Source organism: Erythrolamprus reginae, chromosome 2 (assembly GCF_031021105.1).
Source record: "Erythrolamprus reginae isolate rEryReg1 chromosome 2, rEryReg1.hap1, whole genome shotgun sequence".
Lineage (NCBI taxonomy): Eukaryota > Metazoa > Chordata > Lepidosauria > Squamata > Dipsadidae > Erythrolamprus > Erythrolamprus reginae.
Window position 1 is genome coordinate 165885635 of NC_091951.1, and position 122615 is coordinate 166008249.

Consider the following 122615-nt stretch of genomic DNA (forward strand, 5'->3'; position numbering starts at 1 on the left):
GCCCTTTTTTAGTTCCTAAGAAAACAAAATTAGAAGATGAACCAAACCAGAATGCCAGAATATGACCTTGGTGACATCAAAGTGGCTGAAGCTAGCTCTGGCCAAGACAGTTTAATTTATCTGTTCAGCACAACTGTAACTAATTGTCTGAGCTTATCATAGTTATTCATGTCATCAATTACATTTTAGTGTATGTGTTTTTCATGCTTTGATGGATTAGTGACAAATGTAACAAGATAGATATAGTAAGGTTCATAGGTGTGTTATCATGTGTAACAATTTAGCAAATTCCCGAGGCTGAAGTGAGATTTTTGGCTCTTTCAATAAAGAAGTACAGTGATCCCTTGATTAGTGCGGGGGTTACGTTCCAAGACCTCCCGCACTAATCGATTTTCCGCGGTATAGTGGTGCGGAAGTAAAAACACCATCTGCGCATGCGCGCCCTTTTTCCATGGCCACGCATGCGCAGATGGTGGAGCCGGGGAGCGATGAAAATGCGGAGGCTGGCAATGGTTGTTTTTAATGTCGGCCACCCACCCAGCGCCTCCAGCCTCCTCGCCGCTACCCCCCGTCCGCCCGATTCGCCCCTCTCACCGGCTTTCTTGGGGCACGAGTCCTCTTGCAGCAGCGCTGGCGGCAACAGCTTCTCGGTGTTTAGAATGCCCACCTCCTTCCCTCCTTCCCTCCCTCCTTCCTTCCCTCCTTCCTTCCGTCTCTCCTTCCCTCCCTCCTTTCCTCCCTCCTTCCTTCCCTCCCTCCTTCCCTCCCTCCCTCCTTCCCTCCCTCCTTCCTTCCCTCCCTCCCTCCCTCCTTCCCTCCCTCCCTCCTTCCCTCCCTCCCTCCCTCCCTCCCTCCCTCCTTCCTTTCTTAAAAAGCACTTAAACAATGACAGAATAAAAACCCCCAGCCCTCACCTGTGTTTGAATTTCATTCACTCAGTCATTCATTCATTCTTCTGTATGCCACTCAGTCCCAACACTTTTAACCCACAAATTACCATTTCCCATCCCCTTAATTACTGTACTGTACTGTACCTCTACCTGTACCTGTACTGTACACATTGAATAAGACACTTAGTCATCCTGATAGTTAGAAATGACAACAATATTTATTTACATTTTTACATTTTTTTGGGGGGGGTTTAGCATAACTAGGATAACTCGGGATCTTCTTCTATCACCATTTCTACAATGGACGCTGCAGGTGATGGTGTGACAGACCTCTTGGTTTTCGTGACAAACATAGTTATGGGCAGTTGTTGGCGCAGTTTCTTTTTCTGGGCTAACATGGCTCTGTATGGTGCAAAGGTGTTGTCAAGGGAGGCCTTAAACTGTATAGAGCGAGTCATGTTGGGATCCCAAAGTTCCACCATGCGTTGTACATGTGCAGCAGCTCTGTTCAGTTCTGCAAGCCGCTCAAGCGTTAGGCCAACATCTTCTTCTTCCTCAGCTTGTTCAGCTTCCGCTTCCTCTTCCTCTTCTTCACTCGCTGACCTGGTCAGCTCCTCCAGATCTTTGTCTGTCAGCAGTAGGCCATGCTCATCAAGCAAACCATTGATTTCCTCTGGTGTCATGTCAACGAAGCCTTCTCCACCCAGTGCCTGTGCCAGCTTCACAGAGTTCTGGACTGCAGCATCTTGAATTTCTTCGGGAGCAAATCCCTTGTAATCATGCACCACTTCTGGCCACAATTTCTTCCAGCAGGCATTCATTGTCTGTGACTTTATATCCATCAAGGCATTCTGAATGTTCTTCAGACAAGATGCAATCGTGTACTGACGCCAGTAGGCCCTTAAATGTGAAGTTTTCATCAGCATCCATTGATTCCACGATGCTTCCAAGAGAATTGCGCGTGTACAGTGCCTTAAATGCGCAGATAACACCTTGATCCATCGGCTGGATAAGCGATGTGGTGTTTGGTGGCAAGAATTCGACTTGCACCCCAGCATGTTCATGTGCCAGGTCTCCAGCATTGTCCATTAGGAGAAGCACTTTGAAATTGAGTCCTTTGGCAGCCAAATAATCCTTCACCTGTGGGATGAAGCACTGATGAAACCAGTCCCGCGTGAGGGGTTTTGTAATCCATGCTTTAGGATTATGCATCCAGTACACTGGCAATGCATTCTTATTTCTGTTCTTGAGTGCTCTTGGATTTCGTGACTTATAAATTAGCCCTGACTTCATCAAAAAGCCTGCTGCATTCCCACACATGATCAAAGTAACTCGATCTTTCATGGCCTTAAAGCCAGGGGCTTTGGCTTCATCTTGCATCAAGAAAGTCCGTGAAGGCATCCTCTTCCAGAACAGTCCTGTTTCGTCCATGTTGAACACCTGTTCTGGAAGGTAGCCCCCTTCTGCAATTAGGTCTTTAAACGTGCCCTGGACGTAGTTTTCGGCTGCACCTGTATCTGCTGAGGCAGCTTCTCCATGCAATGACACACTCTTCAGGCCATAGCGCTGTTGAAATTTCTCAAACCACCCTTTGCTTGCTGTGAATGTGGCTGGGGCTGAAGAAGCAGAAGATGTTGATGGCTGGGGGTCTTCAGAGTCACCAGCACCTTCATCTACAGAGAATGACAGGAAAGGGAGAGAGAAGTGACTTGAATGAAAGCATACAGTACTGTATGGTAAATGCCCGCCTCCTTCCCTCCCTCCTTCCTTCCCTCCCTCCTTCCCTCCCTCCTTCCCTCCCTCCTTCCCTCCCTCCTTCCCTCCCTCCCTCCTTCCTTCCCCCCTTCCCTCCCTCCTTCCTTCCTTCCCCCCTTCCTTCCTTCCCTCCCTCCTTCCTTTCTTAAAAAGCACTTAAATAATGACAGAATAAAAAACCCCAGCCCTCACCTGCGTTTCCCTCATCTGCATCGCCTCCTTCTGTGTTTGCAAGACGGTTGTACAGTTGCTGTGCCTTTGTCCTTATGGTGTTGGTATCCAAAGCAATGCTCTTTTTGCGGCAGTCTTGTACCCACACGGACAAAGCAGCTTCCATCTTCATAAGGCGTTTGTTTCTAGGCATCACCATTCTTTTTGCAGCCTTGTTGAATGTCATCAGAGAAGTTTGCCTTATCTTCTTTTCGTCTTTCCGAATGGATCGCACACTCGATTCGTTGATCCCATAATGCCGACCAACATCTGCATAAGAGCGTCCCTCTTTCAGCATGTCCAAAACTTCAATTTTCTCCTTAATTGTGAGTATCCTCCTGCTCTTTTTAGCGTTGCCGCCTCCGCTCCGCGTGCAACGTTTAGGAGCCATCTTCCAACAAGTCTTAACAAGTTCCAACAGTTCCAAAGCTTTTTTTTGCAATTGCAAAGCTGATTGGCTGAGATTTCGGCCAATCAGCAATGGCCGACGTCAGTTTGGTGATGACGTATGATGTCATTGGGCAGGAAAAAACGTGGTGTAGAAAAAAAACCGCGGACTATTTTAAAAATGTATTATTTTTTGAAAAACCGTGGTATAGCGTTTCGCACTAATCGAGACCGCACTAATCGAGGGATCACTGTAAGGTAAAAGAAGTACAGGATGATTGTATAGGCATCTGATTGGGGAAAAAGAGGGAAGAAAACATTTAGCTCTGTAACAAAAATACTAGAAATATGGGGATTATGAAAATGCAAACTTGTCATTTATTTGAGACCGATTATGAGCTTTCATGAGCAAAGTTGCACTGATATAGTTTACTAAATTCTGTTAACTTTTAGCCTGTTAATAACTGAAATATGGACCATATTAAGAAATCCTTCAAACAATTAAAAATCAGATAGGTATTTAATGATACATGTGTTAGCTGCAGCTAGAATTGTATATGCTCTCCATTGGAAAAATGGAGAGTTACCTGAAGAAGAAAAGGTGATAAGTAAAATATTAGATTGTGCAGAAATTAATAGACTAACATTAGCAATTAGAGATAAAAAATACACAGAATATTATGCGGGTTGGGATATGTTTTTACAAGTGGATAGAAAAAAGAAAGGAGTGTAGAACTGATGAAAGTAAGTGAATAAGAAATGTAATATATCAAGATAAAATGTGTAATATATTAAAAAAAGAATAAAAGGAAATGTAACAAGAGAAAATTGTAAAAGAATATAAGAAAAAGGTGTATAACTAGATGACACACTGCTGATGGGAAAAATGTTTTTATATGTGTTAGATAGGGTGAATAGAAGAGGCAGACAGAAGTGGCTTCAAAACAACAGCTATTTATTTGGGAACAATTTACAACCCAGCAAAAGCACTGACAGCCAGCCCTTTTATAGGGAGCGGCCAGACAATCTAGCCAATCAGCAGTCAGTATTTTCCCTCCAGAATGGAGGACCTGACTGAAGCCTATGTGCTTGAGTCTGAGAATGTAACATCATGTGTATAATGAAAAAAAAACTTTACAAAAAAAGGAAGAAATCCTTCACACTAACCGAAAAGCATAAATAGCACCTCAATCAAATTATACAGGGGGGATTTAAATTTTAATTCTTAAAAAAAAGAAAAGGAACAGTAGAATTAAATCAATTATGGAAGAATTCTATAAGCATTTTGTAATAATTTTAATAATATTTTTAATAATTATTTGAGAAGATGGTAGTGATCTCTTGCTAGATCTCTTGCTAAATCACATTCCACAGCTTGCCATGACTGACAACATTGAAAAGCTTTCAATAATCAACAAAACAGATACTGATTTTTTATTTTATTTGCTGTGCAAGTTTTTTCTAGCATGTGGCAATAATATCTCTTGTTCCTCTGCCTTTTAAAAAATCAGCTCAAACATTTGGCAACTCCCTTCCTGTGGAGTCCTTGGTGCTCTGTAGATTTGATTGCTTCTTTACAGATGCTTCATTACCCAGGTACTTAACATTATCAGTACTAATGGATGTGATTTATATTTATACCACAGTATTTATACAGAGTAGCTTGCCTTACCAGTGTTGGTGGGAGTATAATTTTCCCCTTGGCAGTTCCCTGATGAGGACATTGTTTAGCTGGTGTCAATTCCTGCTCACATGGATGCAACCCAGCAGCCCACTTGGCAAGAAGCTCTTTCATCCAGCCCCCAAGAGGCAAGAGGGAATCCTTGGCAGGCAGTAGCAGCTTGAAACCTTCACTGCCAGCTCTTCCCCCCACTCCCAATTGACTTTTTGTGGAAGCTGGTAGAGAAAATTGTAAAAAGCATTCACATGATTATGGGGCCTTGGTAACCAGGCATAAGTGTGAACAGGTTACCAAGCACCTAAAATATTGGCTATGTAATTCTAGGGTTGGTGCAATGTTTTACAATAGCTCTGGAAGTGATTTATGGGAAGTACCGTATTTTCCGGCGTATAAGACGACTGGGCGTATAAGATGACCCCCTAACTTTTCCAGTTAAAATATAGAATTTGAGATATACTCGCCGTATAAGACTACCCCTCTTCTGTACATCATAGACCTGACTGAGTCTAGGTCTATGATGTACTTGCATTGAGAAAAAAATCATTTCTGAACATGATAACACAATATTTTAATTACTAATGATGAAGATCTTATTGTTAAAATTATGAATGAATTATTTAGAGAGAGAGAGCCAAGTGGGAACACTCTTCTGTCTATTTCTCCATATGTCTCTGTCTATCTGTCTTGTCTGCCTCTCATATTTCTCCTCACCACAATTAAGTTTATTATTATAACTCATCATAATTTGTCAACACAAAAAGGTGAACCTGGCTATTTTTCTTTCTCCTACCATCTATTCTGCAGGTATCTTTCAGTCTAACATGCAGCATGCTGACACCTATGTGAGAATCTATTATGGAATGAGAATCTGTATGTGATATCATGATATGGCAATCCAAACAGCCCATCCATTTTTTCCTCTTTCCGCACTTTCTGTCTTTATCCTCTTGCAATGTCACTTAAACAGATTTTAACTTGTCGGGTTTAATTAGTGACCCTGCCAATTTTCAGTACTGTGCAGTGTGCTATGATACAGAGCAGGGTGAATAATATGACCTCAGCTTTTAAAGTTATTTTAAAATGTTGCCTAAGAAATATGGAAAGATGATTCTTTTTGGAGGAAAAGTACATTTTCAATGGTTAAACATAAGAACAAATACAAACAGGCAGAAATAAATGCATCCAGTTTAACATTCAATTTTGCAACCACTAATAATGTTGGTCAAGTAGGTACAAAAATACCTGGGGAAATTATCAAAGTCTGGGAAATGGGTCCCTTGTCAGTTAAAAGGAGTGCTGATTTACCACCTGCTAGAGCAGTGATTTTCAACCTTTTTTGAGCCGCAGCACATTTTTTACATTTACAAAATCCTGGGGCACATCACCAACCAAAATTACACAAATCTAATAAATAAATACATACATACATACATACATACATACATACATACACACACACACACACACACACACACACACACACACACACACACATAAATAACCCCCTCATATATACAATCCCATGTAACATCCCCTTATAAATACAGTCAATCATCAATCATCCCTCCTCAAATTTATACCACTGTCTCATTTCTGGGTTCTTCTCCTGTCTTTCCCTTTTCTCTCTCATGTTTCTCATTTCTCTCTCTTCCTCCCTTTTTCCCTCATTCCTTCTCCCTCTCACTTCTCCTCTTTTTCCATCCCTGTCTCTCCCCCCCCTTACGTGTGTGTGTGTGTGTGTGTGTGTGTGTGTATACACACTCGAACCATTTCCAAAACCAGTTGAGGGCTGGGGTTTTTTTCTCTTTTATTCTTTTCAAACATAGGTGTGGGCTGGGGGGGTGTTTCTTATTATTTGGGTGCTTTTTACCATATGCTTCAAGAATCACCTCTCTCCCTCTCTTGTTCTCTCTTATTTTCTTTCTGAGGCTCCTCCCACAATGGTGGCTACAGCGGTGCTGGCGATCCGGCCGCTAGCCGCTCCGAGCGCTGTGGGAACGCCCACCCCTCTCACAGTCCGGTCCCGAGCTGACAGTAAAGGGGCTGCTTCCCATCCTCCTTCTCAGAAGGTTTCCTTCTGAGCAAGCTGGCAGGAGGATGGGAAGCAGCCCCCACACCGCTCGGAGCGGCTAGCGGCCGCATCGCCAGTGCCGTTGCAGCCACCGCTAATGTAAAGGGGCTGCTTCCCGGCGGCAGGAACGCCTCGCCTCCGCTACTCCCGCCGCCGCCTTTGCTCTCCCCGCCGGGCAAGAGGCAAAGGCGGCGGCGGGAGTAGCGGAGGCAAGGCGGAGAAGAAAGAAGCGGCGGATAGCTGCAGCAAGGGCTCGTTATGCCGGCTACCCCCCGCAGTTCCTGCCGCCGGGAGTGGCGCTCCACCCCAGCAAAGCCGGCGAGGGAGCTCCGGAATCGGTTGGTGCTCGCCCGACGCCTTGTTTTTTTATTTCCCCCTTTGGCAAGGGAGCGCTCGAGGAGACAGCGTCTTGTGGCATCGCCTCCCGTCGGGTTTACGACGAAGGGACGCTCAGCAACTTCTTTTTCCTTTCGGCGCCATAGCCACCCGCAGTCCCCGGAGCCGGCGGGTTGAGGCAAAGGGCTGCGTTTCCCTTCCCTCCCTCCCTCCTGCCCCCGTCCTGAATGGAAGCCTCGCTCCGGGATCTCCGCCGCTTGCAAACCGGGCGGGCGGAGCGGACCCGCGCTCACTTTCGGCTCCGGGGACTGCGGATGGCTATGGCGCCGAAAGGAAAAAGAAGTTGCTGAGCGATGCCGCAAGACGCTGTCTCCTCGAGCGCTCCCTTGCCTCCCGAACTCCCGCCTGTGAAGAGAAACCAAAGGGGGAAATAAAAAAACAAGGCGTCGGGCGAGCACCAACCGATTCCGGAGCTCCCTCGCCGGCTTCATCAACGCGCTGCTGTTGCTGCTGTTGCTGCTGTCGCTGCCGCCTGAGGTGGCGGCACTCGAATCTGGCGTGGTGGAAAATCTTTGCCTGCCTCCAGATTTTCCATCACGCCAGATTCGAGTGCCGCCGCCTCAGGCGGCAGCGACAGCAGCAACAGCAGCGCTTTTTCCTTTCGGCGCCATAGCCACCCGCAGTCCCCGGAGCCGAAAGTGAGCGCGGGTCCGCTCCCCCCCCAATCCCGCTCCCGGCCTCCTCCCGCCCGCGGCTGTGGAATGGGCGCAGTATCCGGCCTATAAGACGACCCCCCACTTTGGAAAAGATTTTCAGGGGTTAAAAAGTCATCTTATACGCCGGAAAATACGGTACTTCAAATGGTTGTTAAACAACCATTATATGTCAGGATTGACCTCATGTTGCCTGTCTGGTATACTGGTACTACAGCACATCCTTCATCTTACCTGCTCCTCTGTTGCAGAAAGTCTCCAGTGATATTAGCATGCTCATAGGGGAGGTTATTATTGCCATTAGCTGGTGCCATATGTAATTCATCTTGTCTTTCTAGGGCAGTGGTCCCAAAACTATGGCCCGTGGGCCACATGCGGCCCACTGAGGCCATTTATCCGGCCCTCCAGTGAGTGACAAGAACACAGGAAAAAGAGAGAGAGAAAGAAAGAAAAGGGAAAGAGAGGGAGGGAAGGAGAAGTGGAGAGGAATGAAGGAGGGAAGCAAGGAAGGAGAAATGGAGGGAACAAGGAAGAAAGGAAGGAAGAATGAAATGAATGGAGGGACAGAGGAAGGAAGGACTGTTTTTTTGGGGGGTAATACCATCTCAACATACCATCTCTCAACATACCATAGTGTACCATCTAATTTTCCATGAATAAAATGCAGTATTTTGTTAGTAACTAATATCAATCATCAAAAAAGTTGCAAAAGTTTTTTTTTCTAATTTTGTCATTCAGTTACATTCATTTTTTTTAATTACATTTCCTCCTTAATGTTCCTTCAAAAAGTACACCAATTATGTTTCTAACTTATTAACCATTATGCCAAAGTGCTTCCTTCTTTCTTTATACATTTTCATAAGCCAAGAAAACCTTCTATAGCCAATCAGATGTCAACAAAAAAAATTAAAAACAAAACATAAACATATACGAATTTCAGACCTTCTCTCCCCACTAAATAGTATGTTCCCATTTTGTTTTTTACTTTAAAACAAGGTATGTGCAGTGTGCATAGGAATTTGTTATAGTCCGGCCCTCCAACAGTCCGAGGGACAGTGAACTGGCCCTCTGTGTAAAAAGTTTGGGGACCCCTGTTCTAGGGCATGGAAGACAAGCTGCCTTCATCACGTTGCCATCACGTGAGGTTTTTCCCATTTGCGTTTGCGGAGCTGGGTTGGATGTGGCCTGCGCTTCTAGTCCATGGCCACACCCTGTTCAAGGACATCATTTGGAAAAAGAAAGGCAAATTGTTTATTTGAACTAAATTGTGAAGATTTGTGTCCATAAAAAGTCAGAATTATATTTAATTGATAAAAGGATAGTGTCTTTGGGATCTCATCAATTCCCCATTGTCCCTGATTGCCATTTTATATTAGGTATACTTATTGGTATATATTAGAGCCATGATAGCAAACCTTTTCTAGACATAGACACTCTAAAAAATGTCCAGAGATACTTTACTAGAAGAGCCTCCACTCCTCCACTCGCAACAGAATACCCTACACAACTAGACTTACAATCCTAGGTTTAGAAAGCTTAGAACTATGTCACCTTAAACATGACCTAAGCATAACCCATAAAATCATCTGCTACAACGTCCTTCCTGTCAACAACTATTTCAGCTTCAACCACAACAACACAAGAGCACACGACAGGTACAAACTTAAAGTAAACCACTCTAAACTCGACTGCAGGAAATACGACTTTAGTAACCAAGTAATTGATGCATGGAACTCACGACATGTATCATTACCTAACCCCCAAAATTTTACCCTTAGACTATCCACTGTTGACCTCTCCCAATTCCTAAGAGGTCAGTAAGGAGTGTGCACCAGAGTGCCTTCTGTCCCTAGTCCTAATGTTTCTCTTTCACCAGTATCATGTATAAAAAATGTTATATCTTTCTATACCAATATGTACTTGACAAACAAACAATAAATAAATATCTATGGCACACATTCCACAAGTGCCACACAGAACCATATAGGTGGGCATGCAAGCTCAGGTCTGGTGCACATGTGCTTGCCGCCCAGCTGATTCTCAGGACTTCTGGGCCCATTGGGAGTTGGAAAACAGCCTGTTTTCAGCCTCCAGAGGGGGTGAGGGAGGCCTGTTTTTTGTTCTCCACAAGCTCCAGAGCCTTTCTAGAAGCCTGGGGAGGGTGAAATTGGCCTTCCCCATCCCCCTGGAGGTCATCGGAAGGCTGGAAATGTTACATTTGCCAACTTCTGGTTGAACCAGAAGTTTTATTTTTTGCTCTCCCCAGGCTCCAGAACATTTCTAGGAGCCTCGGGAGAGCAAAAGCGGGCCTTCCGGTTCAACAGGAACTTCGCAAATGTGCCATTTTCTGCCTCCAGAGGGCCTACGAGGTGATGGAAGGCCGTTTTTGCCCTCCTCAGGCTCCTAGAAAGGTTCTGAAGCTTGGGGAGAACAAAAAACGGGCATGCCATTGTGTACTGGGAAGAGAGGATCGTGTAGATGCACAGGGGGCCACATGAAATTATGGGTGTGGGCACACATGTGCCCCCACTTTTGGCATGCAAACCAAAAAAGGTTCGCCATCACTGCACTAGAGCAATATGCTTTGCAGGCTTTTGGATCAGTGTCATTGTTTGTGCAAATCCTTCAATTATTTATTAAATTTAGAATTTTTGAATAACCTCTCCACTCATTTTCAACAAATTATTAAATTGCTGAAAACCCCACAATTTCTATTCATAGTGGCAAGCCAGTTAATATGAACAAAATCGATGGCATGAAGCTGGCAAAGAAAATAACTGGCACAAGGAAAAACAAACAGAGCCTCTAGAAGCCTATCTTCCCCCATTAATGTTATTGCAACAGACAGAACTAACTGATTATGTTGATATATGAGGAGAGAATCCTTTTTATTGTCTGGTCTTGAAGGACCAAATTATTTGCTAGTTTCAAACTGCTAATCAGTTGGTGGGATAATCAGCACAAAAATGGAGAGTAATTTGCTTTCTGGATCTCTAGTAACAATCAAACACTTTCTTCAAATCATTAAGTTTTAGGGAGATAATTGCTAATTGCTCAGACAACACTATCTTAGTCTGAGCAGTTAACAACATTTAGCCAAAAAAATCTGAAGGGAGCTATGTTCAGGAGATATCATTTAACTCATTAGCTAGAATCTCATTGGAGGTACAGAGCCAAATATTAGCTTCAAAATTTGCAGTGTGCTTGCTACAGGCAATATTTTCCTAGAAGTCATCGTTCAGGAATATGCAGGAATATGTCTCCCACATTGTGAAGGGAGATTGGTGTTTTGATGCAGTTTGAATATGCTTACAGAATTCCAAGAGCTTAAATCTACAGTTGGAATTTCTGAGGTAGGAAGATAATAAATTATTGTTTTGCTGGTTTTTAAAGTTTCAGGACTGGTTCTGTATTTCTATTTTTTCTTACTTATACTGCAGGAACTTTTAAATAAAGCTAATAAAATAAACAAAATATTAAGATAGATTATAATAAAATAAATAAGGGATAAAGAGAAGGAAACAATAACGAAAGTCAAATAATATTATTCTATTCTAGTTGTTAAGTAAATCCGGCTTCCCCATTAAAGTTTTAAAAAGTGATTACATGACCCTTGGACCCTGCAATGGTCATAAGTATGAACCAGTTGCCAAGCATCTGAATTTTGATCACAAAGATTTCTGAGGTAGGAAGATAATAAATTATTGTTTTGCTGGTTTTTAAAGTTTCAGGACTGGTTCTGTATTTCTATTTATAATAAATAAATAAATGTAATAAATGGTCATAAGTCACTTTTTTCAGCACTCTTGTAACTGAACGAACTGTTTCAGAGACAAGGAAGCCATCACTGTAGACACTTTTGCTTCAAGGTATTTTTGTCACTTATATTACACTTTATTGGGTCATATGAAGCACAAGTGGAAAACCTGTGGCTTGTCAGATGTGGCAGAAGTCAACATGCATCCAGGGCTGCCAGGAGTTCAGCAACATGCAGTAATCCACATACTGTAATCCGTTTACCAAGCCTCCCTCCTTATTTAAGAATAACCAATCCATTTACTTCCATGCGCACAGACAACCAGAAGGGACCGTGACATAAACACCCCTTTTAAGGCTGCCATTTATCTTCTCGTTCACCGGGTTACAGTGAAGCCGACAGGCGGGTCTTTATTTTCGCTAGACATATCTAGGGCATCCGCACCGAGTGATAAATCCCGTACCCACGTTCAATTCTCGATGCCTCGTCTCTTGCGAAGGAGAAACGGTTACCGGGACACCCTCTTTATTAATTTTGAATGTGTTTTCGCGGTGCATCGCAACGTTGCGGGAAGAAGGTGCTGTCGCGAACGTGACGGTGGATGCAAAAAACCACCTTGAAAAGAAAGCTGGGAATAAGGGCATAGTTGGCACTACTAGGTGCAGGGCAGGCGCCATTCCACAAATATGTTGACTGCCTTTTTGAGTCCCCCCCCCTTTTTTTTTTTTGGCTGGCCTTCAGCTAATTCCAGCGTTAGGAGGCGGAGGAGACGGGAGACACAGAAAGACAGAGACTGGCTCTGCGGGCGGAAACTTGGTCCCGCCATTGGCGGCGTTCCCTCCTCTCCTCCGTAGACCAAACAAAAGCGAGAGGAACAGGAGCGACGACTCCCCGGAGGGAAGGGGGAGTCCTCGGCTGCTGCAATTCCTGTTGCCAACAGCTACGCGGAGAGTAACGAAAGCGCCCTTTCCGGGGGGACGCTTAAAGCGGCTCGGCCTTTTATTTATTTCTTTATTTTTGCAGGCGCCGAAAGGGCCCGGGTTGACGAGGACCAGCCGCGGCGACGCGCCCGCGTATACATCCCCCCCCCCCCTCACACACACACTGCGTGCAGCTCAGCCGCGGCCAGGCCGGCTTGAGGTGAAGTTGGCTGCCTGGGTGGAGGCGAGGATGGGGTTGGTGAGGAGAAAGGCTGGGAGGGACTGCGGTTGCCTTTTTTGCCCCGGGCAGGGTCGCACCGCGGCGGGGTTGCGCGAGCCCCCATCCCCACCCCCGGTCGGGTGGGTGGGTGAGTGAGTGAGTGGGGGAAGAGGTCAGAGAAAGCGAGACGGGCAGGAGGAGAAAACAAAAGAGGCGGCGTGGGCGGGAGAGTCTAACGGCGTGGTATAAAGGCGGGAGAGATGCGGCACGGCGAGGGGGAAAGGAGGCGGCAAGGAGGGAGGAAGGGAGAATAGGCGAGGAACGGGGTAGGCTTCCCCGACGCCTTTTTTCCCCCTTTGGCTTCGGCTGTCCGGGTTCATCTTTGAATGGGTGGCCGGCTCCTCAGTTGTGGGGAAACGGCGCGGGGATGGCTGAGGGGCACCTAAGCCCGCTCAGGCTCTGAGACAGAATGCCAAAAGACAAGCCGCCTTGCTTTGCTTCGCTTCGCCGCAGGTGTTTTATTCAGCCGGGCGGCGTGGTCAATTATTGAGGAGCTAATCAGCGAGAGCTGCGGGTGTCAGATGTCGCTCGCCTGTTGACCCAAGACGCAGCGCGTGCTGTGGTGGTTGATGTGACGAGCGTGTCTTTTGGTCGAGGTGTAGATCTCCGGTTGCCTGAGACGGTGCCTCCCCAAGTGGGGGCTTCATATGGGTGAGACATGGGGTGCTTTTCTCATTCTCTTTTTCTTGACTCTTGTTTATTCATTTTAGAGCATCCATTAAGGCTGTTGTTTACATGCAAAAGCGATATTGCATTGCTAGCGGCTGTGTAATCTATACTGTACACAGGTGGCAAAGTCAAAATGAAAAGCTGAATATTTAGATCCAAATAATAAGAAACCTGAATAACAAATACAGCATCTTGTTAGAGTAGCATTGCTGATTATGAAATGACAAATAACACTTCTATTGGTATGTACAGAATGGGTTTATGATTTACAGTACTTCAAATAGATCCTAAGGCTATTCTGAACAAATCAGCAATTAAGATGCAATTGCAGCAATTGTCAAAGTCTGTACTTAATTAACAAGGCCATCTTGTTAATTTGAGGATCAGTTATTATTATGGTTAATTGTTAGAGTAGTTAAAACTGAAATATGCAAACATGGGAGTTGAAGAGTTCTATAATTAAGAAACTGGGAGAAAGTTAGTGGAAAAGGAAGGATATAGGAAAAGAATTGGCTATCTCCATTTCTTTCCCCCAAATTTTGAATTATGCTGCATTTTCTTGTACCCAAAACACTGCATAGTATTTTCTGGAAGAGCAGAAAACATTGTAATACAATGAATGTTCACAAACATTTTCTAATAAAATATTTAAAGTTCTTAACAGGAAATTACAGATTTATTTTTAACTTAACTGTCTATATGAAGAAAAAAGATGAAAAGCATAAAACAATAAGAACTTGATATGAATGAAGGACACCAATTAAAGAACTGGCAGTTGTATTGTGTATACTAATAATAGTAATAATCCTCAATTTACAACCATTCATTACTGACCAAAATTACAATGGCACTGAAAAACCAGTTGATGACCAGTTTTCACACTTAAAACTGTTGCAGCAACCTCATGGTCATGTTATCAAAGTTCAGGCACTCCACAACTGGCATATATTTTTGAATGGATGTTAAAAAGGATGTTAAGCTAAGTTGTCTCTCATTAGATTTCAATGCAAGTTAGATTTTAATAGCTGGGGCCTATAATCTTGACAAATTTAGAAACCTATAAAACATTCCATTTTAAATGTGATGGCTGTAATCCCATATATATCTTTGGCACCCCCCTCTCCTGAGATTCACATGGTGCCCACACTCCAAGTGTTCTTGCAAGACCCTTAAGACACTGGTGGCTTTGTGGTTAAGTCTGTGATGCTTCTTGATTGTTATGGTTCCTTGTCATGGTTTTTATCTGCTTTAATTGCATAATCTGATGTTGTAAAGCCACCCAGAAACATTTGGAATGGGTAATCATAATAAATCTAAATTATTTTTATGTAACCAGACTCAGCTCTCTTCAATGCAGTAAAAACATGTGTCATATCACTTGATATGATAAGCACTTCTACTCAGAGTTTGAATTGAAAACTATAAATTATTCCTATAAATTGTCGCACCTTTAAGAGGAGCTCGTATCCAGATCTAATTCTTTTCTCTGCTGCCATTGCCTGTTTACCTTTCTCTGTTATTGTGGAGGGAGGGAGAGAGGGAGAGAGATTATCCCTAGGCAGCTGAGATTCTGAAATGTAAATTTTCTGCCATGGTACACTACCATATTATGACAATAAATATTTCAGGATTTGACATTTAAGTATATAAATGCTTTCCTATATAAGCATTTTATCTGGAATTGGGAAGTGCTGTGAGGGAAAAGTGCTTGTAATATGCCATGTTGTTTATACTATCTCACTGCAATTAGGGCAGAGCCTTGTGTAAATTCAGCTCTCTATAGACTACTCAGCAGAAGGAACAAGAAGACTTGTTGCCAGTATAGAGGGTTTATTTATTGAAGTAAATATATTTTACAATCCAAGGCAATCTCTCCAACTTTCCTAAAAACAAATACTAAATTGAACATCAGAACTATTTTGTTTCTATCTATGGCTTTTTACATGTAGCATTACTTAGATTTTTTTTACTTTGACTGGATTATTATAGAAGTATGACCTTCTTGTTAGCTTGAACCTGATATGAAGGCTGGCTGCATTTTTATGCATACTTAAAAAGAATTTAATCCAATTGAAATCTAAGTAATCCTTGTTAGGAGCAGATAACTTACAACAGTTTATTCTTTGGACTAGGATATACAAGACACACAGATGCAATGCTGAACTGTATAAGCATTTCTTTAATTCACTAATTCAATCCTGTTGGTGGATTTTAGATCTACTCCTAGGTTATTGCACAAATTTTCATAAGATTGGTTTTAATAGCCTTTTTTCCAGACTTGAGAAGACTCTGTTTTATTTGCTTAAAATCTGTTGGAGAACTTGGAGCTTGATTTTGATTTTGATTAAGACCTGGGGAAAAATACAGGCATGTTAAACTTTGAACAATTTGTCTGTGTAATTGTTTTTCCTTTTTGGGAGAGGAACTATTTTCTATTGGTGAGATGCCTTTTTTTTTTTTTGGTTGCAATCATTAGATATTGTTTCTTTGGTCCTCTTTTCAACAAGTATTGCTTTGGCATGATGCTGTAAGAGCAAAAACAATGTCATTCTGCAGAAGCTCAGAGGGGGCCCTCTGAGTCATCATTCCTAGCTTCTCAGATAAACTTCAGTTGCTACTTTCTTAGCACTGGATCACTAAATGCTGAGGAGAGAAAATCTTCACCCATTGCTTTCACTAGTTATGTGGAGATATGAAATTCCCTGTTGGAAAAGAAATGTTTTTATTTATTTATTCAACCTCTATGCTGCCCAATCCCGAAGGACTCAGGTCAAGTTTCAGTGTTGATTTACATGTGTCTTAACATTCAGTTTATTTCTAACAGGCTTCATAGAATATGTTCTCTCATGCTTAGTGCCAGTGCTGTCTGTCTTTATTTAATAAAGATAAAATGATTGACTACTTTTATTTCAGTATAGTACAGTTAAGAAGCTATGATCATTTCTATCTCAAAAAGAGATACCCTTCAAAATGTTAGCATTTATTGTTTTCTACATTATTAAGAAAATAGCCATTACCACTCAGTATTTTCAGTAGGAAATCCTTTAATCCTGTCAAAATGAATTACGTGGAATTAGATTCTAACAGAAAAAGAAGGCCTGCTAGATTAGATGAAGGTATGTGCTTTTGCAAAATTATGTGCTCTTTAATAATCTTGAGAATAGATGTAGATCTACAGGAATGTCTATGAATCAATATCTAGGCTGTGAGGATTTGAATTTAGATACACATACTAATTATGGTTTTACATAATGAAGGTGAATATCATGAATATAAAGCTGACCAAATGCTGCATGTTTGAAGCATGTTCATATAGATATTACATAACACGGGTGATCAGTATTTGATAGATAGATAGATAGATAGATAGATAGATAGATAGATAGATAGATAGATAGCCAGTATCATCTTCTGATAGTAATTAAAGAGATAAGAACTGAACTATTAGAACCAGTTGATTCATGCACTCCAAAATGACACCATGGTAAGTCATATTAGGAGACACCCAGATCCAGCCCCCAACCCCCATTTCCTGGAGATTATCTCACAAGGTGATCAAAGTTCTGAAATCCAATCTGAAAAATATTGTAGCAATGTTTGAATCTGTAACAATTATAATATTTTTAAAGAGTATTTTTCCTTCAAACTATGAATGTTCATTTGGGCTGTAAATTCTCACTGTTCCACTCTATTTCAAAAAAGGCACTCATATTAAAGACTTGGAAATATGAACAGAATTTGAGCAGTGTTGCAGAAAAATAATGCAATAAAATGTATTTAATGTGTAAACTCTTATTTTTATTATACATAGAACTATTCTGATTTCAACATTTTGTATTTGAATATTCCCTTTTATGCTTAATGTTGCAATGTTATCAGTTGAAACTGGCTGGTTCACACACCCATGCTTAATTGCACAATGGCAAAAAAGGGGAAAATACCAGATTTTATTTTATCTAGCATTGCATATTTCAAATAACAAATATGAAATTGTGGTCATAAAATGCAGGCACATTTGAATAATAGTTTAAAAGTTAAAGAGAATTTTTTTTTCCATTAGAAACTTCTGGAAATTGTTTAGTACTATAATGAGTCATGTAATTTGGTTTTTTTAAAAAGAGCTAATTGGTCATATTAATCATAGTTTAAGATTTGGACAAATTCAATTTTAATAACAAATTGAAAATAAATAGCAAGTGCATATATCCCAGGCTTTATCTGAACATATTAAACTAATGCTTAATTTGTAATTAAAATGATACAAATAGTCTTCAACTACAATCGCAAGTGGGACTGAAAATTCCATCACTAAGTGAACTGGTCGTTAAGTAAGTCATGCCTGATTATAAATCCTTTTTTTACCACAGCTGTAAGTCATTAAGCAAATTAGGTTTTTTCCATTCACTTTGCTATTCAGAAACCCATGAGTAGGTCACATCATGTGATTCCAAGGATGCTGCAACTGTTGTAAATAAATGCCAGTTGCCAAGCACCTGGATTTTGATCATGTATCTGGGGGCATTGCAATCGGTGTAAGTGCAAGGATCAGTAATAAGACACTTTTTTCAGCACTGTTGTAACTTTGAAATGAGTGGTCATAACCAGAGGTGGGCTGCTAATGTGGAACGGTGATGTGTGCTCGCCCCCGTGGCTCTGAGTGCTGGCGGAGTCCAGCGCAATTTTGCTATTGCACCTGGGCAGGTAGCGAAATCATGCACGGACAAGCAAGCCCCCTCTGCATGTCCATGCGCCATTTCGCTACCTGCCCAGGTGCAGTAGCAGAATTGTGCTGGACTCCGCCAGCACTTAGAGCAACGGGGGCGAGCATATGTTACCGTTCTACCTAAGCAGCCCATCTCTGGTCATAACTCAACGATTGCTTGTCCTATATTTAGAGCAGCAGTATATCTGCAGGTCAGACTTCCTAAAATTTATCTCAGAAGCATTTGGATTATCATCCTGTACCTACTTGATATTATTTAAAGATAATTAATAGTTGTTTATATAGAATTTGTTTTTAGATGGTGAAACACATTTTACAGAAATGTATCCATTTACCATATTGATTAGTAATATAATTAAGTATAGTGAATGATACTATGGTTAAAACAAATTAATTGATCTTAAAAGGGGCATACATTTAAAAGATGCATCTAATTGTTTTGCCTTTCAGATGCAAAAATGTCTACAGATTCTTCAAGAGAAAAAGGAGTGTGGCGACAAACAAGAACTCTTTTTTATAAGAATTGCTTAGTTAAATGGAGAACCAAAAAGAGTAGTGTTCAGGTCAGTTCATCTGCAATTTTCTAAGGTTTGAAGAAGTTAAAAGATTAATCTCTTGAATGTTTTTAAATAATTGTTAATGATAATAGTTTTATATATTTATTTTAGTTTTAATTGCTGTCCAGAGTCACTTGTTTATGGGCAGTGATATAAATTATGGTAGCTAAATAAATAAATCATTTTATTCATTGATTTGAACTGTTTAAAATGGTTACATCAGAATTATTCTTAAGCTTCTGTGTCATTAGATGATTTTATTAAGGATAATGCTTTAGTTTTGCAATTTCAATATTTGTACAGATAATCTTCAACTTACGACTGTAGTTGGAACAGGAATCTTATGCATTGAATGAAGCACTTGTTAAGTGAGATACTTTGCTCAAATATTTTAATTCTAGTTCTTGTGGTCATTAATTGATCATGCAGCTCATTAAGTGATCATGTAGGGCAGTGGTCCCCAAACTATGGCCCGCGGGCCACATGCGGCCCACTGAGGCCATTTATCCGGCCCTCCAGTGAGTGACAAGAACACAGGAAAAAGAAAGAGAGAAAGAAAGAAAAGGGGAAGAGAGGGAGGGAAGGAGAAGTGGAGAGGAATGAAGGAGGGAAGGAAGGAAGAATGAAATGAATGGAGGGATAGAGGAAGGAAGGACTGTTTTTTGGGGGGGGAATACCATCTCAACATACCATCTCTCAACATACCATAGTGTACCATCTAATTTTCCATGAATAAAATGCAGTATTTTGTTAGTAACTAATATCAATCATCAAAAAAGTTGCAAAAGTTTTTTTTTCTAATTTTGTCATTCAGTTACATTCATTTTCTTTTAATTACATTTCCTCCTTAATGTTCCTTCAAAAAGTACAACACCAATTATATTTCTAACTTATTAACCATTATGCCAAAGTGCTTCCTTCTTTCTTTATACATTTTTCATAAGCCAAGAAAACCTTCTATAGCCAATCAGATGTCAACAAAAGAAAATTAAAAACAAAACATAAACATATACGAATTTCAGACCTTCTCTCCCCTCTAAATAGTATGTTCCCATTTTGTTTTTTACTTTAAAACAAGGTATGTGCAGTGTGCATAGGAATTTGTTATAGTCCGGCCCTCCCACAGTCCGAGGGACAGTGAACTGGCCCTCTGTGTAAAAAGTTTGGGGACCCCTGATGTAGGGATACCTTGGGTGGGAGAGGCTCTGGGAGGCCCTGCGCTATTGGCTTGGTGGAAACTCTCAAGGACCAGGAAGTCTCAGCTGGCGACAGGCTCATCAGTACATGAAAAGCTGAAGGAAATTGGGCTCTTTCGCTACCCCACTGTGGCTGGGAGCCCCCATCCGTCTCCCTGCACCACCGTATTTTTACCCTGTTTTTGAAACTGTTGAAAAAGCCTTTGTAGATTTCAAAATCATCACCTTTGCTATTCTGGCCATTCTAAACATGTTTAAATTAAACTGAGGACATTCTGTATGAATAATGATTCAAAGGTACAGTATTTAAGAGAATTGACATAATAAGCAGTAAATAATAAACAGGCGCCTGTTTTTACAAATTTACTCAGAAACCTCAGATCGAATTGAAGCTAGATACTGTATCACTTGTTCCAGTGAATGGATTAACCTGATAATTTACCAAACCTTTGAGTAATTTTGAGAAATTTAAATAAGGAACATTGAACTATCATCTAGACTCAAAATATCCTCAATATATAAGAATATTCAGCTCAGAACATTTGGATATTGTATATTGTATTGTAACTGTGTAATTAAACAAACCAGTGGCTCCTATATCAATTAAAATATATCTTGTAAATTTCCCAGAGTTGCTTCTAGGTGAAATGGGCCATGTATAAATTTATTAAATAAACAACGAGAAGCTTCAATATTACACTTACACATGCTTCACCAAAAAGCAAGTAGCATTGAAATATCATTCAAAAACATTTTTTAATATGCCACAGTGATAGAATAAAAATCTCAATATAGTGTATGTTATAGAATCCTACTGGATTAATCATGTGGATCAAGGGCTTTCCCTCTTTACATTTAGAATAAAAAATAAAAACAGATGGAGTGTAAATAATATCAGTTTGCTTTATTAGATTAAGCATATCCATTTTTATTGGGCACAAGGTATGGATTGTAACTCCAGTTTTATATTAGGTATGTTTGAAAATGAAAATTAAGCTCCTCTTTCAGCAATATTGCATTTACACACTGGGACATTTCCTGGGGTTAAATCAAGTATGTAATTGTGTCTGAATAATTCATGCTGAAATGTTTTATTCATATTAATTTTAGCCTTATGACCACACTGAAATACCTATATGTGTGAAGTTTTCATATGTGATTATTCTTGTGTAATTATTAATGATCTGTTCTATCAAATTCTCAATACAGTATTTGTCAGGGAAAATATGAATGCTAAGACTATAAGCAGGGCATCAAACTGCGGTTTGTACATCTTTTAAACATTAGATAACCTCATGTTCTTTTTTAATTTTATAAGTAGTATACTAATTTAGCAAACTGCCTTCTCTACTGGCCAATCAAAATTTGTTGTTGCCAGAGTGTTGATATTCATATTTTCCCAAAAATAAGAGAAGACTTTATATTTTTTTTAAACTTGAAATATGGCCTTGGCCTTGTTATCAGGGGGGGTGGGGCTTATAATGTTTGGGGTACAGTAGGTGGTAAGTGTCGGACTGTATGTCCCATCATGCCTAGAAAGCCTTGGACGCCGTATGTGCGGTGACAGGGACAGCGCCCGTGTGCTGCTGAAGTCCTGTGCTTGTGGGCTCGTTGTACCTGACCGGCCTCACCACTTCCTTGCAGGCAGGAGTGCATTTCCATACATTGCCGGAGGCAGCCCAGAGGAGCCGAGCCAGTCCCCAGGGTGTGTCAACTCCCACCTCTTGCCTGCTGTTGCTCTCGCTTTCTCAACTGGGGGCCGCTCTTTTTGTGGTGGGCACTCTTGGCCAGGAGAGAGGGAGGGAGGGAAGGAGTGAGAGAAGGGTATGCGTACACCTCCCGCAACTTTTTGAAGCACACTTCTGCCTGTGAGGAGGTGGCGAGGCAGGGATTGATCACCTCCTCTTCCTTGCAGGAGGAAAACTTTTCAAATTGCCATAGATAGTGGCCAGAGGAACTGAGCTCACCCGCTTCTTGCTTGCTCTCTTTCTCCTGGCCAAAAGAGTGGCCATTACAAAAAGAGTGGCATGTCCTCCCTTTCCCCAGAAAATAGCTGTTTGGGCCTTATTGGGGGGGGGGGGGGCTTATTTCAGAGCATGTGCTGAAAAGCCTGATTGGCCTTATTATGGGGACATGTATTATTTTCAGGGAAATATGGTAATGCCCAGTAAGTGCCAGTTAAATCAGATCCCATCCTGCAAGGGAGTGGAAATTAACCCTGTCTCATATTCAGCTCCAGATTTTGAAAAAGTCTAGATTTCTGTTATTCCGAGAAAGCTGCTCCCCAATCACATGGCGAATAGTAGTCAGGATTAGTGAAGGCTATACAAATATCCTGATATGTAATATTTAAATACTGAAATAACAGATTCTTAAGAAGACTGTTTCAGTGAGTATTATAAACAGCTGTAAATGGTTGTTTCTGAGTGTTACTCATTTAACATGTTGATTTTATTTGTGCAGGAAATATTGCTTCCACTTTTCTTTTTATTCTGGCTAATATTATTGAGCATGATGTATCCGAATAAGAAATATGATGAGGTGCCTGATTCTGATCTTTATTCTGTGGATCACTCTAGTATCTCTGAGTTTGTTGTTGGCTACACACCAGTGAACAATATGACGAGAAAAATCATGCACAAAATGTCTGCAGAATATTTTACAGAAGGTACTATAAATAAACTTTTCTGTTCTCCCAAATGTTTATATATTTTCTTGTATTTGCTAGGAAGATGCAATTAAACATGTTGTTTCCATATAATAGCATGCATGTTTTTATTTCATATGAACTATTTATAAATATTTTATATTAGCACCCATTTGTTTATTTTTGTTTTCTTTCTAAAGCTTATTCTAGCACTATGCCTTTTACTGGTGTCCCAAATGAATCAATCATCGTATACTCTTTGTGAGCCATTGAAGTTCTTGTGATTGAAATAGGATAACAAATGTGATAAATACATAAAATAAATAATAAAAGCCATATTCTGATGTATCTGATAATAGAAAAGAGGTTCAGAGACTGTAGATCCAAATTTAATTTAGGGTCCAGTAAGTTCCATGTGAAGAAAACAAATTGATTAATGCCCCCTAACAGCAAGGACCAAAACCACTGGATATATATCCAATGGAGCAGTGGTGGGTTGCTGCGAGTTGAGACTGGTTCTTTAGAACAGGTAGCGGAAATTAACAGCTGCATGCCAGACTGGTTGTGGTGACTGGCAGTCCACGCTCCTGAATGGTCCTCTGATTGCCGTGGCTTACAAAAAATCCTCTCTGCACATGCATAAAGGCTTCTGCGTATGCGCAGTAGGTCATTTCTGGGTGTTTTGCATGATGTAATGGAGCGCGAGCGGAGCGAGCTAAATGCACACTTCCATTGCAATGAAAACTGATAGGGATGGTAAGTGGAACCCACTCCTGCAATAGAGCTAAACCTCACCTGACTGGGTACTGGCCAGGAGAATGGTTCTTACATTTTTGTTCCTTATGATGAAAGAATCTTATTATAATACAGGTGGTCCTGAACTTATGACCATAATGTATGTTCATAACGTATGAACATATGAAGAATGGAACTGTATATGTCCAGTTTAATGAAAAGAAGGACCAGGGGAGACATGATAGCAGTGTTCCAATATTTCAGGGGTTGCCACAAAGAGGAGGGAATGAGGCTATTCTCCAAAGCACCTGAGGGTAGGACAAGAAGCAATGGGTGGAAACTAAACAAGGAGAGAAGTTACTTAGAACTAAGGAGAAATTTCCTCACAGTTAGAACAATTAACCAGTGGAACTGCTTGTGAAATGTGAGAAGTTGTGAACGCTCCAACACTAGAAGTTTTTAAGAATATGTTGGATAGTCATTTGTCTGAAGTAGTGTAGGGTTTCCTGCTTAAACGGAGTTGGACTAGATGACCCCCAAGGTTCCTTCCAACTCTGTTTAATAATAATAATAATAATAATAATAATAATAATAATAATAATAATAACAACAACAACAACAACAACAACAACAACAACAACAATAAAAACAGGCATGGGGGAATTGACATGTTCCTTCCCCCTAGGCTTATAAAATTTGTGTATGGTATGCTAGTGTGTATGATTGGTTTTTAACTTGTGGTGTTCTTAAAATTAATTTAATATTGGATTTGTCTTGTATTGCTGTTGCTGTGAGCCGCCCCGAGTCTGCGGAGAGGGGCGGCATACAAATCTGATTAAACTAAACTAAACTAAACAATAATAATAATAATTACTACTACTGCGCCTAAAGATTATGTTGCCAAGTGAGAAAGTGAATTTTGCCTCATTTTACAACTTTTCTGGCCACATTTGTTCACTAAATTACTGCAGTTAAGTTTAGTAACACCGTTGTTAAAATGAAACTGGTTTCTCCATTGACTTTTCTTGTCAGAAGCTTGCAAAATGCAATCACATGACTTCAGGACACTGCAATTGTTATAAAAAGGAGTCAGTTGCCAAGTGTTTGAATTTTGATCATTTGACCATGGGAATGCTGCAGTGGTCGTAAGTGTGAAAAAAAGTCATAAGTCACTTTTTTCAGTCCTGTTGTAATTTCAAACAGTCACTAAATAAACTATTGTAAGTCAAGGACTACCTACACACAGAATTCTATTCTATAGACTTAAACTGATCCTCTCAAAATAACTTCTGTATTTTGCAAATACAGTAATACCCCATCTTACGAACCTAATTGGTTCTGAAAGTAGGTTCGTAAGGCGAAAAGTTCGTAAGATGAAACATTGTTTCCCATAGGAAACAATGTAAAAGCGATTAATCCGTGCAAAAAGAAAAATTGCAAAATGGCGCTCCGCTGGGCGCCGCCGCCCAGCTGTCACCTTTTAAAACAGCCAGGGGGCTTCTCGGCGTTCACCCGAACCTGAACCCGGTCGGACGTCTTCGTGACCTCAAAGCTCCACCCATGGAATTCCCTATTGGGATTCCCCACCTCCTTTCTAGCCTCCAGATCGGCCAAAAACACCGCCGCCGATTGCAAAAACGGCGCTCTGCCGAGTGGCAGCTCCTAGCTGTAACCTTCTGAAACAGCCGGGTGCTTCTCGGCGGCCTCCGGAACCCAAACCTGAACCCGAACTTCCGGGTTCGGCGTTCGGGAGAATGGCGAGAAGCCCCCGGCTGTTTCAGAAGGTGACAGCCGGGCGGCGGCGCTTCTCGGCGGCCTCCCGAACCCGAAAAGTTCGGGGTCGGGTTCGGGAGAACGCCGAGAAGCCCCCCAGCTGTTTTAAAAAGTGACAGCCGGGCGCCGCCGCCCAGCGGAGCGCCATTTTGCGATCTGCGGTGGGTTCGTAAGCCGAAGAAAGTTCGTAAGAAGAGGCAAAAAATTTCCAAACCCCGGGTTCGTATCACGAGGGGTTCGTATCACGAGGGGTTCGTATCATGAGGTAATATTGTATATATTACTCTATTCATTTAAAAAAATCCCACACTCTTAACAGAGACTTAAACATTTAATTTGACATCAATAGCTTCAGATGTATTTTACGCTGATTGTTATAGGTGAACAAAAAATACTATATGGTTAATAAATGAGATAGTTACAGATAGGATTGTATTGTACAAATTGTACCAATTTGTATTAGTACAAACAATCAGAGATGAAAATAATTTTTCTTTTATAGGAATCACTACTGAAGAATTTCTAACTGAGCAAGAAATGCAAGAGACTACATTTCGTAGTCCTCGAAACTTTGTGGGTGTAATTTTTAAGGATTCTATGTCCTATCAACTCAGATTTCCCCCTACAAAGGTTCCTGTTTCTGCAATTCATGTGGAATCAAGAGGTATTTAAATGTAGATATAAATATTTGATTTTTCTCACACCATAGGAGTGATCTTTTGTGAAATTCTGTTTATAATTTATTACTCAATTGACAATTACTCAATTGACTCAATTACTTCTAGATACTTGCAAACATCCATAGATTTCATATACCGTATATACTCGAGTATAAGCCGACCCGAGTATAAGCCGAGGCACCAGTTTTTGCCACAAAACCTGGGAAAACTTATTGACCCGAGTATAAGCTAAGGTTAGAAAATACAGTGGCTACTGGTAACTTATAAAAATGGAAACCAATAAAATTACATTAATTGAGACATCAGTAGATTAAATGTTTTAGAATATTTATTTTAAAGAAAACCAAAATTAGCTCTGTAAATTTAAAAGAGGGTAAACGAAAGCAATCTGGTAATAACAATAAATTAAAAAGTAAAAAAAGTAGCTCAATCAGCAACCAAGCTAAAACCTATTTCTAACCCTAACCCAGGGCTCTTTAAACTTGACAGTTTTAAGACTAGTGGACTTCAACTCCCAGAATTCCTGCACCAGCCATGCTACTTCAGGAGTAGGAGTTGAAGTCCACAAGCCCTAATTTTTCCAGGTTTGAAGAGACTTGCATTTATAATCCTAACCCAGGGCTCTTTAAAGTTGAGTTTTTAGAAGCCTGGAGAGAGTTCATGCTGTTTCCCCCCCTCCCCCTCTTTAGCTTGATGGCTGGCTCGTTGGCTTGATCTCCCACCCCTGATCCTCCCTCCTCCTCGTCTCCCTTTATTGCCCCATGTGTTGTGCAGGGAAGCAGATTTGCTAAAGAGATCCACTTAGGATGGCAACAGGGAAATGAGGCGGAGGAGAGCCAGAATAGCCCACAGCCGCGGAGGAGGAAAGGAAAGAGCTGCCCTCCTCCTTCTCCTCCTTCCCTTGGTGCCCTACCAAGTCGATCTCTTTAACAAATCTGCTTCTCTCTCCGGCTGGAGGCTTCTAAAGCCTGGAGAGAGTTCATGCCGTCCCCGTCCTCCCTGTTTAGCTTGCTGGCGGGGCGCCCTCTTGTGGTGATTCGGCGCCCTTTTGTGGTGACTCGAGTATAAGCCAAGGTCAGGTTTTTCAGCCCATTTTTGGGGCTGAAAAACTCGGCTTATACTCGAGTATATACGGTATATTTAAAAAATATTCTAGCTATTTTGTTTCCATAAAAGCATACAGTCATTCAAATATACTGTAAATGGAGATTATACCGGCTGTATATTTAATTTGAAGTCCATTCGATCCACCAAATGGCTTGATTAGATGTGTCTGAATCAGTTTAGAAAATCAGCTAAAATTATCTGAAAATTGCTGAATTGAAATGATGATCCCAAACTGATTGAATGTTGGAATTAGAGTCACAAACCCTGAATATTTGTGTTTTTAGTTTTAATTGTGTAAACAGTATAAAATTTTAAATTTAACTTATCCCAAGAAGCATAAGAAGAATATGTTGAAGATTTGAGGAATATGTTACTTTACTATATAAAATAAGAACATTGTCTAACAGTGTAGTATCATATTTAATCCTTGCGTATGCTTTTCGTTGATGTTTAGATCTATATTTTTCATTAATAAAGATACCGAAGAATTCTTTACATTACAACTTCAACTATGGGAATGACTGTAAACCAGTAGTGAAATGCTACAGGTTCAGGCTGGTTCGCCTGACCCATTAGTAAGAAATAGTTCTGGTGTTCCAAACTGGTAGTAAAAATACTTTTAAAAAGTTAAAAAAATGTTTTCCATGATTGTGTGGCACTGATGATAGTCACAGCTGATGAACCTTTTTTTGCTTAAAAAGAATTATTTTTACTACCTATTCCTCAGAGCTGGTAGTAAGAAAATGCTTTAAAGGGTTACAAAAAAGTCCCAACTCTCAGCTGTTTGACAATCAGCTGAATCATTTTTTTTTTACTTTTTTAAAAGCACCTTTTAAAAACTACCTATTTGCTGGAACTGTGACTGTGAGTTGTTGCAGAGGATATTTTGTGTGAAGTCCAGCTGCTTCTGCATTGTGTATGAGTCAATTGTGTAGCTTTTGTCTTATTTTTGTGTAAAGTGTGAAAGTTGGTTTTTGAGCTCTTTTTGGCTCTGAGGTTTCTGCTTGTTGTTGCAAGGGCCATTTTGTGCGCTTTTGCATTGTGTGTGTCAGTTATGTAGCTTTTGTGTTCGTTTTTGAGCTCTCTGTGAGGTTCTTGCCTGTTGCAGGAGCCATTTTGTGTGAAGTTGTTTGTGTGTGAAGTGAGCTCACCTGGTCACATGACAATGATCACCAATCCAGGCCCACAGAACTGGTAGGGAAAATCTGTATATTTCACCACTGCTGTAAATTTTAAAGAATAATGTATGTTGCTGATATTTTTATCTTAATTTTATTATGGTTTTTTTGTGAATGCCTATTTGGAAGAAGGTTATGTTAAATATCAGTTTCTTTCCCCATATATTTTATATATATGAAATCTTATATCCTAGTAAGAAATTATAGATTAGTTTATTCATGCCAATATGATAATTACTTAATTGAGGATAAAGTAACTAACTTTTTCCATCTACTGTATACTGAAGCCTGTTTTTGATGTTGTAGAATAGTTAGCAAAAACAATAATTTTAATTTTTTTACAGCCAGTTGTCCAAATCCTTCCAAGATATGTGAAGCTGAAACCTACTGGCGGTATGGATTTACAGCTCTCCAGATCTGCATTGATGCAGCTATTATTCAGGTAAATATAAATGATTAGCATACAACTCAATATTCCTTTGTATTAGTCAAAATCTAGTCAAAATACAATACAGTATTTATTTTATATATTGAAAATACTTTATCCAGGTGTACAGTCAAGCTATGCAATGATCGGAGTTTGAAAAAAATACTGTAGATAATTTGGAACACAGAGCACTTCTTGACTAGTCCTTAATGCTATGTTTGATTGAAGAAATGTTTCCTTGAAAAATTTGTCTATCAATTCTCCATATTATAGTATTCTCTTCAAATCTAGACCATGCACAAACTAGCTAGTCCCTGTAATAGTCACCAAAATGTCACTGAATTTTTATTTAATGTTCATAATTAATAGCCAAATATGAAATACTTTTGCTTGCGATGCCACTCCAAGCTTTTGGAGAGGTGATTTTAGGAGCGATTTGGGGTGGCATAGGAAGCTTTGGGAGAGGTGATTTTAGGAGCGATTTGGGGTGGCATAGGAAGCTTTTGGAGAGGTGATTTTAGGAGCGATTTGGGGTGGCATAGGAAGCTTTTGGAGAGGTAATTTTAGGAGCGATTTGGGGTGGCATAGGAAGCTTTTGGAGAGGTGATTTTAGGAGCGATTTGGGGTGGCATAGGAAGCTTTTGGAGAGGTGATTTTAGGAGCGATTTGGGGTGGCATAGGAAGCTTTGGGAGAGGTGATTTTAGGAGCGATTTGGGGTGGCATAGGAAGCTTTTGGAGAGGTGATTTTAGGAGCGATTTGGGGTGGCATAGGAAGCTTTGGGAGAGGTGATTTTAGGAGCGATTTGGGGTGGCATAGGAAGCTTTGGGAGAGGTAATTTTAGGAGCGATTTGGGGTGGCATAGGAAGCTTTTGGAGAGGTGATTTTAGGAGCGATTTGGGGTGGCATAGGAAGCTTTTGGAGAGGTGATTTTAGGAGCGATTTGGGGTGGCATAGGAAGCTTTGGAAGAGGTGATTTTAGGAGCGATTTGGGGTGGCATAGGAAGCTTTGGGAGAGGTGATTTTAGGAGCGATTTGGGGTGGCATAGGAAGCTTTTGGAGAGGTGATTTTAGGAGCAATTTGGGGTGGCGTAGGACGCTTTGGGAGAAGTGATTTTAGGAGCGATTTGGGGTGGCATAGGAAGCTTTTGGAGAGGTGATTTTAGGAGCGATTTGGGGTGGCATAGGAAGCTTTGGGAGAGGTGATTTTAGGAGCGATTTGGGGTGGCATAGGAAGCTTTGGGAGAGGTGATTTTAGGAGCGATTTGGGGTGGCATAGGAAGCTTTGGGAGAGATGATTTTAGGAGCGATTTGGGGTGGCATAGGAAGCTTTGGGAGAGGTGATTTTAGGAGCGATTTGGGGTGGCATAGGAAGCTTTGGGAGAGGTGATTTTAGGAGCGATTTGGGGTGGCATAGGAAGCTTTTGGAGAGGTGATTTTAGGAGCGATTTGGGGTGGCATAGGAAGCTTTTGGAGAGGTGATTTTAGGAGCAATTTGGGGTGGCGTAGGAAGCTTTTGGAGAGGTGATTTTGGGAGCAATTTGGGGCGGCATTAGCCTTCTTTAGGACCTCCATTCCTCGCTTCTCCTCGCTGTCCGTCTCCACTCCATTAGCCTTCACTTTATCCGCCTGCCGCTTTTTTTTAAGCCTTAAAGTTTGGATTTTCCTAATGGGTTTGCACACATTATTTGTTTTTACATTGATTCCTATGGAAAACATTGCTTCATCTTATAAACTTTTCTACTTACGAACCTCGTCACGGAATGAATTAAGTTCGTAAGACGAGGTATCACTGTATATATATTTATATATATTATATATATATATTATTTATATATATTATATATAGATATAGATATAGATATAGATATAAAAGAAACCACACCAAAATATTTTGTGTGGAGATGTAAATTAGATCTGTCGTAAATTGTATTGCAGCTTTAGATATAACATTTCTCTATTAGCAGAAGCTATTCCAAAACCTGGTTTTAACAGTCGTTTTCTTTTTTTAGCTGAAGACCAATCGCTCAGTTTTGGAAGAACTGGAACAAACAAAAGCTGTCATGATGGGAGAATCTGCTATTTTGGAAATAGATAATTTTCCTCGTGCCATCATTCTGATTTACTTAGTGATAGCTTTTTCGCCTTTTGGTTATTACTTGGCAATCCATATTGTGGCAGAAAAAGAGAAGAAATTAAAAGAATTTTTAATGATATTGGGCCTTCATGACACTGCCTTTTGGTGAGTAAGCTCCGTAGCTCTTCATTGTTTAGAATAGAATAGAATAGAATTCTTTATTGGCCAAGTGTGATTGGACACACAAGGAAATTGTCTTTGATGCATATGCTCTCAGTTTACATAAAATAAAATATACATTTGTCAAGAATCATGAGGTACAACATTAATGATTGTCATAGGGTTCAAATAAGCAATCAGGAAACAATATAAATTGTAAGGATACATGCAACAAGTTACAGTCATACAGTCATAAGTGGGAGGAGATGGGTGATAGGAACAATGAGAAAAACTAATAGTAATAGTAGTGGAGACGTAGTGAACAGTTTGACAGTGTTGAGGGAATTATTTGTTTAGCAGAGTGATGGCATTCAAGAAAAAACTGTTCTTGTATCTAGTTGTCTTGGTGTATAGTGCTCTATAACGTCGTTTTGAAGGTAAGAGTTGAAACAATTTATGTCCAGGATGCGAAGGATCAGTAAATATTTTCACAGCCCTCTTTGGGACTTGTGCAATATATGGGTCCTCAATGGAACGCAGGTTGGCAGTAATTGTTTTTTTCTGCAGTTCTGATTATCTTCTGATGTCTGTGTCTGTCTTGTTGGGTTGCAGATGACAGACTCAATAATTCATCTGTAGAATTGTATCATCAGCTCCTTAGGCAGTTTGAGTTTCCTGAGTTGGCGCAGAAAGAACATTTTTTGTTGTAATTTTTTAATGAAATTAAGTGACCATTTTATGTCTTGAGATATGATAGAACCTAGAAATTTGAAGGTCTCTACTATTGAAACTGTGTTGTCTAGTACTGTAAGAGATGGTAGAATGGGAGGGTTTCTCCTATAGTCTACCACCATTTCTACGGTTTTGAGTGTGTTCAGTTCCAAATTGTTCCGGTCACATCATGAGGCTAATTGTTCAACCTCCCATCTATATGCAGTTTCATCATTGTCTCAAATGAGACCAATCACTGTTGTATCATCTGCAAACTTCAGTAATTTAATAGATGGATCATTTGAGATGCAGCCATTAGTACAGTATATAGAGAGAAGTAGTGAGAGTACACAGCCTTGGGGGGTGCGGGCCTGTGCTGTTTACACTGGTATCTGATGTGATTTTGCCGAGTTTCACCTGCTGCTTCCAGTTTCTTAAGAAGTGTGTGATCCACTTACAAGTGTGTTCAGGTACTGCTAGCTGATTTAGTTTAGTTAGAAGAATGTCCAGTATGATAGTATTGAATGCTGAATTAAAGTTTACAAAGAGGACCCCTACGTAGGTCTTTGGAGATTCAAGATGTAGGATGTAGTGTAGAGCCATATTAACAGCATCATCTGTTGATCTATTTGCTCTCTATGCAAATTGCATGGGGTCTAATAGTGGATCCGTGATGGTTTTCAATTGGGACATCACTAGCCTTTCAATGGTTTTCATAACTACAGATGTTAGAATAATTGGTCTTTAGATATCCAGTTCCTTGATGGAGGGCTTCTTCAGCACTGGGATGATAGTGGAACGTTTGAAGCAAGAAGGAACATGGCATAGCTCTAGTGATTTGTTGAAGATTTGAGTGAAGATGGGGGCCAATTGGTCAAGAAGCAAGAAGAAGTTATCTTGTCTGGGCCTGGTGCTTTTCCTGGCTTTTGTCTGTGAAACAGATCTTGGACTTCCTTTTCTGTGATCACCAAGAGTTATGAACCCAATGAGATGGGGTCAGTTATAGGAGGTTTGGCTGTTGTTGGAGTGTCTGGGATGGAGATTGTGGAGATAGGTGGCTGCAGTTTCCTTTCAAACCTGCAGTAGAACACATTCAGGTCAATTATTGATTTCCTTCACTTGGGAAGGAGGTTTGCCATAACTACTGATGTTTTTAAGAGTTTTCCACATGTTTGCTGGTTCATTTGTTGAGATCTCATTCCTTTGTTTTTCAGAGTAGCTTCTTTTTGCTGCTCTGATCTCCCTTGTTAATACATTTCTGGCCTGCTTGTATAGCATTCTATCACATTTTTTGTAGGCTTCCTCTTTGGAATGACGTAGCTGCTTAAGTTTAGCTGTGAACCAAAGTTTATTGTTACTATATATTCACAAGTTTCTGGTTGGTACACGAAGGTCTTCATAGAAGCTAACATATGATGTTACAGTATCTGTGAATTTATCCAGGTCTGCAGAGGTATCTTGAAAAATACTCCAGTTCGGGCTGTCAAAGTAAGCCTGTAGCTTTAACTTTACTTCCTCAGTCCAAGTCCTCACTGATTTAATTGTTGGTTTTGTGGCTTTAAATCTTTGCAAGGTGAATCCTGCAATGATCAGATTGGCCCACAGCTGCTTTTGGTAAGGACAGATAAGCATCTTTTAGTGTTGTGTAGCAGTGGTGTAAAGTATTTTTGCCTCTGGTGGTACAATTGACAGGCTGAAAATATTTTGGCCAGTGAATCTGAGTATTTAGCTTCAGCCTCCATAATCTGATCAGAGTGCATAAAGCCTTGCTTACACAGGCTTGTGGTGGGATATACACCACAATTAGTAGAAATGATGTAAACATGCCTGGAGAATAAAAAGGGTTACAGTTGATAAGTAAAGAATCTATGTTTTCATCACAGAATTTGTGTATTATAGTTATGTCCCGAAACCAGCTGTTATTGATATATATACATAAGCCTCCTCCCTTTTCCTCTCTGATAGTTCTAAAATCCCCTCTGCTCTAAGTATCTAGAACCTTGCTATATGCATACTATTGTCATCACTTTCCTTGTTTAGCCAGGATTCAATAAAGCATAGGGCAGATGCATTGTAAAAATCAGAATTGCATCTGTTTAAAATGAGTATTTCATCCATCTTATTAGCAAGTGAATGTAAATTGGGAAGAAAGATTGAAGGGAGTGGTTTTTAAAAAATTCCTTAGTCTATTTAAAATCCGTGCTCTTTCACCTCTTCCTCTCTGCCATCTGTGTTTGCTTTTGGTGACCCATAGTTCTGGGGAATTAACTTCCTCCTGTTGGTGGAACTGCAGAGGCTTTCCCTCCCCCTCTTTTTTAAAAAAATGTAACTAATATGATAAAAGTTGTCTAGTTTTCTTGCTCTGCGGCGGTCTACTTTAAAAAAAGAAATACGTCAATTGACAGCCATCTTTTCCTCTATATAACATTCCCAGAAGTTTTAGTTCCATACTTTTGTTCTCGTTCTCTTTTAGAAACATAGAAACATAGAAGACTGACGGCAGAAAAAGACCCCATGGTCCATCTAGTCTGCCCTTTTACTATTTCCTGTATTTTATCTTACAATGGATATATGTTTATCCCAGGCATGTTTAAATTCGGTTACTGTGGATTTACCAACCACGTCTGCTGGAAGTTTGTTCCAAGGATCTACTACTCTTTCAGTAAAATAATACTTTCTCATGTTGCCTTTGATCTTTCCCCCAACTAACTTCAGATTGTGTCCCCTTGTTCTTGTGTTCACTTTCCTGTTAAAAACACTTCCCTCCTGAACCCTATTTAACCCTTTAACATATTTAAATGTTTCGATCATGTCCCCCCTTTTCCTTCTGTCTTCCAGACTATACAGATTGAGTTCATTAAGTCTTTCCTGATACGTTTTATACTTCAGACCTTCCACCATTCTTGTAGCCCGTCTTTGGACCCGTTCAATTTTGTCAATATCTTTTTGTAGGTGAGGTCTCCAGAACGGAACACAGTACTCCAAATGTGGTCTCACCAGCGCTCTATATAAGGGGATCACAATCTCCCTCTTCCTGCTTGTTATACCTCTAGCTATGCAGCCAAGCATCCTACTTGCCTTTCCTACCGCCCGACCACACTGCTCACCCATTTTGAGACTGTCAGAAATCACTACCCCTAAATCCTTCTCTTCTGAAGTTTTTGCTAACACAGAACTGCCAATGCAATACTCAGATTTAGGATTCCTTTTCCCCAAGTGCATTATTTTACATTTGGAAACATTAAACTGCAGTTTCCATTGCTTTGACCATTTATCTAGTAACGCTAAATCATTTACCATATTACAGACCCCTCCAGGAATATCAACCCTATTGCACACTTTAGAGTCATCGGCAAATAGGCAAACCTTCCCTACCAAACCTTCCCCTATGTCACTCACAAACATATTAAAAAGAATAGGACCCAGAACAGACCGTTGTGGCACACCGCTTGTAACCTGTAACCTTTTCCCCTCTCCTCCTCCCTCCCTCATCAAATAGTATGTTAAAAGAATAACAAGAATTAGCATTCTTAAAGGATTTGCAATAGTTATCAGAAAACCTGTACAAATTCTTGTTCCTATGCCCTAGACTAGAGCAGGGGGCCCAACCTTTGGGACCTCAGGGACCACCAAGGTCATAATTTTAAATCACTCAGACCCTAATCCATAATTTTAAGTCCCACAGACCACTAATATGATTTTTTTAAAAAAAAGATAAATTCATTTGTAAAATAATGATTAGAGAATTTCCATTTTATTAATATGAAATGCACCTATTTAGCATAACATAATTATAAATGCTTATTTAATCATAAAACCTTTAAATAAAATATATGAAATTGCTGAAATGGATAAATTGAAATTAGACAAAAAGATATCACAGAATTCTACCAGACGTGGAAAAGATGGTATAATTGGGTAGACCAAAAAAATATTTAAAACTTTAAACATTTACAATGCAGTCAAATACAGTATGTTATTTCCTACCAATCTTGTTACCCTTTGCTACTATTTTGTTATGAAATATTGGATACAAGAGTGAAATATACATGACCAAGATTCGTGTAAAAATATGAACACAGTACAGTAAACAATAGTGAAAGCTGTAGTAACAATGCCAACCTGCAGGCTGCCAAAAATATGTTTTGTTTTATTTAGTGTGCGTTTTTTTCCCTTTTCTTGTGTATTGTGTGTACTGCTTTATAGTTTTCTTTTTCTTGCATTGTACTCGTCTTGTTTCAGTGTAAATAATTAATAAAAACTATTTTTTTAAAAAAATAACCTTTAGAGGTTGTTTAATGGTAACAAAATTATTAAAAGTAGTAGTAATTATTACAAAATAATTGAAGCTTATTTGATAGTGGCTTGCTGGTATTGTTGGGAAAGTCAGTCCCATATTCCAGAGCTGTAGCTGTAGTCCCATCCCTCCCCTCTCTTTCCTTTCCTTTTCTTTCCTCCCCTCCCTCTCTCCTTTCCTTTCCTTCTTTCCTCCCCTCCCCTCCCCTCCTCTCCTCTCCTTTCTTCTTCCTGGAGTGTGATTAATTGCTCTTGGCCTAGGGTCCAAGATTTCTCTATGGACCACCAAAATTTTCTCACGGACCACCAGTGTCCGTGGACCACAGGTTGATGACCTGTGCTCTTGAGCATCTTTTTGGAATCATATCCAAAAGACTTTGGAATTCTACTAGGGACTTACCTATCTATTACTTCCTAAATATTATCAGAGCTGTTGTCTTTTGTATTAACAGTATTGCAGAATACTTCTTCAAGTTAGGTTGCATGAATATACACCTCTGTGTTCTTATTAGTGGGCTACCTAGACACATTGATAACATTCACTGAACCAATTTCTTATGAACACAGTTTGTGGACCAAATTGTAATGGTTTAGTGTACACCTAATACTGTCTGTGGACATGTCAGAGCAAGATGTCTTCAATTAAAAAATTTTCCTTTAAAGGGGACTAACTCAGTTTTATTGCCACCAAGAATTACATGGTGAAATGGGCAGCTATATAAATTAGATGGATGGATGGACGGAGGGATGATAATGTTCATGAAAAGATTCAGTTTTTAATTGCAAGGTTGATTTTTGAAAAAGCTAGAATATGGATTGGCAATAATGTGCAGTTATCTATGATACCACTGAATTATGTTTCTCAATTTAAAAATATAGCTGACTGTCTTCCTAGATAATAAATTATTGTAAAATGTCTGTTGCTACATTAAACATCACAAGATTTCTGCCTTTTACATTTATTAAATTTATTTTTTTGATGTCTGCAACATTGTGCAAAATAGCATGATGGTGCCTGCTGCCTGAAAAGCTGAGGTAAGTTATCTTTGTGTAGTAATACTTAGAGCTTTGAATTCATGAATCTTCATCGTATGTTTTCTTTTTTAGGCTTTCTTGGGTCCTACTGTATACCAGTCTGATATTTGTCATGTCTCTTCTTATGTCGGTCATTGCAACATTCTCTTCACTTTTCCCAAAAAGTAGCAGCTTTCTGATATTTCTTCTTTTTTTCCTGTATGGAATATCTTCCGTAAGTGTTTGTGTGTGTGTGTTTGTGTTCACTGTTATATATTGTGGTTACCAGTAATGTTTTGGAGTTTTATTTGACCTACATACGCAATTTGCTACTGCTATGGTTTTCTTTTCACTGAATGATAGCTGGCAGTGGTCTGATGCAGTTTTATTTGCTTAGATAGCTTAACAGATGTTGCTTCTTATTTTATTTTGAGTATACTTTCTGATTCACCTAAGTGTTTTCTATCTTCAAACATGTACTGTTTCATGATGATTACAGACATCACTATTAATAATGATTTTTTTATGCAGTCCAAAATGCACTAATATTTAAGTTATGTTAATAACATGACATTATTATATGAAAATAAGTATGTGCTCTAGTTTTTTATTGGTTTCTGGTCTGGTTCTGTATATTGAATTTGTTGCCCATTCTTATAATGGAGCAATTGTGCAAATTATATAATCAGTACATTGCTATCAATAGTGAGTTCTAAAATCCTTTACCCTGCACGCGAGGCTTCTGCACATGTGCAAGAAGCATTCTGGGCAGGTGGGCAGAGCTGGGAGCAACCCACTGCTGATTGCTATCCTCATTTTTAATTATTTACACATGAATTAATAAAACTAAAAAACCCCCAAAGAACGTCATGACTTCAGTTGTCTCTCAGTCACTGACATTCCTGAAGTGGAAAGGATTCTGTTTGAAAAGGTGATTTGTCCTTGGATACAATATTATTTTTTTAACTCAGTGAAAATATATCTTGTCTTTAGTAGAGTATTTTTATATATGACATTTTAGTTTACCATAAAGTAAAATTGAATATTGCAGTCTATGATAGTCATGTTTTTCTAGAAATTTAGAAATACCTTCATCATCTCTGACTTTTAAATCCTCTGGTCACCCTCAAAACACATAACTTGAATTTTTTTAAAAAAAACCTAATCCAATGAAAGCCATTGGTACATTAAATTTTAATTATTTTAATTGTTGCAATATCAAGGTAAAGACCATCATTTCAGGATTTTACTGTAAAGTTTCTAATGCATTTAAATAATTGTTTCATTTCCGTTTAGGTTTTCTTTGCATTCATGTTGACTCCTCTTTTCAAAAAATCAAAACATGTTGGTACAGTTGAGTTTTTGTCAACCCTGGCTTTTGGTATTGTGGGTCTGACCATTTTCCTGGTAGAGGATATTCCAAAATCCTTTGTATGGCTGGTAAGCCCTCTGTGTCAATGCACATTTTTAATTGGCGTTGCACAGGTTAGTAAAATACATTATTTGCATATTGCTGCACAATTTTTTATGGTTCAAATCCCAGCTATAGACATTAGTATGTGAGAGAGATCTATACTTGCAGTAAATTTTGTCAGTTAAAAATACTTGTTAAGTACTGATTTCTGTAACAAACTAATAATCTTAGAATAGGAATTGAAAGATATAAGATTCTTTATTGAGCACTGTACAGCTATTTCTTAGGTTATGACAGCAATTGTGGCCAGGGTTGTTACTGTTAATGCAATGATAAAGCACAGGTCATGTAACCACATTTCTTAGTGATAGAGGTTCAAGTTGCTATCAAAACCCAGGATCCCTGGCAGTGCAGTGGTTAGAATGCAGTATTGCAGGCAAACTCTGCCTACAGCCTGGAGTTTGATCTCAACATGGCTCAGAGTTGATTCAGCCTTCCATCCTTCCAAGATCGGTAAAATGAGGGCCCAGATTGTTAGAGGCAATATACTGATACCCAGAGTATAATGGGGTAGTACATGTTTTAAGTGCTATTATTGCTATAACACCCAAATCTGTCTGGGCCATTAGATAGAAAGAGGCAAGACTCTGAGGTAAAAAGTGTGGGTGGTGCTGCAGATGAGAGCTAGGAAGCACAAGCAGCTCAGTGGGGGCACAGGAGGTCTGGTGGAAGGCGAGGGAAAATTGGCAGAGGCCATATTGGGGAGTCCCCAGAAACAAGGAAGTACCATAGACAGGCACATGCTATAGAGCTGTGATGGCGAACCTATGGCATATGTGCCACAGCTGGCACACGGAGCTATATTTCAGGATACATGAGGCGTTGACCTGTAGAAGCTCCAGTGTGCATGTGCACGCTGACCAACTGATTTTTGGCCTTCTGGAGGGTGGGGGGAGGTCATTTTTGCCTTTCCCTGGCTTCAGGAAAGCCTCCGGAGTTGGATAGCGAAAAACGAACCCACTGGGCCTACCAGAAGTTGGTTTCCAAACTTCCGGTAGGCCCATTGGGTCCATTTTTCATCATCCACAGGCTCCGGCGTCTTCTTAATCCTGGGGAAGGCAAAAACGACCTCCTCTCTGCCTTCCTGAAGGCTGTAAATCAGCTGGAATTCGTTTTTGCTATCCACGGGCTCCAAAGGTTTCAATGAGCCTTGTGCGCATGTGTGGTGGGTAATGCATGGGTTTTGTTTGCATGCACGGGGGAAGTCATTGCATTATGGGTATGGGCACACATGCACACCCTTTTAGCACCCAAGAAAAAAAAGGTTCGCCATCAGTGCTATACAGTGTGGTTGGTGTTGGGTGCCACAGAATAGGAGACCTCTGCAATCTTATAGTCCATAGCTGATTCTTTGTGTGAAAACGTGGTGAAAGCGATTTACTGTGGTGTCTCGCGACCTTTCCTTTTGGCTTCCCCATTTATTTTGCTTCTGGGAAGACAGCAAGGAAGGTCACAAATGGGGATCATGTAATGCAGCTTGCTGCAGTGTTATCATGACCCAAGCACCCAGATCACAACCATATCACAGCAGTCAGAACATCAAGGACTGATCATAAGTCCATTTTTTCAGCACTAGTTTTGTAACTTTTCGTGGCCCCTGAAGCAGTGGACGTAAGCTGAGGATTACCGATATGCAGGAAATGATTATTAATTGTAATCTTGTTTAGAAGCTTTATCAACATTTGTGAAACAATTTATTTTTGATGCAATTTAGGTCATAAGTTCATTATGTTACAGCAGGAACAATAGCTATTGTTCTTCTATGGAAGCTATTTCTATAGTATTCTGGTCATAGTATGTAAAAAATATTGCTTAATATTTTTTTGTTCATGACTGTCACTAGTTTATTTGAAATTTCAGATGAAAAAGAAAGGTTGCAATATAGCAGGTTTAGAAATTTGCAATAAAAATGTGGATCACCATGGCAAAAGGCTATGACCATTTGAAAACTTGATGCTTATATGTGCAATAAAATATGTGCTTATTTTTAATATAAGTATTAACTGCCTGAGTTTGAAGTTAAGAATTAACCTCAGAAATATTAAAATTGGTTTGGGTAAAGCTAATTATAAAAATAAACAATAAACAAGCTGTATCCAAAATACCTAAGCTAAACCAGATCAATGATAAATCCTTAAGTATAAAGTGATTTCAAATTTATTGCTAAAATGAAAGAATTCATATGTGCCAAGTTGTGCTAATTTGCAGTGGTGTGCCAAAAGTGCCATTACTTCCCTAATAATTTAATGCTATGATGATATTCCTAATAATATTTAAATTCCATATTTATTTGCAGGTTATGCACTTAGAAGATTATGAAGGAGGAGTTAATTTTTCAAATTTAACTTACGGACCTTATCCACTTATTACTGTTATACTGCTCCTGACTCTTGACAGTGTGCTTTATCTACTATTAGCAGTTTACCTGGATCAGGTTATTCCAGGTATGATTGAATGTCTGACTAAGAAAAATGAGCATTAAATTCAAAACTCAAGATATTTGTATCAGCAAAGAGCATTTTTTATATATTTGTAGCAATACTTATATTTTGAAGGATGAATGAATTTCTCTGCAGGGATTTTTTTGCAGTCTGAATACTTGATAAAAAACTATAGTATGATTGCTTCATAGCACTATGTTGAAAGTTGAATTTATGACTATTTGTGGTGTTATTTCATATGTATTACAATATAACATTCAGGTTTTTTTAAAAAAAATGACACGTAAAAAGTCTGAATTAATTGCTTTAGCCATTATAGTTTACAAAACCCTTATCTCACAAAGAAACACAACAAAAATGTATGACTAACTCTTGAGGACAATAATATACAATCTGACATAGTTTTTAAATATTTGAACTGTTTCTTTATACCTTTTCTCTTGAAAAGTTGGAAGCTGTTTGATTTAATAAAAAATAGCAATTTACACTCAGATGTCTCTTTTTAGTTTTAGATTGTCAGCAAATCAGAACTTGCCATTCTATTTAAATTGGGATAGAGTGCATTTAATTATATTTCAGTCCAAAACCACTTCTAGTTTAACAGAGAACATTTCTCTGTATTGTTGATATAGGGAAAGTACTTAACCACAGAGTTAAAGTTATGAAAGTGAAACTTTTACTTGTGCATTAGCATCTTTCCAATATATCAAAGGCATCAAAAAGTACAAATACTTGTAATGCATGCGGATAAATTCTACCAGCTGATGAATTTTATTGTGCCAAGTTTATTTCATGTTATATTAAAAAAATAGTTCACTACAGATGCTTCATTCTGGATGTTAAGCCATTTCTTAAATAATATGTTGTTGAATATCTCATAAAGAAAACTCAAATACTGTAGTTTGCATTTTGGCATAGTAGATATACGAACTGAGTGATATACTTCTTGATCTATTTGAGCAATAGAGTTTTGATTTATTTTATACTGAAAATTTAAAACATTGTTCTTTTTCTGGAGTTTGATACAGGTAGTCCTCTTTTACAACAGTTTGGTGACCAAAGTTACAACAATACTGAAAAAATGACTTATGACCGTTTTTCACCCTTGCAACCATTGCAGCATCCCCATGGTATTGTGTTCAAAATTCAGACACTTGGCAACTGACTCATATTTATGACAATTGCAGTGTCCTAGGGAACTTTCGTGCCCTTCCGTCAAGTAAAGACAATAGGGAAACCAGATTGACTTAACAACCATGTGACTAACTTAACAATGCAGCGATTCACTCAACAATGATGCTGAGAAATGTCATAAGATGAGGCATAACTCACTTAACAGCTATCTTGCTAAGCAGAAGAAGTTTTGGGCTCAATTATGGTTATAAGTCAAGGACTACCTATAATTAATAAAAATACGGTAATTAAATCATTCGACCAGAATTAGTGAACATACAGCTTTTAAATGTTTATAGTATATTATAACTAGCAGCATTTAATATTTGTAGATGTTATTTTTCTTTTATTGTTCAGGAGAATATGGATTGCGTAGACATTTTTTTTTCTTTCTCAAGCCCTCATTTTGGTCAAAGAGAACAAAAAATTACAAAGAATTATATGAAAGCAATGTTAACAGGAACTTAGATTTCAATGAGATCATTGAACCCGTATCATCAGAGTTTCAAGGAAAAGAAGCTATCAGGTATGATTGGCTATTCTGTGGTTTCCTTTCAACAGCTAAAGCCAGGTGCTAATATTTCTTTATCTAATTTGAAGTTTCTTACCTAAATTTCTTGTCTAAGTTCGATAACTCAGAAGCTTATACGATCAGCAACTATGGACTAAGATTGAGTTTGCAACAGAAATATTATGTAATGAATTTCATATGTGAATTCCATGAAGCCAAGAGGTTTTTTTAAAAGACTGTATAAAGAATTCACTTTGCAAAAAACAAAAAAACCCTACTTCCAAACTTTTTGCCTAAAGCATTTTAAGCACCATATTTTGTCAATATTTGACCCAGCTGTTTTGAAAATCTTTTTATGTCATGTGAGTCACAATAAAGAAAGTGTTCAGATAATCCTCACTTAATGATGGTAACTGGGACTGGAATTTTTATCTCAAAGTGATCCAGTGATAAAATGCAATGTCACATGACTGTGTTGCTTAGCAACAGCCATTCTTCAGTAATCCTCATAGTGTCATTAATTGTGACATGGGGGGCTTGCTAGCACCCCCCCGAACCCCCAACCCGGGTTTGGGGGGTGCTAGCAAGCCCCCCATGTCAGCGGCGATGTTTTAAAAGAGCCGCGGCGCCCCCCAATCTTCGGCTCCTTAGCGGCGAGCGAGCGAAGCCAAGCCGGCAGCAATGTCGCCGCCGCTGCAGCCAACGCGCGCTACGATCTTCCGGGCCAGCCAGGCTCAGCGGATCAAGCCCGGCTCCTCTCGGCCCAGCATCCCGGGCCAAGCGGCTGCCTTCCGTCACTGAGCCTGGCTGGCCCGGAAGATCGTAGTGCGCGTTGGCTGCAGCGGCAGCGACATTGCTGCCGGCTTGGCTTCGCTCGCCGCTGCAACCAACGCGCGCTACGATCTTCCGGGCCAGCCAGGCTCAGTCATGGAAGGCAGCTGCTTGGCCCGGGATGCTGGGCCGAAAGGAGCCGGGCTTGAAGATCGCAGCGCGCGTTGGCTGCGGTGGCGAGGGCTTGCGATGGAGGGTGGAGGAAGCGGCCATGGGAGGGTGAGCTGCCTCAGGGAGGAGGATCGGGCGGGACCAGGTGGGGGCTGGAATTTCTCCGCTGGGAAGAAGCAGCCAGGGCGAAGGGCGGGCGAGCGGCGAAGGGCGGGCGAGCGGGTGCTGGGGAGGGCTTCTCGCCCTCCCGCCAGCAAGAGGGGGAGCGAACGGCGTGGGCAGGCGAAGGGCGGGCGAGCGGCAGCGAGGAGTTTGCGTGGGCGGTGGGGAAACTCCTCGCTGATGCCAGCAAGAGGGGGAAGACCCAGGGAAGCCGCCCAGCAGCTGATCTCCCGGTTGCCATCTACGCATGCGTGCCCATAGAAAAAAAGGGCACGCATGCGTAGATGGTATTTTGACTTCCGGGTTGAAAAATCGCAAATTACCCTGTTCGCAATGGTCGGGGACGCAATAACCGGGGGATCACTCACTGTATTCAAATACCAAAGTCTAGGCCATCTAACATTGAAGCATAGCATCCTTTATGTTTAAAATCAGATACTGGACCAGAATATACCCTCAGCCAGTCATGATGTGATCTACAGTTTGGCTTTAGACCAGGGTTGGGCTACTGCCTGGACGGGGGGAACGCAGTGGGGTAGCGAAAATGGAGCTCCACCTCAGAGCACCCATTTTGCACTGAAAGATGTTGAAAGAAAATGCATAAGTGTGGTAGTAAAAATTTTGGTAGCCCTTCACTGTGCGAGACCCACAGTTATGATTAGAGGAGGATACTATTCCCCTATTTATGCAGAGAGTCCCGGCAGACATGGTGTGGGGTACAAATCCTATTCAGTATTATCCATTGCTGACAAGGTAGTTCAAAGCCTGTTACCCTTTTTGTGGAATCATTTATATATCTACCTATACCAAGGCGTTCAGTGACCCATTTGACTTTCCATTGAGAATCAATGTTAAAGTCATTGAACAGATGTAAGTGCCAGTGATTTAGTGTCTTTAAAATTAGGAAATATAACCTTTCATCTTTAATAGTATTATTATACTGAATTCAACTATTTCTTACATTGACAATAAAGTTAAAGTCTAAGGGAAAATTAGGATACTAGATTTAGACATGTTCCCTACTTGAGAGCTCTCAGAAACTGAGAAACTTTCAAGTACACTTTTGAGTCTTCAGTTAGTGTTAATTTAGATTTGAAAAATATTCATGCGAACGTAATGATTCTTTCATATTGCTTATTTTTATCTTGCTAAAATATTAGCTTTCATTAAAAAAAAATTACCATGTTTTCTTTCAGAATCAACTCTGTCCAGAAATCTTTTGTTAAAAAAGGTGAAACTGTGGAGGCTTTAAAAAGTAAGATTTTTGAGTATTTTCAACTCTTTATAATTATAAATATCCTTGAGGTTTAAGTGGAGTTTTCTTGTTGTCTGATAACTAAAAGTTTGCATACTGGCAAGTTCCTGTTTAATGGCATATTAAATAATCTATAAATTTATTATATTGATATGTTAAACAGAAATTGTTTTTCAAAGGTGAATGCGGTTTTATATTGTCTTATCTATCTGTCTGTGTGTTTGTCTGCCTATCTATTTAGATTTGTATGCCGCCCAATCCCGAAGGACTCAGGGCGGCTTAATGTTTAATAGTAATGTAATGATTAGTAGTGTGGTGTAACATAATTAACTTCTCCCCTGTTGGCATAATCATGTCATCATTTTATTAGATTTATCCTTTGATATATATGAGGGCCATATTACAGCATTACTTGGACATAGCGGAACTGGCAAAACAACATTAATGAACATTCTTTGTGGATTGTGCCCACCTTCTGATGGTAAGTATGATAAAAATAATTTTGACTTGCCATATTTAATGGCAAGTAAAGAGAAATTACATTTTGATTTGATCCATTCCATTTTCTGTGGTCCTTCCAATGATTAATGCATAAAACCTATTGCTGTACTTTCCAACTGATCATGACTTCAACCCCAGAATTTAGGAGAAAGGATTGCAAATCTTTCCAAAGCAATATCGTACCCATGCAGTGCAGAATACTTGCACGTAACTTGACATTTCTGTTACGAATAAGTTATTTTTGCTCTCTTTTAATTATATAGATTGACTGGAAGTTATAATTGCAGGATGGTGGAATCAGATATTGAGAGTGTAATCTTGCTGTTTGCTTGCTTATCCCTTTGTTCTGTTTGATTTACTAAATATATGTTTCTTTTTCTACCCATGCACCAATGACAAATAAAAATAAAGTACAAATAAATCTCAATTTGTAAAGAAACTGCTCTGTGCATGATGCCAAGACCTATTGTATCATCATCTTCATTATCACTCCATCCTCTACCATTCCAATTCTACTCTGTTCTCAACAACCCTGGGTGGCTCACAACAACCAAAGAAGAAAGTATTATAAAAACAATAAAGCATATGAGATTAAAATACAGCAAGCGTGTGGAACCAATAGAATGAAGCAAGGGGTATCCCTCTCCCTCACCAATCGCCAAGTTTTCATGGCTGTTCTAAACCACAGCAGAGTGGAGGCCATTTGGCTCTCAGGAGGAACCTCAGTGCAAAATCTTACTACAGAGAAGGCACACTTCTGGGATTCTGGTAGAGGATACTGTTTAATTAATGGAATCAAGAATGCACAAGCTTTGCAGGATCAAATCTACCAGGCAGATGCTATGCAAGACATCCCTCAAATAGCCAGGGCTCATTCCATGTAGGACTTAATGTTTTGATTTTTTGCTTCCTTTCTACAAACTATGGAAATACGCATGCAGAAAAGACTGCAGTTTTTCATTTTATTTTTTCTAATTTTAACTTGGGGAAAATTCAGGAAGAGAGAGATATTCTTAATTTCCTATTGAAGAAATCTCTAATTTTGATGTCTATTATATGGTCACAGTCCAGTAACAGTCCATCATTTTTTGTGATGTATACATGAATGTATAATATGTATTTTAGTAGCAATCATTTTCTTCCTTGTTCGTGTTTATCAGGATTTGCATCAATCTGTGGATACAGAGTTTCTGAAGTTGATGAAATGCTGGATGCCAGAAAGATAACTGGAGTATGTCAACAAATAGATGTACATTTTGATGTATTAACTGTGGAAGAAAATTTGTCTATAGTTGCTGCAATTAAAGGAATACATCCCAATTATGTGATACAAGAGGTGAGTAGAATAAAATTTATTTATTTTTAATTGTCAAAATGGTGTCATATATATCCTTCAATAAAATAAAGATAATTTTACATGAATGTGTAATAATGTATTGACTGCATCTTTTACATTCAGATTCCATACCATGCTACTTTATTTTGAGAACGCTTCTAAAACAGAAAAGCTTACAGAAGTTAAGATAAAAATATTACAAAATAGAAGAATGATATAAGATAGGTATAGGCATCAGTAATTGTTGGTTTTCCTGCTACTAGTTCTTCTGCACTTTCAAATACCGGTTCGACCTATTTTAAAAGATATATTTTTATATCAAAATATTTTTTTAAAAAATCACTTCAATGATTGGATGGATGGAGGGATGGATGATGGATAGATGAAGGGATAGATACTGTGTTTGTTTTGCAGACTTCTCATCTTAATTCTTCTGGAGTAGGATTGGTTTTGAAATTGCAGGGAATAACTAATATAGCTTTGTAGTTATTTTTTATAATGTATTATATCATGGTAAGTTACAAAATTTTTAGATTCCTTGAGCTTTAGTGACAATAGCCTGATTAATTATGAAATTACTTGCTTAATTATTTCTAAATATTTTTCATACTTGATTTTGAAAGGTACAAAAGATTTTATTGGATTTGGATATGCAGCCCATTAAAGATAACCAAGCAAAAAAACTAAGTGGTGGACAGAAAAGAAAGCTGTCAATTGGAATTGCAATTCTCGGGGATCCAAAGGTAAATTGCAAAATAACTGAAATATTAGTAGTAATATTATATCACTGTGATGGAGAACCTATGGCATGCATGCATGCCATAGGTGGCATGCGGAGCCATATCTGAGGGCATGCGAGGCATTGCCCTGTAAATTGCTCCAGCAAATATGTGCACTGGCCAGCTGATTTTCAGCCTTCAGCCATTTTCGCCCTCCCCAGGCTTCAGATCCCAGAAGGCTTCCCTGAAGCCTGGGCAAGGTGAAAAATGGATTAATGGGCCACCCGGAGGTCCGGAGGCTTCAATTAGTCCTGCACGCATGCCCGAGGGGGGGACGGGGACACAGAACTATGGGTGTGGGCACACACGTGTTTGCTATCACATGTTTGCGCCCTTACGTACAAACTGAACTATAATTGTGTTGTACAAATTAGGAGAGTTGGAAATAATAAAATACTATTTGCCCAAGCAGGCCTTCAACAGCAGCAGTCTCCTTAACAAAATCTTAAGCAATTAATATCTTTTCCCACACATGAAATTTCTACTTCTTCTCAATTGGCTCTAATTAATCTTAAAATAGTATTTTAGGAGCATTTTAAACGCACAAGAACTTGTAGATTTCACATGGCTTTCTAGCTGCCTAAACATTTTCATTGAAGCATACAAATGAATTACAGAACATAAGGGTATTTATTCAGATGTGTTTACATCTATATCCACAGCGAAATAACACCAAATTTTATTCTGGGCTCTTCTATGTCTAAAATATTTATTGCACTTATCTGAACAAAACTTTTAAAAAATAGTTACAAAATTACGTTACCATAAATGAAAGCATATAACTAATTTAGCATTAATTTAGTAATTTAATTAATTAAATTAATTAATTTAGTAACTAATTTATCATTTAGCATGAGGAATCCAGAGCATGATACCATGGTCTTTCAAGACTGAAGGATGCCAATGCAATAACTAATTTAGTAATACATAGTGTCAGTAAAGAAAAATTAAGAAAATTCAAAATAGAAATATCAATAGAATCATTAGAAATAAGTACTGTATTGAAGCAAAAACAACTCACAATTATAGCACCTGCACCAGTGAACTGAGAGTCTGGAAAAGGACTTTTTCAGTATATAGAAGCAGACAAAGTTCCACTTTTCTTTGACCTGCACATGGATGTGAGCACATACACACACATGCGCACATGCTACACACAGAGATTTTCTGCTCAAAGGTATAAATCCAAACAGGTATACATTACTTTATTATTTCTAAGTCATGATTGGCTTATTAGTGAAATAAAACATATTCACTTTTAAAAGATAACGTACTGTGAAGGAACAGCATCTTTTTGGACAAAGAGGTGCCAATGAAAATCTCTTCTTTGCAATGAATGCAACACTTGAGTGCTTTTATTGGCACATTCGCTGAAGCATATGTTAAGGCCAGCTTCCCATCATGCTTATCTGCGTTTGTCTACTACCCATCCTGGAAAGATTGCTCTGTGCCAAATTTGCTGGGAAACTAGACAGGACAGGGCAAATAAAGATCATGCCCATGTCTTTGCACTGTATTATGAAGCTTAATCTTCAGTGTTTTTGGAATACAGTGATCCCCCGATTATCGCGAGGGTTCCGTTCCAAGACCCCTCGCAATAATCGATTTTTCGGGATGTAGTGGTGCGGAAGTAAAAACACCATCTGCGCATGCGCGCCCCTTTTTCCATGGCCGCATATGTGCAGATGGTGGAGTTTGCGTGCGGGCGGCGGGGAAGACCCGGGGAAGACCCAGGGAAGGTTCCTTCGGCCGCCCAACAGCTGATCTGCTCCGCAGCGCGGCAGCAGCGAGGAGCCGAAGATGGGGTTTCCCCGTCGCCCAGGCAAAGGGGAAACCCCAAGATCGCTTGCCGCTTGCCCGTTTGCCCGCCCGCCCGGCTGCTCGCTTGCCGCTCGCTTGCAGCGCGGCAGCAGCGAGGAGCCGAACCCCATCTTCGGCTCCTCGCTGCTGCCGCGCTGCCGAGCAGATCAGCTGGTGGGCGGCCGAAGGAACCTTCCCTGGGTGCCGCCCGCCGCTCGAGAGCAAGAGGGGGAGAGATAGAGAAAGAGAGAGAAGGAAAGAAAGAGATGAGAGAGGGAGGAAGAGAGTGTGAGAGAGGAAGAAGCAAGATAGAGAAAGAGAGAGAGAAAGATGAGAAAGGAAGGGAGTGACGTCATCGGGTGGAAAAATCGCGATATAGCGTTTCGCAATGATCGAGATCGCGAAACTCGGGGGATCACTGTACAGCAAAATAAAGGATTTTGGAAGTGACTGCCAGCCTGTTGCAAATCACACAGGACTTGCAGCTTCCTGCCAACTTCCCTATTGACACCACTTTTTTGAAAATTTGCAGGAAGTCTTAAGTTGCGATCAGGTGAGGTCATAAGTTCAGGACCTGTGATCCTCAATCAACAATGGAGACTTGCCATCCATAAATGATGCAATATTGTGACATTGCGCTTTATGTCAGCATAAAGTGGTGGAAATTTCAGTCCCAGTTGCCATTGTTAAGCAAGGATTAATTATAATTTAGCCTCCTTCCCCTTTAGTAATCGGCAATTCCCCCCCCCCCCCCAGTTACTCCGCCCATCATGGGGCTTTATTGGATTTCTCTCCACCTTCAGACCATTTAGGAGACGATATTTTTCTTGTAGTTTTGATGCCATGCAGCATTTGTTTTTGTAAAATTAATACTTGGCTTTATTTATTGTTTTCCCTGGCTGTTGTTTAGGTGTTACTCTTGGATGAGCCAACTGCTGGTATGGATCCATGCTCCCGACATACAGTCTGGAACCTCTTGAAAAGAAGAAAAGCCAACCACGTGACAGTGTTCAGTACCCATTTCATGGATGAAGCAGACATTCTTGCAGGCATGTTCAATTAGATGCCTGTTAGGTTAGATATATATTATCCATAATATAAATAAGTTACTTTTGGTCAGTACTGTATAAGCTTTATCTATTTATGATAAAGATCCCTTCTGGCCCACTTCTAGATCGGAAGGCTGTAATTTCTCAAGGAATGCTGAAATGTCTTGGATCTTCCCTTTTCCTTAAGACAAAATGGGGAATTGGCTATCGTTTGAGGTACAACTACTTTCTGTTCTGTTCTAATGTTTTTCACAATTCTCCTTCAATATTTCTGTGCTTTAAACACATTGAAATAACTTTGAAATTGAAATTATTACATTGTTAGGGGATCGTAATATGAATTGGGTTGTATGATTAACATTGTTACCATGCTTGGCTTGAAGTTGTCATTGAAAATTACTTGAGAACTTCAGCTAGTATGGAATATAGCTATTCACATTTTTGATAAAACTAGACCAGTGATGCCGAAATCTTTTTCTCTCGGGTGCCAAAAGACTATAGGTGTGCGCTATCGCACGCCCATAATTCAATACCTGGGGAGGGCGAAAACAGCTTCCCCCATTGCCCAGAGGCCCTCTGGAGGACGGAAATGGCCTGTTTCCCAACTTCTGGTGGGCCCAGTAGGCTTGTGTTTCGCCTTCTCATGCTACAAAGGCTTCCCTGAAGACGGAGGAGGGTAAAAACACCCTCTCCCACCCCCCAAAGGGCTCTCTGGAAGCCAAAAACGCCCTCCCAGAGCCTCTGTGTGAGCCAAAAATCAGCTGGCTAAGACAACGGCTCATGTGCCAGCAAATATGGCTCTGTGTGCCACCTGTGGCACCCGTGCCATAGGTTCGCCATCACTGGACTAGACTGATTATCTGTACTTTTTATCCTACTGTCAGTTGCTAGTTCAGTTTTAAATCTCAATTAAGAGTACTTAACATTGATCTTGAAGCAATTTGAGTCCAGCTATGCTTATGCTTGCATTAATATACTAGGGAAACAGTAAGTAAATCATATTTACCTGCTCCTCCATTATTGCTTAAACCTCTTGGTGAAGAACATGTTACAAGTAGTCCTCAAATTCCAGCCACATTTGAATTCAACATTTCCATTGCTATATGAGATGGCTGTTAAGTGAATTTTCCCCACTTTATGATCTTTCTTGCCACAGTTCTGTAAATCACTGCAGATGTTAAGTTAGGAATGTGGCTGTTAAATGAATCTGGCTTCCTCATTGACTTTTCTTGTCAGAAGGTCCCAAAAAGTGATCACATGACCCTGGGACATTGCAATCGTCATAAACATGAACCAGTTGCCAAGCGTTCAAATTTTGATTACGTTATCATGTGGATGTTGCAATGTTTGTAAGAAAGAAAGTCACTTCTTTCAGTGCCATTATAGCTTTAAATGGTCACGAATCAAGGACTACCTATACATTGTAAGTTGAGGACTACTTATATGTATTCCTGACTTTGATCTGGTATCATTTAAAGGGGTTTTAAACTATACTTGACCTTTCTGGTCTGTAGTTTAAATTAGTTGAACTTTTGTGTTGGGTTGTTCAGTAGTCATTTTTTTAATGTTTAGATTTTGTTGAAATTTATTTAATATTACTACTTTATATTGTAAACATGCTTAGGATGCTAACAAATAATATTTATGAATACCCTTCATGAACTGGATTATTAAAATACAGATACAGATACAGTAAGGAGGAATAATTCTTATTCCTATAATGAATGTTGTGCATCCCTTTGCAAAGTAATGATGCCTATATGTATTTCTTAGTATGCACATAGATAGGTATTGTAACACAGAAGCTACAGCATCTGTCATCAGACAGCACATCCCCGGATCAAGTTTGCTAAAACAGAATGAAGAACAATTGATATATGCATTGCCATTTAAAGATATGGACAAATTTTCAGGTATAACTTTTTCCTATTATTGAATTCAGAGAAAAGCAGAAGGCTATATTTCTAATTGCATTTGAGCTCAAAAGACTATAATATTAACATACAGAGAGTTAGTTGGTGGTTACTTTAACAAAGAACATCTAACTGCAGGAACATTTATTACCTAACCATTGTCTTTTTCCTTCTTTTGGAATAAAGTTTTGGGGAAGTTAGAAAACCGTTCATTGAGCAACTATAAAAAGGGCATTGCAGAGAAATATGATTGCACTTACAAATTCATTACTAAGACCCCCACTGCTACTTTTTCTTGTAGGGCTGTTTGCTGATCTAGATATCCATGCTCATTTGGGTGTTATTTCTTATGGTGTTTCCATGACAACCCTGGAGGATGTTTTCCTCAAGCTGGAAGCTGAAGCAGAGATTGACCAAGCAGGTAAGGGGAGAAAAACTGCCTAACTTCCTATACTGTCTTTTAAATACATAAATGTTGTCTCATTAATATTGTTTCATTATCCAATTATATTTCAGTTTGTAAAACAGTAGAATTTCCCATTTCTAAAAATTGGGTTGGCCATTGACATTTTTGGGATGGAAGCTTTACTAGTTCCTTCAAATTATTTGTACAGGTAGTCTTTAATGTATGACCACAACTAAGCCCAAATTTTCTGCTGTTAGCAAGACAGTTTTTGAGTTTTGCCCATTTTACAACCATTCCTGTCACAGATGTTAAGTGAATGAATCACTGAAGTTGTTAGGTTAATAGCACGGTTGTGAAATGAATCTGGCTTCCCCATTGATTTTGCTTGTCAGACGGCCCTAAAAGGTGATCACATAACCACGGGTACCCTGCAATGGTTGTAAGTGTGGAAAAACAAACCATGGTAACTTCAAATGCTCACTAAATGAATGGTTATAAGTTGAGGACTACCTATATATATTCACACACATATACACCAATCTACTTGGAAGTAAATTTAAAACTACCCAATCTATTCTTTTCTTTTCTTAGACTTTAGTGTATTCAGCTCAGAAAAAGAAGAAGAAGAAATTGATACAAAATCTACTGATGAATTAGAGCAGAGCCTACTAATGCTCTCTGAAGTAAAATCTTGTGTGGTGAACAAGAAATCTCTCTGGAAAAAGCAAGTCACAACTATGGCAAAGGTTCATTTCCTCAACTTGAAACGTGAAATTAAGTCAGTAGCAGTGGTGTAAGTATCTCAACTTTGAATTAACTTTATCTAAGATCAGATATTGCTGCTAAAACAGAAGCAATTAAAAGCATGGATATGGTAGCTTTCAACTAGTCTGGGCTATTTTTAAAATGGGTGGGTAATGGGTGAGGCCCTTTTTGAAGCACAGCAGCGTCATTCTAGAGGCAAGGAATGTGTGAAGGCAGTTGAAGGAACATGATGGCAAGAGGTGAAGTAGAAGGCAACAACAGTTTTATTTATTTATTTTTGTAAAGCATCTATTAGATAGATACAAGTATAAACATGATTATGAATACATGAAATGGATACAAATACAATAAATATTAGGAGAGGGACAGTAGGCACACTAGAAACATAGAAACATAGAAGTCTGACGGCAGAAAAAGACCTCATGGTCCATCTAGTCTGCCCTTATACTATTTTCTGTATTTTATCTTAGGATGGATATATGTTTATCCCAGGCATGTTTAAATTCAGTTACTGTGGATTTATCTACCACGTCTGCTGGAAGTTTGTTCCAAGGATCTACTACTCTTTCAGTAAAATAATATTTTCTCATGTTGCTTTTGATCTTTCCCCCAACTAACTTCAGATTGTGTCCCCTTGTTCTTGTGTTCACTTTCCTATTAAAAACACTTCCCTCCTGGACCTTATTTAACCCTTTAATATATTTAAATGTTTCGATCATGTCCCCCCTTTTCCTTCTGTCCTCCAGACTATACAGATTGAGTTCATGAAGTCTTTCCTGATACGTTTTATGCTTAAGACCTTCCACCATTCTTGTAGCCCATCTTTGGACCCGTTCAATTTTGTCAATATCTTTTTGTAGGTGAGGTCTCCAGAACTGAACACAGTATTCCAAATGTGGTCTCACCAGCATTCTATATAGTGGGATCATAATCTCCCTCTTCCTGCTTGTTATACCTCTAGCTATGCAGCCAAGCATCCTACTTGCTTTCCCTACCGCCTGACTGCACTGTTCACCCATTTTGAGACTGTCAGAAATCACTACCCCTAAATCCTTTTCTTTTGAAGTATTTGCCAACACAGAACTGCCAATACAATACTCAGATTGAGGATTCCTTTTCCCCAAGTGCATTATTTTACATTTGGAAACATTAAACTGCAGTTTCCATTGCTTAGACTATTTATCTAGTAAAGCTAAATCATTTACCATATTATAGACGCCTCCAGGAATATCAACCCTATTGCACACTTTAGAGTCATCGGCAAATAGGCAAACCTTCCCTACCAAACCTTCCCCTATGTCACTCACAAACATATTAAAAAGAATAGGACCCAGAACAGACCCTTGTGGCACACCGCTTGTAACCTGACTCTGCTCAGAATACTCGCCATTAACAATAACACTCTGATGTCTACGCTTCAGCCAGCTGCAAATCCATTGAACTATCCAGGGATTAAGTCCAATCTTCACTAATTTATCTATCAGCTCTTTATGTGGAACCGTATCAAAGGCTTTGCTGAAGTCCAGGTAGGCAATATCCACGGCACCACCTTCATCCAACACCTTTGTGACATAGTCAAAGAAATCAATGAGATTAGTCTGACATGATTTGCCTTCAGTAAAGCCATGCTGATTTGGGTCCAATAGTGCGCTTATGCACGCCCCTTAAAGACTTCTTAGGAATGGGGTGAGGTCGACACTAGACAGTCTAAGGCAGTGATGGCATGTCATGCATAAGTGCCCACATCCATAATCCAATGCCTGGGGAGGGTGAAAACAGCTTCCCCTGCCCCCTGGAGGCCCTCAGGAGGCCGGAAATGGCCTATTTCCCTACTTCTGGTGAACCCAGTAGGCTCGTGTTTCACCATCCCCAGGCTCCAAAACTTTCCTGGAGCCAGGGGAGGGTAAAAACACCCTCACCCACCCCCCAGAGGCTCTCTTGAAGCCAAAAACGCCCTCCTAGGACCTCTGTGTCAGCCAAAAATCAGCTGGCCAGCACACACATGCACTTTGGCACTGAGCCAAGGCAACAGCTCACATGCCAGCAGATATAGCTCTGTGTGCCACCTATGGCACCTGTGACATAGGTTCGCGATCACTGGTCTAAGGTTAAAGTTTGGGGAGTTTGAGGAAGAAACCACAGAGTTTTAGGTAGTACATTCCAGGCATTGACAACTCTGTTACTGAAGTCGTATTTTCTGCAATCAAGTTTGGAGCCGTTTACCATAGGTTTGTATCTACTGTGTTCCAAATGTCCCCACTGACAGCTATTATGATTTCTTGTAGTGTTTCTTTGAAAGTTATTTCTATAGTAATAACAATAGCATTTAGACTTATATACCAATCGAAGTCTGTTTGCATACTGTTAAATTGATAGTTTAAATTTTTACATTTTACTGCCAATATTCCTTTTTCAGATAATGATGATTCCTAAAATTGATAGCTTGTAGCAACAAACTGACTGATATCAACACTGGATGCAAACACCTTACTTGCTAGTTCTACAATCTTATTCCCATTCTCACTCAAGGAAGGGAGAAATGTTGGCATAGCTCAGTCTGATTGGTTTATTGAAGTCTCTAGCAATAATTGTCAAAAATATTTTTCTGCATATTTGCTGCATTTCATTGTATACTGAGAGTTTTAAAAGTATTTATAAGCTTATTTATAACTAGTGTGTGTTAAAATTCATATTCAAAAGCATTTATCTTATGTTTTGGAGTATAAAACGCACCCCCCCCCCCAAAAAAAAGAGGGTGGACATGTCGGTGTGTCTTATACACTGAATAGAGCCATTTTTGCTGTCCTGAAGCCCGACCTCTGCATCTCATTTTTGGACAGAGGGCCTGGGAAACCTGCAGAGGGCTCCTGGGTCCTGGGGGTAAATCTCTCAATTTTTGTGAAAAAAACAGGCAAAAACCCAGTCTATTTTCCACAAAAATGGGGACATTTTTGCCATTCCCACACCCAGGAGTCCCTGCAGGCTTCCCAGACTCTTTGCCTACCCATTTTTTGTTTAAAAAAACCAGGCGAAAAACGGCCCATTTTTTTTTGCAAAAATGCGGATGTTTTTGCCTTCTAATTAGCCGACCTAGCATGATGGTCTTAAAGCTGTCAAGTTTGAAGACCCCTGGGTTAGGGATTAGGGGTGCAAGGGTCTTCAATCTTGGCAAGGTTAAGACTTGTGGACTTCAACTCCCATTCCTGAGCTAGCATGACCGGAGGAGGAATTCTGGGAGTTGAAGTCTACTAGTCTTAAAGCTGTCAAGTTTGAAGTTTGTAAAAAGTATACATGTTTGCAAAACGTATTCTGCTACACTGGTATTTTATTAAATAATATATTACTACACAATTTGGTTCAGAATACTTTTTTCCTTGTTTTCCACCTCTCTAAAATCTAGATGTATCTTATATTCCGGTGTATTTTATACGCTAATTACAGTTCTCAATATCTCAAGATTCCTTTAGTAACAGACTGATGGACTGTGAAGTTGTGTAATATAATGAATTCCTCAAAACAAGCCTGCCTAATTCTGATCTAGTTCTTAAATTGACCTCTGTTTTTTTCTTTCAGGTTTTTGTTATTTACAGTGTTTTTTGTTATTCAGATTTTTATATTTATTGTACATCACTATTTCAAAAAAGCTGTAGTCCCTATACAGCTAACTCCAAATTTATATTTTCTTAAGACCAATGAAACATATGACAAGTACAAAACTAGTCTCCTCATTCAAAACTCCACTGGTAAGAAATTTAACAATTACATTTTAAATGCAATATATGGATTGGTTTTATTTCAATTCCTGATATTTCCACTGCTTTATTTCATATTTATAAAATCCACTACAGGTGGACTTTATTGTTCCAAAGGATTATATCCTAGCTTTTTGAAACAAAGTACAAAATTGGAACTGGAAACTCCATCGCTAACTGATGTGGTTGTGACTGGGCCAGACATACAACTTTGGTTGTTTTGCAATTGTTAAGCAAATCAATGTGGATCGTTAAATGCAACATCATGTAAGGGTGACTTGCAACTTCCTGCCAGCTTCTCCACAATCACATGACTGTGAAGATTGCAAGTTGAAGAACCAGTCATAAACTATTTTAGCATTGTGGTAACTTTGAAAAGTTGCTGATAGAGGCAGTCAGTAAGTGAGGATTACCTGTATTGATACAGTATCTTGGGTATTTAAGAGCTGGAAAATGATTGAAAAGATGACATAGATTCTCCCAAAAAACCATAGAAGAGAAGTAACTTTGGTAACCACTTTAGATATTAGCTTCTCTCAGTTTTATTTCAAATAAGGAATAAGTAATTTAAAAATTTAAGGAAATAATTTTGAAAATAAATTACAGTAAAATGGCACCTTGTTATTCAACTGCTCAAATTTGGTACTCAGCGCATTTTGATGTCAACATTTTGTCCCGATACTCATCATCTGTTTGGTACTCATTACACAGTTAGAACTTGTCAATGCCGACTGCCTTGTGACTCACTACATTATTTCTTATGGGAAAAATTTGTTTGGCACTCATTGTTTTTTGGACTCATTTGGTCCTGGAACCAATGACCAATGGAGAACCTAACCTTTCCAACTGCAGGAACAAAAGCAAGGTTGCATCATAAGCTCTTTTCCTTTGTGCTATAAAAGGTGTTTCATGATGTTGCAATTTTCAGGTCCACCCCACTCAAATGCCATTTCCTAAAGCTCTTAGAATTTTAGAATTGAAAAGTACTCACTTTTTTTATATACAGTACAGTATATTGTCATCTCTCTCTCTCCAGATCATTGTTACATTGTACCTGAATCTTTTAAAGAGTTAACTGTGGTTAAATGTTATATACTTCAACTGCTATGAATATATGGAATAGTTGTGATATTTTTATGCCACATTGTCCTTTTTTTAATCTAGGATCAAACATAGATGATTTAATTAGTGCTCTTAGAAACCAGAATATATTGACAGAGGTACTCAGTGACAGTGATTATGAATCAACAGATTTTCACAGTGCATCATTAAACACCAGTGGATATGTGTCGTTTGCCCCACATAGTGCTGCATTAAATATATTTAAAGTAGACAAGGTAAGAAGAGATAATAATTCTCTTTGAATATCTAGGAATTTAGTAAAATGTGTGTGCAATTATATGTAGTTATATGATCTTCGCATCCCGACAGCTCCAAGAGAAGTGTCAAGAGCAGAATTGTGAATTGTACACTACCTTCGTGGATCTCACTAAGGCTTTGACACTATCAGTTGTGAAGGCTTGTGGCACATCATGTCAAAATTTGGATGCCCTGATAAATTCATCCTGATGGTATGTCAATTTCATGATGGTATGATGGCCTGTGTGCTGGACAATGGGGAAGCTTCAGAGACCTTTTCCATCACAAAGAGCATCAAGCAAGGGTGCATGTTGGCACCAAACCTTTCCAGCATGTTTTCAGCCATGCTGTCAGATGCCTTCCAGAACAGTTCCTTGAGATTTAGCCTGAGATACAGGACTGATGGGAAACTGTTCAGCCTGCGAAGACTCCAGACTGTCACCAAGATAAAGGAGACTGTGCTACATGACCCCCTCTTTGCTGACGACTGGATCAGAGCAGGAAATGCAAGCCAGCATGGATAATTTTGCAGCAGCATGAGACAACTTTGGTCTCCTTATCAACATAAAAAAGACCAAAGTGAGCATCAGCCAGCTCCAAAGGCCAAATACCAAGCAAGAGCCCATCATTACAGTAAAGGGACAAAATCTATATGACTTTCCACATGACCTGCCTCCATAGAATTCTGAGGATCTGGTGGCAGGATAAGGTGACTGACACTGAGGTCCTCTCCAGAGCAGGACTCCCATCAGTTCCCAGGGTGTGTGGAACAGGGCATGAAATTCTAGTCCTGTGTATATGAATGCTGGTGATTTTGCTTCTCCTGTTGTTATTTCATTTATCATTCATTTATTGGATTTATATGTTAGTGACCCTTTGCCTGTCCCCACCCTGCTGATGAAAGCCAAGACACTCTGGGCAGTCCATGTTGCTAGGATGTCAGACCATTACATCTCTAAACAGCTCCTCTATGGTGAGCTGTCTAAAGGAAAGCGATTGCATAGGGGACAAAATGAAGTGATACAAAGACAAGTTGAAAGCTGCCTTCAAGTCCCTCGATATCGACACCAGTTTCTGGGAAACTCTGGCACAAGATCGACCAACATGGCGCATGCTGATCCATCAAGGCGCCAGACATCTGAGGCCAGAAGAACAATTGTAACAGAAGAGAAGCGAGCACTCTGCAAAGCCAGAGCTGCAAATGGTGCCTACATATGTCTGTTCAACACGTGGCAGAACATTTCGTGCCCATACAGCCTTACCAGCCACCATCGGACACATTGGGTACAGCCCAGAACTCATTAGATGTCAAGGTCCTCTTAGAACATGATGGACGAACATCATCATCAGTTGTACAATATGATCTGAAAACAATTGTATCAAATTTGCTAGGGACAATAAGTTTGTAGATGATAAATTGCTTTTGGATACTTCAGTTCTATGAGGGAATAAAATGTATACTTATCCATAAAATGAATAATAGTATTTATTTTAAATAATATTTGGTGCTCATTTGGGACACCTGGAAATCACTGTTACTGCAATTGTCCAGTCCCCAGAGGGTGTGTGGAACAGGGCATGAAATTCTAGCCCTGTGTATATGAATGCTGCTGATTTTGCTTCTCCCATTGTTACTGATCCTTTGTCCCCAAAATATGAAGTACAACATCCTAGCCATTAAAATGTTGACTATCCCTCTTAAATGTGAAGTGCTATTCCAAACATAAAACATAGGGAAAGATTAAAAATAACAAAAATATTTATTTATTTATTTATTTATTTATTCATTCATTCATTCATTCATTCATACATACATACATACATACATACATACATACATACATACATACAAACAATATATATAGCTTCCCTTGTAGGGACAACAACTCTGGGTGGGACACAGAGGTTTAACATTAGGAAATGAGGCGCTTTGGTAGAATGGTTAAGGGGGTGACCTATAAGACAGGAGACGATGAGTTCCAGTCCTACTTTAGGCACGAAACCCGCTTGGTGACGGGGCCTGTCACTCTTTCAGCCCAACCCATCTCTCAAGGTTGTTGACAGAAAAATTGGAAGAGGGAGTGTTAAGTAGGTTTATTTATTTATTTATTGGATTTGTATGCCGCCCCTCTCCGCAGACTGAGTAATAAAGGTGCAATAAAAATAATCCAAAGTAATAAAGGTGCAATAAAAATAATCCAACAATAAATAAAACTATACAACAAAAATAATAAGTTTATTTATTTATCTTTCATATTTCTTAATCACCCATCTATCTCAGAGATATTAATGTACACACAATGTACATCTTGGGCTAATAATTGAATCATAATCCAGATCAAACAAAAAATCCTTCTTCAGGGTTTCTTAAGTAAGAACAGACATGAAACATGAAAACAGTTGGGCCAAGCAGAATTTATCCCCCCCACACACAAAAAAAGTGATCCAGAAACCATCAATCTAAAAATTAAAATTTCTTCATCTTAAATTATTAAGGATAAAGAAAACCTGTCAAAATATGCATCAAAGAAATTTTCCTTAAAGGATATTCATACCATTGCATAGTAGCTGCTACCAAATATAAGAAAAGAAAAATGCCTGCTATTTTATGTAACACTAGACAAAAATTACAAGAGACCCTACTGGATCAAGCTAAAGTTTATCCAGTACAGCACTTTATTCTGACAGAGGCTAATTATTGGTCTCTGTGACATCCTCAAATATGATTTCAATTTAAAGAGCTTTCCCCAGTCTCCTGTCTGACATTAAGAAATGAGCTGTTTCTGGAGGTAATGCATAGCCACTGCGGCCCTATTGTGATAGCAAAGGCTGCCCCGTGAGTTGCATCACAAAAAGAAAATAGGTCATCTCTCAATTTCATTCTTAGCAAATTAAGGTTTATTCACGAACTGTCAGATGTGAAAAATCAGGACAATGCCTTAAGTTGCAGTTAAGAATTAATGCTCAGGTCTATACATGAAAATCTGATCAACAAACAATCAAGGACTGACACTAGATAAAGGTCAGTAGAATTTAAGAGAGTTTCAAGAGTGGTTGAGCTTAGACCATTTTTGGGAATGTAGTGACTAGACTGCTGACTCGCTTAACTTCGACCTCCAGCTCTGCCTGTTCTTCTCCTACATCAAGGTTCTATTCTGTTCTGACAAATTGCCAAGGAGACTCATACAAGTGTATTAATCGCGTGTGCCACAAAATAACTTCTCCATCTAACTGCATGTAGATTGTTATTAATGAATTCAATGATTGTATCAGAGATTTAAAATTAAAATAGCCTGAATGATACTACAGTACATTGCATCATTGTATGTTTCTAAATGTTCATTTTAGTAATGAGATATTTATCACTTGTTACATTATACTCAGATGTATTCTCATAAATATAACTTTTTTATATTTTAATTTTTTATCTTTGTTGTTACAGAGTTATATCTTTACTGCTGCTTTTAATCGCACCATGATACATTCTTTACCTGTTATGATGAATATTATTAGCAACTTCTATCTATACAATTCAAACATAACTGAAAAGATCCAGGTTTGGAGTAACCCTTTCTTTCAAGTAAGTGAATGTAAAAGTCCAAATGCTGATATTGTTAATTCTATATATAACAATGTATAATTATGTTATATACTAGGAATTAAAACATTGTGGCCATTTTTTCCAGTATTCTACTATAGCTCCAATCTGATCCAGTTGATTGATTTTACTCACTAAGCATTTTGTTACAATGCTTTGTACATGTATTTTCAAGCTTTGTTTGCTCTAGTTTTACCATTTGCGTAATACAAATTTTCAGAATAATTTCCATGTATGTTGAAGAAATTTTAAGCTGCAAAATGCCACTTCAGACCAGAGATTCCCTGAAAAATGAAAACTGGAAAGTCTCAACATATGCTTTCAAGAAAGTGTATTTTGCTAATTGTGTATAAATAGATTGTTGCCATGACTGATCTGATTTAAAATGCTCGTGACATACAATGATTCTCAACTGGTTATAAGATGTGCCTCCATCTTTTTGGTAATAATTTGAAGAACTATCAACTGTGAGAGTCAAGACATATTTAAGTCTTTTCTCAAAAATGATTTTAGTGCTGTCATGCATGTAATGCTCTTCATTTTCTCTGCTTTATGATTTGAAAGAATGCTGGAATGCATTACATAATATAGCTCATAGCACAATACAGCTCATACCTCCATGGCAAGATAAAAAAATTCTGTGCATCTTAATGTAGGCATAACCTGGGTTCCAACATTATAAAGAATGTACAGTTATCTTGAAATTTATGAATTATAGGAAGGGATAACATAAAAAGGAAAAATACCTAGTATTTTTATTTCTAACTGCTACCTAGCATATGGTAGCAGTTAGAAATGGTTGCAGAGCAGTTTTGAAATATAATGTGGATTCATTTTTGTCAGTATCAGGTGATACATCATTAGTGAAAATTATATTCATAAATTTTGAGGCTTAATCATGTTATTTAAAGTTCTAGAATTCTGCCTATTTTTGATGTATTGATGCAAATTCATTACAGATTGAAATTAGTTGGTATTGTAGTATTATTTAATATGAAACAGATGAAACAAAATGCAGTTAATCAGACATTATCTATAGCATACGAGACTTTGCCATGGGTGAGGCATATCGGAGGACACGCGAGACATCCATGCGTGTGCTGGCCAGCTGAATTTTGGCCTTGAGAAATGGCCGTTTCCCCCTCCGGATGCTTCAGGGAAGCTTCTCTGAAGCTCGGGAGACAAAAAAAAACCAAACAAACCCCGCCCAATGGACAAACCGGAAGTTTGGAAAAATGTACTCTGGAGGGTTCGGGGAAGATTCCTGAAGCCCTAGAGTGCAAAAAACAGCACAATGGCAAAACAGAAGTGTGTTTTCCCTGAACTTCCGGTTTGCCCGTTTGGGCATTTTTTTCACCTACCAGGCTTCAGAAAGGTCTGTGCACACGCCCGGGGGGCAGCGTGTGTGTATGTGCACATGCATGGGGGGAGGGAAGGCATGTGGGCACGTGTACGTATGCTAGGACACCCACACACACCCCTTTTGGCACGCAAACCAAAAAAGTTTCGCCATCACTGATATATAGCATACCAAAATAAGCAGGCCATGTGTTTAGATTTGTTAGATTTCAAGGTTGTTGTTTTTTAAGAAAAAAAATTTCTTACACGAAAATCTCTTATTTGCAGGAAATCACTGACACAGTTTTCACTCTTGTGCTGTATTTTGAAGCTGTCATACTAGGAGTTCTTGTCACTGGAATGCCATCATATTTTGCCATGGAGAATGCAGAAAACCACAAGGTAACAAATCATAATGTTTTAAAAATATATATCTAATGGATGGGTGGACTCTGGGTGGTGTACAAATTAAAACACATTCTGTACAATAAAAATAAAAAATTAATAATCTGTGGACTGATATGCCCATTTCTGTGGTGTGCCTTTGAGTTAGGTTTGACATCAATGCCTGAGAAAATACTAGAAAAGATAATCAAACAATGAGTATCTAAAGAAGAAAGTGATTATTAGAAACCAGTATGACACTGTTAAAAACATATTTTATGTAGATTAAATAGAATACTGTGATATTGCTGCTACCAAAAGGAATGTTGAATAACCATAGATAATTTATGGTCCTCAATGAATGTACTGGTATATCTCCATGAAAAGAAATGTGCAGTAAGATTCTGTCCTGGCATAGTATTTATCAACATTTTTTTAAAAAAGAGAATAAAGTGGATGCTGAGCAATTTTGTAGCTGACATGAAGCTTGTAGAGGATGGGAAAGATTGCTAACACTTCAGAAAACAGGCTCAATGTCAAAAGGGTCTTGATATTGAATGTTGGGTCTTTCCCCACATAATTGCAAACAGTGTAAGATATAGAACCTATATAGAACCTGGATCAGCAATTGTATTTGTACAAAGAACCTTTAGTAGACAGCCAAATGAACATGGGTCAACAGTGTGTTCCTACTACCAAAAAACCCAATGCAATCTTGGTCTGCATCAATAGACATATGTCAATTTCACGGGAAATAAAGTTTGCTTGTATGCTGCCCTGGGCACACCTCACCTGACATTGAATCCAATTTGGGGTGCCATAATACAAGTTGAATGCTGAGAAATGGGAATGATACAGAGAAAAGCAACAAAGATAATTGGGATTGGAAATAGTGTTGTATGAAGAAGAATGTTTAAAAAAAGTCCATCTTTAAGAAGAGAGATATGATGGCAGTCTTCCTGACATCTAAAAGGCTGTCAGGTATGGAAAGAGAGTATGAATTCATTTTCTGTAGTGCCCACAGTTAGAACAAATACCAGTGATTGGAAATTTTACAATGATGATCCAGACTCTATAAGGAAGAATTTCCTGACTGAGAACTTTTAAAAAACAGGTTATTTTATGGAATTATCTCACTTCATCTCTAGAGATTCTGAAACAAGAGTTGGATGGCCATTTGTCTGAGTTGATCTGTCCTAGGAGGGAGCTGGATTAGAAGACTTTTGAGATCTCTTACACTGTTCTATGATTCTGTTAAATGCCAAACCCTTAGTGATACAACCTGTATATACTACAGTTTGTATACTACAGTTTATACGCTACAGTTAGCATATTTTCCTGAAGCAACAGAAATATTTGATTGAGTCCATAATAATTATATTTTACATATCACATATCAATAACACAAAAGACATTTTATATGATTTCATGAATTTCCATTGCTGAGTGACATGGTTGTAAAGTGCAGCATCACAAAGTCACATCAGTCAGCAATAGCAATCCCAATTTACCTTCATAACTCATACACCATATGGTTCATTTAGAGAAGACCTCACATGACAATTGGGGCTGTGTAACAATTGAGCCAAGTCAGAGTGCAATTTAGAAGGGAGAAGTTAAACAGACAATGGGGTGTTAACATTTTTACTAATTTACAGAAACATTGTTATAGAACTTCATTTCATGTACCTATCAGTGCCATTGCAAAGTTTAGTGGGAAAGCAATGTGCAAATTGGCTCCCAGTGAATTCTTTATCAAAATTATTAACATCCATAGTATGGACACGATAAAATTAAAAGAAGCACCATTTGAAGAAGGAGAGGTTTTGCTATATTTTGGCTGACTCTAATAGCTATATTTAGATGTAATCACTATCCTAACTATAATTGCTGATCAGTCTGATGTACTATGTAATTACTATCACTTCTAGTATGTACTATTTTATCTGTCTTGTATTTTTCTTCCAATCTTTAAGATGAACTTTATTTATTTATTTTTAACTTGAATTGTTTTTGTATCCAGTTTTAGTCAAGTTTCGATGTTTTGTCCATTTTTTAAAAATAAGTTAATGTTTTATTCATTATATTTAATAAACTTTAATATTCTTTCAGCATTAGAATTATATAATGGTTCCGTCTATCAAAAATACACCATGTATATTAATATTAATATGTTTAATATTATTAATATGTCAGCTACAAAGAAAGAACAAAATCAGGATGAATGATGCGTTCTACCACCACAGTATGTTATTTACCTATCTATTGACTATCTGTTATTTATTTTACAGACCAGAGCTTACACCCAACTTAAAATCTCTGGACTTTATCCTTCTGCTTATTGGTGTGGACAAGCGCTAATTGATATCCCGTTATTTTATATAATTCTTCTCCTAATGGTAGGAGGTTTATTTGTATTTCATCATGGAGTTTACTTTTTTCCTGAAAAGTTTCTTGCTGTGGTAAGTTATTTTATAACAAATACATTTCCTATTATTTTTTATTTTATTGGCAATACATGTGGGTTTTAAACTCTCTCTCCACAAAAGTGAATTAGAATATTTTTACAGAACGCCAGGGACTCCACAGAATGCTTTTATCACAGTTCCTACAAAAAGTGTTGCACAAATATGTATTTTCATTAGTGACTACAATAAGAGTTTTGAATAATTTTGTTGTTCGGTTGCTAAACTCTACTAAACAAATATTTCCCTCAACAGTCAAACTTTTTACTAAGTCTGCACTTCTATTTCTACTAATTTTTTTTCATAATTCCTATCATCCTTAGGACTGTAGGACTGAAACTTGTTGCTTGTATCCTAAGATTTTAATTAATATTGATTGTTTCTTCATTGCTTATTTGACCCCTATGACAATCATTAAGTGTTGTACCACATGATTTTTGACAAATGTATCTTTTTCTTTTATGTACACTGAGCATACACACCAAAGACAAATTCCTTGTGTGTCTAATCACACCTATTCTATTCTATTCTATTCTATTCTATTCTATTCTAAATTGTTTCTGATTCTTTGCCAGTCCATGAATATAACATGCTAGGCCCCTCGTTTTCCACTGTCTCCTGGAGTTTGCCCAAATTCATGTTGTTATCAGTGTCAGTGATACTATCTAACCATCTAATCCTCTGCCATCCCCTTCTCCTTTTACCTTCAATCTGTCTCAATACCAGGGTCTTTTCTCTTGTCATTTGGTGGCCAAAGTATTTGAGCCTCAGCTTCAGCTTGAAGAATAGGACAGCTGTATGTACTGTATATGAAACAGATGAGAATAGAAAAAAAAGGAGCAGAAATGAACCAGCCTCATAGCTTGTCTGTTAGAAAATTATATACTTATATATACTGCTTTCTTTATCCCTGATCTTAAAAAAATCAACTAAGTTTTCTTTTCACCTGCAGGTTTTTTGCCTTATTGGCTACGTACCATCCGTTGTTATGTTTAATTATATTGCCTCCTTCAGCTTTAATGCCATACAAAATACCAAAGAATTTTGGTCATTTATTTTTTCAGTGGTAAGTTAAACTTATTTGTTGTTTGTATGGTACTTATACAGTATAACTCTGATGGCTAGCAATAAACAGACCACTGTAGAGGTAGGAAAAACAACAACATACCACCACAACATTTTTTTAAAAAATGACACACTCCAGCCAGGGCATCATAACAATTCTATGCCAGTGACACATGGGTTGGTTTAAAACCCTGCTGTTCTGTTCGGGTCGTATGTGACCCGAAGCCAAGTTTGAGTCCCTGTAAAAAATTTTCCCTGCATATCTGAAACTTGAAATTTCATGTAGTTTCATCATTTCAGGGGTTCTCTCTATGAGAATTTTTTTGGGGGGGTGGGGGGCTTAGTTTTTGCTGGGCAAAAAAAGTTACAAATCTTATGTTCCTGGGTCACCCTGACCCGGACCGAAAACTCTTCATTTGCAGTGCTTATGTTTGGTCTTTTTGAAAGCTTTTTTCACTTGGAAAGTAGTCTGAACATTTCTGCACACAATGATATGAAAATTGAAATGAAAAAAGTAAATCTTATTGGTTTATTTTGCGGATATAATGCACGCCCCCCCCGTTTTTGTGAAAAAATTTTCAATTTATGGATAGTTTTGCTTGCAAAATGCATTCTATTTTACTAAAGTTGGTGTGGGATTGGTAGCTTGAACATTTCTGAATATAAGAAAAATATAAAGGAACTGAAAAAAATGATTCTTATTGGTTTTTTAACATCAGAAATAAGGCCTCCCCCCCCCCTTGGCTGCTTGCAACCATTTTCACTTTTTATTTTTTTATGCTCCAAATCCGAAATATTCTTTAAAATCTTAGGCATTCATTTACTCAATTTAACAATGCTGATCATCAAAAAATATTTTTGGGGTGGTGGCTAATTGTTTTCTGGGCAAAAAAAAATCATAACTTTGAATCTGTTTCTGTTCGTATGTGACCGGACCAAAAATATTTTTTTTAGGTACTTGAATTTGATCTTTTTGAAAACTTTTTCAACTGGAAAACTAGTTTGAACATTTATGAACATAATGATATGAAAATTGAACTGGAAAAATTGAGACTTATATTTTTATTTTGATCAAAAAGCCCCTCCCCCCATCCTTTTTTAATTTCGTGTCAATTTCTATTTTTTAAGGCTACAAATCCCTAAGGAATTTTCCCCCAAAAGGTTTGATATACTAAATTGAACATTTCTGAATATAAGAAAAATATAAATGAACTGAAAAAAATGGTTCTTATTGGTTTATTTTTGCCACAAAAGGGCCACCCCCCCTCGGCCTTGCTGTGTGCCATTATTGTCACTGTTTATACATATTTGTCTAGAAATATTTGGAATATCCTTTTGAAAATCAACCACATTGTAGCCAGAGAACTAATTTTATGAAACAAATCCATTTTACTAAAAAAAAGTATGTAAGTTTGAAATTAACAGCATAATTTTTATATAAATTGAAATAATTGAGGCATACTTTATGTGCAAAATAAACCAATATGCATCAATTTTTCCAGTTCAATTTTCATATCATTATGTTCAGAAATGTTCAAGCTACCAATCCCATACCAACTTTAGTAAAATAGAATGCATTTTGCAAGCAAAACTATCCATAAATTGAAAAAAAATTCACAAAAACAGGGGGGGGCGTGCATTATATCCGCAAAATAAACCAATAAGATTTACTTTTTTCATTTCAATTTTCATATCATTGTGTGCAGAAATGTTCAGACTACTTTCCAAGTGAAAAAAGCTTTCAAAAAGACCAAACATAAGCACTGCAAATGAAGAGTTTTCGGTCCGGGTCAGGGTGACCCGGGAACATAAGATTTGTTACTTTTCTTAAACAGAACAGCAGGGTTAAATTTCTATCCTGGACCATTGCCTGGGAGAAGAACCAGGTGTTCACAAAGCCTTTTGGAAAGCTAAGAGGAAAGAGGCTTTCAGATCTTGAAGTGAAATCTGTTCCAAAGGAGAGGTATTTTTACAGAGAAGGCACACCTCCTTGATCCAGCCAGGTTACCTTGTTTCATAGAGGAGGTCTGGAACACATCCATCTTATCTGATTTGGCAGGGCAGTCAGATACTGTCAGGTGTAGCCAGTCCTGTTGATAACCTGTCCCATGCATGCAGAACTTTAAAGATAATAACCAGCTTCTTGAATTGCATCCAGAAGGAGATTGGGAGTCAGTGTAGCTTGGATAACAATAGTATAACATGGAGCACTTAAAACTGTGTGCCCTGATCTATTCTGAACCAGTTTAAATTCAGGTGGTTTTCATATGCAATACTATATGTGGGAAATGATTAAAGCATGATAGGCCTGGGGCCGTTGATCTTATGTTGGTAACCAGTGAGATCCGGCTATGAATGGTGTTATGGTTGGCTCTGGCCCAGCTCCTGCCCCAGGAAATGTGGAGGTGGATGCAGGGGAAACTTCAAAATGTCATAGGCCTGTGTTATTGCCGACAGAGTCAGTTCAGAGTTTAGTTTCCTCGGACGAAGAAGAAGGTGGGAGTGACTTGGAAGAGGGGGGCTTGGCACACAGCCCAGGCAGTCAATCTCCCTTATCTTCCATTGATTCGGATGAAGAAGTCTTGGACCCACGCAGAATTATGCGTAGAAGAGACCAAGTAAGGACATATTACAGGAGATAAGAGAGGCCACCTGTGCTTGGGTGGGGCTTCAGTAATTAGGGCTGCTGCTATAAAGAGCAGCGTGTGGGTTTGGCCGTTGTGGAAGAGTATCTGATTGCAGTTCTTCAGGAATCCTGTGTTGCTGTTTTCTGGACTTTGTTGATTTTTCATGCCTTTGAAACCAAAGCAGAGCAACGTGTGTGTGTGTGTGTGTGTGTCTCACTTCGTTGAAAGAAGAAGGGGTGTTAAGTTTCTTCACAGCTGCTAGCTAAGTACTTAATGACTGCTTAAGGGAAATTGTGCAGACTACCTGGTTGTTTTTGGAGGAGTGCTCTTTGCAATACAAAGAGTGTTTAGATTATTTTGAATTTTGTGATAAAGAACATTGTTTTGAATTTTCAAACGTGTGTGTCTGAAATTTGTACCCTTGAATTTTCGTGAGGCTCCTACCAGAGAGCCCAGAAGAACAGAATGGTATGCAGGGGTTAATTGTTTGTATTGTAAATTGTTTTTACATTATTTTAGGTTTCTGTATTATTGAAGTTTTATATTTTTGCTGTGAGCCGCCTAGAGTCCCTAGGGAGTTGGACGGCATAGAAATTGAAGGAAGAAGAAGAAGAAGAAGAAGAAGAAGAAGAAGAAGAAGAAGAAGAAGAAGAAGAAGAAGAAGAAGAATGAACATGGGCAGTGGCTTTCAAATTGTGCACAAACTCCAGAGGAGTGCTACCCTCTATCTTTTTGAGATTTAAAGATGATGGATCAGGGGCTTTCTTTGCTGGTTCGCTCAATGATGTGCTATGGGGGTGCCGGCGAGCACTTTGAAAGCACAGTGCTTAAAAAGCTGCGCCGGGAGAACTGGCTCAGGGGTTTGGCAGGTCTAAGTCGTTGCCTGTTCTAGCGACGCAGGCTGCCAAGTTATTACAGGTTCTATAAAACTAGTCTGAACCAGGAGAAACCCACCTCTGGTACAGATCCAGAGGGATAAAAAAACAACATAACTATTTCATCTTGCTAGAGTTGAACTGCAACCCGTTCTTTCCCATCAAAACTTTACAGCCTCCAAGAACTGATTAAGCGCCTAGGTAGCACCATTTTGTCCTAACTCAATGGAGATGTATAGCTTAGGACCATCAGTGTGTTGCACCCCATGCCATTGAATAATCTCACCCTGTGGTTTCTCTCCCTCCATCCCTATGAATACAAACTGGAACTGATCAAAGGAGAAAGAGAAGCTCTGCAGAACATTCTCAAGCCCCTAAGCCAGTCCCTACGTATACTATGGTCAATAGTATTGAAAGTCACCAAAAAAATCCAGGATGGAGACACCACCCCATTTCAAGTCCTTCAAAGATTAGCCATAACTGTATTTCGGTACTACAACTCATCCTGAACTTCCACTGAAAAGGATTCAGATAATCTACTTTCTGGGTATTAGCTTGTCCTCCCTACCTCCAGGCTATTTAATGCTTTTTTCCACTTTCCTTAATTTACTAAATTATTAACTCTTAAACCTGCCAAAGGACTAGAGCTAACCCTGCACCCTGATAAGCCATTATACGTTAACTACAATGTCTTTCTAATATGTATTTGATGCCATTTGCTGGGGAACATGGGATGCCACTGGATAAAAATAAAAAACATAATCTTTTAAATTTTCTTTTCTCTTTCAGGCAGCTTTAGTTTGTTCTGTTGTCATCGAAGTAGCCTTCTTTATGTGGTATTATACAACAGCTGTTGTCCTACATGTTTGTTTTTCTATTTTTGTTCCCATCTATCCTCTCATTGGGTGTCTCATTTCTTTTATAAAGGTAAGAAATTGTTTCTAAGAAATTGAAACAGTAAATTATTTCTGGTGCACGCTAGGAACATAAATTGACATAAATTACTACCGGTATGTGTAGGGATATATACCTGTATGTTTATAAAATTATATGTGTGTATTGTTCACTTAAGATAAATACTGAATAAATATAAAATAGGAGACCATATATGTTAAGAAAGACAATAAGTAACAATGTAGGAGGGGTGGGAGCAGGAAGTATTTTAAAGGGTGATTCTGCCTTTATTTTAATATTTATGGTTTTCCGTTGGCTGTCCTTCCCACCAGTGCTTAACAATATTGCAGATTGTGCTGTGAAGTGTTTCCCTAACCCCAGTAGTAGATATTGATAGTGTGTAAAGCATTTAGATAGCTAAGGTCATTTCACTAGAAGGTTAAATTACTTCCATATTTTATCTTAAATACGATTATGATCAAAACATGAGAAAGTTACCTTCAGGCTGAATGAAGAACAGAAGAAGATTCTTTCAACATATAATTTGGATACTACATATACATCATGCCATTCCAATTAATATGAATTTCCTCCATAATGCTTTTAGTGATTTATTACAACCAAATGAGATAGTATACAATAGAGTCTCATTTGACTTTTCTGAATACATCCTCAATTTAGCTTCACTTCCTGTCTTTTTTTTAATTGTCATCATGTCTTCTCATGATAAAAAAAAGGATTAATTAATCTTGATTACTCTTGATACTACTACTGGTGACAGAGTAGTTTATAAAAACTATTTTAAGTCATGACTAATTTATAAAATCTAGTCTATAGGGTTCAACTGTGATTGTAAATTCTAGCAATTTTGGAAAGAATAAGGTGTGCTATAGAGGTAGTCCTCGATTTACTATCATAATTGAACCTAACATTTCTGTTGCTAAGTAAGATAGTGAATTAAGTGAATTCACTGTTCATTTTAAGTGAATTTTACTCCATTTTATATCCTTTCCTGCCAAAGTTATTGTGAATCATTGCAGTTTTAAGTTAGTAACATTTATATTAGTTGTTAAGTGAATCTGGCTTTCACATCTTAGAAGATTGCAAAAGAAGATCACAGAACCTGGGGACATAAATATGAGTCAGCTACCAAGCACCAGAATTTTGATTACATGACCATGTGGATACTTCAATGGTTGCAAGTGTGAAAAACAATCATAACTCACTTTTTTTAAAGTGCCGTTGTAACCAAAAACAATCACTGAATGAACTGTTATATGTCGAGGGCTACCTGTATTTTCTTTATACATGTATGCGTTTTAGAACTGATGTATAGAATCAGTCAGATAATCTAGACAAAAATAACCTAATTATGTGCATATTCTGAAACAATCTATATTTGGGAAATAAAGTTTTGTCACTCCTTGGAGAAGCATCTGAATAAACTAACAGTATCCTGTGAAAAATAATACAAGAATTAAAAATAAGGGTATTACCTTATTCACCTTGAATCGCCTCAAGATGGGAAAACTTTCAGATAGTTTATAGAGTGCAGTTAGTCATATCATTTTTAAAAGTTTGTTGAGCTTAGCTTCAATTAAGTATTTATTGTTTTGTTAGATAGTGCGGAAACTTGATAACAAGATGGAGAAGCATTCAGAAAGATTGTTGATTTCTGTCATAGCGGTAAGCACCTTTTAAATTAAAGATCCAAGAGATAAGGTATTTTGTTACATCTAGAAATAATAACATTTTGTGTTGTTTATTTTATGGTTAGTCTGCTTATAATTTGTGCAAAACCATGATGTATTTAAAAATTGGTTCAGCCATTGTGAGGAACACTCCCCCTTCCCCGCAAAAATAATAGTATTATTTGATTTTGCAGGAGCATTGATATTACATGGAATAAAAAGCACGTATAGTACATTCAACTTTATTGTGTTAAATGTAGTATTATGAAAAAAATGAGTTATATTGTGAGGACAATTTAAGTTGCTTTTGGACTTGGATGGGAAAGGAATGCTGAGCTCTTATGAGCTACTTGGAGGAACAGAACTTTTATTCAAGACCTTAACAAGAATTATGGAGTTTTCAAGTCACCCTTTTAGTTTAGATTCATATTTATTGCTTGGCCCTGAAGAATTATTTTGAAAAAGCTGATTATTTCAGCTGTTAATAACTGTATCTCTTGATACAAGTGGTTTATTTCAAAGACCAGCATAGAAGCAGCAGACCGATCTTGCCAGTGCTATATTTAAATATTATTGAAGAATATTTATTTGTTTCTGGCATGCTGCCCAGAGTTGCATTACTCAATATGGGCAGAATATCTCTTATTTCATTTCATGTTTCTTAACTATAAAACAGTTCTTGTGATGGTAGGTGAAAATGACCTTGGGATGCTGCAACCTAGGCTAGTGTCTGATAAGAGGCAATTTGGAGAAAAGCATTGCCAAAGAGACCCTCTCTAGTTTTTCCAAAAAGAGAGGGGGGAACATAATTTCAGTCTTGCATGATTCTGCTAATGTAACCTTACAGTAGCAACAGCAAATGGCACTTAAGACTTATACAGTAATACCCCGGTTATTGCGTCCCCGACCATTGCGAACAGGGTAATTTGCGATTTTTCAACCCGGAAGTCAAAACACCATCTGCGCATGTGTGCCCTTTTTTTCTATGGGCACGCATGCGTAGATGGCGCCCGGCAGATCAGCTGCTGGGCGGCTTCCCTGGGTCTTCCCCCCTCTTGCTGGCGGGAGGGCGAGCAGCGGGCATCAGCAAGGAGTTTCCCCACCGCCCACGCAAACTCCTCGCTGCCGCCCGCCCTTCGCCCGCCCACGCCGTTCATTCTCGCCGCTTTCGAGCTGAGTCCTGAAGCGAATTCGCTCCAGGACTCAGCTGGAAAGCGGCGAGAGCCAGCGCGGAGAAGCCGTTCGCTGGCGCTGGCTGTCGGCACTTTTGAGCTGAGTCCTGAAGCGAATTCGCTCCAGGACTCAGCTGGAAAGCGGCGAGAGACAGCGCGGAGAAGCCGTTCGCTGGCGCTGGCTGTCGGCGCTTTTGAGCTGAGTCCTGAAGCGAATTCGCTCCAGGACTCAGCTCGAAAGCGGCGACAGCCAGCGCGGAGAAGCCGTTCGCTGGCGCTGGCTGTCGGCGCTTTTGAGCTGAGTCCTGAAGCGAATTCGCTCCAGGACTCAGCTCGAAAGCGGCGAGAACAAGCGCGGAGAAGCCGTTCGCTGGCACTGGCTGTCGGCACTTTTGAGCTGAGTCCTGAAGCGAATTCGCTCCAGGACTCAGCTCGAAAGCGGCGACAGCCAGCGCGGAGAAGCCGTTCGCTGGCGCTGGCTGTCGGCGCTTTTGAGCTGAGTCCTGAAGCGAATTCGCTCCAAGACTCAGCTCGAAAGCGGCGACAGCCAGCGCGGAGAAGCCGTTCGCTGGCGCTGGCTGTTGGCGCTTTTGAGCTGAGTCCTGAAGCGAATTCGCTCCAGGACTCAGCTCGAAAGCGGCGACAGCCAGCGCGGAGAAGCCGTTCGCTGGCGCTGGCTGTTGGCGCTTTTGAGCTGAGTCCTGAAGCGAATTCGCTCCAGGACTCAGCTCGAAAGCGGCGACAGCCAGCGCCAGCGAACGGCTTGTCCGCCGCCTGCCTGCCCGCTAGCGAGGAGCCGAACATTGGGGGCGGCACGGTTGTTTTAAAATGTCGCCGCCGGCATGGGGGGCTTGCCAGCACCCCCCGGACCCCCAACCCGGGTTTGGGGGGCTGCTAGGAAGCCCCCCATGCCGGCGGCGACGTTTTAAAACAGCCGCGCCGCCCCCAATCTTCGGCTCCTCGCTAGCGCTGCGGGAGTAAAAACACCATCTGCACATGCGCAGATGGTGTTTTTACTTCCGCAGCGCTACTTCGCGAAAACCCGCTCGTTGCGGGGGGTCCTGGAACGGAACCCTCGCAACGAGCGGGGGATCACTGTATACCACTTCAAAGTTCTTTACACACACTCTAAGTGATTTGCAGAATCACAATATTGCTCCCAACAATCTGTGTCCTCATTTTACCAATCTTGGAAGGATGGAAGGCTAAGTCAGCCTTGAGCTGGTCAGAATCTAACTCTAGACTATGGGCAGAGTTAGCCTGCAATACTGCATTCCAACCCCTGTGCAACCACAGCTCCTGAAGATATAGTATTGGTGCTCTTCGTTGTGTTTCTTATCTGGACTACTGAAAGTATTTTCCCTCTTCTCTGTTTAGTCTCCAGAAAACTAAGGAGACTATCTTCTGAAACACTTCTCATGCTTTCTGCCTATTTGCAAACTGAGTTTCCTTTTATCAGAAGTTGCCAAGCCTGTACCCAAGGTCATTCTTACATACCATCACAATTCTATTATTCAGCTTTGACATGGATTTTAAAAAGTGAAATAGAATGTAAAATGGACACACAATCCATTATAGTCATTTTACTTTGTGCTATATGTAGGCAGAGGGGAATTGTGGCGTAAGTAATTGATGGTTCCAGCTGTACTGATTCAGCTCCAGTAATCTTAGAAGCCGATGTCTTAGAAGAACTTGAACGATTAAAGATAAATAAAGCAATGGGTCCAGATGGCATCCACCCCAGAGTTCTTAAAGAGCTCAGATTTGTCATTGCTACCCCCCTGACTGATTTGTTTAACCAATCCCTGTTAACAGGAGATGTTCCTGAGGATTGAAGAATGGCCAGTGTTGTGCCTATCCACAAGAAAGGCAGTAGAGAAGAAGCTGGTAACTACAGGCCAGTTAGCTTGACATCAGTTATAGTTAAAATGATGGAGACTCTACTCAAAAAGAGGATAAATCAGCACCTAAAAACAATAACTTATTGGACCCAAATCAGCATGGCTTTGCTGAAGGCAAATCATGTCAGACTAATCTCATTTATTTCTTTGACTATGTCACAAAGGTGTGGTGCCGTAGATATTGCCTATCTGGACGTCAGCAAAGCCTTTGATATGGTTCCACATAAAGAGCTGATAGATAAATTAGTGAAGATTGGACTTAATCCCTGGATAGTTCAGTGGATTTGCAGCTGGCTGAAGAGTAGACAACAGAGAGTTATTGTGAATGGCGAGTATTCTGAGCAGAGACAGGTTACAAGCGGTGTGCCACAAGGGTCTGTTCTGGGTCCTATTCTTTTTAATATGTTTGTGAGTGAGATAGGGGAAGGTTTAGTAGGGAAGGTTTGCCTATTTGCCGATGACTCTAAAGTGTGCAATAGGGTTGATATTCCTGGGGGTATCTGTAATATGGTAAATGATTTAGCTTTACAAAATAAATGGTCAAACAATGAAAACTGCAGTTTAATGTTTCCAAATGTAAAATAATGCACTTGGGGAAAAGGAATCCTCAATCTGAGCATTGTATTGGCATTTCTGTGTTAGCAATAACTTCAGAAGAGAAGGATTTAGGGGTAGTGATTTCTGACAGTCTCAAAATGGGTGAGCAGTGTGGTTGGGCGGTAGGAAAAGCAAGTAGGATGCTTGGCTGCATAGCTAGAGGTATAACAAGCAGGAAGAGGGAGATTGTGATCCCGCTATATAGAGCGCTGGTGAGACCACATTTGGAATACTGTGTTCTGTTCTGTAGACCTCACCTACAAAAAGATATTGAAAAAATTGAACGGGTCCAAAGACGGGCTACAAGAATGGTGGAAGGTCTTAAGCATAAAACGTATCAGGAAAGACTTAATGAACTCAATCTGTATAGTCTGGAGGACAGAAGGAAAAGGGGGGACATGATCGAAACATTTAAATATGTCAAAGGGTAAATAAGGTTCAGGAGGGAAGTGTTTTTAATAGGAAAGTGAACACAAGAACAAGAGGACACAATCTGAAGTTAGTTGGGGGAAAGATCAAAAGCAACATGAGAAAATATTATTTTACTGAAAGAGTAGTAGATCCTTGGAACAAACTTCTAGCAGATGTGGTTGGTAAATTCACAGTAACTGAATTTAAACATGCCTGGGATAAACATATATCCAGGGCAGACTAGATGGAACATGAGGTCTTTTTTCTGCCGTCAGTCTTCTATGTTTCTATGGAATCAGGCATTTTTATTTATGAAGTGCACATTTGATTTAACAAGAACCTAGGGCAAAATACAATACACAGCATCTTAGAAAAATAATACACATAAGAATATCACCATAAATAAAATTTTAAAAGCTAGAATTTTAAAACAATAAACAAATAAATAAAACAATAGCAAACAGCACTAAAAAAAGGATGAAAAAATATTCTGAAAAAACAAAACAACCTCTTTCATGTATGAGATTTATAACAGCATTCTGGATAATAATGTAAAGTACTGACAGATCTGGATTAAAGAGGGCATTCCTTCAAAAGTCCTGAAAGCCAAATGATTTATGCTTTCTAAGTCAAAGCAATAACCAAGATCGTTGGGAAGAAAAAAATAAGATGTACAGTAGAACAATACAATTATTATTATTATTATTATTATTATTATTATTATTATTATTATTATTAATAATAATTAGATTTGTATGCCACCCTTCTCCGAGAACTCCAAAAAGTTACATCATAACTTAGAACCACAATTGAACCCCAAATCTCCATTGCTACTGAAGAAAGTTAATAAATGAGTTTTACTCCATTTTATGACTGTCCTTGCCATATCTGTTAAGTGAATTACTACTGTAGTGTCATGTTAAGTGACACTACAGTAATAATGTAGTGTTTGTTAAGTGAATTATTAAGTTAGTGTCATGGTCATTAAGTCAACCTGACTTTCCCATTGATTTTGCTTGTCAGAAGGTGATCACATGATCCTGGGACACTGCAACCATCATAAATACATGTCAGTTACAAGTGTCTGAAATTTGATCATATAATTATGGGGAATGCTGCAATAGTCATGTGTGAAAAATGGTCAAAGGTCACTAAATCTAAATTTCAGTGCTTTTGTAATTTTGAAGATCACTAAATAAATGGTTGTAAATTGAAGCTTACCTGTATTACATGCTACAATGAATTACTTTGTAAAACATCTTATCAATGGTCTGTTTCTATTGTACTTGCTTATAAATTATTCTTGCTTTTAGCAAAACAGAAATTTTAACATATTTTTTTTCTTTCATATTAGCCATATTTGCAATGTGTAGTTTGGCTCTTTCTTCTGCGTTATCTTGAAATGAGGTGCGGGGGGAAGTCAGTAAGAAAAGATCCATTTTTCAGGTTGGTATAACAATGATTAGAAAATGTAATATCCTAATACAAAATTTCAGTAGGTAATGATAAATTTTAAATTCCTTTTGAAGAATTTTTTTGTCCAAATCATACATACATACGTACTTTATTTGATATTTCAGATTTATTGCTTAGAAGTCTATATGTGCTTACCCTTGCATCTGTTTAAAAAAATTACCAAAGGTTAACATAAAACATATCCACATAGTATTGAACTGGTATTAAAGAAAAAAAGGACTGGAAAGAATAGTCAGGTTTTTTGCAGTAAAGCTCGGATTGTCATTAAAGTTCAAAATATAATTACAAGGAAAACACATAACTTAGATGTAACATAAAGAATGTGCAGATTCATGCTGCTTCCAGACTATAAAAGAATAGCTGTTGGAAACATACAACATCTATTGATGGTGGCATTGGGACGAGATTTGCCATCGCTAAGTGACATGATTGTAAAATAGGATATGAAATGAATTAGCAACAGCAATTCCAGTACTCCAGGTTGCCATCATGAAGTGAATCACTATGGATTGTTAAGTCAGAACGTCACATGATCACCAAATTGTTATCTGGTGGCATTCCCATTGATTTTGCTTATGAGAAGCTAGGAAAAAGGATACAGATGGCAACCATGGGGATCTGCAATAGGAAGAACTCTGAGGACTAGTCATAACTATTATATCACAATTTGGAATAATCCCTGAACAAGTGGTTGTTAAGTGAGGACCCCTGTATCCTTTTAAAAAACATTTCCCAATGTTTTTAAATGCAGTTTCCTTTTCCAGTCCTTGGCTAATATATTTGTGAATGCCTTCTGCTGATCATACGTTTTATGAATTGTTTGGTAGTGAATCTGCAAATATCCTTGTGTTGACCATCATTCGCTCTATAGCTTCATTTGAATTAATGGGCATTATCATTTATTTTTACATAAGATCCAGCTTCTCCTGACCTTTACCATTGATTTTATTAAATATAACAACCTCCCAGACCTTAAAGTAATGTATGTGGCTTGAAAAGCTGTTTCTTTTTCTTGAAATGTGTTTTAGCAAAGAGGCAGACTTGCAACCATAGCTTTTGTTCCTGTTATGTTGAATTGTTCTTCACATCATGATACCTGGGAACCTTTTCCAATTAAGAACAGGCTAATTTGACGGCTCTTGCTGCTGACTTACCTTATTGTTAAATATTACATGGAACATTTTCCTGTTTATTTTGTCTGTTGAAAGAGCCATTGTAGAGAATGAATCTGTTTACCTGTTTTCAGAACATCTAAAAAGCCGAAGCCTTGGAAACTTCCAGATGTGCCGCAAGATGAGAATGAGGATGATGATGTTACAGCAGAGAGGCTGAGGGTTAAAGAGTTGATCATTTGTCAAAGCTGTGAAGAGGTAAATCTTTACATCCTCATGTAGCTCTCTCTCCTTACTGCAAACAAGGATTGAAAGGGGTAATTTGCTTCAGAAGTCTAGAAACAGCTGATGAGTGATATGTTTTTTTCTGAATCTAAGAAACTGAGACTCTGTGAGCCTGGTTACATTTTATAGAAACCTAAAACCAGCCTGGCTCCCCCCCCCCCCCCCATCACCATGCACCTAAACACTTCCTTCTTTCTGCATTCAAGAAAAATAAAAATAGTTTGTTGCTGTTCTTCTGCAGAGTGTTATAGCACATTTCTCCTGTCTCTGTACATTTTGTATGTTGCTGTGCCAGGATAATTTCAGCTCTTTTGTGATCCACCGTACAATTATATAGCAGCAACTGGGAAACAAGAGCAGTCCTTTTCCTATGATTGTTCAGACCACACCTCCTAGTGGCAGAAACCAGAACAACTTGGGAAACATAATTAAGCCTGTTTCCCAGACAGTGTAAAGAAAGAATATTTTTGTTCAATATTAGTTGTGTAGGAAAGGGGAAATTGTGATCCCATATTGAGTGGATAATCTCTCTTCCCATCTAAATCTGGAAATGTTTTATCTATGTACATTCACTTTTATGTTCTAAATGAGAAGAGTCATATTACCGAGTTTTTGTCCATTTAAAGGAATGTTTTTGCATTGTATATTTATTCTAGCTCAGATGTAATCTCTGTTCTTTTTTTTAATTAGAAACCAGCAGTTTTAGTCCACTGTTTGCACAAAGAATATGACGAAAAGAGTGATTTTCTTCTTGGAAGAAAAATAAAGAAAGTGGCAACTAATCGTGCTTCCCTTTGTGTAAAAAAAGGTTAATGTTACAATTATTTATTATGGACTCAATATTTTTAAAAATAAGATGGATAATCTTGCCAAGCAAAAACTGCACACTCTTTTTTTTTCTTAGGGGAAATACTGGGAGTGTTAGGTCCAAATGGAGCTGGAAAAAGTACACTAATAAATATTCTGGTGGGAGAAGTTGAACCAAATTCGGGACAGGTAATTGATTTTAACCAATTTTAAAGCAATTTTTAAAACTGGACGTTATGAGCGTTCTCATCTAAAAGAGATCTTTACAATGCAGATGATTCTCTTTGAATTGATAATATGAATACTAATACTATGAAACTGCACACCCATTATTATATACAGTGGTCCCCCGATTATTGCGAGGGTTCCGTTCCAGGACCCCTCGCAATGATCGGTTTTTCGCAAAGTAGCGCTGCGGAAGTAAAAACACCATTTGCGCATGCGCAGATGGTGTTTTTACTTCCGCCGCAGCAGCGAGGAGCCGAAGATTGGGGTTTCCCCGCCGCCCACGCAAACTCCTCGCTGCTGCCGCGCCCGCCGCTTGTCCGCCCGCCGCTTGTCCGCCGCCTGCCTGCCCGCGCGCCCGCCCTTCGCCCGCCCACGCCGTTCGCTCGCGCCGCTTCCCAGCTGAGTCCTGAAGCGAACTTCCAGAAGTTCGCCTTTGACGTTTGGCTTCGGGACTCAGTTGGGAAGCCGTGCGGCTGTTTTAAAACGTCGCCGCCGGCATGGGGGGCTTCCTAGCAGCCCCCCAAACCCGGGTTGGGGGTCCGGGGGTGCTGGTAAGCCCCCCATGCCAGCGGCGACGTTTTAAAACAGCCGCGCAGCTTCCCAACTGAGTCCCGAAGCCAAACGCGGAAGTTCGCCTTGGCTTCGGGACTCAGTTGGGAAGCCGCGCGGCTGTTTTAAAACATCGCCGCCGGCATGGGGGGCTTCCTAGCAGCCCCCCAAACCCGGGTTGGGGGTCCGGGGGCTGCTAGGAAGCCCCCCATGCCGACGGCAACGTTTTAAAACAGCCGCACGGCTTCCCAACTGAGTCCCGAAGCCAAACGCGGAAGTTTGCCTTTGACGTTTGGCTTCGGGACTCAGTTGGGAAGCCGCGCGGCTGTTTTAAAACGTCGCCGCCGGCATGGGGGGCTTGCCAGCACCCCCCCGAACCCGGGTGGCCGGGCGAGCAGTGAGCGAATGGTGGGTGGCCGGGCGAAGGGCGGGCGAGCGGCAAACGGCGGGCGAGCGGGTGCTGGGGGGGCTTCTCGCCCTCCCGCCAGCAAGAGGGGGAAGACCCAGGGAAGCCGCCCAGCAGCTGATCTGCCCGGCGCCATCTACGCATGCGTGGCCATAGAAAAAAGGGTGCGCATGCGCAGATGGTGTTTTTACTTCCGGGTTGAAAAATCGCCATATAGCCGTTTTGCAATGATCGGGATCGCAATACCCGGGGGATCACTGTATTATGAATGATGAAGAAATAGTATCGGAAGTATATTTCTTACCCGTGATGTATCTACTGATGGTTTTTCATGTATTCATCTTCATATATTATATTTTTTGGAATATAAGACACACCAGAGTATAAGACGCACCTTAGTTTTGGGTGAGGAAAAAAAGGAAAAAAATTCTGCTGCTGCCTCCCAGCAATTTGCCTCCCAGAAAACAGCAAACAAATGATATACACAGTTTGCTGTGTACGTATTTCTATGCATGTGTGCCTGACCCGTAGAAATAGGAAAGAATTTAAGAAATGTATACTGCTCAAAAAAATAAAGGGAACACTCAAATAACACATCCTAGATCTGAATGAATGAAATATTTTCATTCAATACTTTGTCCTGTATAAAGTTGAATGTGCACAACAGCATGTGAAATTGATTGTCAATCAGTATTGCTTCCAGAATGGACAGTTTGATTTCACAGAGGTTTGATTTACTTGGAGTTATATTGTGTTGTTTAAGCGTTCCCTTTATTTTTTTGAGCAGTGTACATTGTAGCAATATATCAAGGTCAGAAGTTTTCTTAAATGTAGTCACACTAACTCTTTCCAATTTTTTAAATAGATCTACTCCAAACATGACTAAATCAGGGTTTAACTCAGCTGCCTTATCTTAATACTAAAAAGAACACTGTTACATTTCAGTACAACTGATGTTAAAATTGATGTGGCTTTCAGTAAATTATACATTATTTAAAAGAAGATACAAAAGCACAGATCAAGCATTTATTTTAAAAAGCTTCTTCATTTTGTTAAGTTGTCTAAAACAATAATAAAACAGTCTAAAAAAATAAGTCTAATAATTTGAACATCCTACAGACATTTATAGTTATTGACTTACCTCCTTGCATCCAGTTTCAGCAGTCTGATTAGCACAAGAAAATAAAATTCTGCCTGTACCTCCCAGCAGTTTGCCTCCTTGCAGCTTTATTTTCACTTTCAGTTTAGCAGGTGGCTTGCCTGCCTGCAGCTTCTATCAGCTGAGGGTTGGGAAGCTGACAAATAGTTGCTTGGCTTAACAGTCTCTGTTCTGTTTGCTGCAAGGAGGTAAATTGCTGGGAGGCAGAGGCCAAAGGGCAGAGATGACAGGCTGGGGCTACATTCGGTGTATAAGATGCACCCAAGTTTTTAACCTATTTTGAGGAGTAAAAAGATGTGCCTTATACTCCAAAATATGGTAATCTTCTTTTTGTGATCATTATATACTTTGAACGGAAGAAGAATAAATAAAATGACCTGACTACAAAAATCTGTGCTTGAGCTAAGCAAAACTGGGGAAGGGAATAAAAGTAAAGAGCTACATTGTGGAGTGTAAGCCTATATATTATTTTCTATTCATAAATGTTCCAAAACGTAAATCCCATTAGGAAGTAGAAGAGCAATCTGGATGGATGGGTGGATGGATTCAGCCCTTTTTAAAAATACCTATTACTGTACATTTATAACCAACTTTTCTTCTTAGGATTACCAGATCACATGCTTTCAGTCACCACTCATTTTATATTGAGAATAACTATCCAATAAAATAGATTATTAAGAATCTACTCAGGGAGCTCAGTAGAAAAGTGGAAATTGAAACTTTGACCTATGTATGAACTACTACACCACACTAGTTAAAGAGAACTGAACTAATAATATCCTATTATTATCATTTCAGTAAAGTGTGCTTATAATAACTTCTAAATGTTTCTGGCCTATTAATTAGAATCATCATCTGAAAACAATGGTGTATCTACAGGTGCTGATGGGAGACTTTTCTTCAGCTGATAATAATGAAGATGATTCCATGAGGTTTGTGGGGTACTGTCCACAGACAAACCCACTTTGGCCTGAAATTACATTACAGGAACATTTTGAAATATATGGTGCCATCAAAGGAATGAGCGAAAGTGACTTGAAAGAAGTCATAAAATGGTAAGACATTGCTAATGAGAAAAAAAATTCATTAATATATGCTAATGATTCATTAATAGATTAATGCATTCATTAGCATGTATTGACATCATGGTGTCAACAGCCCAACCTTGATTTTTTTGGACCATTGACACCATAATTTGTTGTTAAAACTGGTTGTAGGGAAATTTCTGAACTAATCAGTATGTTAAAAATATCCTAGCATATGCTGAGTATATAGATCTGTCATTTATTTATTTTCATATTGCTAAACTGTCAATATCCCTCAAACAGAGGCTCTGTGTGGTATACAATGCAATATAAATGATAAATAAAACAATATATTAAAATTAAATTAGGATTAAACATTTTAAAATTATACAATTAAACATCAAAAGAGAAAATTCTAAGATGGCCATTAAACGTTGGTTTTTAAGGTGCGGTGGGGGGGGACTAGCCCATAGTTGTCCTCTGCCCCCCATGCAAAGCTACAGAACCAAGATTTGATCCCTTTGTGAAAGGCCAAGAGATTGGAAGCCATATTGCTTTTTAAAAAATACATTGCTTACAAGTATAATACCCTTTCAAGACAGAAAGTTGAGTGAAGTTTTTTTTTCCCTTAGCATCTCCAGTGCGCTTGACTTTAAGGAGCAGCTACAGAAAAAAGTAAAGAAACTTGGAGCAGGAATCAAACGAAAGGTTTGGTTTTCTTCTGAAATAGTTAACCTTCTACTTCATGCTATGGTGAAAAACAAATAATGGCATAAATATTTGACTATATAAGCAGAGAAAAATGTTCCTTCCCTTAACCTTTCATCACGACTATTAGGTATTGTAAGATAGTATCTTAAATATCTTTCTGACTGGAGGAATAGAACTAAAACTGTAATCAGGTCATTTAATTGCTATTTCCTCCTTTAAATGTGCTCTGTTACATAAAATGAAATTTGACATTTCTTTGAAAATAGGGGATGTAGAGAATCTCCTTGAAAGTTTCTAAAGATTTGACTTCATTCGCTCATCCTGAAGTGATTTTTTTATTTGATTGGCTTGGCCTTACCTAAAGTAAATAACTATCATTGATGTGTTCTCCCCACCCTGGTCTCTTTTTTTTAGTTATGTTTTGCCTTAAGTATGCTGGGTAGTCCCCACATTACTCTGTTAGATGAACCATCTACTGGTATGGACCCAAAAGCAAAACAGCACATGTGGTAAGTGTCTCCAAAGGACACAGAAAATATATTTAATGTGAAATCGCAACCATTTATTTATTTTCAATATATCCATCCTATTGCTTAGCTGGTCAGAATGGACAGTGGTTCACAAAAGATCATCTATGTAGCCTTTAAAAGGCATTTTACTCTTAGTAAAAAAAATAACTTAGGCACAACAAATTTGGCAAAAAGACAATGCTCATAATAAAAACAAAAACAAACATATTAGAAAGTTGCGATCCCAAGAAGCAGAAAAAAGGTTCTTTCTGTTCTCTCCCCATATGCCTTTATGTAGACATCTGGTCTAACAGAACTTATGAAGACTTTGCATTTCAAAACATTTTCAAAGATGTTAGCCATGAACAATATACAGTGATAGAAACTTCTCTTACTTAAGGTTTGTGTCAACTCCTTGCTTTCTTCAAGGTTTCTGTTTGCTCTTTGAAGGTATAAAATTAATTGCAAGTGAAACTGACTGTGCTAGTAATTCTGCAAGAGTGCTGCCAGGGATGGCTTTACTTCACTCACACATTATATTTCATTTTTTAAAAAGAAGGAATGGAGAGAGAATGCAGTAGTGCCAGATTGACTGGGTGGCACCCAAATTCTGATCAGGGAAGACAACAGAATATAAGGAGGGATCGTTGCTTAATAACGATCCCTTGTTCCGGCTCCGTGAGCTCAACCCAGAATACTGGTGATGAGTGTAAATCTGGCCCTGGGCTCAGGTTGCTGCTACTCAATGCCAGGTCGGTGGTAAATAAAGCTCTCCTCATCCGGGATTTGATCCTGGATGAGGAGGCCGACCTGGCATGTGTAACTGAAACCTGGCTGGGCCCAGAGGGAGGAGTTCCTCTCTCTGAAATTTGCCCAGCCGGGTTTCAGATATGGCATCAACCTCGACCCCGGGGAAGGGGGGGAGGAGTGGCTATTATAGCCAGGGAGAGCCTTTGCCTGCGTAGACTCGTTGCTCCAGAGATTGCGGGTTGTGAGTCCCTCCTGGTGAAGTTGGACTTAGGGGTTCAGGTGGGCTTGTTTCTCACGTACCTGCCTCCCAGCTGCGTGGCACAAGCCCTGCCTGTGCTGCTCGAGGAGGTAGCCGGGCTGGCGGTGGGGTTCCCTAGACTTATTGTCTTGGGAGACCTCAACCTGCCGTCGCTCGGCGAATCCTCTGGATTGGCACAGGAGTTCATGGCCACCATGACAGCCATGGACCTGACCCAAGTAGTTCAGGGTCCGACTCATGAGGGGGGGCACTCACCCGACATGGTATTCCTCTCTGAGCAACTGAGTAATGGTCTGAGACTAAGGGGCTTAGAAGTGTTGCCTTTGTCATGGTCAGATCATTTTCTACTGCGGCTTGACTTCCTGGCTCCAATCCTCCCCCGCAGGGAGGCGGAACCAATTAAGATGTTCCGCCCCAGACGCCTGATGGATCCAGAAGGCTTTCAGAAGGCGCTTGGGGTTCTTCCAGATACACTCGTCCGCAGTCCGGCAGAGTCTCTGGCTGAGGCCTGGAACAAGGCGGCAGCGGAGGCCCTTGACCGTATTGCGCCGTTGCGACCTCTCCGTGGCGCTAGACCCCGTAGAGCTCCATGGTTCAACGAGGAGCTCCGGGAGTTGAAGCGCCAGAAGAGACGTCTAGAGAAGCGATGGAGGAAGAGTAAGTCCGAATCCGATCGAACACTTGTAAGAGCTTTTATTAAGACTTACAAAGTGGCGCTCAAGGCGGCAAGATGCGCGTATCATTCCGCCTTGATTGCATCAGCGGAATCCCGCCCGGCCGCTCTGTTTAGGGTGACCCGCTCCCTTCTTAATCAGGGGGGAGTTGGGGAGCCCTTACAGAGTAGTGCCGAGGACTTTAACACGTTTTTCGCTGATAAAATCGCTCGGATCCGGGCCGATCTCGACTCCAATTGTAAAACAGAGTCGACTGACAACGAGTCAGTCGAGGTGACTGGGGCTAAACGTCTTTGTCCATCTGTCTGGGAGGAGTTTGACTTGGTGACACCTGATGAAGTGGACAAGGCCATTGGAGCTGTGAGTTCTGCCACCTGTTCACTGGATCCGTGTCCCTCTTGGTTGGTTTCGTCCAGCCGAGAGGTGACACGGAGCTGGGCCCAGGAGATTACCAACGCTTCCTTGGGGAGGGGAGTCTTTCCAACACTCTATAAAGAAGCGCTCGTGCGCCCCCTCCTCAAGAAGCCTTCCCTGGACCCAGCCGTACTCAATAACTACCGTCCAGTCTCCAACCTTCCCTTCATGGGGAAGGTTGTCGAGAAGGTGGTGGCACTCCAGCTCCAGCGGTCCTTGGAAGAAGCCGATTATCTAGGTCCCCAGCAGTCGGGTTTCAGGCCCGGATACAGCACGGAAACTGCTTTGGTCGCGTTGATGGATGATCTCTGGCGGGCCCGGGACAGGGGCTTGTCCTCTGTCCTGGTGCTTCTTGACCTCTCAGCGGCTTTCGATACCATCGACCATGGTATCCTTCTGCGCCGGCTGGAGGGGTTGGGAGTGGGAGGCACTGTTCTCCAGTGGTTCTCCTCCTACCTCTCCGGTCGGTCGCAGTCGGTGTTAGTGGGGGGTCAGAGGTCGACCTCTAGGTTTCTCCCTTGTGGGGTGCCTCAGGGGTCGGTCCTCTCCCCCCTGCTATTTAACATCTACATGAAACCGCTGGGTGAGATCATCCAAGGGCATGGGGTGAGGTATCATCAATATGCCGATGATACCCAGTTATACATCTCCACCCCATGTCCAGTCAACGAAGCAGCGGAAGTGATGTGCCGGTGCCTGGAGGCTGTTGGGGCCTGGATGGGTGTCAACAAACTCAAACTCAATCCAGACAAGACGGAGTGGCTGTGGGTCTTGCCTCCCAAGGACAATTCCATCTGTCCGTCCATCACCCTGGGGGGAGAAACATTGACCCCCTCAGAGAGGGTTCGCAACTTGGGCGTCCTCCTCGATCCACAGCTCACATTAGAGAAACATCTTTCAGCTGTGGCGAGGGGGGCGTTTGCCCAGGTTCGCCTGGTGCATCAGTTGCGACCCTATTTGGACCGGGAGTCACTGCTCACAGTCACTCATGCCCTTATCACCTCGAGGCTCGACTACTGTAACGCTCTCTACATGGGGCTACCTTTGAAAAATGTTCGGAAACTTCAGATCGTGCAGAATGCAGCTGCGAGAGCAATCATGGGCTTTCCCAAATATGCCCATGTTACACCAACACTCCGCAGTCTGCATTGGTTGCCGATCAGTTTCCGGTCAGAATTCAAAGTGTTGGTTATGACCTATAAAGCCCTTCATGGCACCGGACCAGACTATCTCAGGAACCGCCTTCTGCCGCACGAATCCCAGCGGCCAGTTAGGTCCCACAGAGTGGGTCTTCTCCGGGTCCCGTCAACGAAACAATGCCACTTGGCGGGACCCAGGAGAAGAGCCTTCTCTGTGGCGGCCCCGGCCCTCTGGAACCAACTCCCCCCAGAGATTAGAATTGCCCCTACCCTCCTTGCCTTTCGTAAGCTACTCAAAACCCACCTCTGCCGCCAGGCATGGGGGAATTAAGACCTCTTCTCCCCCTAGGCTGATACAACTGTATGTATGGTATGTTTGTACGTATGTTGGTTTTATACATTAGGGGGTTTTAAGTTAGTTTTTAGTATTGGATTTTTACTGTATATTGTTTATGACTGTTGTTAGCCGCCCCGAGTTTTCGGAGAGGGGCGGCATATAAATCCAATAAATGAAATGAAATGAAATGAAATAAATCTCTGACAGGTGATAAAGGGAGCTTTTCTTCATTCTACATAGATGATCTGGTGGATTCACTACTCGAAGAGAATCTGTTCTCTAACCCTGAAATAAAAAATGGCAACATCAGCAACATTTAAAACAGAAGCATCTTTTTCTTCATTTTCAGCTGGGAAGTCTGGAAAAATAACATTTTTATTATGACATACAATACAGTGTAGGACTTATTGCTGCAGAGGTTGTACAAGAATAATCCACAAATTTCACGATTTTTGGTATAACTTCCATTTATTCAAATGCTGCTACCATCCTGGCTCCCCTTTCCCAGTTACCATTTGCCTCCTTAATCATTTTTATCTTACTGTCCAGCTTAATAATTTTGGGGAATCTTAGATTGCAGAGGACTTCATTCAATTTCATGGATTCATGCTGGATCATGGTTTTTAAAGGATCACAAGGCAGCATTTATTTAAAGGGAGCTGCTATATTTCCCCCCTGAAAAGTATTGCAGCCTAAGAATATTATACCCATCAGCTATTTTAGGCTCAGTAATAAGTTTTCAAAAAGCAAAAGATGGCTAGGGACACTAATGTTAGATGGGCTCATGTTACCTCATTCAATGAGTTCTTTTTAATGGCTATAGTTCAGGCTCAAGTTGAAGGATAAAATTTAGTAGATTGCTTTTTAAAAGCAATAACTTAGGTCTGGGAGTTAAGAGTACATCTCATAATTGAGAATAAGTGGGATAAAATATTGAGAAGACAGCAACAGATTGCAAATGTCATCTCTGCAAATAAATTGAAGAAACAGTGGATCATCAAATTAGCTGTTGCAAGAATATTGCACACATTGTCTACAAACAATGGCATGACAAAATAGCAATTATGGTGCATTGAAATATCTGTAAGTAGTACCTTTGCCTGCAAGAGAGAACTGGTGAGACTGCAAAATAGACAAAGTAATGGAAAATGAAGAAGCTAAAGTGCTCTGGGACTTTATAATTCAAAAAGGCAAGCACTCATCACAAAGTACCCCAGATGTAACAGTTGTTGCGATGAAAAAAGGCTTGATAGTAGAAGTTGCAGCAGAACAAAAGAACTGGCAAAAATCACAAAATGCAAAGATCTTCAGTTAGAAATTAAAGCAAAGAAAGCAAAGGTAGAATCAATAGTAATAGGTGCCTTGGGTGCAATTCCAAAACAGCTAGATCAGCATTGACAAAATCACGACCAGTTAGTTGCAAAAGGCAGCTTTACTTAGAACAACTTACATCCTACGTCTGATATCCCTAACACTATCAGCCAAGATCTACCTATCCCAGGTCCTTAGGAAGGGCTTGATGTGTGGATAAAATGACAAATCAAGTCTAAACATTTGGCTGACTATGCAACTAGTCAGGATAATCAGCATGAGATGCGGATGTATTCACCTTTTAAAAAATAAAATTTTATTAAATTTTGAAAGCATTAAAAGTAAACTAAAAGGAAGAAAAAAAATAAAGACAAAAAAGCAAGAAAAATATGCAAGAAAAAGAAAAAAAGGCTTTCAACTTTCTTTGGTACATATATAAATAAAAATACATGTAACTCTCACTCTAAAATTAGTCTATATTAATTCTATAATTTTGTATAATTCTAATAAATTCCAAAATAAAAATTCGGTTCTTTATGACTATTTTCTCACAAAAAGTCCAAAAATGGCTTTATTAAAACCTTATCACTATCTCTTAAAATACAATATCTTCATTCCGTTCCTCATTCCATTTTCTATAAACTGAAATCTTCAGCTTGCCTCTTTAATTAGCAAAGTTCTAGCAAAAAGTAGAAGAAATAACTAATAATATAAATATATATCAACCCAGGAATTATGGTGCATCCTGACCTGGCCATCTAATGCTTCAATTATGGGAAGTGCATTATCTCTTGATTAGCTTTGAAGTGCAATTCAAGGTGCTAGCTATTATCTTTAAGGACCCACTTGGCTCATGGCCTAAATTTCTCTGAAGCTGCCAGGTTTAATTTACCTGCCTGATACAGTCAGAGAAGGCTTTCTGAATATCTTTGTGCTGATAATATTATCAGCAGAGACCCCATTATCAAGTTTTCTCAATGACAGTTTTTATATTTCTGTATGCCACCTTGAGTCATCATGTGCAAACAATTTTAAATTTCTAAATAAATAGTCCCCTCTCCCTTGTGGAACTGTTGTGGAACTCCCTGTTTGGGGGAAAGCTCCCAATTAATCTTCTGAAGAGTCATAAAAAACCTTTTTATTAGAGTTTCTTGGAGAGGCGTATTGGGAAACTACCAGCCAGAACAGAGATTGAGCCTTGAGACGGGGGACGGTTTCCCTTAAGAGTCAGGAGAGATTCTTGGATAGCAGGGTATCAAACTCAAGGCCTGTGATGCTTAGATCTGGTCCACAGAGCCATACTGGAAACTGTGGAGGACTGGCCTGTGGTGACTCTGCCAGTGAAAATGGACCTTGGGACCCCGTTTTCTCTGGCAGAGCATTCGGTCCACCACAGACATCTCTGACATGAGTGACGTTGAGCTGGCCACACCCACCCTGGCTACACCCACTCCAGCCCCCTGAGGTCAAACATAATCCTGAGACGGTTTTCAATGAAATCGAGTTGGACACCCCTGTTGTATAGGTACAATCAGTGGTGGAATAGCCTTGTTCTGTGAGACTCCTCCCACCCACCCGGGACACCTCTGCGCTTGTGAGCCAGTAGACAGTTTGAAAACCCATTATTGGGTACAATATGATAATTAGCTTGAATCCTTCACATGTAGCTAGGATTGCTTGCACCTAACAAAGTGAGTTCTATCTCTGAATTGTGACATAATTACTTGGTTATGTTTAATTGTTAAATGTTTTCTTTTTAAATTGGCTTTAGTTCTTTTTTTTATTTCCTGAAAGCTGCTCAGAGCTTTTTGGAATGAAGGAACATAGAAACCAAATTAATAAATAATACTCCATGCCATAGCCATCATTTATTTATATTGGAAGAGTTGAAGAGCAAAGAGCATTTCCAGACTTTAAACTTACACTTTCAAGGGATGAGCAATGTTATCTAAAATAGATGGAACCTTATTATTTTATTTTCTTAACAGCAGAAGTTTCATTTTATCCAGATTTAGTTCCCACTTGTTCTTCTTTAGCTGCGGGTTTAGTAGATTTTTTTACGCTAATCAGATTGGGCGTTGTATTAGACTGATATAAAGAAGAGTTGGCTTAGCAAGACTAATTTTTTCTGAGTATCTATTTTGTTTGATAGGAAAGCCATCCGAGCAGCCTTTAAAAGTAAAAAGAGAGCAGCTATTCTGACTACTCATTACATGGAAGAAGCAGAAGCTGTGTGTGATCGAGTGGCTATTTTGGTGTCTGGAAAATTGAGGTATCTTCATTTGGGGACAAAATAAAGCTAAATTTATAATTAACACCAATTTAAGGATTTTAATATCAAATCTATTTTTTCCTGCTTCCTTCCTGCCCCGAACATCTGATAGGTGCATTGGTACAGTTCAACACCTCAAGACTAAATTTGGCAAAGGATATTTCTTAGAAATGAAATTCAAAGAAGTTCCAGATTTACAGATGAAGGAACAGCTCCAGAGGGCAGTTTTGCATATCTTTCCCAATGGAAGACCCCAGGAAAGGTAAAAGGCTGTTGTTACAAGTCAAATGGCTATTAATCAATTCTTTCTCATACTAGAGCTGTTTCATTCCACTGAGGCATTAGGATTAAAGAGAATAATGGATGGAGCATGCCTGATTATAGTAGTGCTTGATTTATTCTAGGGCCTTCTCACTGGCTAATCTGATCTGTGTCAGCTAGGTAAAATCTTGATTTCTAAGTTTCAATCAATTAAATAATAATAATAGAGATGCAATTTGAAAGGCCCCAGCTTCTAGTTCTGATTCAACAGTTAATGTATGAAATGAAATTTATTCTATGGACAATTGTTTTTTGTTAAAAAACAATTGGATGCTTAATAGTAATTTTAAAATAGATCCTTTTCCTATTAAAAGATGACAGTAACTTAACACCAAGTTACACAATACTGACTGCGCAACAATTATGATATATATTGTATGTATGTGCAAAATATTCCATCTCTAAAGATAGAATATTTAGGAATTCTGGATATGTATATTAATGTATGGACCATGCATGATCCAGCTGAAACATGGTCTGTTGACAATATGGCCCTGAAACAAACTGGTTTTGTGTCCAAAGGAAGAATAGTATGTTTTTAAAATTAAAGAGCATTTTTTCTCCAAAGACAAAATGTCTTTCATATAATCCAGATTGAGTATTTATTGTAATTTTTAGTATATACAATAGAAAATTATATCTAATAGAATCTTAATAATAAATGTTGACATCTGTATAATATTATACAAATATATTTATTTGTTTTAGAATTTTTATGTGCAGGTTTAATATTACAGGATAATCTTATTGATAGGATTTCATTGTAGTTTTTAAATTTCTCATTCTTTTACCCAGTCTTTTCACTAAGGCTAAAATAATGGCTGGCATCTGTATGTACCTGTACCACAGGATTAAGAGGGCTCCTTTTGCAGTTCCATTCCTCATTGTCTGTGACTCTTCAGTTTCCTATTTGCAATGCTTTTTGCTTAAGTATCTACGTTCTAAGCTCCTTTTGTAGTATTTTGATGGTTAGGTCTCAAATTACATCTTCAGATTTCTTGTTAACTTTTTGATTGTCTATTTACTTTGAAAAGGTTTATAGAAAGTTTCATCGCAACTGCAACTTGGAGATGGGCTGTTTCTAAATGTGATGATAAAAATGAATATTTGTTTTTGTAAATTTGAAATCCAAATAGCTTAGTCTTAATTTTGTTTAGGCTATGATGGGACAGAGAATAAGTAAGCTTCAGAAAGACTTTCAATATCCTTCAGTCTCTTGTCAGTTTCTTGACCTGGTGTCCTTCAGGTGGCTGCCAATATGCCAGAAAAGCACCTGGAAAGAGCTTCTTCCAACCAGGTGCATCCTCTGTGAGAGACAAAGCAAGCTTTGTTTCAAGCTGTCATTCATTTTTCAAATCATGACTTCTCCCCAGTTTACCCCCTTGTTTTGTTATTAGCATCATCCACCACTCTGAACTACAGAGTGTACAGTCTCCTAGTTCTTCTCTTTCTTGTAAAGACTTGGGACATTTTCTTATTTTGGCACACCTATAAATTTTGCCCATTAGTACATTTTCCAGTGGGGTTTGATTGTTCTTCCAATATTGAATATACAGAGATCCCTCGATTTTCGCGATCTCGATCTTCGCGAAACGCTATATCGCGATTTTTCCCACCCGATGACGTCACTCTCTTCCTTCCTTTCTCATCTTTCTTTCTCTCTCTCTTTCTCTATGTTGCTTCTTCCTCTCTCACACTCTCTTCCTCCCTCTCTCATCTCTTTCTTTCCTTCTCTCTGTTTCTCTATCTCTCCCCCTCTTGCTCTCGAGCGGCCGCCTAGCAGCTGATCTGCTCGGCAGCGCAGCAGCAGCGAGGAGCCGAAGATCCGGGTTTCCCCTTTCCGTGGGCAGCGATCTTCGGCTCCTTGCTGCTAGGCGGCCGAAGGAACCTTCCCTGGGTCTTCCCCGCCGCCCACGGAAAGGGGAAACCCGGATCTTCGGCTCCTCGCTGCAGCCGCGCGCCCCTCGCCTTAGCCTCGCCCGGCGGGCGAAGGAGGGCGCAGCTCCGGCCACTCGCCTCGGAGCCGGTCGGCCTCGCTGGCCGCTTGCAGCTGAGCCTCGGCAGGGGAAGAGGCGGTGGCGCCGCGGCGAGCGAAGGCGAGGGGCGCGCGGGGAGCTGCCGGAAAGGAGGCGGGCGAAGGAGGGCGCAGCTCCAGCCGCTCGCCTTGGAGCCGGTCGGCCGTGCGCCCCTTGCCTTCACCTCGCCGCTGCACCCTCCTTCACCCGCCCTTTTTGACTGCCCATCCGCCCCACGGCCTCTCCCCTCTTCAAAACAAAAAACCCCCCCGCTGAGCCGGAGGGAACTCCTGACGTTCGGGCAGCAAAAAGAAGCGCAGGGCAGCCCCCGCTGAAAGCGCGCAGAGCCGGCGACACACAGGAGCGGGAGAACCGCGCGCGCGCACACACACCGGAGAGCCACGCGAGAGAGCCCCGTTTCCTCAGAGCGGCGTTGCCTTCAGCGCCGCATCACCCGGCAAGGTTCTTCCCAAAGCCGCCGAAAGGGGGAAAAAACAGCCCCAAAAACCCCCAGGCCGCCTTGGCATCGCCACCTAGCCGGCCGCGCACGGACCCTCCCTTCAGTCCTCGCCTGAGAGAGCCACGAACGGCACTCCCGGCGAAGGGTGGCGGTTTTTCCAGTCCGCGGCAATTCCCCTCAGCACGCTGCCGGATCCAGCGGGGGAGGGGGGGAAGCGAAGGCGCGGCAATGGGCAAGGGCTGCCAGTGAGCCTTCTCCGTCCCTTTCCTGCTGCACCGGACCGGCTCCGACTTTTCTTGGCTGCTGCCCACGCCCGGCTCTCTTGGCAGGCAGAAGCAACAAGTCCGCCGACAGCCTGCGTGTATAATTTTAAACACCTATTCTAGGAATTTTCAAATAATTTTACTTTTTGATTTCATACCATATTTTTATAAGAGTATTTCTAATTAGATGCTGATTGAAATTTGAATGTAATTTAGTTCCATTGTTCCATAAATAAGCACGCCAGCCCATCTGGAGATCGTAGCCCTCCAATACCAATAATCTTTTGTTTGATAAATTTATCCACTCCTTAATCCACATCGGGGATGCTGCTTTATAATAGAGTTTCCAGTCACGAAGACCAAGGACCCAGATTGTTGGGGGCAATAAGCTAATTCTGCAAAACTACTTAGAGAGGGCTGTAAAAGCACTATGAAGCGGTATACAGTAATCCCTCACTACTTCATGGTTCATCTTTTGCGGATTCGCTACTTCATGGGTTTTCAAAGGGGGTTTAAATCCATTGAACATTTTAAATCCATTAAAAATTCATACCATTTTCTACAGTACTATTGTACTCTATTAAAGAAACTGGTAGGATATCACATGTAGTTCCAGCTGAGAAACATAGAATGACTGTTTAATGCAAAGGGTGGGTTTTAAAAGTCCAAATACTCGTTAAATGTATAAAAAAACTATCTTTCCTCTACTTCATGGAAATTCATTTTTCACGGGTGGTCTTGGAACATATTCCCGGCGAAAAATGAGGGATTACTGTATAAGTCTAAATGCTATTGTTATGCGCTTTGTAATATTCCAATATATTTAAAACGATTCTTGTATTGTTTTTTGTTCTGCCGGCATGTCTCAACCGCCCATAATTACAGGGTAATTAGTCCAGAAAGACACACACCACATGATAGAAGGAAAACCCAAAGGTCTTTATCAACAGAAAAACAGAAACAGCTCCCTTTTTAAATGTCAAAGAGATTTTCTGGTACACACAAAGTACAGGTTAAATGCAATCCAAATTCTCACCCAATAACTGGGAAATTGAGTCCAATTCTAAAGTCCAGAAAGTCCACACACAATCTTGAACAGCAAAAACCACGATCTTGATGAAACTATGAATCAGATAAACTGCCATGAGGCTAAAACAGCAGGCTGCTTTTTTGTCTGTAGCACTAATTACAACAGCCCCACCCAACCACAAGTGGCCTCATTTATCTCCTGTAATAATCCTTCAGTTGTTGTCTCCTATGCATCACTCTACGCATGCGTGGATGTGTCATAAATTGTTGTTCAGAATCCAGGAATGATAAGGATGATTGATCTCCTCCTGAGCTGTCTGCCAAACTCCCCTCTTCCAAGTCACCCCCACCTTCTTCGTCTTCCGAGGAAACTTCACTCCCTGACTCTGTCAGCAATAAAACAGGCCTATGACATGTTGATGTTTCCCCTGCATCCACCTCCACATTCCTTGGGGCAGAAGCTGGGCCAGAGCCAACCACAACAGTTTTTTATCTGCCACATTGGTAAGAATCCATTTTGATCCAAATTAATAATTTTATTTAATTTTTAAAAATTCTTTCTGCCATGATTGTCATAAAGATTTTGTAATCGGCATTCAACAACGAAATTGGCCTGTAGTTTTGAATTTGGTTTTCCTCGGCATCTTCTTTCATGATCGTAAATTTATATGTCTCCCTCCACGTATTTGGTATCCTGGCGCCTGTAAGTGCATTGTTAGATATTCTAGTAAAATATTCTTGAGTACATTACCCATTTTTAAATAAAATTTCCCTGGTGATTTGTTATATTGTTTCTTTAATGCATTTTGAATTTCTTGTAATGTAATCTCCCTATTTAACATTTCCTTATCAATATCCTCTCTCTTTGGCATATTTACTTCCTTTAAGTAATTGGTTATTTTACCTATATTTATTGGGTCCTGTCTATATACCATTCCCTATAGTATTCTGTGGCTATTTCTTTTATTTTTCCTCTGAATGTTGTACTTTTCTTGTTATATCTACTAATTGATGTATTGCTCTATTATCTTTTTTTCTTTTTAATTTTATAAGCCAGCCATCTACTAGGCTTATTTGCTGTTTCAAAAAAATGTTCGTTTAACTAATCTAATGTCTTTAATATATTCCTGTTCTATTAAATCTACATTATGTTTGTCTTCCATTAGTAATTTATATATATTGTCATATTTTGGTTCTTTTTGTAACTTGTATTCCAACTGCTTAATATCTTTTAACTTTTTGTTGTAATCTTGCCATTTATTTTTATTTTTATTTGCCATATAGGCAATTGTTATTCCCCTTGTGTATGCTTTTAGTGTATCCCATACCTTTTGTATAGTCATTGGTTGCTTCTTCTCATTCATAAATAAATGTATTTCCTTGGTTATTGTACTTATATACTCTTCTTCTTGCAATAATTTTGTGTTTAACATCCATCTCCTTGTTCCTCTCTCCCTTCCTCTCCATACTACTATTAAGGGATTATGGTCTGCCCATATATTTGCGACTGATTTAAAAAAACCTGTTTTTGCACATTTTTTGGTTTGTTCAGACCATATTTATTCCAGAGAAGGATTGATATGAAATTGAGTGAAATGTATATTGTTTGCTTCTAGGATGTAATAGCTGCCACATATCTATCAAATTTAGTTCTTCTATCATAGCACTAATGGAATCTGGTAATGTGTTTCCCCCCCCTTTTTTTCCCCTGGCTGTGTAATCTTTCTTGGGATCGATTATACCATTGTAATGGTATATAATTATTATTTTTATAATATTATATATATATATATATATATATATACACACACACACACACATATAATTATATATTTTTATAATTAATTGATAGTAATTTCTCATGTATCTGTTGATACAACTTTTTTTGTTTTTCTATTGGGTATATATATGTTCATTTTCTCATCCTAATTCTACCTCTACCATTATATATCTCCATATAGGGTCCACCTTTATTTCTTTGGACTTAATCTCCTTTTATACATTATTACTACACCTTTCTCTCCTACCCCCAATGATTCATATAGCTGTTCTAGTTTTTGATATTCTGAATATTTTTTTTGTTTGTTTACAGATTATTTCTACTTTTTGTTTGACCAGTTTCAAAAATATTTCCTTCTTTTTGTGCATTATTTAATATGAGTTTGGTTTCCTTTTGCATTTCCCATTAGTTTTAATTTAATCTTTTTCTAGTTATTTATTTGGGTGCTTCAGCTGCCCTTTGCATTCTTGTTTTAACCCTTTCTACTTGTATTTAACTCTTCAGTCTCTTTGATTTCCACACTCTTGTCATCGTCTTCTATCTCCTATCCTTCCTCTCGACTTGTCAACTACAGTTTTCCCCCACTTTCCATTTCTTCCTCTATGCCAACAAGTTGGTCATATATTTCTTGCGCCCTCTCCAAGGTATCCACCTTTACTTTCCTTCCTTCCAGACTAATTATCATCTCCTCTGGGATGATCCATCTGAACAAGATATTTTTTTGTATTTAGTATGGTTGTCAGGGTTCTGTAATCTCTCCTGAGTTCCCTCATCCTTCTTGGGACTTGTTTCAAAATATTTATCTCTCTCTCCTTGTATGTCGAAGCCCCCCCCCTCGTGTGGCTGCATATATGTTGTCTCTAGTCTTTCTTCTGGCAAACTAAATGGCAGGTGGTGGCGCCTACCATGATTAGTTTGTATTTTAAAGACCTCGTCTTTCATTTATGAATTCATTTTTGCTTTACTGTAAGATCTCTGCCACCAACCCTGCCATTACTTCTCCCAAATCTTCTTCCTTATTCTCAGAAATATTCTGGAACTTCACGAAGTAAGAGGACTATTCATCTCTAAATGGATTAGCGAAGTTTCTATTTCCTTATTGGATTCCATCATTTTTTGATCCACCTTCTCAATTTTTTTTTCATTCTATTCAGTTTCTCTCTCCCCCCCCCCAAATATTTATTCATTGCTCTTTTTTTTTTTATTGGCAGCCTGTATTGTCTCCATTTTGGTATTTATTTTATCTGATTTTAACTCTCTGTGTAATCATTTTTATAGTTTGAGCTTAGTTTCCTGAACAATATTTAATGTACTGTACTATTCATATTTTGTATCATGGATGTTCCCTTCTCGGTTGTTAGCATTTTATCTATTTGTCTTTGGGTAGCTGGTGAAGGTAGACCTGTAGTAACTTGTGACTGGTACTAGTTTCTTTCTGCCCCTTGTAGACATGTTTAAGCTACTTGTCATCTCTTTTAGTATCAAGAATTGTTCTAAGATTCTATAAATCCCATTCCAGATTACCATGTGATTTCTTTATATTTTGTTATGTTAATTTATCGCTAAAGTTCATTCAATATGTTCTTGATATAGTTCTCAAAAATATATTAGGTAAAGACTATTATCTGAATTTTTTGTATGCTTATAAATATATAGATATATAAATACAACTATAAGTAATACAATAAATAATATAAAATATAAATATTAATTTGTATATAGTATTATAAATATTTTTACATGTTACTTAAATGGTCTTTCAATATTTTACTAATCTATCTGTGTGGTCTAAACACTCTAAATATAATTGTGTCCAATATATAATCAGTGTATAATTTATAAATTTCAATCAGTACAAATCAATAATCTATACACTTCAATTAATAAGAATTGTTAATTGCTTAATAAGTTTATAATATACAGTTTTAGTTCAATTTTAGTTCATTAATTATAAAATCTATTATAGAATTACACATTCAATACTACTAATAAGTGCTATTTAATATATATACCCTAGATAAATTTGTTATTATTCCTTACTATGAGAAGAAAAGGAAAAAAGGGGAATATTTATCTAGGATGGAACCCTTAGGAGAGAAAGGGTATACTCTTATAATCTAAAAAGTAGGGGAGAGTAGTAATAGTTCTTTTCATAATGATACCAATAGATATTATACAAGCGTCAGTTGTCCAATTTGTTTTTCTTTTTTTGAAGTCACAATCTCTTCGGGTTCTACAATCGGGGTACTGCTTCTCATGCACGGCAATAGAATTCTTCCTTTCCAAGACTGCAAAGTCATCCACCAACAAAGCCATATTATTGTTTACTCCGATGTCTAGACTATTGTCCTGTGCTCGATTTTCAAACACCAGTAAGAAATGATCTGGCAAAAAAGGAAAGTACTATTCCAAATCTACCATAGTAATCCTGTTTGGCTTTCTTCTCTTTTGTATTTCTCCGCGAAGTTTTGTCCATGTCTCTCTGCTCAACTTTGTCTTCTCTGCTCAACCTTGTCTTCTCTGAGCACCTTAGTTTCCTCTTCCCTATGGTCGAGTCTCCTTCTCACCTGTATCCACGATCCTGTGAAAATCAAATGTGGAGTTTCGGTTGTAGTCTGTAGCAATCGCTTGCTTCCTTTTCTTTACATGGTGCACTGTAGCTTCAAGCCCACCATGCTTCAAGGTGCAGGAACAGATGCTTTTGTCTCCGATCAGGAGGGTACTCTTCGCCCCAGTGGGCTAACGCCTTCGCCCCGCTGTTGCCCAGTATGTATCTCTTGTATGTTGTCATGTCCACAATGTTCTACAAACAATTTGCACCTCGAACTCTGTTGGTCTCCTTCCTCAATCCTTTTTCTTGTACATGTATCTGATTTTCTGCCTCTTATTCTAACCTGTTTTCTGTCTTGCTGAACTTTTCTTTAAACACAAGTAGTTTTTCAAACTTTAAAACATGTTCTTCTTTGCCCTTTATTGGAGAATTCTTCCTTGGTTTCTTTTTTTTCCTTCAGATTACTGGACTCGGTTTCTGTTTCCTTTTTCTGATCTGAGGTTTCTGAGAGTATCCTCCCATAATTGATTCTTTATTGTCTTCTAATGACATTTCCAATCCATAACTATCAGGATTTCAGCCAGGAACTCAACTAAGAAAACACTTTGTCAAATACTGAATGATATTTCAGTGCTAAATTCTTAACATTTTATTGTTATTGCCAGTTGTTTTTGGACCTGATGGCACTATTTGACAGTCTCAACCACTGAATATTTAATTATGGTTCCTGAGCATCATTAGAGAATAGTTTTGTTAGTGCTTGCTATGGTGTTTTTTGATACTCTTTGCTATGGTGATATTTTTTGATACTCTTACATTACTGCAAGTCTTTTGGCAGATGTTCCTCATTGTGTCTCAGATCTTTGTCTAGCATAGTTCCATTCCCAATTATCTGAATCATTTCCACTTTTCTCATGTTCTGCTGTACCAAAAGGCTCTACTTATTTGAACCAACACCCAGTACTAAAATCATTGGTACTTATATTTGGAGCTCTCTGGTCACAAATTTATTAATATCTATCTTATTTTCCCCTGGAATCCTTTTTACTCCTTATTTCCTTTGCACCAAACCATCCTATAGTTTCTCCCTCCAGAATTGTAGTCTGACTTCTTTCAGGATCCTGGCCTTGCAATTCTGTAATCAGCTCTCCCTATCTCTTTTTCTCTCTTAAAGTTTATTGGCCTTTCAAAGGAGTTGAAACAGCAAAGGCTTGCTCCTGGTTCGGTGAACTGGTAGCGGCAGAGGCGGGAGACTCCACCCACCTGCCTGGGACTCGGGTGGGCTGCTGCCCAGACAGGGGGGGGGGACCCAATGGGGTAGCAAAAATGGAGCTGCACCCCAAAGCACCCAATTTGCACTGAAAGATGTTGAAAGAAAATGCAGGGTGTCCTGCATAAGCCTCGCCCACAGTGTGGTAGTAAAAATTTTGGAAGCACTTCACTGCTGGGACACTTATGTGTATGCATCATGTGCGCATACAAGCACATACAAATCAGTAGCAACAGGTTTTAGAACCCACTACTGAATAGAAAAGCTTTTTTTATATGGCTGTTAGTTTGTCTTCCATCCTACTAATTAATCTTGGCAATTTTACATTAATTCTGGTTTTATGCAGTGTATATGCTCAATTGTATCAGAGTGCATTGTTTCTAAACATGTTTAGTTTGTCTCTGTGATTAACGTTTATTTACTGGTTTGGCTAATGTTATGAATGTACAGTATGGAATTCTGTAATCAGAAGTCTTTCTGACTTATACTATATCTCAGTAAATGTATCCAATAAGTATTATTCATAAATGGATAAAGCAAAGGAAACAATTGTATTTATCAGTAATGTCCTTAAGCAAGGTCAATATTCTCAAAATGGTGAGCATGACTGAATGACAGTTTTTGTATGTGTACAATTTACAGTGCATATTAAAAGAGGGCAGGGTTTCACTTGTTGGTTGCCTCTATCATTTTGACATCATTGACCTTCCTGTACAATCTTGGTGTCTGAGGAAATATCGGATGACATTGCATTAAAATACTTAAACTATTATTACTCAAACTACTTGTTTTAGAATATACTTCCTTTCTTTTATTTGTTGCAGTTTTAGCTCAATTTCATCATACAAAATCCCAAAGGAAGATGTCCACTCACTTGCCCTGTCTTTTTCCAAACTTGAGGAAGGTAACAGAATACTAAGTGAATTGATAATCTTAAAATGTCTGTCTGTTAATCTTTTCATGTTCTTAATAATCTATCCTCCTCATTTTACAATCTCATGTCATGATTTCATCCATTTCTGTTCAGTCAGATACATTTAATATATATCAAGCTATTGTAATGAATGAAGTTTTAACTATTTTCGATTCAGTCTCATAAAGTGTTTGGAAGCATGAACATATACATACATACAGTGTATTGAAGAACATATCTGCAATACACTGAAGCAATTGTATCTGCAGGATTGTGCAGCAGCTGCACAGAGCAACCAGCTGATCCAGTTATTTTTAATATATTGCAGGCAGATGTGTGTTCATGTTCCTAGTCACATTATGGTGATTAAATTCAAAAGACTGCATATCCTAATTTCCAGCCTTCTGACTGGCTTTCAGGTTGTGTAGAGAAGTTAGTTGAATAATAGAACTGTTACAGAGGTGTGTGTTTTGAGAAGAGAACATTCTTTTTTTTTAACCTGTAAACAATGTTTGACTAAGTACATCCATGAATGAAAACCAGTTCCACACTAATACACTACTGCTGATTCTCTCCCCCTTTTCAAAATCACAAATAAGACTTTGAAGAGGAAAAAACATCCAAACATGTAGTTTCTTCTATTAATAGAAATCACTTCCACTGAGAAAAGCATTCCAACAGATTAACTAAGAGTGCACATAAAAGTTGATTAGGTCTCAATGCAGATATAATTTTAGTAGTTTTGTAAATCATCATGTGCTTGGGCTTTTGGAATGATGTAGCTGTTCAATGGTTTTGGCATCAGATGGAATTGGGTTTTTTGTAAAGTATCTTAATATCAAATATTTTGATACCTATCTTTCAATGACAATTAACAGTTTTTATTTTTTTTAAACAGCAAAACATGCCTTTAATATTGAAGAGTACAGCTTTTCTCAAGCAACCCTTGAACAGGTAACTCAGACAGACCTTTCCAAATAATTGTACTGTATTATACTTACTAATGCTTATATACATACATTTTCTAATTCTGTTTAAAACCAACAATAATTGAAACGACACTCACTCATCCATAGTTTCTGAATTTCTGATTTTACTCACTTAATTCATAAGTAAACTTGACTCTCATCTCTGCACCAGATATGAATTATAGTCACAAGTTCATTATTTTATATCATATTCTTGCTTTACATCCCAAGTCAAAATTTTCTATATGTCATTATCACTAATACTGACCTCTACCATCTACTATGGCTTTGATCAACGATTTTAGATAATTTGTTGTATTAAAATGATTGTATTATTTGTAGGTTTTTGTGGAACTTGCCAAAGAGCAAGAAGAAGAAGAGAGTTTTGGAACATTAAATAGCATGCTTTGGTGGGAACGAACTCAAGGAGAAAGAGTTATTTTCTGATATATTCCATGGTGCAGACTTCACCTTCAACATTCTTCAGGTTTTTTAAAGGATTATTTTTATTATTTGAAATTACTTTAGTCTCCCAGAGTGTTCATTTATTATGTATTAGAAAATGATTACTAGTAATTAGGAGTACAAATAATATTGATTCTCAACATCTAAAAATGCAAAATTGACACTATTCTCTTTATTTATCTTACATACAGTACCACCAGTGTTTGTCGTTGGTAAACGTTTCTTATAATTAGTCAATATATATGCTTCTGTTGTAGAACATGATATTCTGAATTTTTATCACCCATGATCTAACTAATTTCCATATTATTGGTGGAAAATTCTGAAAAATCTGATTATAAAACTATGATGCATATTTTATTTTAGAATCTTACTTTCAAAATAACTTTTTATTAACTAGAATGCTGAGAATGGTCTGTATGGTTAAACTTTAGTAGAATTTGAATAAAAAATTTCCTTTGAATATGAAATATTCTAATTGATCTTCAGTATTTACTCTGTAAATAGTGAATATATTAATAATATACACAATAGGACTGGGATGCAAGTGTAAGATCAATATCTTTTGCAAAATTACAGCTATGTGATCTCAGAACCACTGAACTATATACAGTGATACCTTGTCTAACGAACTTAATTGGTTCCGGGAGGAGGTTCGTAAGATGAAAAGTTCGTAAGACAAATCAATTTTTCCCATAGGAAACAATGGAAAACCAATTAATGCGTGCAAGCCCCCCCCCCCAAAACCCCCCTGCAAAAACGGTGCTCTGCTGGGCACTGCCGCCCAGGCGCTTCTCATCACTCTCCCGAATCTGAAAAGTTCAGGTTCAGGTGAACACCGAGAAGCACCGCCGCCTGGCTGTCACCTTCTGAAACAGGGGCGCTTCTCGGCAAAAGTTCATGTTCAGGAGAACGCTGAGAAGGGCCGCCGCCCAGCTGTCACCTTCTCAGAAGAGCTGTGGAGCTTTCGGCCGGTCGGGAGGCTCAAACGGAGGTGGGGAATCCCAATAGGGAATTCTAGGGGCGGAGCTTTGACATCACGGAGACGTCCTTCCTGGAGTCCCTGTTTCGGCCGGCCATATACAGCATCACTATCAGATGGATTCATAACTGGCTGATCAACCGCACTCAATGTGTAGTCCTCAATGGTACTGCATTTATGTGGAGGGAGTTATGCAGGGGTTATCCCAAGGTTCTGTTTTAGGCCCAGTATTCTTCAATATATTCATCAGTTACCGTATTTTTTGGAATATAAGTTATACCTTTTTCCTCCCTAAAAGAGGCTATAAATTTGGGTGTGTCTTATACTCTGAACATAGCTTTTTCAAAGCTTATTTTTCCAGCCCTAACGAAGTGCTAATGATCTTGCCAGCTTCATACTCCTTCCAAAGCCGTTTTTTTCCTGCCCTAAGTCTTTGCAGGCTTGTTTTCATTCCCACTCCCTCTGAAAAAGGCTTTTTCAGCCCTAACCAGATGATAAAATAATGTACTGAAGCTGAACAGATTAAGGATGCTAGCCAGATGAATACCTGGTAGATAGACTTCTTCCCCTTATTTTCCTCCCCTAAAAGTAAGTTGTGTCTTATACTCCGGTGCGTCTTATACTCTGAAAAATACAGTATTTGGACAAGGGAATAGATGGGTAACTCATCAAATTTGCAAATGACACCAAACTAGCAGGAATAACCAACGCTATGGAAGGTGGGCTTAAGACACAGAAGGATCCTGACAGATTTGAACATTAGGTGCTATCTAACAAAATAAAATTCAGTAGTGAAAAAGTAAGATTCTACATTTAGGCAAGAAAAACAAAATGCACAGGTACAGTATATGTGGTACCTTGCTTAATAATGGTGATTGTGAGAGGGATCTTGGAGTCCTAGATATTAAATGAGAGCCAGCAATATGCTGCAGCTGCCAAAAACCCCAACACAGTTCTAGGCTGCCTAAACAAGGATAGAATCAAGATCACACAAAGTGTTAATGCCACTTTATAATGCCTAGGTAAGACCACACTTGGAATACTGCATCCAATTTTGATCACTACAATGTAAAAAAGATGTTGAGACTGGAAACTGCAGAAAAGAGCAACAAAGGTGATTAGGGGACTTAATTGCTTAATTGCTGCTGCAATTCCTAAATGTTTTGCCATCAAGTTTTTAAAATTCTCAATCTAACCTGTAGCTTTGATGTATCATGGTGGTTGCTAGAGCAATTTTTAATTCAATTCACATTGATCTGATCCTATCCCTTCATTCTTGTATCCCTTTGTCCTTTTCAGGCATTGAAGAATTAAGTTGGGTTTCATCCCTTGGAAACTTGACATTGGGATTGACAACCTTCCTTCTTCCTGGGACTGTTCACTGCTATATTTGCTCAGTCAAAAAGTGGTTGGAGATTTCTGCATTTCCTATCAGAAGACAGGATTTATTTGGCTTTCAAGAGACTTCCCAACATTGAACTCAATAGTTTTTTTTCTGAGGTGTGGGCAAGTCAATGCAGCACCTCTATTTTTTAATTAGTTGAGCAGTAGCCACTTTGTTTGTAGTCTTGTATTCCAGTAGACTTGAAGAAATTAATTTATGTATCACGTGGTTTCATTCCTGTTTGACTTAGTTCATAATTTCTGGCATGTTTTGACTCATGCTTGAGCATGAGAGACTCATGCTCTTTCCTCAGAATGGGTATCAAAGTTGCACTCTTTGTTCCATCGCTGTCAAAGGACTCATTCCAGGCACCACCCAAACAGTTTTTTTCTCACAGATGGAAAAGATTGTTTAATACACAACTTGGAGCCTTGCCACAATGATGGCTGCAGATGAACATTTTAGCCCAGGAGTTTGTACAGTACTTCTAAAGCTAGGATTATTAAGCATTAAGGCTGTTCATAGCAGTTTTTCTGTCTTCTGAGCCAGTCACTTTGTATTTTCCACAGGAAAGGGATTATCCATTATCTTGATGGTCCCTCATTCTAAGCATTCTTAATTTTACTGCAAGAGGGAAATAACAATCTACCCCCCCTTGTTCCCAATTTTCCAGAGACGCACCACTGTATTTCTTAAATGTAACACAAGCACTGAAGATAATCCTTTGCTTCCCTCAGATCTTCACAAGGTCTTTTCCGTTCATTAACATTGGCACAAGGGATGGTTAGACCTGCTTCAAAAACCTCCTTTGCATGGTAGCACAAAACATACTTTTCAGAGAATTTGTAGCCCTTGCCCTCATCTTTCATATTCAGTTTTATTTATATCCCAATTACTTCTATGTGAATGTCAAAATTGTTCTGATTTTAAAACATATTCAGTTTGTTGTACAAAATCCTAATAGTTAGAATAACATATTAGACACTCATATCTATAAGTGGTAAAGTACTGTAGTATTGTTGCTGCTATTATGTTAAAGTGCCTTGCTGGAACTTTGTTGCTTGTAATAAAGCATTCTAAAATGTTCTGTTTATTGTTCCGATATAAGAATATGAATAATTTATTTGTATAGTAGTATAAGCATTGAAACATTTCACTGAATCTTCCTTCTGCTGCAGGTAGACTGTTTTGAGTTTCACCACTACACATTCTCCATGACTTATTTTACAGGTAGTCTTGACTGTGACACTACACTGCACTTTACATGGAACTATCCTTGAAAATTGCCAAAACATTGCAGTTGGTAATGCCAAATTGTTTTTTCCTGCTTTCTGAGCACAGCATAAAGTAGTGCTGCTGTATTTTCTCCCATGCCTCTGGAAGGAGAGTCCAGCATGGGATTTAGCTCAAGTCTTATTGGTAGGGACTGAGTTTTAAATTAATATAATTAACATATTAAGTAAGTACCGCCCCCTTGCTGCCCCAGTACCTCAGTTTAAAAAAACTCAGCCTACGATAGGGACTATGAGTTTTTTTACTCCTGAGGGAGTAGGTTTAGGAAATGTTAATTTAATGAATTATTTTTGTAATAAATATAATAATGAATGTATTGCCTTTTTAATGTTGTTTTTTATGTCTTCACAGGTTTTCATCCTTTAGGGGTTTCTGCCCTCCGCGAGCAGCACCCCCAACGTTCTCCTCATGGGGCCTCTTCTCCCCGCGAGTACTGCCCTGAAGAGGAAGGTTGAGCCGGAGATCCCTGACCTCCGTGGCCATATCTGGCTCGTTCACCCCAAGTGGGAGGGCTCCGCCCCCTACCCACTTAAGGGGGCAGCGGAAAGGCTTGGTGGCTGAGCCTGGAATTAACGGCAGCTGCGCTTCCCAGCTGATGCCGGAGAAGCGTTCGAAGCGCCTCACAGCTGATAGCTGTTAATTGCCTAAAGCGCTCTCAGCCGAAGCCGCAGAAAGAGAGCGAGCGGCTGCAGGAAACACAAGCGGCGAGCGGGGAATTCCCCAGGCTTCTTGACAGTCGCAAGTCACGGCGCCTAAACGGCTGTGCACGCCGCCGCTGAGGGGAACTTCACCCCCCCCGAGGGCGGCAGTTGGTAGCGCCCGCCATTCCCCCCCCTCAATTGACGCAGGGGAGGGATTTCCCGCTTGAATTTTGGCGCAATTTGGCGAGGCGCCAGCAGCCAGGCTGCTAATCTGCCTGGCAACACGCCTCATTGGCTGAACTACTCACATGGGTGAGCAACTGTCATCAGCTACTGCTGTCATTTCTGTGTGGATTCAAGGCTCCGTTTAATGTTTCTGGTGTGATCAAAGTCTACTGTTTGTGAGTAAACGCTGCCCCATTGCTCTACTAAGGATGGCTGACCAGCAGGTGGATCAGGGAGGGGAGCAACTCCAGTCTGCTCCGGCACCCCCCAAGGGCAAAGAAAGGACTTCCTCTAAGTCCAAGGCCAAGTCCTCCCAAACAACCTCCTCTTTGAAGGAAGCTGAGAGGAAAATAAGGGCATTAGAACAACGCTTAGATGCAGCATTGGCCTCTCCAGCTTCAGGGGTTCTGCATATACCCCCATTCCAGCCGCTTCCAACAGCAGGGACACTGGCATTGGGAGCTCTGGGTTCTGCTACAGAGAGGGACTGGTCTCCAGACTGTCAGGCTTTCCCATGCCCAACTCCACCATTGCCCTCACCTCATGCCAGACCAGAGAGACCTGCTTCAGTCAACCAGGCTTCCTATGGGCCTTCTGCTGCAACCCAGCCAACTGGGGCCCCTTCTGCATCTTTCACACCTACAGCTGCAGGGCTTAGATCCCAAGCTGATGTCTGGCAGACCTTCCCTCCATCCCTGCAGGACATTATTGCTAACGTTTATGCGCAGGGAATGGTTGTTGGAGCCCAACGTGTGACACCTCCATTGCCAGAGCCATACCAGCCCAGGGATCTTTGGTCAGCACCACCGCCCCCGCCTGGGCTAGATTCACTTGCGGGAGACACCGGGCTTCTGGAAGAGGACAGTGAACATGGGAACAATGAACTGTCTGATGACGAGTATGCCTTTCCAGAGCAGCTAGCTCCCGCGGGGCTGTTTAAGCCAACATTATTTAGGGTGCTCTTGCACAAGGTGAAACAAGCCTTGGATGTGCCAGGTGCGGCTGCACCTACTGATGCAGGGGATGGTCTTAGGACTTCTGCTTCCCTGTGTAAGGAACAACCAAGGGAGTCCGAGAACGTACCTGCGATGGAGATATTCTTAGAAAACATCAAGCGCACCTGGCAGCACCCAGCAGCGGCGCAAGGCCCCTCCAATGTGGAGCGTCGTTTCTATACATTTGACGACGAGATGGAGAACTTACTGCAGTTCCGGCCAGTGGATAAGCCGGTAGCCACACTGATGTCCAATGCCGTCTTCCCTTCTGAGACTGCGGATAGTCTCAAGCCTGATGAGAGACGGGCCGAAACTCTCCTGAAAAAGGCCCATCAGATGGCAGCGTGGGCCCTACGAGCCGCATCTACTGCATCCATCTTCAATAGGGCATCCATCATGTGGATCCAGGAGGTACAGGCTAGGATGGGGCCTGAGGATTCTCGTCTAAAACAGGATCTAAACAAGCTCCTGGCGGCGGCCGAATTCTCCGCAGATGCCACCTTGCACGCGGCGAAGTTTTCCGCAAGGGGCATGGCTTCCACTATTTCTTCTCGGCGCCTCCTTTGGCTTCGACATTGGCAGGCGGATGCCAAGTCGAAATGGCGCCTGTCATCTGCCCCTTTCCAGGGCACAAAATTGTTCGGGGAGGTGTTGGAATCCGTCCTTGTGGAGGACAAGGACAAGAGGAAGATCCTCCCCAGATCCTCTACACGTCAGGATCGCAATAACACCCCGTACCGACGCCGGCAGCCCTTTCGATGGGACCCAGCCTCCGGAACCACCCAGGCCTCCAGACCGTATTCACAAGGTCAATATGGTCAGTCCTATTCGTACCGGGGTGATAGGACCTACTTCCAAGGCCGGGGCAGAGGGTACCAGCAGGCGAGACGTCCCTTTCAGGGTTCCAAATCAACGAGGTTTCCGTGGAGCCAAGTGACTCCATAGGGCAGGTCCCTTTGGGGGGGAAACTCCAAAGGTTTTGTACCGCCTGGAGGACCACATCCTCCGACGCTTGTGTCTTGGACACAGTGACCCGGGGCCTACGCCTGGAATTCCTTTGTATTCCGCCTACGCATTTTGTGCCATGTCCAGTGCCCAAAGACGTTACCAACCGGTCATTACTAGAACAAGAGATTGCGCATCTCCTAGAGATCCAAGCCATTGAGAGGGTGCCAGCCCAGATGGAGGGCATGGGGTTCTACTCCAGGGTCTTCATAGTACCCAAGGCATCGGGAGGTTGCAGGCTCATTTTGAATCTGAAGCACCTAAACAGGTACGTGTTATACCGCAGATTCAAGATGGCCTCCCTTCGCACTATCCTGGTGTCAATCCGGCCCCGAGATCTCATGTCATCCATCGACCTGAAGGAGGCGTATTTACACGTTCCCATTCATCCGGAGCACCGGAGATACCTCCGCTTTTATGTCCAGGGGAAGCACTACCAGTACCGGGCGATGCCTTTTGGCCTCTCTTCCGCACCGCGTACCTTCACCAAGCTCCTGGATTCGCTAATCGCCTCTTTACGGTCCCGATCAATAAGACTGTTAGCTTACTTGGACGACATCCTCGTACTGTCCAGGGATCTGGCGACCGCGCGGCAGGATCTACGGGACACAGTAGCGCTGTTGCAGGAACATGGCTTTACAATAAACGGGGCAAAAAGTCACTTTTCGCCCACCACCACTATCACCCGTCTCGGCGCTGTGATAGACACCATCGCCATGAGGGTTTACCTATCTCTGGAGAGACAGCGCAACGTTCAGGACTTAGTCACCAAATTACAACATCAGAGGATGGTGCCGCTGGCCTTTTTATCCAAGGTCCTGGGGACGCTAGTGTCATGCGTGGACATCGTTCCCTGGGCACGGTATCATTTCCGCACACTACAATGGACATTGCTTCCATACCAAAAGCGACGTGTGAGTCACACACACAGATTAATTACGGTAGGAAGAGGCCTGCGAGACTCCCTAAAATGGTGGAAGTCCCGGGCGATACATCAAGGGTCCCCCTTTGGCCACCTACAACACATCATTGTGACTACGGATGCCAGCCTCCTGGGTTGGGGAGCACATGTGGACCATCATGTAACTCAGGGGTTGTGGCTTCCTCAGGACTTGACTCCAGTGAATATCAATTTCCTGGAGCTGAAAGCTGTGTGCCTTGCCCTGCTAACCTTTACACCACTTCTCCAGGGAAAGCATGTGTTGGTTCGTACGGACAATGTTGCGACCAGGGTGCATATCAACCACCAAGGTGGGACCAGATCTCTCAGGTTGATGGAGGAAACACAACTCCTCTTCGACTGGGCGGAGGTCCATCTTGCGTCTCTCCACGCAGAGCACATTGCAGGGGAGGCCAATACTCAAGCAGATTGGCTCAGTCGGCAAGCAGTGGATCCAGCGGAGTGGAGTCTGACCCCACAACTGTTCCAGCAAGTGACCAGAAGGTTTGGCAACCCGACAGTAGACTTGTTCGTGACTCTGCACAATGCCCAGCTCCCGAGGTTTTATTCCAGATTTCCCACACCGGGAGCCGAGGGGACCAATGCCCTGTACCTTCCGTGGCCCAAGGAATTGCTATACGCCTTTCCACCAACACCACTTATTCCAAGGGTCATTGAGAAGATCCTAGTGGAACAGGCGGAGGTCATCCTGATAGCACCGCATTGGCTGCGGCGGGTTTGGTTCGCCGACCTGATGGGACTCTCAATTGTCCAGCCCTGGAGGATCCCAGACGACCAAATCACCCTCACTCAGGGAGCGATATTCCATCCGGAGCCTCAGTGGTTCCACCTGACCTCTTGGCGCTTGAGGGGGACAGATTGAGAACCTGGCATATTCCTGAAAATGTCATCGCTATGATCCAGTCGGCCAGGAGGCCTTCAACGACTAGGATTTACCAGGCTACTTGGGCCGCATTCACCACTTTTTGCATGGTTAGACATCAGCGGCCACAGGATGCTAGTGTAGTCGTGGTGTTGGAGTTTTTACAATCCGGTCTGGAGAAGGGACTGGCTCCCAACATCTTGAGAAGACAGGTAGCGGCTTTGGCAACGATTATTCAATCTGAGGATGGCGGGTCATTGTCCCACCATTCGTTGATTAAAGACTTTCTGAAAGGGGCTACCAATAGGCATCCTCCACCGATACGACGTTTCCCTACTTGGGATCTTACCGTGGTATTGCAAGCGCTCACAGCTCCTCTGTTCGAGCCGCTGAGAACTGTACCTTTGAGGATGTTATCCCTTAAAACAGCGTTCTTAGTGGCCATTACATCGGCACGGCGGGTGTCGGAGCTGTCGGCCTTGTCAGTAAGGCCTGACCTTTGTACATTTCAACCTAATAGGGTGATCCTCTGTTTGGACCCAACGTTCATACCTAAAGTCAACACCCACTTTCACCGGACACAGGAACTTGTCTTGCCGGATTTCTGCGTGCATGGATCACATCCGTTGGAACTTAAGTGGCATAAGGTGGACGTGCGCAGAGCTCTGAAACTCTATATCAGGCGCACGGCTCCTTTCCGCAGGACTGAGGCCTTGTTTGTCTCCTTTGGCCAACATCGACTGGGTCTCAAAGTGTCCTCACAGACCATTAGTCAATGGTTGAAGCTTTGTATAGCAGAAGCTTACAAAGCAGGTTCCCAGACATTGCCTAGTGGAATCACGGCTCATTCGACTCGTAGTGCCGCTACTTCAGCGGCATGGGCCACACAGGCATCGATAGAGGACATCTGTAGGGCGGCCACGTGGGCCACCCCTACCACCTTTATACGGCATTATAAACTGGACATGTTTGCTTCGGCCGAAGCGGCCTTCGGGAGGAGAGTATTGCAACGAGTGTGTGACACTACAGGATCATGATTCAATGATATCCCTCCCTTGAACACTGGAACTTGGGTATATCCCATGCTGGACTCTCCTTCCAGAGGCATGGGAGAAGAACCGTTGAACTTACCTGAACGGTCTTCTCCATGTCCTGGAAGGAGAGTCCAAACCCTCCCATTGAAACATGGACAGTTGTTGCGTTTCAGTTAATGGTTGTGTTAGTTGTTCAATAAATTCTGTTTACCATTTGAATTCGTTTTTTAAAACTGAGGTACTGGGGCAGCAAGGGGGTGGTACCTACTTAATATGTTAATTATATTAATTTAAAACTCAGTCCCTACCAATAAGACTTGAGCTAAATCCCATGCTGGACTCTCCTTCCAGGACATGGAGAAGACCGTTCAGGTAAGTTCAACGGTTCTTCTAATTAAAGCAAAGTAAGACCGATTTGCAGGACAGTCACTACAAACTTAATTACACAAGTAAAGGCTTTCATGGTTTTCTTTCTGCCACCAGTAGTTTTTCAGACATGCAGGAGAGGTCCTTTTTCTATATTGCATTCATCTTTTGAAATAAACTCCCTTGAGAATTATGTTTGGCATACTGTAGATTGATATTTGTTGATCCTAACTTGCTATGAAAAAGGTTTTTCCATGTGAATATGCACAGGTGTAAAACAGATCTACCATGTTTTTCCAAAAATAAGACCCTGTCTTATATTCTTTGAACCCTGAAATAAGCACTTGGCCTTATTGCCATGCACTCAAAAGCCCAATTGAGAGGCCGGGCGAAATCATCGCCCGGCCAACATTTGCGGCGGTGGGGAGGGGCAATGAACACCGCCTCCCAGGTATTGCAGCACCCCGATTCACGGAAGAGGGCCAGCAGAATAATGCTGCTGGCCCAACATTCCTCAGGATGGGAGGGACGTTTTCACTGCCTCCTAGCTGATTGCTGCCCTCGGGAGGCGTCAAAGTTCTCTCAAGCCATAACTGGCTCGCAAGGGATGACGGGAGAGGGGCGTGATTAGCAGGCCTATTTCAGGCCCTGCTCTTCTCGCCCTCTCTCCTTTCGCTCCCTGCTCGCCACCTGATTGATCACCCACCCACCCTCCGCTATATCCAGGATGTCTTTCAAGAGGTCGCCCGTAGGGGCCGAGAAGGAATTTTTTGCAATCTAGTAAGTTTATGTTAGATTGTTTTTTCGCCTTCTCCATCCTGGTCATGTGTGAGATTTAAGGGGTTAGGGGTGTATTGGTTTGTAAATAGGTTGATTTGAATTTATTTTATTATTGGTCACTATTTGGCAGAAATGGGGTGGAAAGGGTGCCAGTAGCAACTGTGTTCTCCCTTGGGCATCTTTTGAAAGGTGATGGGTTCGTTCGTCATACAACTCATGCTTCCTCACCGGACGGAGCGGTGGCAAGGAGGAATGCTTGGGGCTCATCCATGTCATTTCTGGTTCCGGGTCACGGGGGTGAGCCCTCCCACACACTGGGTGTGGCTTTCACGTTTGGATGAAGGCGTGTCACGCTTCACCCTTACCAAGCAAGGAATTATGCTCATTAGTTGCCCCATATGTTGTGTTCAGGTATTCCGCCCCATTTAATTTCCTCTGCAGGTCTCTTTCCGTAATTCAATAAAGTGATCCATTTTTATCCAGCTCTTGTGTTTGAGTGTTCATTCCCCGTCCAACACAATTAGGCTTATTATCAGGGGATGTCTTATTTTGGGGAAAACATGATATATGTATTCAGATAATTAAATGTAACCAATAGTTACCATTTTAATTCAATATTGGTGTTTTTCACAACAAGTGTTTAAATATTTTTCCTATATGCTATCAATGAGAACAAAACCTAAAAGTTAATATAAATGTTTTATGTAATTGAAAAGAAATGAGATAAACTAAGCATTCTTGGTAAACTTCAAGATTAGGTCCTTATTTTTATTTAATAGGTGGTCCCAGCTCTATTCTTAGCCAATTTATAGCAAGTGCTGCTGCCATTTCAGCATTTCTTTAAAAATGACCCTATGCGCTGGTATGATTTAAACATCTAAGTAAATAATTAAAACTCCAAAGCAATCAGCATGAATAGACTCATTAGTCTTTGAAAAACTCACTGCCATTAAACTTTTACATTGCATAATCAATATTTATACATTTATTTATTTATTCAATTTCTATGGCGCCCTTCTCCTTAGACTCAGGGTGGCTTACAACATGTTAGCAATAGCACTTTTTTTAACAGAACCAGCATATTGCCCCCACAATCTGGGTCTTCATTTTACCCACCTCGGAAGGATGGAAGGCTGAGTCAACCTTGAGCCGGTGATGAGATTTGAACCGCTGACCTTCAGATCTACAGTCAGCTTCAGTGGCCTGCAGTACAGCACTCTACCTGCTGCGCCACCCCGGCTCTTATAACACAATACAGTCAGAATATTACACTATATCTATGAGAAATGTTTTTAATATTTAGTCCTCAAAAGTATTGTACACAAAGTCTCTTAGGAAGAATCCTTTCAAAGCCTAAAAGCCACCTCAAATACAAGCCCCTCAAACTCAAATTGATTTTTTAAAATTTAAATTTGTATTAGTTTATCAAAATATAAAATACAAAGAAAAATGAAAAGAATGGGAAAGGGGGAAAGGAAAGGGGTAGAATAAAAATATTGACTTCCAACTTTTTTTAGTGTAGTAAAGTAAAAGTGTACAGCCTCAAAATTTTACTTGTGCATGTTACTACATAGTAGACGTTTCTATAACAATAAACATAACCTAATCAACAAGCCAAAAATCTTTCTTCCTCCTCAAGCATAAGATCCAGAAGCAGTTTCCAAGTAGAAAAAAAACTTAATTATATTCTTACTTTAAAGCAGTCAATTTAGCCATCTCTGCTCACTCTATCAGCTTTTGCAGTCAATCATCCATTGTGGGAATTAAGGATTTGTTTCATTTTTATGCATAGAGCATTCTTTTTGCTGTGAAATTGAAATACAATTTTCTTTTATTCACTGAAGGGAGGGAATGAATTTATTTCACTTCTCTTTAAATTTGTTAAATGCTAATTCAGGCTAATTCTACCTATCTTATTTTCACTCCAGTGGATCCTCTAAGACAGAATGTATCACATGCATGAATTGATAGCCTCTTTTGTGGTTTGCAACTAGCATTAGTGGCTTCTGATCCTGGGATTTTGCTGGGAAAGAGTTGCACTTTCTCCTCCCAGTATTATGGAAATTAGATCTTTTGAGTATCTAATCAGATAAAAATGCACTGCCTCTGACATCTGCAGCACTATATTTATAACTTTGTATTCTCAAACACAAAAAATGTCTTTTTTTTCTAAAACCCTTAGTTTTCCTTAACTTTTATTTTCACACCCATTGCTCTCCCAGTAAAGAACTGACCCTTAAAGGCTTAAAAGGAAATGTCCAGAGAATGAGGGTGCTTGGGATCCTGTGAATTTTTACATCTTCTAACAAATTATTAACTTGACTACTTAGCGACCATTGTCTAACCAGGACCAGCAGTCCTGGCGTTTCTACAGCTGCTGTCTATACAAAAAGTTGTTTAACCATGGACAAATTTGAGCTAGCTACAACATATCTTTTCTTTCCTTCCTATCAGAAATACATGGGGATATTGAAAGTTTGAAAAAAAAATCTGACTTGAATTGAAAAATAATTCATTTGTACATTGACGTACTTTAGAAATTGGTACTTGCTAGTCTAGACGCCTATATTAACATATTCTGGCACAAAGGGCATAGTAAAAGTTAGTATTTAATTTCTCTGTAACACTTAAGAATGGATTCCAAGTCCCATCCTGGATAAGTTGCACATAGCGTTGCACATATAATAATGTTGTACATAGATACAATCAATACCTGGAAAAGAAATTGGACTAATTTATGACATCACTACCCTAGAAATCTGCAATATTTTATAGCTCAATAGCTATATTTAGAATTTTGAACACATATATTCACAAATGGCAGCGAAATATAAAGCATCTACTTTCCTAGAGAACGTGAAGTTAAATTGTCCTGGGCTTATAAAAAAACCCTTGTTTATATCTGGTTATTGCCATAATAAATGATCAAGTTTAACCCCACTGCTGTAAACAGCCCAAATTTAGCACATACTGTATATGACTTACCAAAATGGCAGCATCAGAAAGATCAGGCAAGGTATGTCAAATCAAGATGTGTCAAATCAAATTCAGAAATGTTTTTGTGGCGGAGAATTCTATCCATGAATTATTTCATAGAATAGCAATAATCCATTGGCTTTATACCAAGCCCAGATTGAGTATTTACATCTGTAAGTACTAACAGTTGTGTGCAGCTGGGCCTAATCTTGTCCAACTTCTCTCTTCTGATATAATCTACCCTCAAGACCAGCTGAGAAGTTTCCTAGTTTAGGATAGAGTCAATCAAGTCCAGGACAGAAATGATAGGATTGGCCAGCATCTCACTGGGTCTCCTCAGCCCAAAACTGCTCCATCCTGGGTCTCTTCCTTTTCTGAGTGCTCTTGAGTCAGGACCAGGACATGTCCCCTTGTACTAATGTTTCTCTCTTAAACTAGTATCATGTATATAAACACTGTTATATCTTTGTATACCTCCAATAAGTAATTGACAAAACAAACAAACAATCCAGTTCCCAAGCCACTTCTCTGCCTTGATACCCTTAAGGTGCTCAGAACTCTTACATCCAAGTTCATGAGTTCGAGATAGGGCCAAAATGCAAGGAGCCAGCTTGCCTTTACCTGGACCGCCTCTAATGTTGAATCCTGATGCAGTTAAGGACTCAGATTGGAGGCAAAACCACACTTTTCATCCTTTTCCTTCCCTTCACTCCCTTCCCATCCATTCCATTGTTTTTCTTCCTTTTCCCGTTCCTTTCCTCTTTTCCCGTTCCTTTCCTCCCAAGAAGCGCGACAGGAACAGTTGCTCCTAATAAAGTTGCTCGTACCGTTATTTCCACCCATAGCGCTGGCAAGCAGCTAAGAAGGCGGCGGCGGCGGCGGCATCGTGCCCTGCAGCAACTCCGCTGCCAAGGGGCCAGCCGAGGAGGCGCTCCGCCCTGAGGCGGCTCGGGGGAAGCGAGTGCGGGAGCGGGAGCGGGAGGTGGAGGAGCCCGACTTCGGCGTCCGCCTCCTATCCGCCAATCCGAATAGACGAGGAGGCGCTGCAGGGAGCGCCGCTGGTGGCCCTTCAAGGCTGCTTTCTGGCTGCGCATCTAACGGGACTAAGAAGCGACGGACCGAGGTAGCAGCAGGCGCGGGAACACAAGGCGCTGCGTAACGTAAAAAAGTGGGGAGGGGAGGAAGCCGGGAGAGAGAAGGGGGGGCCGGATGAGGGGGGGGGGGAGAGGAAAAAAAAGTGGCGTCAGGAAGGATGAGGAGCCGTGCACAATTTGGAGCGGGGGTGTCGGTAGAGCTGCCCCCTCCCTCTGCCCGCTTGCCAGCCGCGGAGACGAGAACCGCCGGTTCTTGCTCCAATGGCGCCACTTCAAACCTAGCCTCCGCTGCCGGCGCCGTGACTAAGCAAAACCTGAAGGGTGTCGAAGCGTTGTGAAGGGGAGGGGGGGATAAAATAAAAATAAGCACCGCTTCGGTTTTTTTGCTTCCCCGGCACCATTGAAAACTTATTTTAGACTGGCTTCTTGCTGACTGAAACGTCTGCCCTTATATAAAAGGCGCGGCTACGGAGCCTGAATAACTTAGTTAGGTACCAGTAGTCACCAAGGTTAGATGATACTCCAGTCAGCCCTAACCCTGAGGCCGTATCCTGGCCTCTTTAGCTTTCCCCTGTGTAGTGTGTCGGGACGGGAGACCTGGCCACCCGGGCCTTTTAGTTTCTTTTACATAAAAGTCACCACAACCTGGTTGCGCTTGCGCGGCTATCTTGCAATCCATGACTTTTTCAGTGGTTCTTTGACAGACTTGCCTGTCCCGGTGACATTTTCGCCTCCGTGATCTGCAGTGAATGGTGTGTCCTTAGTTATGGACAGGATGTAGCGGGGCTGTGAATGGAGCCTCACAAAGCGATGTCTGCTTTTTTAATTCCTTTTGGGAGTATGCATTGATTTTTGGCTCCCGCGGGTTGTCCGAAGACGCCATTCAATTGAGTGCTGATTTTTTTTTTTTTTAAAGTAGGAGGCAGAAGGAAAGTTTAGCTAAACAGGGATTTAGGTTGGGTGGGTTGTTTTGGTTTGGGGGTTGAGGCAGCTGCAATAAAGATTGTTGAATTCAGATACTGAACAGGCAGGAGATTGGCAGTGAGACTTAAGCTCTTTATTGGTTATAGTGAGCAAACATCAGCCCCTGCCTGCTTTTGGCAGGGGTTTAAATAGGGAGCCAATCAGAATTTCTCTGATCCACTTCCTAATAGGACTGGAGTGAAAACTTCCCAGCTGCCCAGGAGTAGCAAAGATAATGGGAAGGACTGAAGAAAAAGAGTGTTAAGTGTGTTTAAGTGATATGCAATATTTATCATTCAGAAGTCTTATTAGATCCAATTCCTTGGGTGATCGTAGTATGTGTGTTTCTTTCTTTCTGTCTGTCTGTCTATCTATCAATCATTATAGAGCTGCCTCGAGAAGGGCGGCATACAAATCTAATTAATAATAATAATAATAATAATAATAATAATAATAATAATATGCATAGTTTTGATTTAATTACTTCTCAGGATAACTGTACAATATTCTAATTACAGTTATGCAAGCTAGTCATCATTATTTATTGATTGATTCAATTTATTTGCCACCTATCTCGCTTTGGGGCAACTCTAGGTGTTTACAACAACAACAAAAAGGGAAAAAATGGGAAAAGTGTAAACAGAACGGAAGATAATAGAATAAAATAAATAATGATAACACTATGTAACACAAATTTTGTTCCCAGCTTTTAAATGTTATATTCCAATTGCTTATGTCTAAAACAAATTAAAAATTGCTTACATTCATCATAAACTTCGCTTTTGTGACCACGGTAACAAAAATTATGCATTTTTACTATAGAAACAGACGATTTTGCATCTTCTCATTTATACAGTCAGACTAAGAACACTATATGCATTGCAAATTTACACAGATTACCAAAAACTGTTCAGAAGTGTGCGGTTTTCCGAGATTTACGACTATACAGTACTGCAAATCAGTTGCACGAATCAATCCCCAATCATGTTTTCGTTATATTCTCCTTTGTAACTGCGTTCAAAGTTCATAATGTCCTGGTGAAAGCGCTTGCCTTGCTCCTCTGAATAAGCTCCCATGTTCTCTTTGAACTTATCAAGATGAGCATCAAGGATATGGATTTTGAGTGACATCCTGCAGCCCATTGCAGCATAGATCTTTATCAGAGTTTGAACCAGTTGTACATAGTTTTCATCTTTATGATTGCCTAGGAAGCCGCGAACCACTGCGACAAAACTGTTCCAAGCTGCTCTCTCCTTCCTATTCAGCTCCTTGGGAAATTCACTGCACTCTATGATCTTCTTGATTTGTGGTACTATCCCATCTATATCGCTGTGTTTTTGAAGCCACGCACATGTGCGGAAGGCACATTCATATTTTTTGTGCTGGGTGAACTGGTTGTTACAATATACAGTATGTGATGCCCATCTCTGCATACAGGTTAACTTATGATGCAACTCTCCTTGACTCCATGTAATTTGAATTGGAAATACGATTTGACATATAACTATGAAACTTGAAAGGGCAGTTTACTCCAGCAGAACCTCAAGCAATGCACTCGTAAAATGCAATCACAAATTGATTTCTCCCATTCCTGTTTCTTTCTGCCATGAAGATGATTTGAAATGTGTCATTGCAGATAAATAATTTCTGCAGATTCTCAATATATTCTTGGCTGTTTCTGACTGTTCTTTCTCATCTCAGTATACCCTATTTTAATTTTTGTTTTGCTCCTATTTTGGTTTAGACTGGGAAACTGCTAACTGCTGCAAATCTGATGGTCTGGAGCTGAGCTGTAAAGCTCTGTCAACAAAAGCTCATACTCTCATTGCTGTGTGATTAGACAGCTATAATGCACTCCACACCAGCTTGCCTCTAAAGACAAACTACAAAGTGAGACATGCAGTATTAATCTATCAAGCCTTTAAATCTCAGATCTATGATGCCTCAGGGCCCCTTTACTTCAGGTTGAACCTTCCCAGCCTGCTTAATGAGAGAGCAAAGAGACCTGCAGT

The 122615-nt window shown here is 40.0% G+C and overlaps 1 protein-coding gene across 2 annotated transcripts; it reads left to right on the forward strand.

The window, feature by feature from the left end:
* The first annotated feature begins 13485 nt into the window (after positions 1-13485).
* Positions 13486-108512, forward strand: LOC139161316 (cholesterol transporter ABCA5-like). 2 transcript variants are annotated; one of them, XM_070740279.1, is made up of 40 exons: positions 13486-13651; positions 18843-18955; positions 22609-22813; positions 25803-25964; positions 28610-28707; positions 30704-30933; positions 37042-37183; positions 38245-38433; positions 40719-40866; positions 42394-42562; positions 44848-44906; positions 45277-45387; positions 46568-46743; positions 47367-47486; positions 50233-50371; positions 50497-50587; positions 52145-52284; positions 52586-52705; positions 53282-53483; positions 57029-57198; positions 58372-58544; positions 62009-62146; positions 63791-63904; positions 66178-66348; positions 67304-67417; positions 71708-71845; positions 73433-73498; positions 78939-79030; positions 80307-80430; positions 81148-81265; positions 81362-81453; positions 84486-84661; positions 85264-85339; positions 85757-85851; positions 92888-93007; positions 93120-93269; positions 103521-103600; positions 104508-104563; positions 104920-105064; positions 107324-108512. In XM_070740279.1, the coding sequence occupies exons 1-39, from the start codon at positions 13648-13650 to the stop codon at positions 105022-105024; spliced, it is 4986 nt and encodes a 1661-aa protein (XP_070596380.1). In that variant the 5' UTR covers positions 13486-13647; the 3' UTR covers positions 105025-105064; positions 107324-108512. The 2 variants fall into 2 exon arrangements, with proteins under 2 accessions (XP_070596380.1, XP_070596381.1); XM_070740280.1 differs by lacking the exons at positions 13486-13651; positions 18843-18955; positions 22609-22813; ... (1 more) ...; positions 28610-28707; positions 37042-37183 and having other exon boundaries at positions 30850-30933.
* Positions 108513-122615: the final 14103 nt, after the last annotated feature.

Bases quoted from the DNA above. Each gene is read 5' to 3' on its own strand.
- LOC139161316 (XM_070740279.1), top strand. The intron at 46,744-47,366 runs GTGAGTAGAATA...TGATTTTGAAAG, and splicing joins CCAATTATGTGATACAAGAG to GTACAAAAGATTTTATTGGA. The intron at 84,662-85,263 runs GTAAGACATTGC...TTTTTCCCTTAG, and splicing joins TTGAAAGAAGTCATAAAATG to CATCTCCAGTGCGCTTGACT.